General features: G+C 39.4%; 6 protein-coding genes across 6 annotated transcripts; 5 read left to right on the forward strand and 1 right to left on the reverse strand.

Annotated features, from left to right (window-relative positions):
• The first annotated feature begins 26,768 nt into the window (after positions 1-26,768).
• On the forward strand, positions 26,769-63,216 carry LOC115783640 (phospholipid-transporting ATPase ABCA1-like). The gene is given in 53 exon segments (XM_030734560.1): positions 26,769-26,949; positions 30,888-30,996; positions 32,179-32,272; positions 33,043-33,184; positions 33,289-33,407; positions 37,299-37,447; positions 39,216-39,378; positions 39,381-39,406; positions 40,913-40,973; positions 40,976-40,998; positions 46,288-46,384; positions 46,387-46,530; positions 46,696-46,835; positions 46,921-47,037; positions 48,175-48,369; positions 49,538-49,746; positions 49,835-49,896; positions 49,899-50,010; positions 50,112-50,334; positions 50,573-50,794; positions 50,989-51,193; positions 51,292-51,405; positions 51,520-51,694; positions 51,831-51,965; positions 52,055-52,194; positions 52,289-52,426; positions 52,543-52,772; positions 52,985-53,057; positions 53,216-53,418; positions 53,560-53,611; positions 53,811-53,924; positions 54,150-54,298; positions 54,478-54,602; positions 54,915-55,013; positions 55,165-55,354; positions 55,466-55,560; positions 55,663-55,695; positions 55,804-55,909; positions 56,269-56,343; positions 56,895-57,064; positions 57,162-57,339; positions 57,479-57,594; positions 57,691-57,835; positions 57,974-58,097; positions 58,206-58,335; positions 58,437-58,620; positions 58,802-58,908; positions 59,064-59,205; positions 59,379-59,513; positions 59,638-59,741; positions 59,909-60,001; positions 60,216-60,459; positions 60,543-63,216. Coding segments are annotated over 52 exon segments (6,831 nt in total). The 5' UTR covers positions 26,769-26,949; positions 30,888-30,930; the 3' UTR covers positions 60,687-63,216.
• Positions 63,217-63,404: 188 nt separating this feature from the next.
• Positions 63,405-65,224, forward strand: spink4 (serine peptidase inhibitor, Kazal type 4). The gene is made up of 4 exons (XM_030734546.1): positions 63,405-63,534; positions 64,162-64,193; positions 64,378-64,490; positions 65,065-65,224. Exons 1-4 carry the CDS (start codon positions 63,483-63,485, stop codon positions 65,108-65,110), a joined length of 243 nt encoding a protein of 80 aa, XP_030590406.1. The 5' UTR covers positions 63,405-63,482; the 3' UTR covers positions 65,111-65,224.
• A 423-nt stretch (positions 65,225-65,647) lies between these two features.
• Positions 65,648-71,445, forward strand: stra6l (STRA6-like). The gene is made up of 18 exons (XM_030739610.1): positions 65,648-65,771; positions 66,167-66,239; positions 66,424-66,524; positions 66,823-66,953; positions 67,038-67,158; positions 67,391-67,436; positions 67,605-67,730; positions 67,924-67,997; positions 68,469-68,577; positions 68,749-68,902; positions 69,164-69,239; positions 69,359-69,440; positions 69,537-69,585; positions 69,827-69,944; positions 70,043-70,162; positions 70,285-70,448; positions 70,659-70,802; positions 70,918-71,445. Exons 1-18 carry the CDS (start codon positions 65,746-65,748, stop codon positions 71,148-71,150), a joined length of 1,947 nt encoding a protein of 648 aa, XP_030595470.1. The 5' UTR covers positions 65,648-65,745; the 3' UTR covers positions 71,151-71,445.
• A 964-nt stretch (positions 71,446-72,409) lies between these two features.
• tdrd7a (tudor domain containing 7 a) lies at positions 72,410-94,593 on the forward strand. Its single transcript, XM_030734536.1, is given in 33 exon segments — positions 72,410-72,659; positions 76,182-76,409; positions 76,593-76,737; positions 77,055-77,169; positions 77,360-77,455; positions 77,864-77,901; positions 78,122-78,162; positions 78,446-78,472; positions 78,474-78,617; positions 81,235-81,444; positions 81,546-81,549; positions 81,809-81,868; positions 81,871-81,939; positions 81,942-82,027; positions 82,354-82,430; positions 82,432-82,511; positions 82,514-82,544; positions 82,690-82,847; positions 82,850-82,881; positions 85,398-85,509; positions 85,662-85,757; positions 85,760-85,872; positions 86,806-86,910; positions 86,912-86,941; positions 88,167-88,236; positions 88,239-88,249; positions 88,350-88,484; positions 88,700-88,810; positions 89,638-89,812; positions 90,041-90,192; positions 91,200-91,393; positions 93,523-93,683; positions 93,890-94,593. Coding segments are annotated over 32 exon segments (3,315 nt in total). The 5' UTR covers positions 72,410-72,659; positions 76,182-76,205; the 3' UTR covers positions 94,123-94,593.
• A 1,230-nt stretch (positions 94,594-95,823) lies between these two features.
• Positions 95,824-118,605, forward strand: tmod1 (tropomodulin 1). Its single transcript, XM_030729078.1, is given in 16 exon segments — positions 95,824-96,102; positions 99,425-99,502; positions 99,628-99,687; positions 99,895-100,031; positions 106,676-106,832; positions 109,494-109,610; positions 111,150-111,239; positions 112,576-112,655; positions 112,657-112,707; positions 112,849-112,956; positions 113,757-113,774; positions 113,776-113,901; positions 114,268-114,339; positions 114,342-114,414; positions 115,163-115,261; positions 116,519-118,605. Coding segments are annotated over 13 exon segments (1,299 nt in total). The 5' UTR covers positions 95,824-96,102; positions 99,425-99,502; positions 99,628-99,687; positions 99,895-99,908; the 3' UTR covers positions 116,704-118,605.
• A 1,356-nt stretch (positions 118,606-119,961) lies between these two features.
• On the reverse strand, positions 119,962-140,367 carry LOC115780100 (complexin-1). The gene is given in 5 exon segments (XM_075074369.1): positions 119,962-121,628; positions 122,987-123,042; positions 123,045-123,165; positions 138,825-138,908; positions 140,174-140,367. Coding segments are annotated over 3 exon segments (357 nt in total). The 5' UTR covers positions 123,154-123,165; positions 138,825-138,908; positions 140,174-140,367; the 3' UTR covers positions 119,962-121,436.
• Between the last annotated feature and the right edge of the window lie 3,812 nt (positions 140,368-144,179).

Here is a 144,179-nt window from a genome sequence, read left to right on the forward strand (position 1 = left end):
GTCAGCTGGGATAGGCTGCAGCGACCCTGAACAGGATAAGCGGAAGTGAATGGATGGATGGACAAATAAATGATTCAAAAACACTTGAAAACAACAATGTTTACACAAGGAAAGTAAAACAAATTGTGCGTTGTGGCCCTAATAAAACTAAGTCATTGCAACGCAATTGCTTTTAAAGGTTTGTGAAGATGGGGAGGATGGTTAGGTGTGTATGTCTTCTTCTTCCAGGTCCTTTAGCTCGCCATCTGATCCAACCAGAAACTCATCCTGATCCTTGGACTTCTGCCCACTAAAAAACCTGACCATTGCTCTGTATTTAAAGTGGAGCTCATTGGCACCGGAGCTCACAGCCACACACAGAATGGAAAGGAGGGAGACTGGCCAAGGTAACTTGTTTCTTGTCGACAATCCATGCGGCCCAGGACTCACAGAAAACAGGGGAGCCTCCTGATGTGGGAATTTTCCTTTGCTTTTTTCATCCTCTAATTAGTTCTGCCTTCACGCCTGTGGTCGAAGTCAAAGCCCGAGAAAAGGAATCTCACCTAGTTTTCACCTCTGAGCAGAGAGGCTGAAAGTAACATGCGTAGTCCCTGATTGGCTGTCGAGGGCTAGGCCAATCGTGTGTGTGTGTGTGTGTGTGTGTGTGTGTGTGTGTGTGTGTGTGTGAGGGGCCTGCTTTCATGTGCAATAGGACATCTCAGACTCCACTGATATGACTGATTAAATTACAACAACTCAACACCCCCTCTCTTATTACTTTACCTATTTGCCAAGTTTTACACCTGGGATAAATCTGGTTTACTCAAGCAGACCTGGGACAGAAAACCTGATGCCTGGCAAGTTTTTAAGTCCAGTCTCATTTGGTGTCTGGGGAAAGGACAAAATTTGTCATCCATTAATTATAGACGAGCAATATAAAATAGGATTTGAAATACTGGCCTGACAAGAAGAAACTGAGTGTGAGAGCTGAGAGACCAATATGCCATATAAGTGGCATATTGTGTGTTTTTAAAAAGTCTTTACTTTTCATATATTTTGTATTTTCTTGAATAAATTAACAAAAATATTTTTTTTTAAAAATCTGTCATTTGTTGTGTAGTGTTTTTTTGCAGCACTGCAGTGATATGTCATCCACAGTGCATTTTCAGTGTGTATAGGTTGCGCCATGAATTGAACAGTAACTATTACAGAAGTTATATTCTCATGTTTTCCAGATGTGATGTACTGTTCACTAGAGACATTTTATTAATGATGCAAATAAGAATTGTATAGCTAACTTCTATCTCAACAGATGTCTTCCCTGTGCTAGTATAACAGCATTTTAACCCCCCAAACTAGCAGAGTGGCTCAACATGATGTCTGTCCAAATGAACATCTAAGATGATACACAAACACTGGACATTCATTTGTAACTTCTTTAATTGTTTATGGCATAGATTCAACAAGGTACTGGAAATATTCCTCAGAGATTTTGGTCCATATTGATACGATAGCATCACACAGTTACTGGAAGCAGCCTGAACCACTGATAAAAGGCAGGGTGGATTTGTGCTTTCATGTTTATGCCAAATTCTGACTCTATAATCCCAACGTTGTTGCAGAAATCAAGACTGATCAGACCAGGCAACATTTTCCCAGTCTTCTATTATCCAATTTTGGTGAGCCAATGCAAATTGTAGCCTCAGTTTCCTGTTCTTAGCTGACAGGGATGTTCAAGGACCATCTGTTTCAAGGTTTCATGTGTTCATGTGTCCATACCTTGCTTGAAATGAGTGGTTATGTGAGTTTTGCCTTCCTATCAGCTAGAAGCAGTCTGGCCAGTCTCCTCTGACCTCTGGCATCAACAAGACATTTTCACCCAAAGAACTGCCGCTCTCGGGATAGTTTCTCTTTTTTTTGGACTGTTATCTATAAACCCTAGAGATGGCTGTTCCAGAAAATCTCAGTAGATCAGCAGTTTCTGAAATACTAGTCTGGCACCAACAGTCATGCCACATTCAAAATCACTTAAATCCCCTTTCTTTCCTTTCCTGAAGTTTGGTTTGAACTTCAGGTTGTCATGACCATGTCTGCATGCCTAAATGCACTCCATATTACCATTACACTCACTTACTTAATAACAAGTTGGCAATTCCTGCCTTAGGACAGTAAGGCACCAGTAAATTACTGGATTACTATTAAAACTGTCCACTCTAAGGAGTGTCTGAAAGGATTTTTTTAAAAAGCTAAGAAATCAGACATGGTACAAGATGGCGCCGGTGAGGTCAGCAGCCGTCGTACCTGCTCCTACGCTTTGTTTGTTTATATTAGGTTTAGCTCTAATTTTGGACTTTATAATTCCGCCTGCTCTGTGTCATATCACGTATGACAGACAGACTCTTTTTAATATCAGAATACAGCACTCTGGCTGTATTCTGACACCTTTTTCTCCCGACCCGACTTGGCCTCAGGAAATACTGCGTTTCCAGTGGGCCAGCTCAAACAAAGGACCCAGGTCACGGACAAGGCCCCGAGGGAAAAGAGCCGGCGTAAGAGAGAGGCTGAGGCGCAGAGCGCACCAAACGCCACTGCCGAGCATCCTGTTGGCTAATGTCCAGTCACTGGATAACAAGCTGGACGAACTCAGGGCCAGGATACAGTTTCAGAGGGACATAAGGGACTGCAACATCATCTGTCTCACGGAGACATGGCTGACCCCCCTCATACCGGACCATGCCGTACAGCCGTCGGAGTTCTTCAGTGTTCATCGCACGGACAGAACGAGTGAGTCTGGAAAATCAAGAGGAGGAGGTGTGTGCCTAATGATTAATAACAACTGGTGTGACAGTAGGAATGTTGTCCTTCTGAAACAATCATGTTCACCTAACCTGGAGCTCCTAACCCTGAAATGCCGTCCCCACTACCTGCCCCGCGAGTTCACTTCGGTCATCTTCAGCGCCGTCTATATTCCACCTCAGGCGGACACAAACACTGCACTATCCGAGCTACATGAGGCTATTTCCACCTATCAGGCTAACCAGCGTGATGCGGCTCTCATCGTAGCCGGGGACTTTAACAGTGCAAACTTGAAAAAGGTGATACCGGAATTGATTCAACACATCGACTGCCCCACCAGAGGAGAGAGGACCCTAGACCACTGCTATTCTGCATTCAAAGATGGCTACAAAGCAAAGCCTCTTCCGCCTTTTGGGAAGTCTGACCACACCTCTGTCCTTCTCATGCCGAAATACAAACAACGGCTCAGGCAGGAACGGGGGCAGCACGGTGGCGCAGTGGTTAGCGCTGTTGCCTCACAGATAGAATACCATCTGGAAGGCCTGGGTTCGATTCCACCTTGGCCCAGGCCTCTCCCTCTCTCTGTGTGGAGTTTGCATGTTCTCCCCGTGCTTGCGTGGGTTTCCTCCGGGTACTCCGGTTTCCTCCCACATTCCAAAGACATGCACTTACTGGGGTTAGGTTAATTGGCTATTCTAGATTGCCCATAGGTGTGAATGTGAGTGTGAAAGGTTGTTCGTCTCTCTGTGTTGGCCCTGTGACAGGCTGGCGACCTGTTCAGGGTGTACCCTGCCTCTCGCCCTATGACAGCTGAGATAGGCTCCAGCCCCCCCGCGACCCTGACCAGGATAAGCGGAAGCGAATGGATGGATGGATGGATGGCTCAGGCAGGAACCCCCTGCTGTGAGAGAAGTGACACGGTGGTCTGATCAAACAGAGGCCGCTCTGCAGGGTGCGTTGGATTCAACCGACTGGGACATGTTTCACAGCAGCGCGGGCGGAGACATCGAGGAGTTTACGGAAACTGTTGTGGGATTTATTGGGAAAGTTGTTGAAGACACTTCACTTAGGAGGACCATCAGGACTTTTCCCAACCAGAAGCCGTGGGTGGATAAATCTGTCCGCGACGCCCTGAGGTCCCGCACCGTTGCCTACAACTCCGGCCTCGCCTCTGGGAACATGGAGGACTACAAGGTTGCATCATACAACGTCCGCAGAGCGGTGAAAGAGGCTAAACATCGCCACGGCCGCAGACTGGAACAGCAACTACAACAGTCTGACTCCAGGGGACTGTGGCAGGGACTACGCACCATCACGGACTACAAAGCACCACACACACACCCGGTGAGTGCCGACGCTTCTCTGGCTGATGAACTCAACATCTTCTTTGCGCGCTTTGAGTCGGGAAGCCGACAGCCCGCTGCGCTCCCGGCCGGAGGGGCGGAGACACTCACTGTGACGGAGCGCGACGTGAGGAGGGCGTTTAGACGTGTAAACACCAGGAAAGCGGCTGGACCAGACGGTATTAGTGGACGTGTCCTTAAGACCTGCGCTGACCAGCTGGCACCTGTGTTTACAGTGATATTCAACCTCTCACTGAAACTGTGTGTGATTCCCACCTGCTTTAAAAAGTCCATCATAGTCCCTGTCCCAAAGAAACCACACCCCAGCAGCCCCAATGACTTCAGGCCCATAGCGCTCACCTCTGTGGTGATGAAGTGTTTTGAGAGACTCATCAAGACATTCATCACCTCCTCACTGCCCACCACCCTCGACCCACTACAGTTTGCATACTGGCCAGACAGATCCACAGATGACGCCATATCCTTCCTCCTCCACAAGACCCTTTCACACATAGACACTGGTAAGGGGAACTATGTGAGAGTGCTGTTTGTAGATTACCGCTCAGCATTCAACACCATAGTTCCCTCCAGGCTGGTCTCTAAGCTGCTGGACCTGGGCCTGGGCCCATCCCTGTGCAGGTGGGTTCACAGCTTCCTGACCAGCAGACCACAGGTGGTACGAGTGGGTCACCTCACCTCATCCTCCCTCACCCTCAACACTGGATCCCCCCAAGGCTGTGTGCTCAGCCCTCTGCTGTACTCACTGTACACCCATGACTGCGAGGCCACGTCAGAGTCCAACGTCATCATCAAGTTTGCTGACGACACTGCTGTTGTGGGACTAATCTCTCACAATGAGGAGACAGCCTACAGGAGAGAGGTCTCCCGCCTGGAGAACTGGTGCCAGGAGAACCACCTCCTGCTCAACGTCAGCAAAACGAAGGAACTGATCGTGGACTTCAGCAGGAAGCAGCAGAGGGACTACCATCCACTTGTCATCAGTGGTGCTGAGGTGGAAAGAGTGGACACTTTCAAATACCTGGGAGTGACCATCTCACAGGACCTGTCCTGGACTCATCACATAAACATCACTGTGAAGAAGGCCAGACAGCGTCTCTGCCTCCTCAGGCGGCTGAGAGACTTCAAGCTCCCACTCAAGGTGCTCAGGAACTTTTACACCTGCACCATTGAGAGCATCATGCGTGGGAGCATCACCACCTGGATGGGAAACTGCACCAAGCAGGACTTCATGGCCCTAAAAAGGGTGGTTCGTTCAGCTGAACGGACCATCAGAACCACCCTCCCCAACCTGCAGGACATTTACACCAAGCAGTGCAGGCTGAGGGCCATGAAGATCCTAAAACAGCCCAGCCACCCCGGACACTCTCTCTTCTCCCTGCTCCCATCAGGCCGGCGTTACCGCTGCCTGACGACTAAGACTGAAAGGTTGAAGAAGAGTTTTTACCCACAAGCCATCCGTCTGCTCAACTCTGAGCCCTAACTGGACCATTATTGCACAATGTAAATATTATAATTTATAAAAGTGTGTATAGTATATAGTATATAGAGTATAGTGTATAGTGTGAATTACTTTTTTTTATTTTTATTCTTCTTATTTATATGTGTGTGTATATATGGTTGCAGGTACAAAATACATTTCACTGTGCATTGTACTGTGTATAACTGTGCATGTGACAAATAAACACTATCTTAAATCTTAAATCTCTTGGTACCTTGTTGTTAATTTTCTCATATTGGATTCAACCTTCTGACCTTTTTATCTGTTACTTTTAAAACTCATCATCTAACTTCAGCACCTTGCCAGTTAATTATACTTATTTATGTGCAGGTACCCTTATCTATAGATATTACAAAATATATGCATGGTAGCAACAGACTTCTGCCTTCTGAAAATGAGATGTTCACTTTAATGTATCTGTGCCTCAGTTATTACAGGTTTGATTGACGGTGTGAGACTAGAAATGATAGATTAAATTCTGTGAAAATAAATGCTGACCTTATTGATATTCATTATTTTAGAGATCAGGTTTATTCGTTTTTTTCACGTTTTGTTGGAAGCTGTCAGTCCTTTAATTCTCAGGTTTATATGCAGTCATGTAACCTTACCTAAAAGCTGGCCCAAAAATTTTAGTGTAGGACTATCTCACGATATTTTCACTTTAAAATTTTGTTAGCCAATGTAAAGTACTGTGGGGTGCAGAAGACAGACTTATAAAAGATGCTTCCAAAGACTGTAAAATGATTTCATCTAAATGTAAAGTGGAGTGATAAGGATTTTTACCAATTAGCCCTAACATAGCTAATTGTAACTGCACTTTTAGCTCTATAAATATTTCATATCATTTTACACTCCACTGATTAAAATCAGCACCTTTTCTGAAACGTTTTGATGGTGTAGGTGCACAATTTTGTGCAAAATGCCTGCAAACCTGTTGATGTAATCAATGCATGGCACTGGCATTTTATATACTACTCAAAAAATTAAAGGAACATTTAGAAAACACATCAGCTCTCAATAGTGGAAAAATCATGATGGATATCTATACTGATATGGACTGCATATTGTGTTAGAAATGAAAGTAAGCCACATCGCTAGATGGAAATGAAAGTAACAACCTACAGAGGGCTGAATTCAATGGATGGATCAAAATTCTTGCTAAACATAGTAAAACATAATGTCCCAGAGGTGTTCTATAGGATTTAGATCAGGCGAGCACGGGGGCCAGTCAAAGGTTTCAATTCCTTCATCCTCCAGGACTTGCCTGTATACTCTCACCACAAGAAGCCAGGCATTGTCATGGACCAGGAGGAACCCAGGACCCACTGCAGTAGTGTAGAGTCTGACAGTGGGTCCAAGGATTTCATCCAGATGCCTAATGACAGTCAGGGTGCTGTTACCTAGCTGGTAGAGGTCTGTTTACAGAGGTCTGGGACGCACCATCACTGACCCACCACCAAATCGGTCATGCTCAGTGATGCTAGAGGCTGCATAACATTTATCCACGACTTCTCCAGACCCTTTCATGTCTGTCACATAGTCTTATATGGCACTTTTCTACTCTACTTGAGCACTCAAAGCACTACAACATATCTTCATTCACACATTCATACAAGCACTTTTTTTTTTAGATCTAACATTCAAACACATATTCACAATCCGATGACTGCATCAGAAGCAACTTAGGGACCAGTATCTTGCCCAAGGATGCTTTGGCATGCAAACTGGAGCAGCCAGAGATTGAACCACCAGCCTTCCAATTAGTAGATGATCTGCTCTACCTCCTGAGCCACTGCCACTCCCTGTGTTTAGCAAGAAAAGCAAAAAAAAGTGGTGCTCAAAAGATTTGAGCACTGCTGTCAATTTTGAGTACAAGGCCTGAAAGATGAAGTATTAAAAGTAATCCCTATATTTAAAAATATGTTAGTGTGTGTATATCATTATCACACTTACATACATGTTGCTTCTATACTTTTGTTAATCACTTGAATTAAAGCCAAAAGTCAACACTTCAATTACTTCTTGATTGTTTGATTTAAAATGCACTGTGGTGGTGTACAGAGGCAAAGTTGCAAAAATTGTCCTGTCCAAAAACGTATGGATCAAACTTTCCCGAGTTACAGCTGAAGACAAGATAACAGAATTCCTGTATGATCTTCATCCCTTTATCTATTTCATCCCAGGTGAATTTAAATCCTTCTACCGGAACAAAGTGCTCTGTTTTGGTATTGGGCACAACAACACTCTGGATCCACATAACCCACATGAAGACAGCATCTGACTTCCGTGGTCATACTTATTACTCATGCAGTAATTAAGGAACCATTGATCCTGCTTAAGGATTAAGGATGCCATCTGCTGGAAGATGTGAGTATTGCTCAGTTTCCAAAAATAAATCCTCTACATCAGATTAGTTTAGCTGAGGGAAAGGGCTGTGGATTAGAATGCCCAAAATTAATTAATGAATTAATTACTACTAATAACCTGGCCTTTTGAAAGAAAGTGGAGGTCGTCTACAAAAGCACATGGCCATGGATGTGGATTATGATCAACCAAGAGGTTTCAGAAGAGCTCTTCTCACCTAAACATCAAAAAGAAAAAAACAAAACAGTAACAGTAGTTCAGAGCTGCAAATGTACACATGCTGATTGGAACAATCCACAAGCAAGTAACAAAATACCTTTTGTAATATACATGCCTGAAAACAACAACAAGGTTGCTGTATCTTACATGTCTTTCTGCTGTGTGTTAAATTACAACATTGCACAAGAGCTTTAAAGAGTACAGATTTAATTTTCATTTAAGCCTGGAAAAAATTACACAATCAACAACGGTGATATTTTATGGATGCAGTCTTTGTCTTCAACTTATTTAAAGAAATGAAATTATAAACCAATTAAAGCTGTTTGCCTGCTGTAATTAATCGCTAAACATTTTCAGAGGAATGATTTACGTGTTTGCTAAGCAACTTACTTCAAGAAGAGGCAAGAACATATGGTGATGTACTGTACAAGAGGAAGAGGAAGGTGCACACATGTGGGCTACATCTCATGCAGAAGGTGCTATCTGGAAGAGACAGGAGACTGCAAGTTGATGTCAGGGGAGAATGAAGCTAGGCATTATTGTATGGTTGTCTGAAGGATGACTTTATAAATCAAGTAGTAGCAAATGAGGGCAGAGGCAAGGATTAAATGATGGAAGTTGAAGAGGGAAGAATGTTGCACAGAGTTTAGGGAGGTGTTAAGACGGGGTCTGGGTGGTAGGGAAGAGTTACCAGATGACTGGGAAAGTACAGCTGTAGTGCTGAGGGATCCTGCCAAGAAGGTGTTTGGAAAGAGGACAAGGAGACTTGGTGGTGGAATGTGGAAGTACAGGAAAGTATTCAAAGAAAGAGAAAGAGGGATAGTCAGGCATATGAGGAAAGAGTACTGGGAGGCTAGTGAGTTGTATGTAAATGTTCTGTGTTAAAATAAGCAGAACTGACTGTTTAAAATGTGTAAATTTATGTCTATACACAATTGATTCCACTTAGTTAATGCTTTCATTTTTGCAACTGAAAAATAAGTCACTTCAGTGACTAAAAAGAGTGAGCATACCCTCTGAGCACGAACTGCAAGATTATGTCAATTATTTGATTTAAAGTGTTAAATTAGCAATTGATCCTATTTCAAGTCTCTAATGCAACTTTATTATTCTCAAAATAACATTAAAGGCATCAAAGATAATGCATTAGATTGTGGGAACATGCAGTATAATGTATTTAATAAACTGAGGACTGCTTATTGCACCTAGCCGTGTCCTTCTCTTAAACACAACTAAGTGTAAGTTGTACCACAAAGTTTTAAAATGCAGCAGATTTGTTGACAATCTTTGGAAATGTCAGCAGTTACGTTCTGAAATAAATTTCTATGGTAAAAGTAATTATCTAAATCTGCAAATGTATCAAATCAATGGGTTTTTTTTCTTTTCTTTAAAGCCTGCCTTTTTTTTTGGCAGCTTTCAGAATATTGTTTTAGGATGACAGTATTTTTCTGTAAATCTGGCTAATTTCCCACTATTGATGTCAACTCTGTATTCTCGCTGATGCAATAGATGATCTCCAGGAATCATCTGGAGTTAAGGATAATAGTTAAAGACCAGAGAATTAAACATCCACTTTTACCAATTTGATTTTCCCATCAAACAGCTTCAGCAGGAGCTCCTCCTTCATACCTTTATATGTTTAAAAAAATAGAGATGCGGGGGGAAAGTTCAGAACAATTTGAAAGTGTAAAATACAACAACCAAGCAAGGGAACTGAAAGCAAATACAGTCGTTTTGTTTCACAGAAGTGCTTTTCCAAAAGTAGTACAGTAGATGGCGCTGGAGACCAACATTGGTGCTGCCACTGGTCCTGCTGCTGCAGCTGGTGTCCAAGGAGAATAGGATGAGTCAGTCCACAGATCCAGACCTTCATGGTCACTTTGGAATGATGTTATGTAACAAATATGGGCACTGACACGCAATGTTCATTCATATGCACATTACCTGAACACACACAAAAACAAATAGACACTGAGCTGAAAGCTTGTCCTTCGTGAGAGGAGATAATGCGCCTGAGACCAATCATACCAGACTACAGAAAGATACTGTGGCCTTCATACAAAAACAGCGCTGACGGGAAAATGCTGCCAGTGAGAAACATTGCCAGGAATAAGACACTGTTACCATAGTGTGGAAAAGAGGTGAGGTACAAGAGTGGGGGAAAGAGTTGGTTTTCTGTATGACGCAGACATTTGTGATATATGTTTGCAATGAAGTTTCACTTGTGTTAAAAACATTTTTGTCGATATTATAACAAGGACGTTCAATAAATGTCCTGAAACGTGTTGATTTACAGCAGTTTTGATCAGCAGGTATATCAGCCAATAGAGTATGCATATTAATATGACAAAAACAAATACATATTGTTTGTTCTTTGTGCTTTTTCATAAAATCCAGAATTACAAATTACAAATCATCAAAGTGCCCTAGAAACAATACAACAAAAATTTGAAATGTAAAAAACAAAACAAAGGGTTATTGGCAGTTAAATAGGCATTGTTTAATAAAAATCAAACAACAAAAAAGTTTGGAACATACTTTTTGTTGATATCAGATAGGATATCAATAAAAAAGTATGATATCAGATAGGATGACAGTTACATGACCTCGTCTGTATAAAAAATAAAGAGAACAACAGTTAATCAACCTGGAGATGATAAAACTCTCTGCACTCTTCTAAAATGAGAGACAGAAGGACTACATGAACAGATAAGACAAAAGGTTATTTGTCAGGCTGCAGAACTGATCTGTAGAGTGTGTGTGTGTGTGTGTGTGTGTGTGTGTGTGTGTGTGTGTGTGTGTGTGTGTGTGTGTGTGTGTGTGTAAGAGAGAGAGAGAGAGAGAGAGAATCTGAAGTCCATTCTTCTAGTTTCAGTTCTATTTTAGGAATATAAAAGCAAGTTATTTTGTGACCACGTAGTCCTCACATCAGTGTAATGTGTATTATCTGTTGTAAACCACAACTATCTGGTCCACTCTGTACACCTGGAGAAATTCATGGAGTTTCAATATGAGACATCAGGCATTTCCTTGAGGCAACGACCTACTCCCATAAAATAACTGCTTGCGTGACTGCTGAGGAAAGGCATCTTCAAAAGACTGCTGCTTACTGCACCGTTTTTCCAGAAAAAGAAATGTCTGAGTCACATTCCCATATGATTTATTATTTTGACATGACTTGAAATCCAATACCTATTCTATACATATTAATTTAGGCCTTCTTTTGTTAAATATGTTTCATTATATACACATCTTCATGCTTTGTTTGGTACACTGTGCATGGAGTTGACACTAGGATCAGTGATTCCTCCAGGTTTCATTGAGACTAACAGGCTGACTAAATCCTGATGGAATCCTGTAGCTGGTTTCCCTGCTCCACTGGCCAAAGCCATCACATAACAGATTTATTTATATCCCCCAAATCATTAGGTCTGCCAAAATCACCAAACCAGCTTTCAGCAAACCAGCTCTGGTTCTCAATCAAAAAAAAAAAAAAAAATTCAAACACGTGTATTTGGATGTCTTCTGGGGGGGGGGTCGTCATCTTACTTTGAAATGTACCTGTTCTAAAAATTTCTTGGCTTTCTTCCCATCCTGTTATCAGACAACTGTTCATTCACTGTTTTTTCTTATATTTGATTTTACTGATGTTAAGTATATTGGTGCTTTTTTTTTTCTTATTGTACATTTTTAATTTATTCTAAACGCTTACTTGTTAAACCGAGAAATTTTAAACCTAAATCTTCAATCAAACAAACTTGTGAAGGAGGATTTTTGGCAGATGGATGGAGCACGCTTGCCATGCAGTGGTGCTTAGCCCTTTCCTTCCTTTTCTCCCTATTTCTCTGCCTCTACCCTCCTTCCCCTTGTCTCGCTCACGTGGATGCGGCGAGAGCAGCATGAGGGGGAACATAAAAAAAAAAAAAAAAACCTCATCTCATTTTCACTGGGGCAGCTGTGCTACTTTGCTGTCCCTTATTTGTGTCCTCTCTTCTCACATTCTACACACCTCTGCTCTTTTCCTTGCTCATTTTTCATGTTTTCCTTCAGTTTTTTTTCTTGTTTGATTTATTCTTTTTCATCTCATCCAGTTTTACCTTTAAATGGCTTTCACTAACACTGTAGCAGATCTGAAGCATGCGCAGGTAGGTGCCGGCTCCAGTAAAAGTAAACTGTGTGTTTTTGAAAGTGTCTCAATAATAAAATCATTTTAAAAAATGAAAACCTACTCATGAAATGGATATCAAAGTGAATAAGAAGCATATTAAAGACATTGCCAAGGTCAGAAATAATGAGCTTTAATTTTTAAGTTTAGAAAGCTTGTTCTGGTCATCATCACCGTCAATAGGAATCACATTTTCAGTCTGTGGGTAGTTTTTTTCTTTTAAGGGAATAGTAATGTGTTTTGTATATATTTCTTTTCTGTTTGTTTGTTCTTTTTAAACATATTTTAAGATTGCAGTGCAGTAAAAATCAGATAAGGGGAGCGTGACAGGTGCTTACTTCGGTTACACAAACAATATGTAGGAGCAGGTATCTGAACGTGAATAACTTGAGCTTATTATGTAATATTATGCCACAGTATATGTCTAAGTAACTCGACAGCTCATTTGCTTTTCTTGACAATATTTTCTTTAATGATATAACACATTTTGGGGTCAACCTGAAAGAAAGGCAGTTGTGAAATATAAATGTGAGATGAGGAGTCATATGTGACATGATATTTGGATGCAACCTATAATGTGATATTTAGAATCCCATATGCCTGTATCATTTCCTAAATGTTGCCAATATGAACAGAGACAGTAAGAAACATAGTTTAAATAGCTTTATAAAGCATTATTATCACTTTGACATTCATATAATTCTATTGACCTTGAAGGAGAGGTCAGAGGTCAAAGGTGACATGATGTTTTAAATCTTTATTTGATACTTTCTCTATGTTGACAGTACAAACCACACTTGTAAGAGTCCTGATTTCTAAGGCTTCTGTCAATTTCGACTAATAAATCATGAAGTTGACCTTGAAGACCTTGGTGGATCCAAGGCAAATTTTAATGGACTGTTAACATGACCCTGCTCTGCACTCCTACAATGTTTTATCAGAATTGATTTAAAACCTTTTAATTTATCATGTTTACAGACAGAATGACACACACGCACACACACGCACACACACACACACACACACACACACACATGCAAACTCTACATAAACCTCCCACCTTACCATCACTAGAACACCCCACGCTCACATTCCCCCGTCATGTTTGAAAGATTGCATCATCGCATCAAATTGTTCTAAATCTCACAAACGCTCTTTTTTTTGAGACACCTTAAAATAATATGTCTTTTCATAATAAATAACACTTTTTTCCAATCTTCCATTCAGTATCTGTGTTTTCCTTATATTAGCCGTCTCTGGTTTTTTTTTTCCTTGCAACTTGCTTGCTCAGCTGCATGCAGGGCCTCCCACTTCTTTTCATTTCAGATTAGAGCCAGCTTGTACTGTCTTGTGAAGGGAGTAGTAAATGCCTTTGTATATATATTCTGGTGAGCTTTGGAAGAATATCCTTTTTGGCCCCGTTGATACTTTAATCAAAGACACAAAGACTGATGCTTCAGACACTCATGTAGTTATATTTCTTACTTCTTTAATCAGCAGAACAATTTTGATATCTGCTAACATATCTAGTTATTAAGTCGCCTTAGAGCCGTGTTGAACTTGATTTAGATAATAAAATCTGCCATTACAATACAGGCATAATGGTTGGTGAGATTGGGCCCCTGTACACCTACGTAGACATTCCATTAAAAATAATGAGAGGTTTATGACTTCCTTATTAATCATTCTCAGTAATACTATATCTGATCTTTTTATTACAGTTAATGATTCCAGTTAATACCAATTGTGCTTTTCTTTTGAAAACAAGATGTTTCTAACAGACCCCAAACCTTTGAGCTCTAGTGTGTGTATATGTATATAAGATGCTACATTTTCCAGCTGCTGTACATTACATACAACATATTGAATAAGTTAGTAATTAACTTCTGAAGGTGCCAGTATAGATAGATATTTTTATCATTGCCATTTACACTTAAACTGGCTGTTTGTTTTCAGGTTTCCGATGAAGTTTCTCATGAAAATGTCTCGGGGAGGAAGACAGGGGAGACTGGCATGTAGTCTGTGTATTTATAGCTCTTCCTTTAAACTTATGATTTCACATTAGTGTTAATGCAAGTGAACACGCCGGCAATAATTCTGTCTCTCCATCACTCTAGAGAGGATCACTGGGGTTATTCAATCTGTTTTCTATAAACCTCTCTCACTCAGTATTAAGTCCTCCACACTGCCAAAAATAGCCATGGGTTCTCCTTTGGGAACTACAGCAGAGCTTTGCTGTAATAATCTATTTGTGTATGCCTGTTTACATGCATGCGTGCTTGCATGTGTGCACGTTTAGTTTCAAAAGACTTTCCAGAGACATTTTCACCCACTTTTCAATTAAGCAAGAAGAGCTGTCAGTAGTGTTTTATTAACTGCAGGGAAACTTTCAGAGCTGCAATCATAACCTGTTAGGGAATAAATAAATTCCTTTAGATTTCTAAATGAGCGATCTCTGAGCATGGCGTTAAACTTGGCTGATGAGGATCTTGTATGCTGCTGGTGTGCACGTGGTTGTGTATGTGCGTGTCTGTGAGTATGAATAACTTGCACGGGACATAAAGGCTGCTTAATCAGCACATGCAGACAGAGGCCCGGACAGGAGAAAACAACCACGCCAGCAGAATGAGAGAAAGAAAAATATAGGGCAACTATTCCAAATGGCGGGGTGACAGAGGCAGAGCAGAAAGACGGGGTCAAAATGACATAGCATTACTTCTCTGCAAACAGTGAGCAGAGATTCCTAAAATGGCTGAAAGTTTGTCGGCAGATGTGAAATGCTTAAAGAGACAAGGCGCAAAATAAAGGAAATAAAGGAAGATATAAACACAGAGAACCAGGCTGTCTTTGAGGAAACAGTCTTAAATAGTGTTCCAGTGCACTTTTTTAAACTATGAGACCAGCAGCAAAGCACGCAGAAAACATAAAAATTACTTAAATGGCAACACATTTTATGCTTTATAAATAACAGTTTAAAAGGCTTTGTTAGCATAGACATAATGAAATGATGACACTATCTACAGGTTAATCCTCTGTCTTGAGTTTAAAAATGATCAGTAAGACTAGTCAACCTGCTGCTACATTATCTAAGCTAGTGTCAGGCAACAAGTCTCCTGGGTTCAGTCAAACAAATTACACCCAATGTCTTTCTGCTTCATTCCTCCAGTTACATTATGCTTTTGCAAGGAACTGTGAAATACCTTTCTTTAACATGCAAGGCTTTTATTATGACTGCTACTTAAAACTCTACCCTAGCAAAAAGGACTGAACACCCATAATTTTGGTCTTCCCCCACAGTTATATGGGTTTGTTCGATATTGTTAGGTGTGTTACATTTTCATCTTGCACCAAACAACCTTACAAGTTTGTCGCTTTCCACTCCACTGTGTTTCAAGTACAGTCTTAGTGTTTAAACAGTATGTATGTGCATGTGCATGCATACTGTAACACATCAGAAGCAAAAAAACCATCACTGAGATGTGACAAAAACACAGTAGCAGCTCTTTTTTTCATGTGCAGATTAATGACATCACTCTTCAGTGAGACAAAGTGACAAATGTGGTCTCAAGCCTTACATGTGAAAGCAAAGTAAAAAGTATTTAAACTGACTTTAAATGATGTGGACGGGATTCCACATGCAGCGCGGGGACCGAAATACTTAGACTGAGAAAAGAAAAGCTGGCAGGCAGACAGAGAATAAACAGAGGTCAGCTTGGTTGCCAGCTGTTTGAAAAGAATAGACCATTATATAGAACAGAGGGCAGCAGGTGGCTAGTCAGCACTCACACACACACACGCACACACATACACACTGACTGTCTCTGTGTGGTGTCTGACTATTCACATTAAATAATTTCCATATCATTTGAGATGTTTGAGCTCCCTTTCCTCACACATTCAGCACAACAGCAGTTAGTGTGTATTATACAAGAAAATACTTTTCCAAGATGTAAAATATATTCTGTGAACACATCTTTCAAAATGATCTTTTTTTTTCTCCCACAACACTTAACCACTACTATGTCTGTTTTGCTTCTTTACATTAAACATTTGCATTAAAATTCCAATTAACACAAAATCAACATAAATCAGACTGCAGTCATTATGTTACATCTAAGAAGAAATTTAAAAAAAAAAAGTTTCTGGCATTACAAAAAGCATGCATGAAGATTACAGTAAAAGCACAAATCTAATATATAAGTTTGTTTCCTTAAACTTCCCTCCTGTCACATAGAAAGAGACTAGTATTCTGCAGATAGGTCCAAACATGCAAGACTTATTGCATTCAAAAGGGACATCTGATCATGTGGCCATAAACTATCCACCTTTATAAGGAAAGGAATTCTTGTACACCACTGGGAATAAACTGACAAAAATCAACATCATGGCGTGGTTTACAGCCATCGGCAGCGAGTGAGAAAAGAGCTTATAACTTTTTAAAGTTGTAAAGTAGTGAAAACTAAGCCACAGTTTAGTTGACACTTTCTGATGCTTGCTGACTTTGTGAGGAGTTTTGAATAAGTGCATTTGGGGTTAAGATATCTACAAAGAAAACTGCAAGAAATTAAGATAAAATCACATCTGAAAAGTCTCACGTACAAATATGTTAATGTGAACATTCTTAAACTTAAATGCAGCTAGACTTTGCTTTATTTCTCTTGCACATACACTGTGATCAGGTCAGTGAACAGTGCACAATAGCAGCCCACTTACAGTACAGTGTTAACACATTATGCAACATACTGCATTCAAAGACAAGTCTCACCTACCGTATATTATATAGCATTTCTTTCATGAGTGCTTTAAATAAGCCTTCCTGTCAGAAGCAGAGCAGTTCCCATACCACATGGCGATGCATGTTGTTATGCTGCTCTCAACCACACACCTGTAGAAGGAGGGGAGAATTTTGGTCCCCAGGCAAGCCTTCTTCAACTTCCGCAGGAAGTAGAGTCTTTGGTGGGCTTTCTTGATAAGACAGCCAGAGTTCGAGACAAACCTTGACTGTTGCTCGTCCGATGCACAGTAGGGCGGGAACGGCAAATGATGTTCCTCCTGAAATCCACGATCATCTCCTTGGTCTTGGCCACATTGATGCAAGAGGTTGTTGTGCTTGCACCAGGTCTCCAAGTGTTCCCTGTCCAACCTGTACTCCGTCTCATTGTTATTTGAGATTAGTCCAACAACTACTGTGTCATCTGCAAACTTAATGATGTGGGTGCTCAGGAATTTAGATGAGCAGCCATAAGTAAGCAGCATGTACAGCAGAGGGCTGAGGACACATCCCTGAGGGGTAGCCAGTGTTGAGGCTGATGGGGAAAGCGGTGATGTCGTGGATTCGGACCGTCTGCTTCCTGTTTGTTAAAAAGTCCAGGACCCAGTTGCAGAGCGTGGAGCTCAGACCAAGCTTGTTCCAGCTTGTGAACAAGTGTCTGTGGGATGATTGTGTTAAAGGTGGAGCTAAATTCCAGAATAGCAGCCTGACATTGGAGTCCCTGGTCTCCAGGTGGGTGAGAGCCAGATGGACTGCCTCTGAGATAGCATCCACAGTGGACCTGTTTTTCCTATATGCATACTGGTGGGGGTCAGTGCTGGGAGAGATTACTGATTTGATCTGTTCCATGACCAGCCGCTCAAAACACTTCATGACTATGGGTGTGAGTGCTACTGGCCTATAGTCATTCATGCATGACACAGCTGAGGTCTTAGGAACAGGGATGATGGTTGCCATCTTGAAGCAGGACGGGACTATTTCCTGTGAGAGTGAGGCGTTAATGATGCCGGTCAGTACCTCAGAGAGCTGGTGTGCGCAGTCCTTCAGGATATTGTCCTCTCCTGCAGTCTTGCAGATATTGACCCTCTGGAATGACCTCCTGACCTTTTCATTCGTGAGTCTGGGATGCTGCTCATCTGATGATAAGGTGAGTCAGATGGAGGGAGATTTGTTGGATGCTTTGGCTCTCTTGATAACAGCATCTAGAGTTCTCCTTGCAGTTCTTAACAGACTGTGTCACCTGACCTGAATGCAGATATCACATGCTTTCAGAAGGCCTATAACCTCTGAGTTCATCCAGGGCTTCTGTTGTAGTAAACAGTGAATGTTCTGGTGGAGGTGACATAGTCGACACACTTGCTAATGTAGCTGGTGTAGATGATGTCGCTGGTGCGTACTCCTCCAGGTCCACCTCATTCCCTTTTGCTGCAGCCCCTTTGAAGATGGACCACTCAGTGCATGCAAAATAGTCCCTGGAGCACAGATGTAGCATCAGTGGGCCACACAGTGACTGTCCTTTGTTTTTGATTGTTCTCTCCGGAGGGGGTTGTCGGAGGGGACGAGCAGAATGGAAATATGATCTGAAAGTCCAAAGTGAGGGCAAGGGACAGCTCTGTATGCTCCACGCCGGTTTGTGTGTGAACCCGATCCAAAGAATATCTACTCTGGTCGCGATGTTTACAAGCTGGTGGAACCCTGGTATCGTGTCCGACAGCTCGACACGATTAAAGTCACCCCCAAGTACGTACAGAGCCTCAGGGTGTTTGTTATTCTGTGAAACCAAAAAATGGCAGTGGTGGTAAATTTTACCTCCGCCAAGGAGGTTATGTTTTTGGTTGTGTCTGTGTGCATGCGCATGTGTCATCATTCTGTTTGTAAACACGATAACTTTTTGAATGAATTCTGATCAAACTTATAGGAGTGTAGAGTGGGGGTCATCTTAACAATCCATTAAATTTGCTTACATCCACCAAGGTCTTCAAGGTCAACTTATTAGTTGAAAATGGACAAAAAGACTCATAACTCAGAAATTATTACAAGTGTGATGTGTACTGTCAACATATAGAAAGTGTTAAAATATTGTGTCACATTTGACTTCTGACCTCTCCTTCAGGTCAATAGATTGACCCGAATGTTAAAGTGATAATAATGCTTTACAAGAGCTATTTAAAATGATGTTTCTTTTCTGCCATTGTTTGGTATTGACAACATATAATTATACAGGGATGATAAGAGGGTTCTAAATATTATGTTGCTTAGACCTCTGACCTCTCCTTCAAGATCAAATAAGGTCAAACTTTCATTAGATCAAATGTTCTTTTCTCTTTAAAACTCTGCTTCAGATTCTGCTGCCTTTGTTTGTATTGGCAACATTAGGAAATGATGCTTGGTACATAGGGATTCTAAATATCAATTATAGTTTGCATCCCAAATATCATGCCACATTTGACATCTGATCTCACTTTTATATTTCACATCTGTTTCAAGTTGACCAAAAAATGTGTTACATCTTTAAAGAAAGTATTGTCAAGAAAGAGCGAATGAGCTGCCCAATTAGTAAGAAATATACTGTAGTATAATATTATATAATAAGCTTGTTATTCTTTTCTAGTTATTTACAAATCAGTACCTATTATCCATTACCTACTCCTACATAATGTTTGTGTAATCAATCTGATTTTTACTGCACTGCACTAACTTCTTAAAATATGTTTAAAAAGAAAAAGAAAACAAATGAATATATACAAAATATAATACTATTCCCTTAAAAGTAAATACTGCTCAGAGAGTGAGCTGCCTTGGCGGAGTTTTGCGCTTTCTGAGTGCTTCTTGTGGTCAGATGTATTGTGCAGTTGGTCACAAATGCTGAAATACATGTTTACCAAAGGACTTGCTTAGAAATGCAAAATAAAACAGGACATAGTGCAGACATAATAGCATACAAATTAGTTAGGGTCATGACTTATGAGAATAAATTCTTTCAGATGGTTCCCAGAAAAGAAAGAAAAATGAAAATCTGAAACCCAGTGGAACAAAAACAACAACAGGCTCATTCAGCAACTGTGAATATGTAGGCCATTCCTAGTTGAGTGAAAGAGCTTCACTGCAGCTTGGGAAATCATTATTCACTGTGAGTTACTGGTCATGGGTTTATGCAATAAATCAACAACTATTTAAATCTAGGACAAGCATGCAGTTTATTTTATTTTATTTTTTTTGTCCATAATTATGATTGAGATCATTAATAGCAAACACGCTTCATATTGTAAAGACCCTACAATAATTACAAGGAAAACCCAACAGTCAAAACAACTCCCTATGAGCAAGCACATGTGACAGTGGGAAGGAAAAACTCCCTTTTAACAGGAAGAAACCTCCCTCAGAACCAGGCTCAGGGAGGGGCAGTCATCTGCCGCAACCGGCTGGGATAACACACAAGCTGTGGAAGAGACCCAGAGATTAATAATAACTCATGGTTTAAATGCAGGGTGGTGTGTTTAAACACAGTGAAAAGTGCCCCCGGCAGCCTAGGCCTATTGCAGCAACTAAAGGATGGTCCCAGGGTCACCTGATCCAGCCCCTAACTATAGAGATGATCAAAGGGAAGCTTTTAAAGCCAATCACAGCATATAAGTCTAACTGATTCTTGAAGTATGAATGACCTTATATTCCATTCTGTGCATAGATCCACTCTGAGTTGAGGTCCAGTTTCTGGTGGTGATATGACCTGGTCTGATCCACAACGCCACAACTTGTTGGAAGAAAAAGAAAGAAAGAAAGAAAGAAAGAAAAAATAAGAAAGCAAGAAGAAAAGAAAGAAAGAAAGAAAGAAAAAAGAAGGAGAAAAAAAAAGAATAAAAAAAGAAAAAGAAGAAAAAAAAAAAGAAAGAAAAAGAAAAAAGAAAAAGAAAAAAAAGAGAAAGAAAGAAAGAAAGAAAGAAAGAAAAAGAAAGAAAGAAAGAAAAAAGAAAGAAAGAAGAAAGAAAGAAAGAAAGAAAAAGAAAGAAAGAAAGAAAAAAGAAAGAAACTCCAACGTTTATTGAAATTATCTACAGTTGTGGATTATATGAATATTATAAAAAAAAAAAAAAAGGTTAACTGAACTATGAAAGACTCATTTGTTGACACACAAAAGCCTCGGTGTTTACGGTTATGTAACAGGAAATTTTTAAAAACAAAACTGTCAAAAACTATCCGGTACAATTGACCCGTTGTTAGAGGAGACTGTAACTTTAAGAAATGCAAGCTAAACATTCTTCAGATATAAAACACCCTTTCAATAGTAAATCACTCAAGCTTCTTTGCTGCTGTATTTATACCCTGTAACCCTTTCCAGTAGCCCCTGAGACTTTATTGTTCTCCTTCGTCGGCAAGCAGTGACATCATTCCCCTTTCACCCAGTTCTTCGGCGGCTGCAGTGCGAGGTAACCTGCGGTCAAACCGTGATGCATTCAAAGGCCTTTATAAAGCTCCGGAAAGTGATATAACTAGGATGGACAATGTGACAAAGACAGCTTTGAAATAAAGCTGTGATAAATGTAATAGCCTAGATACTCTGTGGTTTTCTCATGAGTTTAGTTTAGTTTAGTGCAGACGAGGTAAAGATAAGTTTATTCAAAGCTTACTGTACATCTCTGTACACGGCTCTTTGTGGCGTAAACTCGAAAAAGCTAGCATGCAGAAGCTTAGGGTTACTTATAATGACTCTTTGAGAATTCTGCTCAAAAAAGCCAGGTTCAGTAGTGCAAGTGAGATGTTTTGTAATGTGCATGTCAGGACATTTCAGGCACTCATGAGAAATTTGATATATAGGTTTATGTGTCGTTTGTGCGGCTCCCAGAATAGTTTATTGTAATGTTGTCACACTCTTCTGCTAGTGCATTACACTACCAGTAGTCTTTGTGGAAACACTGGTATGCAAGTCTTTTATAAGTTGTGCTGTTATGTATGTTTGTCTTTGTTTTTTTATGTGTGGACTATGAGTCTGTTAAATAAATATCCAATCAGTTTAGTTTAGTTTAGTTTTTCTTGGCTTGGTTTTGTTTTACATAGGACAAGTATGTTAAATGAATCAGGCAACACACACAGCGTTTATAAATGTAAGCTAGTTTCAATGCCAATGCCTAGTTGGGCCTTTAAAACAAGATAAAATCGATCACATTCGCAATATATGTCTAATCTAATCTATATATAATAAATATACACATTCAAACACGAAAGTCAAACACAGCAAAATACCACAGGGCACAGACTACAGTATAATAAAATGCCATATTAAAACAGCAAATTATTAATTGCTAATCTTTAAAAAGTGTTTCAGTTCAGTTTTAAAATGATTCCAGTCAGGCTCCAGCTTAAGTGCTGAAGACAAAGAATTCCACAATAATATTTTATTACATTAATATTTTTGAGTGACTTTTTATTATTGTTATTATTCTAATTGAGCTAATTTGTCAACTAGGTAAAACAGTATGTCGGCTTCTAAATTTCACAGGTATGAGTTTAAAGACTACACTGATTATGGTATGCATGTCTCTTTAAGCGAGTCTACTTTTTTCACTTCCTGAGAAGAGACAAAGCCATGGAGTATGTCGACTTCATTTATGGAACACTTAAGAAATACTAAGGCTTTCTGTCATAATCATAAATGGCACTGACCTACATAAAGCATTGTAGTCCTAAATCAGACCTTTATAGGAGTTTAGCACGTTGGTAAAGGCACCCCCACTGTTATAAGAATGTGTGTAAATTAATATTTTCTGATTGTTAAATGTTTTCTAGTATCTATGGCTGATCACTGTCAGTATTTCCGACAGCTCCTGAAAGTCACATAAGATGTCGACGTTGCAAGCGGGAGGTGAGATAACGCAGGACTCCTGCAAACGGCAGTCATTGTATCGTGCTAGTTTAGTGGTATTCTGGAAAAACTTGTCCTGTTGGTTATTCACCCCATTTCACGTTTTCTGCCATAGTAATCAGACTACAGATAAAAAAATATATATATATATGCGATAAAAGCATACAGCCGTGCATGGTGTTTCCACCAGGCTTCGTGTAAAAGACTGTGTGACATGGTTTTAAAACCATGCAGTTTTAGGACAGTTTTTTTTTTTTTTTAAAGCATAGCAAACAGATGTGACACATTTCTGCGATGCAGAGTTAAATTTAGGTGATCTGTACACCATCCCCCTCCTACTCTGCTTTTCTCCATCATTCTCTGTGCTGAGGTTACTATCGGACAAACTTCCCCTCCTCCACTGTCGGGGTTACTATCGGACAAAATCATCCTCCTTCTCCTCCTCTTCTTCCTTTTCATCCTGACCTGCTTTATTCCTGTTTTTCTGCACCCGCATTTTATAAGCACGCGTGCTGTAGGCTATATGTCGACATGTATCATAACTGCAACACGACGCTTTATGAGCTGAATGTAAAACATGTTGAATTTAAAGTCATTCCTGCGCAGAAAAAGTCCGAGGTTACTATCGGTCAAACTGAAAAAGTGGAAGTCGAGACACTTTATTCGAAAATGAAACAAAGAAAATATTCACGAACTGAAATCAAGTCAGTGTACTCACAAAAACAGAAAATAAAGAAAAAATCAGTAGATCAGTCAATGAGCAAGGGAATCAACAACCTGTATTTTAACTGAACCCACATTCAGAAACCCAGAATAAGTTGGAGTTGGAGTTGAAGATGCCTGTATTCATTAGATTAAGGTAGGAGGACAGAGAAACTGTGCGGCTGTAAAGTTAGTTGCATGAAAACTGACCAGAATCTCTGTCATTCCTTCAAAGTGTTCAGCAGTTCATTCATTGTGATTATTCAGGGGTTGGTGTTATTATTACCACTGACTGGAGAACAATGGTTTGTTATGGCTGGTACAGCGTGAGTTAGATTACACGCTTATGGCTGATTTGATATGGCTGGCTGGTTTGGATCATTAAAAACGTGTTCTTCACTGGTGCACGCACCATCTGAATGTTAGCTACCTTTGCACTGATGACATGTACACATTATTAGATTGCCACCTATCCAACTGTAATTTCAAGACACAGTTCTCTACAAATATGTTGTATTATTAACGCTTTCTTTCTTTGATAGTGTATTTATAAAATATTTGTTGAATATTATTATTTATATAGTTTACTTTAGCCAAAGAAAGCGGTCGACTGTTTTAAATCAAAATGGTGGTTCTAAGGAAACAACAAGCTGCTGTGATCAGAATCCTTTTTTTAATACTAACACATCAGTTTTCTATTATAAAAAAACATTAAAACTTTAGTACAGTTTTGCTATAGTCTTAATATTTTTACACAGCACAACTGCAATGTGTCTTATTATAAATAAAACATAAATTAAGCTGTGTTCAATAAATAGAGCCTTAAGTTCTGAAGAAAAAAGCAACAACGAGTTGCCTAGAGGACTTAAAGTGTGCAGTGTGGTTAAAAGCTAGTCTCTAATTGAAAGACCAATTACCGTAGTGTTTGTGTACATTGCCATCAGCTCAGTATTGACTGAGTTAACAAATCTCAAACATAGACACTAATGAAACACTCTGAACTGTCCAGAGTTGTTACTATAAACTGAGAAGGAGACATGCAGCCAGAGGGCCACTTGGCTTTGTCAGACAAGCTTTCATTTTGTCTTTAAGTACTTTGAGAGCATTCAATGCAAATGAATGCCTTCACGTTTCACTCTCTGCGATGTCTAAGCCCTCTGGGTGAGTTCTGTCGCCCACGAGGAGTTTGAATTTTACCTAGTTAGCCCAAAGTCTTCAGTTAAAACAAATAAATAAATGAGTTATTGTGTCACTGATACAGGAAATTCTAGAGATTCTTTAACAGATGAATCTGACAGACTGGAGATACTATTTTAATTCAAGCCCATGCTGAGAGAATTCACTGAACCTCTTCTACAAGCAGGAGAAAATTCCTCTAAATGACCTTGTCCTACACTTCTGTCCTACACAGCTAAATAGTTTGACATGTGCAAGATCACAAAGGGCAGTGAGACTCTGGATAGATTGTCCAGTTCCTTTAGTCATAACTCAGTGCAGCATATCAAAGACATATCAGACTAGCATTACCAGATGGCTGTCATGTTCTTTGGACATAAGAGTCTGTGCTATGCATCACGCATCAATCTTGCAGCTCTTCTCAAACATCAACAAAGGCTAACCACTAAACAAATAGGATTAGTGTTGGAGGGGAACGCTGGTCTTTATCCCCGGGGATTTATCAGCAGTCGAAACTTTTATGTTGTTATTGAATATTTACAGTAGTGGGTTCCGTTTGTCCAGAGATGTGTGGACATGCAAAGCTCTTAGATTTGTTCCTGAACATGAATTTGTTGAGCAGTAGAGCTATCCAATTAAAGGAGTGTGTCACTGTTCAACCACACTTAGTAGGATGACAGAGGTTTGGAGGCAGTGAACAGGCAATTAGATAGTGGAGAACAGTGCGCATTTTAAGCTTCCTCTCATTACAACACAGGTTATAATAATTCTTCTTGATTCTTGAAAGCTTTGGTTATTGATGTTTTGCAAAAAGCCTGCCATTACAAGATTAAACCAAATCAGTGAGACTTTGTTTTTGTGTGTTTTCACATTCACATGAAGAGAAATTGAAAAAAAAAAAAAAAAGTAACCATATCATTGTTTTTTGTAAACTTGCATTACTGTAGCACTCCACGTGACCTCCTGTCCTTAGCCTGCAGTGGTCTGAGTCTAGGTTTGAAGGCTGAAAGCAGCCATTAGAAATGAAGCAATGACAAGTTAACATCTATGCACTTTCTAAGCTGCTTATTCTGTTCAGGGTCACGGAGGGCTGGAGTCTATCTGTGGAATACACACATACAGTCAGAGAGTCATATTCACACTCACCTATAGTAATGCTTTTTAGGAAGAAGAATGCAGAGCACGTTGTTTGGCAAGACACATTTAATTGCAGAGATATGCTGGAGACACAAGACTGATGGCGTGGACAGTTTGTTGGCTGAAAATCCATTATTTATTTTAGCCATAGGACCTGTTGAAATAGAAATAGAAACTATGTTCTATGGTCACATAGCCCTATACATATGGACATATTGTATTTGCATAATTTAATACATACATATATCCATACATATAATATGGTACTCTCTTGTTAATACCACTTTACAATTCAATACATTTACAGACATTTTCTGTATTTTTATGCTTTTCTTCTACATTATCATGATCGTGTTGTGTTTCTAATCCCATTTTAAACTACCTAAATACAACTCAATGTCGCGTGAATCATTTTATTTATATTACAAATGCCTAATAAACATAATATAGAGCGAGACAGACAGCTAGGAAAAAAATTTTTATATTTTAATATTTAAAAACATATTATTGCAAAAATGACAATAGTCTGTAATTTAATCAAGCCTAAAAGTAGCGTTGTTGTTGCTAATTGAATTTCTTTCGTGAGCCCTCCAGTTATTGAAACGCGGCGCAGTGCACAGAGGCGCTGGGGTGTCGCTGGCCCTTTAAGACATGTTTTGCCTCCGCACGTGCTTTCCATATATGGGAGCAGCAACAAACGGTGACCGTTAGTTACCTCTGCTGCTGCTCTGCTCTCCTCCGCATCGAGCTGAGCTATAAAACCCTGGCGGACAAGAAAAAAAAAAACATTTTGTCAGACACTGATACAGAGAGTAGCGGAGGACCGCAACTACAGTTTATTCACCCTTATAACTTGTTTTGAACGAGGGATTTCAATTTATGAGAAGTGAAGGAGTGGATAAAACACCGCGCAGGATAAAGGTCGGTGAGTTAGAAGCGCAGTTTTGAGTTTTATGGAAAATTGCACGTTTCTTTGTTGGATTAGCAAAGAACTGTGAGCATGCCTCTGCTAAAGAAAAAAAAAAAAAAATAGTGTTACTATTCATACTTATATATTGTCAGCTTAATATTCTCAGTGGGCATAGTTTTCTTCTTGGAACAAAAATGCTTCTCTTTATTGGCTAATTATTACTCGATTTTTATCCTGACGTAGCAGAGTTAAACGGTAGCGTTACCGTGCCTGACTAGGCGCTTTATGTTTAGGGTAGTACTGTTGTTGCTTTGTTGTTGTTTTTTTAATAAGTGAATATGTTTTTCTTTCTCTCTTTTGTTGTGCATGTGCACAAGGTGTTGGAAAAAAAAGTGTTGTGAAGGTAGCCATAGTCAAGTACAGGACTTCCGCTGAGGTATAGCAAAAATAAAAGGCAATTTGTTGCAACCTCCTTATTTGATAAACCTTGACGAAAAAATGACGTAAAAAAAAACAAATATTTGCATTATTCCTTAATGTACATCTACGACAGAGCAATTTGTATGGAAACAGAGGAGCTGTCTGTGTATTAGTAGCCTGTGGATGGATGGATAGATGGCTGGATGGATATGTTTGTATTTCCACGTCTCATTTGTTGCAGCTTAATGCTGAAGGCTCGTTCACCTTATTCCTGGCTTCACTTCGGCTTGCTTGATGCTGCTGTTGGTCAGCATCGCGAAGCTGATGACCGACAGTAACCTCAGTTCAGGAGCACAATGAAAGAGAAGCACAAAAGTCAGGCAGTCAGACGCTGATTTGAGATCTGTTATAGCGCTGACATTTGGCCGCAGTGCAAAAGGTAGCCTATTTAATTACGCTAATAACTATATTCTGCTTTTAATTAGTTTTTCTTTCTTCTTTTTTTTTTACTCCGGTCTTACATTATTGGCCAGATGTTTTTTTAATCTATGTATAAGTGTGCCGTGATGATCATATGCATTAGTTTGTTTGGATTTTTTCGTGGTTTGAGGAAGCTGAGTGTCTCTTTTCATGTAAAACAGCGATGTGTTTATATTTTCCATTTCTTAATAGCAAAAACCCTCTTTTTGTTTAACTCATCGTCGTTCTGAATGATCTGTCAGGTGTTTTACAAAAGCAAGACAATGAAGTCCAGGAGGGGGGAAATCGTGTGCGAGAGTGAGAGTATATAACACGTGAGCAAGGATTGATGGTAAACAAGTATTAAAAAAAAAAATAGCATTTTTTGTGTGTCTGCCACTAGAGGCGCATTGGCTCTGCACCATATGGGCTCCTCATCACTAAGCAGAACCCCTCATGTCTCCGAATGCGATGCATTACCGCCACATCGAATCCCAGAATCATACCAATAGACCAGGATGATCTGGTCATTAATGATCTATCAGGATATCACGTTGAGCTGGTTATATTATTAGAGAAAGTATCGATAGAATTAAGCTGTATGAAGATTAAGGCTTTTAATTGGCAATAAGCACGCAAAGCAGCGTGAGGCAGTTACAGACCCACAATTTCTACTAGTAAAAAGGCAAAACTGATAAAAGAAAAATCCACAAATTTAGTAGAAAAGAAGAATAACATCCATTTGACGTGTATTCTAAATGATCAAATGCATGAATTGTATGTATAGTCTACTATCAGCTACAGCACCATTGCAGTGTCTGATGTGGTAAAAAGATGGTGTTCTCATTATGGCTTGTGATAAAGCTCGTGATGAAGATGTTTTTGTCTGGGGTTTTCAGCATTCTCCTCACGTTCCTTGTTAAATCACCTCCTCTGCTTTTGAAATTATTTGCCAGCTGTGTTTAAAAAAAGAACAAAAAAAAAAACAGATTAATACAGCTGAATTTTTTTTTTCCAGTGAGGAATCTCAACAAATCTGTAGCAGGTATCTTACATTATTTGTATGTGCCACTAGTGCTGCCATTAATTGAGTGACTTATGGCGAAAACAGATGTACCGGTACAGCTGAAAAGGACAGGGGTCAGAGTGTTGTTTGTTGTTCTCAAAGTTCATGTTAGTTTTTATTGCGACATTTAATGCATTGAAGTGGATTTACTATTTGCAGCCACTTATGAGTAGCTATCAAAAATTTGTGTGATAGAACCAACTGACTGGTCTTGAAGTGATGGACGGTCATATTAACTGAATCGCTCTTTTAGCCAAGCTTTAATAACTTTGTTGCTTTTTTCTTTTCATTCTAAGATACTAAGTTTCCCTGTTTCCCCATTAACAGAGAGGAAAATGATCTAATACCACAAATCATTAATCTGGCAGCGATCTTATGAATTAGTTTCATTCAGCGAGAACCTGAGAATGTGGTTAGATGTGACTAAAATGTTATTTGTTTGAAATAAAGAAAATGTGGTGTAAAACCAAAGAGAATGGATGAATGTTTTTTCAGCAACAGGCAGATCAGTTAAGAACCTCATATTTCAACATCAGTCTGTCCTTCACACTGGTATTTTGTCATCCTGCTTTTTGTGAAATCCAGCCAGCTCTATTCTGTATAAAGGACTTCTGTGGAATAAACAGCACAGCATTGATTCTTCCACCAAAGATTATCCAACTTCATCTCCAATGCAACCATCAAATCACATTATTGGTAGTAGTTTTTGAGCTCAATGAAATGTTGGGATTTCAGGAATGAGCCCATATATGAGTTACAGTATCTTTTTATTTATACAAAAAAGTAGATAAGCAATTTAAACACACAACTTTGTCTCTTCTAACTGTAGGAAAGCCAATAATGTGAAGTGCTATGAATTTCAATTACCTTAATTAATAAGTTAATGGTCTCAGTCTTGAGTAGTGGGGACTTGTAACTTTTTTTTTAAAGAATTTTTATTTTTAGCTTTTGGTCACCAGGATAACAAATTTAGATTTGGCAACTCTGAATAGCTCCATATTTCTGACATGGATGAATTTTAGAACAGTTTAGTTCCTCTTGGTATAAACAGAAATAAAAACTCAAAAACATTTTGTGTATAGGTGGTCTTATTAGAGCTTGTTATATAAAACACATCTGAGCAAGAATCCGAGGACTTTTGAATCTGCAAATAGAATTAAAAAAAAAATGGGCAGGGAAAAGTTTCCACCCACAATCACATGACATTTGAAAGTCTCTCCATTTAATCAGTGGGTCATTTTGTTTTAAACCATGGGAATAAATAGGAACGGCATGAAAATTTTGACTTTTAAATGAGATACACTATTGTGTGCGATATTAAGGTGTAAACATGGTGAATTTTGTGATTTATAAAAAAAAAAGGGGATTGGTTGCTAACAACTCGCACCACATGACGAATTCCCCCCTACACCCACCCACCCACCACTCATTGTCCCAGATGAAGTCTTGCTGACCTTGGGACAGGACGGGGCGACATGACGCAGACCTGAGTTTGCAGGAGTTAGCGCCCTTCCTCAGTCAGTAGTTGGCATCATTTGTCGAGTGTTGCGATACTTTTGGCTTGGTTTGCATTTCAGATTGAAACAGTTTGTTCAATAGGTGAATGTTTTTGTCACGATTATTATTTTTCTGCAGTTCTGATGATTGTTTCAGTGTATTGTTTTTGTAAAAGTGCTACATTTCTGTTCATGTCCTACTGTCACATGATTTGCTGAAGTTTATAACCATATTTGGTACATGTATGGTACATGTTCTTGATCATCATGGTTTTGCTGATGTAACAACTTTCTGTTCTGTTTTTTTTTTTTTATTACCTAATTTTTGTGCATCAGTGTGGTACGTTTTTGTCAGCCATGTCTTTTCCCACATGCAATAGAGGGTTAGCTAATTAGTTAGCTGACTATGTTTATTTAGTGGATTTGTCACACAGATTATTATTAATGAGTGCTTATGCTTCTGTATAGTGGTTGTAGTGGTTGATTCTGTGTCTGTGTGGGTTCATAGTGAGGAGCAGGAGCGTGCTCAGTGAGGCTGGGAAGACGGCAACATGGCAGTCTCCACTCAACTGGGTTTACTGCTGTGGAAGAACTTCACTTACCGACGGAGACAGACTGTAAGTAGGAGTATATCTCAATTGAATGGATTAATACTGCACTTGGGTTTGTTTTTTTTATTAGTTTTTTGTCTAAAAAAAAAGTATTCCCTATTCGATATTGTTTCTTTTTTGGTTAAATTGTTTTTAGCCCAAAGGAAATCATATACCTTTTATTTGTCTTCTTTCAGTTGGCTTTCATTTTTATTACAATTTCTGAAGTCACTGAAGTTACTATTGCTTGCAGTATTCAGTTATGTATGCTGTTAAAAACAGTTTCAGTTGGCTGTGCTAATGTCGCAGGGAATGAAATCTTCCCAGCAATGCTTTGTCTCACTTTTCACTTGGTTTACTTAGAATGCGATCTTCCAGTGCCACATACCTAGTCATAAAAGCATCGCAGAAGCTTATTTATAAGTGTTGTTGCATTGCATATGTAGCCCACAACAATGGCGTCAGTGTAGTTGTCCTCTGAGCCACTTGAAAAGCAAAGTGCTACTGTTTACTGTGAATCAGTGGAAGATGGCTTGATGACACATTTACGTGTCACATCATTATCCAGTTATTCTTGTGTTAGCTGATGCCTGCACACTCAGAGTTATGTAAATGAAATTCAAACTGTAGAATAGTATTCCCTTATATGTGGAGAGGCTCGTCTGTGTACAATTAAGTCGTTTGTCAAGTAGAAAATGCTGCTCAAAGTAACAGCTTAGCTGCATGACTTTCGGTCCAATTATTTCTAACAATGGGATACAGTACATTTTCTGAGACGCTGGCTTTGTTTTTATCCCCACATTGTATGTCTAACATGCTGTTAAAGGCTGTGTCAGAAGCAGCTGAAGCACAGAGGCCATACGGAGCAGATGGACAAACCCACAGTCCTTAAATCCAGCAGATCTCAGTCTGACTGTCTCCTCTTATTAACCCATATACTTTACTTTAGAGTCATGGTGGGATTAATGTTTGAAGACCAACAGCTGACAGCCCCTTTCCTCGCACAGTTGATATTTTTCTGTTTTCTGAAGCAACAGAAATAACCTTAGATGAACTGTAAATACACAAACAGATGCACAAAACCAAAGTAGAAAGGAGATTAACCATTGTTTTGGGATGAGAATTTTTTTCATGTACTTTAAGTCATAAGATTGTAAGGCCTTCTTTCTTTTCATTGATTAAGCTTTGTCGTCATCCATTATGTCTTAGATCCAGCTTCTGATTGAGATTGTCTGGCCTCTATTCATCTTCTTCATCCTGGTCTCAGTCCGAATCCATTATCCACCCTATGAGCAACATGAATGTAAGTGTTGTTAAATGTATCATCTTAAAAATTTCTTAAAAAGTTGAAAGTTTACTGGGTATCAATGGTCAGTTAAACTATTGTTCTATTGCTTTTTTTTTTTTTTTTTTTTTTTTAGGAAAAGTTTATACCATTTGGTTTAGATCAATATTTTACTCGTCCAAAGAATTTGTGTTTTATTCATAGAAGAATCTGTTGGATTTGTCAACATTTGCTTCCACTGAGTGAACATGTGATAAGACTGTTTAGTTCCTGGAAAAGGGAATTACAGTATCAGCTGTCAACACATCTGGTTTCACAACTTTGACCTCAATAAAGTCAATAAGATTTTCACTCATTGATTGAAAGCTCAGAAAAATGCTAGTAGTATTTGTAAAGGTTTTTTTTTTTTCACTTTCAAAAAGGAAAGCTGCCAGCTGTAACAGATATTACTCAAATGTCACAATTCAGCTGCAGCCTAGTTAACCCCATAAAAATCAAACCTATATCAACTTTCATGCTTTACTTTCTATTCTAGTCTTTTTAGTATAATAGCCAGTTCTTCTCTGGAAATTGTGGTTGTACCTGTTAAGTTAACTGTTATCTGTTTGGTCAAACACTGTTAAAGATCAAATCAGCACTACTGCAAACTTTTTCTATCTGGTAGGAATCAGTACAATGTTTAAAGCGGTTTTTTGCAATTTCTGTTTTAGGACAGAGAAAATTCATTTAGCTAAAGCTGACATTTTTACATAAAATTATATCATAAATCTGTACGCATGTTTTTCTAGGTCACTTCCCAAACAAGGCCATGCCTTCAGCAGGTACCCTACCCTGGGTACAGGGCATCATCTGTAACGCCAACAACCCCTGCTTCCGTAATCCTACGCCTGGAGAGAGTCCTGGGGTGGTGGGAAATTTTAATGATTCTATGTAAGTGCCATGGCCTTCACATTTATTCGTACTTAACAATCCACTGACATATTCAAATAATTGTTTGTTTCATGCAATTCTCATCTCCCTCTAAACATCAACAGAATCTCCCGTCTGTTCACTGATGCCAAGAAGCTCCTGCTGTACACTCAGAATGATAAGAGCTATGAAGGCTACAAGGGACTGCTGAGGGCCCTCAGACAGCTACAGAAAAACACTGCTCGTAAGGACATGCCTTTGATTAGTTGCCTGTGTTTCTAATGTTTGAATGACCAACTAACCGATGACTTGATGAATTGTCATGAAGCACAGTGAGATATTCCACTCAATAAGTATACAGTTAATTGAGAATAAGTCATTCCAGATCAATACATTGACAAAAATATGCTAAACCTAGATAAAGTGACTTAACAAGATCACATTTGCAGTTTACCAGCTTATGCAACTGAGTCCTTAGAGGCTCCTTATCTCAGTCTGCCAGACGTCATAGGCCCATCTTCCTGGCAGCTAGTGGGTGTTGCACTTCTCTGCTATTATGTGCTGTTGGTGGAAGCACAAGACAGAAAAAGTTGAAACTACCCTAACAATCACAGTATAATCATAACATAGATTTTGTACTTTGTCTCGGCTTAAATGTTGTTTCTTCCTGTCTGTCATTGATAAAATAAAATCTATTTTGCATACTTAGTTTTACCAACATAAAAACTTATATTAAATATGAGTATGATTTATGCAAGGAAAGGCAATCTTTTTTAAAATAGCATGTTGTTCATGACTTTGTTGCGCTGACATGGTCAAAACAACCTGAAAGTAGGGAAGGGGGTGTGTGTGTCAAACTTTGTATTTACTTTACTTCAGTTGATTAGAGGTCACAAACACACCAGTGCAGGATTTTTTTTTTCTTTCATCACCCATTACTTATGGGATGCATGATGGGAGCACTCATTCTGCACTAACAGAGTGCACAAAAACAAAAAAAACAGGACAAAAAAGAAAGGGGAAAACATGTAATGATGTAATGAAAAATAAAACATGAATACGGGATTAAAAATGAGGTTAATAACAAAAGCTTTTCAGGACAGCGCACAACAGCATTAAACAGAGGGATGTAACTACTAACTTCCTTTAACTGCTGATGCGAAATAAGGAGGTCTAATCAGTCTGGCTGCCTTTTTGTTAGCCAAGCGGTACAGTTCACTATACAATGATTCCTACAAAGCATAGCATGGTTTGTTAACAAATGAGGTCAAATATTCTGGCAACTTTTAGTTGTAAAAAAAATTCTCAGTTTGCACAGCTCTCAGTCTACTTGTGTGGTGTGTAATATCCTCTTCTTATTTTGTGTCTTTATGATATATCTTATCTTCTGTCTATGCCTCATTACATTTTAAATCGAGTGAACAGGGGGCCGTGGGGCTTCATTTTTTTGTTATCATTTTCATTTAAAAAAAAAATCATTTTAACACAGTTTCTATGTATCTGTGCACTTCATCATAATTGCTTTGTAAAAGCATAGTGGCCTGATAGTCCTCAATCCCATATTCCACTGAGTATCTGTCTTTTAATCCACAAAAGGGAATGAACTGATGTAGTGCAGAGACAGTGCTGTGCGTTCCCAAAGAGTGCAAACAGAGCTGGTGCTGCTGCAGACTGATGCTATAAGAATAACAGCCTGGATCAAAGAGCTGAGAGTGGAGCCGCTCACATGTTGGTTAATATTTCAGCACTGAAGGGGAAGGGGGTCACTTCAGTAACACTTAAACTGATAAAGGTGGTGTGTGGTGTGAATAACAGTGATAGACAAATGGATGAAAGGAAACACTTCATCAGAAATGTAAGTTTTTAAAAACATTCTTAATAAGAATAGATGAGATAAATATGTTTTGATTTTTTTTTTTTTTTTAAATCTTATGACATCTTTACAGAAGTGAAGCTTAATTTGAATTTCATGGTAAATCTTTCACCGTCTTCCTCTCTGCCTGACTGCTTTAAAAGGCTCCGTTTGAGTGGTGCTTTTGAGTCTGACCTTTTGCAATGGAGACTTCATAACAGTTTGCAGAGACACCCAAAAACTTGTGCAGACTCAGTGATTACAGTTGTTTCTTATTACCTAACATCATCTATCACCCCAGTATGTCTACAACACTTGGAAAGCGAGTGAATGATGAATGATCTACAGCACCAACGGGCTCACATATGAACATACTCGGAGACAATCCAGCATTAATTTTGTCCTCAAAGTTTCTTCAGTGAAGTCTTTGTGCAACTTAATTTCACTTTAAGTTTGTTAGACGAGTTTGTGACAGATTCAGGGATGTGTGGTCTCACAGAGATGACGGGCTTGTTTTGGACTAGTTTGACCAGTGATGACATGGTTGCTAAGGTGTGTGAAGTCAGTACTGTTTAATTACAAGCAAGATAGGCAACACCAGGAGCATGTACAGACTTGCAAGTGTTAATATGGAGCTCGCCCTCACATCAAGCTGGCACCAACATAGGAAACATGCACACAAACAAACACTTCAAAAATCTTGCTAGTCCTGATAAGTCATGGAGAATGTACATATAAACACAAACAAGAGCCTTTGCTGACTACACATAGTACTGTTAGACTTTCCATTTCAACAAAGTTGCACCATCCATGCTGGGGTGTCCCGAAGGGCCTTTGGATGCAGTGCAGCATGGGAGCTTTGCCTTCCTACTGGGACTCTGATTAGACCTCATTAGTACTCCCTGGTTGTTACCAGCTGAGACTTGAGGTTACACACAGACAAACACAGGCAAATGCACACAATTAGTTATACGTGAACAGGTCCATATGGACAGGTAAAAAATAATAAGGAATATTAAAGATGTAGATGTAAAACTCACACTTAGAACCAGGTCACACGCTGTGGTGCATAGACATGCACGCAGTAAAAAAGAGTGACACCACACATGTGCCCTCAAACACACAGAAACACACTGTTCTCTTTCATTTCCTCTCAGGGGGATGTTCAGTTCAGTCGAGACAAGTGTTTCCCGACTGCATGAGTTTGTGTGTGTTTGCATCTGTGCTTGTTATGAAAAGCAGAGAGCAGAAAAAGATTTACTGTCGATGAGGGGGAAGGAATGGAAGATGAGAGGGGTTGAAGGGAAATGTTTTCTAAACAAGCAATCCTGATTTATAGTTCAGTAGAGCAGAGTAAGACAGAATAGGCAGGCAGTAATCAGGCAAAGTGGCAAAAGAAAACTTTTTTGTTCAGAAAAACAAATGTTAAGTTTGATGAATCAAGTCATGTTGCCACAAAAGAACACTGTTACGCCAACAGTCTGGTGTATTCTGGTGGCATGCAAGCTGCAGAAGCAGTTCCTGTTTTTTGCCGCAATTTGATTATTCTAATGTAGTTTCACTCACACCTAGTAAATGGATGGCGTCAAAATGGTCTAAAGTGTTAGCCAGGGTGCAGAACACTATGTGAAAGGAGAGAAGGAAACATTGGGAAGGAAGATCATTAGAGAGAAGGAAAAGACACAATATTTAGACCAAAGTTAAACGCCCTGTACTAACCCTGGCTGAGTACCAGCTGAGCAACAGAGTGCCTGTGTGCTGTGAGTGTGTGTGTGTGTGTGTGTGTGTGTGTGTGTGTGTGTGTGTGTGTGTGTGTGTGTGTGTGTGTGTGTGTGTGTGTGTGTGTGCATGTGCATGTGCATGTGCATGCGTGCGTGTAACCACAAAATGGTTTGACTTCTTTGGAATGTAGAAAAGTACAACAAGTTCAGAGAAGACATTGTATTTCTGGGTAAAGTCATCATTATTCATTTACATGAACATTACATTACATCATTCCAATACAATACATGGTGGTCATGTATAAATGAATCACTGAATGGGCCATTTAATTTTAATTTTTGGACATATCTGTATTATTAGTAAAATATTAAGAGAATTTTTATTGGTTTTCTGCTGTAAGTCAGAAGATTGACAATATGTAAATCGTCTCCTTGAAGTTATGTGCTCAGATATATTTTATAGCTTTCTGAAGCAGTTTGCTTAATCCAATTCTCCTGGGATATCTGCTTTTTGTCTTGGAATTAATATCAACCAATAGAAAATGTTTTTTTAGTCAAAAAGTTTAATCAAGTGGTTTCTGTTTCTAGATTTCAAAGCTGAAAGACTTTTTGCGTGATGATGAAACCCTTTCCCACTTTCTGCATCACAATGCATCACTTCCTCGTCATGCCCTGAAGCATATATTGGAGGCTGATGTTAATCTTGAGAAGGTAAATTATTACAATTTCCTAGTTTTTTTTTTCTTCTTGCTGAAATGGATTAATATATTTAAATATTTCTATCTGACTTCAGTTACATCCACCAGTGGGTTAAATTTGTTTTACAGTTGCTTTTATGACCTGAGTACTGCTACCAATACTTTTATCACTGGTTGTTTTGTTCTTTTTTTTTTCATGAGATAATCATACTCCCCTGGCCACAGTGCTTATGAATAAATCCAATGACCTTGGCTTCACATCGTCTGTTGGGCCACTGGATTCTGCTGTGGCACAGCTAAGCCCTTAATACCCGAGAGAAAAAAATCAGAGTGGGTGAGGGGTAGATGGGTGAAGAGGTGGTCCCTTTACCATTAGTCTTTTAGTCAGTTTTGTTTTCCTCTAGCTCAATATAATTGGAACAGTCTGAATGAGTTTATATGTACTTATATATTTTTCAAGTCAGTAACTTGATTGTTTTTTCCACTCAGGTCCTCCTCTTTCTGTTTTTATCTTTCTCTCTTTGAATTCTCTGCTTGTGTTTAATTTCTGTAATTCGCAGTACCCCCATATCAGGTCAACATGCACACACCCACACTTCCTCCTCTATTCAAACTCTGTTAGCGTATACATTGACGATCTGTCTACCCAGCCCCACTCCAACAACAGCTCCCACCTAAGCCATCACATCATCCTTGCTTAGCAGTTGGAGGGCTGAAGTCACATGGCCACTCCCCTTCACTCCTCCCTTCCCCACATTTCTCCTCACGTGCAGAGACTCCGAGCTCAGACCAAATCCCACTCTAGCATCGTGTTTACCATCTGCACATCTCATCCTCTCTCCTACTGATCAGAGAGGGTGATGTCCTTTTGGTTGGAATGTTATGAGGAACATTATTTAAGAGAAGTGTATGCTGCCATATGTTACTGTGTCCTTTGTTGTATAGAATGAGAATGATTCCAGTCCTCAAACTGACTGCTGTAAGCACTGGTGTTTTTCCCAGTGAAAAGATTAGAAGGTATGAGTTGGGGCGTGTGTGTCTGTCTGTGTAAAGTATGTAGTCCGATAGATATGATGGCATAGCATAATGGTCAAGGACAAGTCACGAGCTCCTCTCTGAACACGCACACACACACACACACACACCACCCCACACACACACACACACACACACACACACACCAACACACACACACACACCACATCTCAACAGTGTGAGAAAAAGGGGCCTTAAATGTGCTGCAGCTGCCTTTTCCCTATCCCTTAACCGTTTCCTTTAATCTTTGTCAATTTTTAAAATCTTATCTCTCAGAAAGCAGAGAGCATGATAATTTGTTTGACCAGTTTTATGAGAATTGAGTTTTACTTGGAGTAAGTGGCCTTCTGACAATGTTTTTTGGCTTGCCCCAGCATTGGCATTCAGAACATTTCTTACCTCTAAATGCTCAGTAATATTTTTCTGGGAGCATCATTGTTTTGCCTCAAGTCAGCTTTTAGGAATGTATCACTTTTGTATGTTTTTTTACATAACTCAGTCTCACAAGAGCCAATACCAAGCACCCAGGAAGCTTTGCTGAAACACAGTTTGACAGTTTGACCACATTTTGATGCAGTATCACTTGCAAATCCATAGTGGCTGAAGCCATTGTGTATATTGTACCTGACATTAGAACCAATCTAACAGAAAAACATCTCCTCTTACATTATCTGACCTGTGTTTTTCATTATTCTCTGTTACCTGAATCCTGTTTTGTCTTTTTTTTTGGTTCCCCCTCTATTTAGGTGCTCACAAAAGGTTTCGGCTTCCATCTCAGAGATCTCTGCAGCACCACCCACTGGAGGAGTTTGTCCACATGCAGACCGCACGTGTCCCGCATGACTCAAGAGATCATCTGTAAGAGTTTCCGTGATTGGCTGAACAAGGCCCAGAACCACTTCCTGTCCAACTGGACTTCCTAAAGCCCATTAGGTGAGTTCATCCATGACTTTACTAACTGTAGCTTTAATTTTGACATCAAATGTAATATGCTAACAACATAGCATTCTTAGCATAAAATAAAACACAAGGAAATAGATGAGAAAAAGCCAAAATTGAAACCAGTCTGTCAGAGTACAGCACTATCAAGTTACCATCCTCCTGCTTCACATTGACATATTTGACCAGGATGCGATATCTTGTGCACTGCTCCAAAACCAGGAACACAGCCTTCCTGTTTGAAATGGAACGCACATGTTATCATCACTGACCTGTGTTGCTCACTGCTATAGTAAAACTAGTTCTAAAGCTATATTTATTCAGAAATCCCTAAATCGCTTTTCAGTTTACAAAATACAATTGGCATGTGAGCTAATAACTAGTGACAGAGGAATTACAGTTATAACCTCAGTCCCCTCTCATATTTATTTAATTTATCTCATATTTCCTTGTTTTTTTTTTGTTGCTGTTTGTTTTTTTGATCATTTTTATTTTGTTTTCCTTTTGTATTCTCTGCCCTTCCTTTGCGGGTCAGCATAACCTCTCTCCTGCCTGCATGCTCCCAAAAAATCCTGCCCTTTCCCATTAAACCCATGACAGAAATGTGAGTCATGATTTTAGATGGGAAGAGGTGAGCAAACATCATGTACAGAAGGTTCAAACAAGAAAGACGGAGATAAGAATTATCATCATCACAGTCTCACTGTTAATAAAGTGATAACCATTACTGGTGTTCTTTCTTTCATGTGAGAAATGTGATTGGATCATCCAAAACCAATTGTGTGTCTTTTTATTGAGTCTATAAAACATGATGCAAGATTGGAAAATTGGTTCCAACAGGGAAAATTTGAATTGCATAATATGAAGACTTGCATAACCCAGCTTTCTCCCATTTGTAGCTTGTGTGTGGTGTTGTGTTGTGTGTGTGTGTGTGTTGTGTGTGTGTGTGTGGTGTGGTGTGTGTGTGTGGTTGTGTGTGTAACAGAGAGAGAGAAAAATTGTTAGGAAAAGAGAAAGTCAGACAGAAGAGAGTAAATTAGAGAGAAAGAACACAGAACATTACGGTGTCTTTCGCTCTTCTTAAATGGCTTCAGCAGCACCTGTGCTTTATCAAATTCAGACATTCCAGCAGCTGACAACTAAGAGTGATATATGAGAACACTCTACACACACCACACCACACACACACACAACACACACACACCACACACACACACACACACACACACACACCACAGTTCTCGGCAGACGTGGAACACAGGCCAATCTAACATTGACCTGTTTTCTTGCCTACGTACGTTTCATTCACCTTTGACCCCAATGTTATTCCTCCTCTTTTCCTCCCCTAACCCCAACTTTCTCACTTTCTCATCTTTCTCTTCCTGTGTAATAAGTTTTTTCCTGCAGTTATAAAAATATTTCTTAATAATGTAAAAGTGTTTTTTTATTTGTGCAAGCTACAAATCTACAGCACAGTAACTATCCTCTTTGTGTCTAACAGAAGGATGTGAGGTCTGATCCAGAAGTCATTCAGGAGGTCTCATCTGCAACCGACAATCTTCTGGAAGCCTGGGAGCACTGGCCGTTGAGGTAAACACACCACAGACATATACAGATACACAGCCCACACTTTTGTATTTGTTTCCAAAGTTCAGCCCCCTATAAAATCAATTTTTACCAAGAATCAAATCTCACTAAAGACATTTCATGTATTGCACATACGGGAACATCTAGTACCATTTAAGCTGGAGAAGTTAGGGTCAAGGCCCTGTTGGCAAGTAATACAGCAGCATCAAAAGTTTGGACACACTCATCCATTGATATGAAGCTTTTGACTGAGACTCTAAGTAGTGGAAAAACATTGTGATTTGGTCAGTGCAGTGTGGTTCTAATAGGTAGTTCTTACAGAGGTCTTTTAGAAAAGTCGTCAGATGGCTAACTTCATCTCCCCCACTGACACAGTGTGCTCTGATTTACTAGGGTGCCTCTTTCTTTGAAACTAGCTTCCACTACAGATTACAATTTTTTTTACAAACATAATAGCAAATTTAAATCACGAAGAGCTCTGCAATAAATGCATCTTGCTGAATCTTAAATAAAATAAGCAGGGTACATGAAATATTCCTGTTCAGTAAATGGTAACACAAAAGCCATACTCAGCAAGCAACCAGGTGCACTGTCTTCACTTTCCTACATTAACGGCACGCAGTATAGAATCACATGCACGCACACTCGCGTCCCTGTCTGAGCTAATGTAACTTAGTCTGCACGCTGGAGTGTGGTTAGAAAGAAGAGAAGCAACAACCACAACCCCCTTTTTCTCAGGCTCCTGCTCTGCTGATTGGCAAACATAAAGACCCAGCTGTGAGAGCAAGTGTGTGTATGTGTTTGTGTATCTTTACCCCCTGTGATAGTGATTCTTGCCTTAGCAGCTGTAAGAACATCACTGAACTGCTCTTTGCTCTTGTTCTCAGCCACTGATTTTGCGACCTTTGGAATGCCTTGTGATCCACTCTTTCCAAATCAGTAAATCTTTTGCTTGGCACTTTGTAAATGATTGGAACATAATCTTGTGAAAATATTACTTAAAAAAAAGAATGTCAACTGAAATCATTCTTGCTCAACTTCCTCTGAGATTTCACCATGTTTATGTTAATTTTGGTCGCGGCCTCTTTTTAAAGTTTTATAATTCTATGAAGACTTTGTTTTAATTTAGGTTGCTGAAATTAAGAATTAAATTCATAGTGACTAAAAAGATATCAACATAAATAAATTATTGTTTTCAGTGTAATATTTGTGTGAAGCAGATTATATGGGTTTGCTTAGCTGGCTGATAGATGAGGTATGCAGCTGCCAGGATGGGGAAGTACAACCCATGTACTGTTTCCTAACCAGAAATCATTCACAGCATGTGTTTCAGTCCGTCACTGTTGGAAGGCAAAAAGAGCTTAATGCATTTTCAAAATGTCTCTTCAGGAGCGTAGAGAAAGCCCATTTCCACATTCCACACTCAGTGTGACAAACCTCAGGAAAAATGAATATCTTCTGATATTAATGTTTGCCATTCATTTTTCTCAAAAAAGCCTCAGAACAGTGAAAGATTAACCAATATTTTAAAAGTGCTTCAAGGAAAAGGCAGTTGCTAAATTTGATTGAATTGCACTGAAAACATACATATTCATATATAAAAATTAGATGACTGGACGAAGGGTCAGTTTTTAGCTGCCCCATGGTTTTTCTTTAAGCATTGCATGTTGATAAGGATGATGTGTGAGCCTGGCATTGTGGAGGAATGACATGTAATCGTTTTTATCAACCAGCATCTTGTAGCTACATGGAAATTATGGATAAAGAAATGGTCCTTGCAAAACTTTCATAATCGTTGTCTGAATCAGATAATTGCTACCTTTAATTTCTCTACTAGTCCTGCAAATTTTATCTAATTACTTAAGTACTTTATTTTAAACCTTTTCTCTGTTTGTAAGTAGATTATTTTGTTTCATTCAGGAGGCAGGCAGTGCAGACATTTGAGCACTAATAATCTGGAACCCCCTCATTCTCAGGAAATTAGACTTTATTCTAAAGCCTTCGCTGTGATTGGCAGTAATTACTGTGAAAAGAGGGCTGTGAATTTTCTTCTCAGGCAAAACCTGGCAAATGCAGAATTTTTGTAAAAATGTACTTAAAAAATCTGAATCACTGTATTTCTTAAAAACATTGTGACATGGTATATCTTTGTTGCATTATTTGCTACAAGCAGCTTAAGTGTTTACAAGTTGTAAGGAGTCTTTCTTGCTGTTGTGGAGAAAATCTACAGATGGTTACGTGAAGATCATTTAGAGCAGGGATCCTCAATCCAGGCCTCGAGGTTCCGGTGTCCTGCAGGTTTTAGTTGTGTCCCATATCCAACAACCTGAGTCAAATACAGACGTCATTAGCAGGACTCTGGAGAACTGAGGCGGTAATTCAGCCATTTGAATCAGATTTGTTGGATCAGGAACAAATCTAAAACCTGCAGGACACCGGACCTCGAGACCTGGATTTGAGGATCCCTGGGTTTAGAGCCTGTTAAATCAGCTGAATCTCTTAAGATGGTCAGATTAAACAACTCCTACTCCTATTCATAGGGGTCATTATAATTTTTCACACAGAAGCCCTGTTATAGTACATCTGGTAACATTTCTAGCTATCATGCTTTACGGCACTAGAATGGTTTACATTATTAGAACAAACAACTGTTTGCTCCTCTAACTCTGTAACTCCTTTACAGGCTAATTCTGTTATATAGTCTAATAATTCAGGTCACAAAGTTGTGTAAATGTAGTTAATATGTGTGACTTATGTTAACAATTAATTAGGATACCCTCTGAGGGTCTGTTCTGTTCTAAATTGCTGTGTGCTTGAGCGGAAACTTGAACTTTAGTAACCTCATACAGAGTCTGCTTCGAGGTTACTCGAGGATGATCTTCCTCTGCTGCCTGGCTGTCTGTGTGTGTGTACATGTTCCTACATGGATGTGCATCTGTATTAGTCACCGAAGATAACATGGGCAGTATCCCACTAGAGAAATGACACATTAGTTCAGTCACACAAAAGCATTTTCAGTACATGGCAAAATACTTACTCGTGCAGACGTGCATATAAATTTTTCGCTGGGGTGACTACTAAAGTACAGTGTTCAACACACACGCACAATCTGAGACCTTTTTTAATGCACTTTGACAGCCACACAAGACATTTTATACAAAGACCATGACACCCAGTCAGCACAACATACAGACACATACACAATTATCACCACAGTTCTTTGTGTATGAAAAATCAGGAAAGCATGTGACGATCTGATGTGGCTTCAGGCCTCAGCTGCCAAAGTAACCGCATACAAAACGAGCTCAACGGGTGTGTCCGTGGGTCGCAACAGGTCTTTTAAATCAGTCTTACTTTCTCTTTGAATAATAACTGCATTGAATATTTGTTTGCCAGGCAAATAACAGTCGAATAAAAATTATATGCGTAAAGTAGGCAACAGTTGGTATTAAGTCACACAAAAAATTGTTTTTCATTTGAAGCAGAATGCATGGCATTCAGAAATGTGTGCGTTCTACTTTATCTAGCTTGAGAGGGATTGTGTTTTTGTGTGTGCATGTGTGTTCTGTGTCATTGAGCATGTACTCAGTAACAGTTGTCAGAATAATAGGGCTGCACTTGTGGAGCCTCCGGATTGTTTGCCAGTTAGAGAATGCCCGATAGTAACCTTTCTTTGTTCTGGTACCTTCCTCTGCCTTTTGCGCTCATTTCTATCTCCTGCTGCAGTCTCTCACTCAATATCTTTCTTTCTTTCTTTCTTTCTTTCTTTCTTTCTTTCTTTCTTTCTTTCTTTCTTTCTTTCTTTCTTTCTTCTTTTCTTTCTTCCCTTCTTTCTTTCTTTATTTCTTTCTTTCTTCGTTCTTTCTTTCTTCTTTCTTTCTTTCTTCTTTATTCCCTTCTTCCTTCCTTTCTTTCTTTCTTTCTTTCTTTCTTTCTTTCTTCCCCTTCTTCCTTTCTTTCTTTCTTTCTTTCTTTCTTTCTTCTTTCTTTCTTTCTTTCTTTCTATTTCATCTCATTTCATCTCATTTTGTCAGGGAAGGGTCTGAAAAGCATCTATCCTTAACACAGAAAGTGCCCTCCTCTGTTTCACACTTAGGAAACTAAAATCCACCTTATTTATGCCCTTTGTTTTTCTTGAGCAAAAAACATCCTTCCTTGTCACAAGTTGGTGACCTAATTGCGTGTGTAGGTTAAGTGACCAGGTTAGGAACTTCAACAGTGAACCAGTGTGGATTGTCTCATGACCTGTAGTAACCTCAGTGTGAACCAATGAACTCCCTGCTTCCTTCAGTCTGATGTAACAATGCAAATGTATGTTGCTATCACAATAGTTCATTTTTTTTCTGAGGCTTGAAGGACTACGCAATAAGAGGCTTAGTGTTTTTAGATTTGTTAGTTTATGCCAGCATCAAACAAATGTTTCAGTGAATGATGAATTAATGACACATGAAAATTGAAGTGAAAGGTCTTTTCCCCGTTGCCTGGGTGGACATAAAAACACACACATAAGCAGCAGAAAACTGGCAGAGATGTGTGCTTCTGAAAGTTGAGTAGTACTAGACGAGCAGTCCAAGTTCTGTGTTGTGTTGCTTAGAGGAGACAGTACGGCACCACCCCCTAACTTGTTACAAAATAGCTTCATATTGAAGATGTAAATTATAATAAATACCATCATCACAGCTGCTTTTTATGTAAGACGCCGTGCAATTGCATGCAAGTCACATGCAGAATTACGTGTTGGATGTTATCTGACCTTTCCTCGCGCACACACATACACAGGCATAATGATAGACCAGCAACACCAGTTAAATTTATCTAGTCAGGCAGACAGCTAAGTGCTAAATGTCTCCGCCCCCTCAGTGCAGCACTTGACTTCCACGTCCAGAATACCAACCATAGAACAGATGAATATATAACCTTGGATGTCTTCACACTTCCAGCGTCTCACACAGAGACACTCACATAGTTCATATTACTATTGTGACAAATGATAGCTTTTCAAATGAGGATTTAGACATATTATTTTCAGTTCGCTCATTACGTGTGAACTAAAGTCATAGATTCTTAAAGTATGCAGTTACTTTACTGTAAAAAAATAAATAAATAAATAAAAAAGCATGATGGTAAACTTGCACCCAGGCAACATCAAAGACAATATCTCTATTGTGTAGACCAACCAAAGATTACCAACTGATTTTTTTTGTGTGTGCATGCACAGGTCTGTAATTTGTCTTGCAGCCACATAGCAATCATCATTATGCTGACATTTCCATCTGCCTCTCTCTACTACAGCTTGCCAATATGAAGAGTTGGAAGGATATGCGAAAGGAGATCCTGTATCTAACTGCGAATGCCACAGGGTCTCCAAATCAGATGTACCAGGCCGTGTCAGTATCATCTGTGGGCACCCCGAGGGAGGCGGCCTTAAAATCAAATCTCTCAACTGGTATGAAGACAATAACTACAAGGCCCTTTTTGGAAACCATGGCAATGATAGTGACAGTGAACCCATCTCCACTTACGACAACTCCTCCAGTAAGTGTCCAGAGCTCAATCATTGATTTTATTTCATATTTTTCCAATTTATTAGTCTGATTTTTTTTTTTTTTTTTTTTTTGTTGTTACTACTTTTTATTACCTCAGATCCGTGCCAGGACATAGACACGGTTCAACATTCAAATGTCTCTGTTTGTTTTCTAGCTCCTTATTGTAACAATTTGATGAAGAGCTTGGAGTCCAGCCCTATTTCCAGGATGATCTGGCGAGCTCTAAAACCCCTTCTCATGGGGAAGATCCTTTATACACCAGACACTCCAGCGACACAGAGGATCATCCATGAGGTACAGTTGTCTCCTCGCATCTAAAATCCCCATCAAAGTTACATGTGAAGCATTAAATAAAAATGATCTTTGGTGGGCTTTCCAGGTTAATAAGACCTTCCAGGAGCTGGGTGTGCTGAGGGACCTTGGAGGGATGTGGGAGGAGATGAGGCCCAAGATTTGGAACTTCATGGAGAATAGTGAGGAAATGGACTTGGTCAGGGTGAGTGGGTGTGGTGGCATTTTACTTTGACACACATTCGAGCTGCCTGCTCTGTGTTCTTCCTGTTTACACGACATCTCCATTACTGAAATGTCATTATATGTAATTATATATCTGATGTGACCTGAATGTCACAAAGTGTGTTTATGAAAGTATTTCAAGCTGCAGAGAGAGAGAGAGAGAACAGGAGAGATAAAAATCTGAGATGGTTGAAAGGGAAGCCATGAATCTGACCACAGAACCAAATGAGAAGCTCTTAAGCTAGCACTATTTTCACTCAAATTAGACCAAAGCAGTATCAGTCTACTTGTTCTACTGAGATCACTGAGTATAGAACTGCAGGCATCCTATTGGAATCAGTCTTTTATATATATATATATATATATATATATATATATATATATATATATATATATATATATATATATATATATATGTGTAAATGGTAATGGACTAGCTCTTATATAGCGCTTTTCTACTCAGTCAGAGCACTCAAAGCACTTAATATATATATATATATATATTTATGTGTGTGTGTATATATATTTTTTTTTTTTTATATAGTTCATAACATGGCTGTTCCTTAAAGCGATGTTCATTTTTCTATGTAAAATATCTAGGCACCTCCTGGTGGTGAGAGGTTGTAAAATTTCTTTGACGTTATTTGCTGAGACTGTTGCATGTTTATGAAAAATATTTGTTCTTTATATCAGTGAACTGCATTTTTAATTTTTTAATTAATGCTAAGTTTCTGTCAGTGATAAGCCACCCTGTAAGGATATTAAAAGTACGTTTTGTTGTTGTTTAAATTAATAGATTCAAATTAAAGCTCCGTACAGAAGTTTTAAAATGAACAAAATAACAACAAAAGTAATAAAATTAATTTTAAATTAAATTTAACAAGCCTGAAGGCATACCGGGATTATTTTTGCTTTTTTTTTTTTTTTTTACAGTTTGATACACATTTTACAGCACAGAAAGGGAGAAGGTTAAAATGGAAAATAAAGTAAAAAAATTTTTTAAATTTCAGCTTTGACCTGTGACCTTTTTAATCTTAGGGTTTTTTGTTTTTTTTTATCAAAACCAGCAGTGATACATTGATTCTTTGTTATGAAATGTAAACTTTTCTTTTTGCAGACACTGCTCCAGAATAATGCCAGTGCTGCCTTCCTTAACACCCAGCTCAGTGAGACTGAGTGGCATGTGTCAGATGTAGCAGCCTTCCTGTCTAAGACCTCAGCAGGCAAAAGACATGCAGGATCAGTCTACACCTGGAGAGATGTCTTCAATGAAACTGACCAGGCCATACAGACCATTTCACGTTTCATGGAGGTTAGTGTTAATAAAGACTTCAAATCAATGTCAAACAAATCAATGTGGTGATGCACTGTGGCATGAAATGAAACTAAAATGTTTTGTGCCATTTTTGACAAAACCATTTCAGTCTGCATATGTAGATGTGCAGTTATATTACCGTGTGGTCATGTTTGCAGGGACTTTGCCATTAAAGCCATGGTTTAATGTTTGCAGAACAGGTCTTACTGCATGTAGAAAAATTACTGCTAATTGTACATTTGTGACATCAAATTGTAGCTTATCCATCATCTTCCACTGTAGTTCAGTGCATTTGAACTGCTTGCAGATCCTGTCACAGCTATTAAAAGCTTTAAAATCTAATATTCTTTCACCTTCCTTCCTTCATTAAATTGAGTTATTGCCGTGCAGATTTGGTCACTGCTTCTTGTCTGTTTGATCAGTATGCCAGAGCCAAAAGCCTTAGTGATAAACAGCCACCTTTAAACTCCCTGTCTAATGTCGATCACTGTTTTTGCTCTTGTGAATTGTTTTTACGTTAATATTTAGCCATATTTGAATTGAGATGCCTATAACATAAACGACATGGTTGAGATATAACTGTGATCTATTAGTGTTTTCCATTCCAAAGACTGATGATTTTATTACTACAATTGATCATTTTATTGTTTATCTCATGACCTAGTGTTCTCTACCCACCATGGATAATGTTATTAAATCCACAAACAGAACACAAATCATTTATAAATCAGGAATTTCAAAACCTCAGTTAAGGTCAATTAGATGTCCTCATCACAACAAATCATGATTAAATAACTGATTTTAAGCAGGATCACAAACAAGTCACTGACCCTACTGACTATGCTTCACCCTTTAAGACCATATGATGTGCGTAAAATGAGGCTTGCCACACTAGAGAATAAATATCATTTCGAGAACTGAGTATTTAAGCAGGAACTTTTAACATTTGTGAGTAACAGCTGAGTAGTTGTTTTGGAGCTGTTAAGGATTTGCCACTAAAATGGACGACTGCAGGCTGATGACATCTTCAAAATAAACAATTACTCCTAACTGGTCGACACCATTCAGATACAGTTACTTACCTTGTAAAAGCTATTGCAAACGGTTCTTTTTTTCTAGTAAAACTCTAATCAAACCTCCCTTTATCCAAATCCTTCTCCTTCAGTGTGTGAACCTGGACAAGCTCGAGCCAGTAGCTAATGAGGAGCGTTTGGTCAACAAGTCCATGGGTCTTCTTAATAACCAAAAGTTCTGGGCTGGAATTGTGTTTCCTGACATCACACACAACAACAGCACTGACCTGCCACCTAATGTCAATTACAAAATCCGCATGGACATTGATAATGTGGAGAGAACTAACAAAATTAAAGATGGGTAAGTGGCTGTGTTCACCAGGCAGTTTTTATTTATTGTCCAGTTCTAGTGTTTATATGATAATCTTGATTTTCATCTTGCTTTGCAGCTATTGGGATCCTGGTCCCAGGGCTGACCCCTTTGAGGACCTTCGGTATATCTGGGTGGGGTTTCTTACCTGCAGGATGTAATTGAGCAAGGAATTATCAGAGCTGTCACTGGCGCCAAGGAGAAGACAGGAATCTATATTCAGCAGATGCCCTACCCCTGTTATGTTGATGATATGTAAGTGAATGCTGTGGTGAAAATAATAATAATAATTAAAAATCTTTCTGTGTTTCAGTACTACAGAAGATGTATTTGTAATGTTCAATGCCCCTTTTCAGTTTCCTGCGTGTGATGAGTCGGTCAATGCCTCTCTTCATGACCTTGGCTTGGATGTACTCAGTAGCCATCATCATCAAGGGAGTCGTGTACGAGAAAGAGTCACGCCTCAAGGAGACCATGAGAATCATGGGACTGAACAACTGCATCCTGTGGCTCAGCTGGTTCATCAGCAGTTTAATCCCCCTGCTGATCAGCGCTGGCTTGTTGGTGATGTTATTGAAGGTTGGTGAAACCACAGACAGGGACACGTGTATGCCCTGTATGTCATCATGCAGGAATGTCAGCACATTATAGAAAACAAGTGAACATACTCACACTGATCATTGCAGATGTTTATACTCAGCATTTAATTAAGTGACTCTGTTTTTCCATGACATCTACAAATTTAATTTAAAGGTGAAAAACAAGTGATATCATTCTTTTTTCCTCTCTCTCTCTCTTTTCTCATTTTTTTTCTCAGGTCGGTAATTTGCTGCCTTACAGCGACTCCGGTGTTGTGTTCCTTTTCCTGGGATCGTTTGGTGTAGTTACCATCATGCAGTGCTTTCTCATCAGCACCCTGTTTTCCCGTGCCAACTTGGCAGCCGCCTGTGGTGGTATTATATACTTCACTCTGTACCTGCCTTACGTGCTTTGCGTTGCCTGGCAGGACTACGTGGGCTTTGGAGCAAAAATTGTTGTGGTGTGTTCCATACATTTAATTACACACTTATGAATGCACATATGATTACTTTGTATTTTGTGTTAATGGTTTCTCGTATCTATGTCTTAAAATCTTATCTATTTGTTTTCAAATAGTGATACAAACATGCTCATTCTTGCTGTATCCAGGCTTAATTTTCTATCCTAAAATTTGGATCATTGTTCTTTTCTCAGAGTCTGCTTTCTCCTGTGGCTTTTGGCTTTGGATGTGAGTACTTTGCCTTGTTTGAGGAGCAAGGAGTGGGAATCCAGTGGTCAAACCTGCTTGCCAGCCCTCTGGAAGAAGCCAGCTACAATCTGACCACGTCTATCTGCCTCATGCTGTTTGATGCTGTGTTGTATGGAATAATGACCTGGTACATTGAAGCTGTGTTCCCTGGTGAGTTGTGCAAAAAGTTTACTTATATGTGCAAAGTTTTTCACGTTAACAAATTGTGCATGAGCAATATGAGTTACAAGCCATACATTCTATTATAGGTCAGTATGGGATCCCCAGGCCCTGGTACTTTCCCTTCACTAGGACATACTGGTGTGGAGAGAAAGAGAACAAGAACATCTCCACCCCCCTCTCAAAGAAGGGCAATGCTGATGGTACATATCATAATCATTATTACCACAATTTAAAACATAAAAGATATGTCTTTGTATAGCATAGGTTATACAGTACCAGCATTAATGATGTTTTTTTGTGTGTCTTATTTGCAGCTGTCTGCATCGAGGAAGAGCCATGCCACATAGACCCAGGTGTTTACATTGAGAATCTTGTGAAGGTCTACAGCCATGGAAACAAACTGGCCGTGGACGGACTGTCCCTGAGATTCTACGAAGGACAGATCACCTCCTTCCTCGGACACAATGGAGCAGGCAAAACCACAACTATGTAAGATAGTGCACATGTTGTCTACAGTACTCCTAAGTTTAGCTGAGCTGAGAGTTTGACACATGTTGAAGGATTTTAAAATCTACCTGTTTGAAGTTGTGACTGGGTTTTTGTGTTTCCTTCGTGTTTCTGATAGGTCGATCCTGACAGGGTTGTTCCCGCCTACCTCTGGCACAGCCTACATTCTAGGCAAAGACATTCGCAGTGAACTCAGCACTATCCGGCAGAATCTGGGCGTATGCCCCCAACACAACGTACTTTTAGCATGTACGTATACAGTATCGGGATTTTTTTAAAAATTGCACACTTTTAGTCTTTTGTGTTTTGGCTATCAAGTGAATTATTGTTGCTATAATCCAGGTTGACAGTGGAGGAACACATCTGGTTCTACGCCCGACTGAAGGGACTTCCAGAGGAGAAGGTGAAGGCGGAAATGGAACAAATTGTGAATGATGTTGGACTGCCTCACAAACGAAAGTCTCGCACAAGCACCCTGTCTGGTCAGTTTAAGTTCCGCTTATTTCACTGGGCGGGTTGTGCAAAGGGATGTCTCATATGATTTTTTCTGACTTTTGTTGCTTGTTGTCTTTATAGGTGGGATGCAGAGGAAGCTGTCAGTGGCCTTGGCTTTTGTTGGTGGTTCAAAGGTTGTGATTCTGGATGAACCCACTGCTGGTGTTGATCCCTATGCACGCAGGGGCATCTGGGATCTCTTACTCAAATACAGACAAGGTAACTAAAACTGATATTATCCTCTGTTGTATTTGTGTAGTTTTACACAAAATCTGAGTGAAGAAATCTATCTTCAAGAATGAAATGGCAAATTAAGTTCAATTTTTTATTCTCAGGCCGCACCATCATCCTGTCCACTCATCACATGGATGAGGCTGACATCCTTGGTGACCGCATTGCCATAATTTCGCATGGGAAACTGTGCTGTGTAGGCTCCTCTCTTTTCCTGAAGACCCATTTGGGCACCGGCTACTACCTGACTCTGGTCAAGAGAGACTATGACTTGACGCTACAGTCTTGCAGGAATTCTGCCAGCACAGTCTCCTATAGCAAGAAAACAGAAAAGGTAAAGGAAATGTAAACAGCAGTATAAGACGTGTGTTAAAGAGAAAAACAAAATCAAGACGTTGTCTTGTTCTCTTTCTGTAATGTTAATAGCTGCAAAGACAAAAACATTTTTAACCAGCGGGAAATAGGAAAATATACAGTTAATGCTACTGAAGTATGATTATTTGAGTCTTTTTCCCTTTTAACTGTGTAATGTCTCGTCTTAAACAGGAGGACAGCATATCAGAAAGCAGTTCAGATGCTGGTCTTGGCAGTGAACCAGAAAGTGAAACCACTACTATTGGTAAGAATCAATAATAGTGTCTGTCTTTCTTATATAATTAAATCCACATTGAGCTGCAGTGGAGAAAGAATATAATTTAATCTCTGCTGAAATGTAATATTAGCTCTGTCGGGCTTGTTTACTAATCTTTCACTCTCTCTGCTCATTTTTCCCCACAGACGTCTCCCTCATCTCCAACGTGATTTTCAAGCATGTTCCAGAGGCTCGCCTGGTGGAGGATCTCGGTCACGAGCTCACCTATGTCTTGCCATATCAGTCTGCTAAAGATGGCGCCTTTGTGGAGCTCTTCCATGAGCTTGATGACCGACTGACTGACTTAGGAATATCTAGTTATGGAATATCTGATACCACCCTGGAAGAGGTAAGAAATAGCTGCCTTTTTTATATTAAACATAGTCATAAGTAGAATGATATTTATATTTTATTTGCATGTTTTTATGTCCATCCGTCATCTGTTTTCAGTTTAGCCGATGTTTTAATTTTATTTCCTCTAACTCTTCAGATTTTCTTGAAAGTGGCTGAGGACAGTGGAGTGGATTCAGTTGAGCTTTCAGGTAACATTTGGGATATTTGTTCCAACTTTTACACACCTGACATCTCCTATACATTGAACATTAGAAGAATGAATTATAAATTGAATGCTATCTAGACTAAGTCTTAAATAGGAAGCACCAGGGAACATAGAGAAGACCAAACAAGGGAAATGGAATGTAAATAGCTTAGATTAATTCACTGACTCTTATGTGGCTGCAGATGGAGTCGTACCAACCAGGACTCGCCGTCGTCATGCGTTTGGAGATCACCAGAGCTGCCTGAAGCCTTTCACTGAGGATGACTTTGACTTCAATGACTCTGAAGGTGACCCAGGTAGAAATGCATTACCCAGCATGCAGTGCAATGATAGTAAATGTCTTTTTGCTGTCATTTATAGATTCTTTCAGGCTTTGTTTAACCAGATATATCACATAGAAACAAAACTTCATTTGCACAAATCTGCAGATGTTCAGTTTTTACTATCCCCGTGTTAAGACTTATGTTTCCATGTTGTCAGGCTGCACTTTTGCTAATGTGTGCCATGTTGTCTGTGTCCAGAATCCCGTGAGACTGACTGGCTCAGTGGAACAGATGGCAAAGGTTCATACCAAGTTAAAGGCTGGAGTCTGAAGAGACAGCAGTTTGTAGCCCTGCTTTGGAAACGATTCCTCTATGCTAGGCGCTCCAGGAAAGGCTTCTTTGCTCAGGTATACTGACATTAAATTCATATGCCTGGGCACACAGTAATAGCCAATATAGCAGTGTTTATGCCTTGAATAGTTAGGATTTTCCTAACTATAGTATTCTTGCAGTAAAGTAATAGTTTTTAGCTGTGATAGGTTTTATTCATTTTTCTTTTTTAACATCATTGCTGTTATTTTTTCAGATTGTGCTGCCAGCAGTGTTTGTGTGCATTGCCTTGGTGTTCAGCCTGATTGTTCCTCCATTCGGAAAGTACCCCAGCCTGGCTCTGGATCCCGGCATGTATGGAGAACAGTTTACCTTCATCAGGTAAGATAAAATTTCTCTGTCTGCAAATAACTTTTTATCAGTTGTCATGCAAAAAAGCCCGTCTTTTTTTATCCACAAAGTCCTCAACCCATTAAACATGTAAAAGGTTACATAACTATGCTGATATTTTAATGCTTCCTAATTTAATCCTAACTATGCAGTGAACAAGGGCTCTTAACACAGCTGTAAATGCTGAGTAATATTTTGTGATACAATCTTTTTAAAGGTATTTCGCATAGAAAATAAGTTTTAGAGGCAGTTTAAAATGTCAGGTATTACTAAATGGGTTGGATTTTGTTTGTGTCTGTGTAGTAATGACATACCTGAAGACCCTCACACCAACAAACTGCTTGGAGCTCTGACAGCAGAACCAGGCTTTGGAACACGCTGCATGGAAGGAGAGCCAATACTGTGAGTTTTGAGAAGAAAAGTTAACTTACATTTAGGAAAGATACATAGATTTATAGTATAGTTTATATCAGAGTCAATATTAAGAATGCTCTATGTATATGCATAAATTGGAGATTTGAATTTTAATATGAATGCTCCCTTTATGCTCCAGGGACATTCCTTGCACTGCAGTTCAAGATGAGTGGTCGGTCCTTCAAGTCTCTCAAAGTGTGAAGAACATGTTTGACAGAGGAAACTGGACCATGGAGAATCCCTCTCCCCTGTGGGAGTGCAGCTGCCAGGGGCGTAAAAGGATGTTGCCCGAGTGTCCACCTGGAGCTGGGGGACTTCCACCACCACAGGTTAGAAATGGCAAACAAAATCTAAAAACGGTTAAAAAGAAAAGTAAAATAAATATGAGCAATTAACTAGAGGAATACTACACATTCAATAACTGATTTGTCTGTTTCCAGATGAAGATCAGTGAGACGGATACTCTGCAGAATTTGACTGGCAGAAATGTGTCAGACTATCTGGTTAAGACTTACGCTCAGATCATAGGGAAGAGGTAACACTCCTCTGATATGTTATTATTCTTTACTCTGATTTTTTTAATGTAAATTATTCTTTTTCAAGGAAGCAGTGAGTCATTGATTTTCCTCTCTTACAGCCTGAAGAACAAGATATGGGTCAATGAGTTCAGGTACATTATCAGACATGATGTATCCTTACTTCATTCTCACATCAAAAATACTGAGTGTTTCTCAGCTGTGTCCTATACAAGTATTAAAATGGCTGTAATCTATTACAGATATGGTGGATTCTCATTAGGTGCAAGGAGTTCACAGCTTCTGTCCCATGCAGATGAAATTGATCATGCAATTGCTCAGCTAAGGAGACGCTTCCATCTTGAAAGAGTAAGAGATTTTATTGCATTTTATATATATATATATATATATATATATATATATATATATATATATATATATATATATATATATATATATATATATATATATATATATATATATATATATATATATATATATATATATATAATAAACTATTATATATATTATAAACCATTCCATGATGGCTTGTTTTGAATTGGTCAGGATAAGACACATACAGGGGGTCTAAATATCTGCGCTGTTATAATTACAGCTGTGCTGATGCTAAATATGATATATTATTATCACAGGTCTGAACAGTGTCAGTTCACTCATGTGCTCTGCTTGGCTCATTTCCTCTGTTTTCTGCTTTGCCCATTCTCCAGGGAACTGCAGCAGATCGCTTTTTTCACAGTCTTTCCAGTTTTATCCAAGGATTGGACACCAAGAATAACGTCAAGGTTAGCATGCACGCACACACACACACACACACACACACACGAGACACTGGTTATACAACAGCACGTGGCTCTGTACGTTACAGTGAAGCGCCCTTGAACAGTTCCTTCAACAACGCCACTGTTAAACCTACAGCTTGCGCACAAAATACTTCAAGCACTCAGTTCATGTCAACTAATTTGAGTATGTTAATATTGATTTTTGATTTGTCATAAGTGTACCACATGCTGCATATTTCTCGTAATCTGCAAACATGCTGTGACACACGAGCCTTAATCTTTTATTTTCGCAACTTAGATGCAAATGGTGTCTGGCACTAGCTGGTTTCTACAATAACAACAACAACATTAGAACCGAAGTGCTTTTTAAATACTCCTTTGATTCTGGAAAGCTAATAAGTGCTCAAGAGGGAGTGAGAGAATAGGGGGTAAAATATATGAGTACTGTAGACTTATGAAGTATTTAAAGCTTTACTCTTCTACATCTAGCTGCTCTGTTTGCTCTCTAAAGTTACAGAAAGTGAAACTCTCACATCTGCCTCTCTTAAATGCAGATTTGGTTTAACAACAAAGGCTGGCACAGTATTGGTTCCTTCCTTAATGTGATGAACAATGCCATTCTGCGGTCAAATCTGCCAGCTGGAAAAGACCCCGCAAAGTTTGGCATTACTGCCTACAATCATCCACTCAACCTCACCAAGGAGCAACTGTCACAAGTCGCATTGTGAGTATTACAGTGACTACAGGGCTAAATTCAAAGTTTGAAATATCTCTTTTGCCCCTTCTTACTCTTGTTGTTTCCTTTGTTATCTCTTTCCCAGGATGACAACATCAGTGGATGTGCTTGTGTCCATTTGCGTGATCTTCGCCATGTCCTTTGTCCCTGCCAGTTTTGTGGTCTTTCTCATCCAAGAGAGAGTGAACAAGGCCAAACACATGCAGTTCATTAGTGGAGTACAACCCTTCCTCTACTGGCTGGCCAACTTTGTCTGGGATATGGTAAGACATTTGAGTTTTTTCTAAACTCAAGGTCCACTTGGCTCAAGTCAATGACATAAAAATTCTAGACCACAATCCTGATAGAAAATGTAGTTTATTAAAACTTAAGAGCCTTTTCTTTTCTCTCCCTCTTTTGCAGTGTAACTACATCGTTCCTGCCACACTGGTGATCATCATCTTTGTGTGTTTCCAACAAGACGCCTACGTCTCCTCCACCAATCTGCCTGTGTTGGCTCTGCTGTTGCTACTCTATGGGTAAATTAGGCAGACACACAGTTTATTTGGCTCCTTATGTTTTTTATTGATCTCTAACCTGTTTTCATATAAAATTCTGTTTCTTTCTTTTTTCAGATGGTCAATCACCCCGCTGATGTACCCAGCCTCATTTTTCTTTAAAATACCCAGCACAGCCTATGTGGTTCTTACCAGTGTCAACATACTGATAGGAATCAACGGCAGCGTCTCCACATTTGTTCTCGAGTTGTTTGGAAGCAATGTAAGCCATTATTAGTAGCAGGAGTTTGGTTAATTTATAAGGAATTATTCAAAAATATGCAGAGCGGCAAGTTTTTGAATGGTTGTCATTGAATGTTCAGCTTTTCTTGACTGAATATTGACTTTATTCCTCCTTCAGGAGATCGGTGGTGTCAACGATATCTTGAAGAATGTGTTCCTAATCTTCCCTCACTTCTGCCTGGGAAGAGGACTTATTGACATGGTGAAGAATCAAGCAATGGCTGATGCTTTGGAGAGATTCGGTAAACACCACAGACTGTTGTTATCTCCTCAAAGAAATGTGTCATTATTAATTTTTGACAAGGTAGAAAACAAAAGATATCTTTCTTAAAATGCGTGTTCTGTTGTAGGTGAAAACCGGTTCCGCTCTCCTCTGGCCTGGGACATGGTTGGAAAGAACTTGTTTGCAATGGCCATCGAGGGTGTTATCTTCTTCTGTATCACCGTCCTCATTCAGTATCATTTCTGCTTCAAGACCAGGTGGGGGGAAACTTGTTGCAATGATTCAGTTGTAATTGCATTAAACTTTGTTCTCCATATCACAGCACTCCAGACTAACTCCTTTCATCCCTAACTTCCAGGTCATCCACTAGTCACCTGAAGCCCATTGGAGAGGAAGACGAGGATGTGGCGAGAGAGCGACAGCGCATCCTCAGCGGCGGAGGACAGTCAGACATCCTGGAGCTCAGACAGCTTACCAAGATTTACAAGCGGAAACAGAAGCCAGCAGTGGACCGGCTGTGTGTTGGTATCCCTCCTGGAGAGGTATTTTGAACCTTTTACTTGATACGCAATACAGAAATAACAGATAAATAGTGGAGTATGAGCACTGTTTTGATTTCAAGATCATTTCAAGATGAGCAAGTTCTTTTTTTACCTAAAGATTGGTAGTTAGTATATTGAGTATGAAAGGTTTAGTAGAATATGTTCTTTCTCTTTCCTGCAGTGTTTTGGTTTGCTGGGGGTGAATGGAGCTGGGAAAACCAGCACATTCAAAATGCTGACAGGAGACTCTGTGGTCACCAGTGGTGAGGCCTACTTGGCCAGCAAGAGGTGAGAGATAAGCAAAGACGTCATATATCATAGTTCACTATGTAAATTGCAGCTTAAATGATAAGAAAATGTTCAATCTTAGTTATGTTTAAAAATAGCTCTTCCTCTTTATAAAACTTACAAAACTGTCTTTAATCTATTTTCTCTCATTCCAGTGTAAATACAGAGATAGATGAGGTGCATCAGAACATGGGCTACTGTCCTCAGTTTGATGCTATCAATGACCTGCTGACTGGCAGAGAGCACCTTGAGTTTTATGCTATCCTGAGAGGAGTGCCTGAAAAGGAAGTCTGTGAGGTCAGCAACAAACATACACATGAGCCGCGATACGTATTTGTCTTTTATATGTAAACCACAGTTAGAATTCTGCTTGTGCAGTATTTTTTTTTTTTAATGTTGTATTTTATTTGCCCAATAATGGTTTGCAATGGTGTGCAAGGGACACTCATAAAACTCTAACCCTCCACTAGGTGGCAGAGTGGGGCATACGGAAACTGGGTTTGATGAAGTATGTGGACAAGGCAGCTGGAAGCTACAGCGGTGGAAACATGAGGAAACTGTCTACTGCCATTGCTCTCATAGGAGGACCTCCTGTTGTGTTTCTGGTCAGTGGAAAATAAATGAATAAATAAAGCATTTGTTGAATGTTTAAGCTCCTAAAGCCAGTGGATTGTGTGTTAAATATTATTGTGTAGCAGCAGCTGAGTACCCATTCTTACATGTTGACAGGATGAACCAACAACAGGCATGGACCCCAAGGCGCGTCGTGCTCTCTGGAACGCCATCCTGAGCATCATCAAAGAGGGACGATCTGTAGTCCTGACCTCTCACAGGTTAGATAGGCCTTTCAGTCCATCTGTTTAATTACCTGGACTCTATAGTTATATATTAACATTGCTCTTTTTGCTGCGGACAGATTTGGACATCTTCATCTCCGTGTTATCATCTATATTCCCACCCATGATAAATATTCTCCTTATGTGTTTGTGTTTTCTAACAGCATGGAGGAGTGTGAAGCCCTTTGCACCAGGATGGCCATCATGGTCAACGGCAGGTTCCGCTGTCTGGGCAGTGTGCAACACCTCAAAAACAGGTGGGACCACAGAAAAGAACCTTTCATAACACAGTAGCTCACACTAAATACTTTTACACTTTTAGCAAGTTAATCAGTCGATATATTTGACAGCAATCCTGATTCTGTTTTCCTGTCAGCTGCAATAATGATTTATATAAATAAAAGAGTGGTCTTTATCACCATAGCAGGGACAAAAATTAAAAGTATATATTTTTTTAAATCTGCTTGTCAGGTTTGGTGATGGCTACACAATCATCCTGCGGGTGGCAGGGCCAGACCCAGACCTTAGGCCGGTAATGGAGTTCATAGAACGGGAACTGCCAGGAAGCACGTTGAAGGAGAAACACCGCAACATGCTGCAGTACCAGCTTCCTTCATCCCTCACCTCTCTCGCCCGAATCTTCTCCCTGCTCTCTAAGAACAAAGAGGCACTCAGCATAGAGGACTACTCTGTTTCTCAGACCACTTTAGACCAAGTAAGTGACCTTACAAACAATCATAATTAACATCCAGCTTCAATTTGAGAAAAGTCTAATTCTTCTTCGTCTCCCTCTTCCAGGTGTTTGTAAATTTTGCAAAGGACCAAAGTGACGAGGACCACTTGAAAGACGTCCATCTGAGCAAGCGGGACGCTGTTGTAGTGGACATTTCCCAGCTAAACTCCTTTCTCACAGACAACAAGACCAGGGAGAGCTGTGTCTGATTCCACAACATACCGTCTGTGGGAGTTGCAATGATTTGCCCACCCTCCCCACAACCTAGAAAAATATGGACCACTAAAATCTGGGGAGATAGACTACATTCGTTTTTGTTTTTGTTTTTTATTATTATTATTTCTACTTTTTAGTCTTTTTCAATTGTCATCATTTATCAGTGGACCTGCATTTCAATGCACAGCCTCTTGAAAAGGCAGAGACTGCAGGTATCATGACAGACACTGAAACAATGAAAGCTCAATGCAAATCAATGCAAGAAATCTATATAATTATGTTTAAGGTGACGAGACGCTTCTGTGAAGTAGGAGACTGGTGCTTCTCCTTCACTAGATGCACAGGAAGAAAGAAAAGACTCAGAACACTTGAAGTGACAGCGTGATTTTACTGCTGTTTTAGACTGGAAAGTGCATGTAGCCTAGCTACCCACCCAATGGGCAAGACACAGGGGATGACAGAAAAAATATCTCTCGATTTAATCCCCTTTCCTTAAAGTAGTTAGCTGTGGTCAGTGGGAGTGTTTATTTGCTTGTCTGCATGGAGAAATCAGGATGAAGTCAAAGAAAAACACAATTGGATCAGTCACTGCCAGCTGTTAAATCTGTCGAACCTTTTTAACCTGGGTATAAGACAGACTGACTACTTTTTTATTCAGGGTCAAACCTTTCTAGATTTCTCTTCATTACCAGGCACAGTTTTTTGTTTTGTTTTATTATTGGAAATGGTGAGAAAGCTTTTACAATCCAGTTTAGTCACAAATGTGCAATCATCAACACAGTAATTTTTACTAATTTAAATTTAGAGCTAATTAAATTCTTCTGGACAAAACATAACCTTGACAGAGTTACTTTTCTTTGTTTGAGTAATAATTAAGACTGCTAACCAAGTTGTTTTGTTTTATTTCTTGTACTTGGTGTCTTGACATTGTCCAGCATAGTGCCTATACTGGTGGAGACAGAAATTTGAGCACTCCATTAAAACAACAATGTATGTAGGCTGCCAAGGAATGTATAAGACAGATACCAACATGCATCAAAGCACAAAAAAAACCCAACTTTTTGTGTGTACAGAAAAAACTTGACTGTTTTGTTTTTAAAGTGTGTCCTTCATTGTCAAAAACAAACAAACAAAAAAATCTTGTAGTTCCTTGATATGTGCACAGGATGTACAGTCTGCTATACTGCTTGTTTTTACTCACCCTGTCCTGTTAGAACAAAGGAGGGCTAAGGAGTACTGAAGAATTTGGTCTTGAAAGTCAAATGGATATATATATAGTGCATGCTTTCCAATGGGCCACACACCTGGACTGTCAGCGCTTTTTTCTATGTACCAAAGCATGCCACCAGATCTGAGTGTGACAAGGAAATGCTTTTATAAGCGTGAGTGCGAGCGCACCACAGAAGCATTTCAGACCTGAGCCAGTACCGATGTGGATATTATGTATAGTAGCAATTTTGTGATGTGGAGTCGAAAAAAAAGATGTTACCAGTGGAGTGAACAAACAGTATCTGTGCCAAATGAAGCTGAAAATGTACGTATCCTTAATCAACCAGCATAATTTTATGGAGGCAAAGGTTTTTTAAAGTTTATGTTGTGTATTTATCTATCAGCTCAGTCTGAATCCTCCTCATTGTCAGCAGCTTGAAACAAACAAACAAACAAACAAAAAAAAACATCTGTAAAATTTGTGCTCTCATTCAGTCTTATTAAGACTCAAGTTTTTCTATCCTCTAGTCATCTTGCCAAATTCTAATCTACTCTGTCCACGTCCATAAACTGCCACAATGAAGGTATCTGTGCTGTCGGTAGCTCTAATATAGGACAAGCTAGAGGGATATTTTGTTTATAAGAACTAGTCAGTAAGCCAGGCTAAACATGAGGACCATGTCTATTAGTATTTTGCTTGTACTGCTTTATAGTCCAGAAGGTCCAATCCAGGGTTCAAAGTGATAACAGGTGCTCTGTGTCATGCAAAATCTTGGAAGGAGTTTCCAATATCTCGGGGATCTAATAACTGCCCGAGGGCTGACTCTTGTTTCCATCACTGAGGGTCTGAGCCCCGTCCCACCAAACCCCTGTTTTAAATTTGAGCACTTTATAGGTTTAGTATAGTATAGTAGAAATCATGGCAAATAAAACATGTAAAAACAAATCTCTGCACTGGAACACAGACACAGTTCAGACAAAAAAAACAAAGTTGCTCCACAGCATGAAAGAATTTGTTTGAAACTTGAAATATGTGCTCGAGAGACACGAGTGAAATAGCGAAAAGCAGAGATAACGATTTAACGAGAGAAATGCAGGACAGTACTAAGGTAGTGATTTTTCTCTTCTCATGCTCAATATTATTATTTGTTTACATTTTTAAGTATTATGGCCGTTTGTGTTTGTTACCCATTGTGTATAGTTATTCTTTACATTAATAAATTCATACGTTTTTCCAAAAAAAAATAATAAAGCCATGATGTGATTATTTTCACTTTGCTGTCACAGTAGCTGTGTGCTAGATAAAAAGAAGAAGAAAAAAAAAAAAAAGCTAATGTGGGTTTGTCACATGGAAGTTTGTAGCTACTGGATGAACAAAAGATAGGTTTATGTTTGGGTGTGTATGTGTTAATGTGTGCTGGTGACTCCGTTTCTAGAGATTTCATGCATCTGTGTGTCCATTTTCATCTGCTGTGTTCCCACACACGTACACCCACACACACACACAATTAATTTGCCAGTAAAACGAGAGGCATGCGCACAGGTTCCTGTCGCTCCCGAGTTATTCATCCACCAACATCATGACTGGGAGAGTTGTTTTTCTGGGACTTCTGCTCATCTGTATGACCGCAGGTAATAAAGAAAACCCTTTTATTCTACACAAACAATCATTCTTCTTTATTTGGGGGTATATTTAAATTGGAATTTGAAGTTTGTTTGGGGTTAAGAATAAAGTTAGTAGAGCAATTTTTATGTAGATGCAAAAGCATGAGTCACGCTGACATAACGTCATGTTTTCTTTATGTTGAGTTTTATTGCTTTACAACACTGAAATAAGGACTTTTTTCAATGCTGACCACAAAAAAGGTCAAATATCACAGTAACAATTGATCTCTACAAATTATAATGAATCTGACTTTTATACATATAAAATATAGAATGCACAAATACAGAATACACCTTTTGCAATATGTATGTACTGACACATAGGGCTCTCACATTGTGTGTCAGTTTTACTTTAGGTTAGAAGCACTCGTATACTCTGCCTAGTGAATATTTTTGTGTATTACCAATGCAACAGTAGATTAGGGATTTAAATTCATCACAGGTAGTAGGTTTCCCATTTGAATCGGTGTAGTTACTTCTGAAGGGCAAATGATAGTTTTTCTCTTTGAGCTGATTTGCTTTCTTGAATATTATAGGAAGTGATTTTTTTTTTTTAATAAATTCCTTATTTTTAAAGTTTTCTTTGTTTTAAAGATGCTGTGGAGAGGTCTGGACTCATGAGAGAGGTGATATTTATTTTCAAAGAGAAACTTCTGACTTAATTGTACTTGTAATCTATTTTAGAGTTTGATTGGATTTTTTTCATTGAAGCTAAAGCACTGTTGCTGAAATTTTACATGTGTACTACATCATAACAGAACATTATTATACCAAAACCAATATAGATTATAATGTTGACATTTCTGCCAGCCTTTCTGTCCTGACTTGGAGGAGATTGTGGCGTGCCCCCTGAATCTGTCTCCTGTATGTGGGAGCGATGGAAACACTTATGCCAACGAGTGTGCCCTGTGTGTCCAGAGACAGTGAGTACACACAGCTGCTTCACACTCCTGGCCTTCACACATCAGTTCATCACCCACGCTGGCATTAAGGAGGAGAAAGTGCTTGCACAGCCCTCTGCTGGTGAAAATATTAGACACTGGGGAAAATTAAAATTATGATGCTATCGAGTTCAGTCTTGATGCATCTTTACAGGTAATAAGTATGAGGTTGGTGATTTCTAGAAAATGATAACCTCTAACCCTAACCCTGGTGATGATAACGAACTACATGTGAGTAGGACATAAGCAAAAATACTGCCAAAACTATTATTGCATTATCTAGGCTTATAAGGGCTTGAATCTTCTTCAAATGATTTTTAGGTACAGGAATGTAATATTATTTTTAGGATGATGTCATATTTTTTTTTTAAAGAGATCTTTGTTTCTTTCTCTGTTTGTTCATGAGCCTGTAACTTCTGATCAATTTGAACTATCTCTACATATTCATAGATGAAATATGAGATGTGGTTAACATGACCTCACTTCCACTCTTTTATCACACACTGATAAAATGCTTAACTAAAACTCAGCTATCATTTTAATTTGTTCTTCTCAGGTCAACCAAGATGAACATTATGATTGCCAAAGAGGAGAGCTGCTGACCTCAACACCTGGTGATGTCACTGCCAAGGGGCCAATCAGGATCAAGTCTGTTTGCAACTATGACTGGATTCCAGCTGTTCTAAATATTTGCCACAATCAATAAATATCCTTCAGCAGTATCCGTGTAATATTTTCTTTTTTTATCCACGAAATTCACATTTCACCAAAGCAGACAATAACAAGCGGGGTAAAACAGATGCTCAATAGAACATGGGGGAGAAAAGAAAGGAGAGTTAATATTTCGGAGTAGCATTCCTTTGTAAAGTGAAGGCAGAAGGCAAATGAACACTTGGTTATCTTACTGGGTGAGGTAACTGTTTGCACTCCTTTACTGAGTAACACAGTGGTTGATATCATGTGTGTAGGCGAGTGAGAGAGAAAGGAAGGGCTGAATAGAAAAAGATTAACAGCAAATGCAAAAGAAAAAAATAACAATTAAAAAAAAAATAGCAAGACATTAAAACAACAGAGCAGAGTGTTGATTCCTGAGGTCAAAGGTCAAATGCAAGTTAGTCACATGACTAAAACCAGGAAAAGGAGAAGTGGGATCAGTCCACAGTTGTTTGCTTTATCTTTACAGCACAGCAGGAACAAAGCTTAGCTTCCTAGACTCTAATGAACCAACTTATCAAAGATGATAAGAAACGTACTGGAACATGAGTAAGTACAGACTACAAAAAATAAATGTAAAAAGTGTTACTGTACAGAACTTTACTTTGCTGCAGTCAGCTGTATGTTGTTAATATAATGCATGTCATTGCAATGTCATTTGGGCTGGCAAACCAGTTCTAGGAGGTTTAGATGGTAAACTTAAACCTGTGTTTATCACTATGCACTATGAACCCCTGTTTGTACATGTTCTAGTAAGTGTAGTTTTGGTAAGGTTTTGCTAAGCTGATTCCACTGAAGTCATTATCTTAGTTAAACTGGGCTCTGCTCTGTTCATGTCTGTTTAGTCGATCACATTAATTTGTACTTAGTTTGTTCCTCTCGGTTCTGCTGTGCATTCCTTAATTTGTTATATGTTAAATTGTGTTCGTGCTGTCACTGTCCAGGGTCTCCACAGACGTGGATTGTCAGAATAGAGTCTCTGTGGACATGTTCTTGCATCTTTCACTCATACCAGCAGTAAGCTGTTCATTCATTTAACTTGCAATTTAGACATATAAAAAGCCATTCAAACAATGATTTCCAGGAAAAATTAGTTACACTCTGCACTGCAACACCAATACAGATCAGCTATGAAACTGTCTAAATTATGACCACACTTTACATTACAAAAAGATAAAACATTTAATAACTTTTCATCCAGGCGTTGATTGCAGGGGTGCTATCGTTCCTTCAAAAAAGAGCCCAGAGGCTGGCCATTGACCACAGACTGCCATTCCTGGATCAACGTTTTGCTATAGTCGTGTAAGTCGTGTAACAGCAGCAGCAACAGTATAAGGTGGATCTCAAGTCAGCGGCCCATCTTTTGTTAATGCAATAAAGAGAGAGAGACTCAAAAATAATATCAGTCCTAATATCATGGCTATACCTATAATAATGTAAAATTAGTAGAAATTGTAATATACAACTATCCCCTTTACAGTTTCACTAACATCCTTTAAGAATCCTTTACTAGTTTCTGTAATGTGCAATATATCAAACTACAGCATTAGCACTATGGCTTTATCTGTACTTATATATATTTTTTATCATTGTGCCCCAGGCCTTTGGATACTATCGGCAGCCTCAGTAATCGCTGGTCTTATGGCTTTGCCTTTGGTGCAGTGTCGAGCAATGTCTTGCTCCTCTTCTCTGAAAGCTACCTCCCCATTACTGTTCCATCCTGGGCCAGAGGTACATTGTTATATTGCTAACATTTTTACTTTTACAGATCCAAGAATTATGTTGAAAGATATAATGTTCTCTTGTTATCTGCAGCTTTTGTGTACCTGATTGGTGCTTTAGAGGTGGGTATGGTGTATTTCCCTTTCTTTGCCTGTCTGTCCACGCCATTCAGAATGACCGGGGCACTGCTGGGAATACTCTACTCCCTGTTTTGGTAAATATTTAAACATGTTGTATGTATGTGTCTTTTACAACTTTATTTAAAGCTTCCCAAAAAAAAAGTAACATTGCATAAAATTTTTTTTTTTTTAATGTTTTTAAACTTGGCATAATGAATAGGACATGAAAAGATGGATTAACTAGTTTATGTGTGGCTTATCTCATTTTATTAACAAACATATTACTTATGTTTGTGTTTGTTTATTTGTTTGTTTGTTTGTTTGTAGGATCGGAATTACAGCCTGGGATATAGCCACTTGTCCCAGTGGTGAGGTAGGTTGGTACTAAACCCAGATATGAACCTTCCACCAGGCATCAGAATATTGCACCCACGTCAACTAAAAAAAATTAAACCATGCAAAATATTTGGCTATGAAGTTGCTTATTAGTATTTAGTTGTGATAAATAAATCAATGATTGTCTGTGTTTATGGTTTTAAAGATACTGGGCAAATACCAGAAGGTGATTTCCCAGTGGCCTCGTATGCTCTCCCTCGTCTTCCTCCTTGGACGATTCATTTACATTCTGGTGAAAGCTATTCGAATATGTCTGCACACGGAACAAGAGGTCAGAATTACTAAAGCATGGATTGTACTGATTACTACTAAAAAATTGTACAGCATACTGTTATTTGCTTTAACTGTTTTTATGATCTTTTTTTAATGCCTATACACCAAATTATGTGAGGTTAGCTGCTATCTTAACAAAGTTTTTTGATATAGTAAATGTCTGAATATGAATGTGTTGAATCTGCTGCTAGGACTCTGAAGAGCTGACTGAGCAACACCAAGTTCAGCATGTTAAGAGACTGATGAGAAAGACACCTGGACAAAGGTAAATACACCCACTCATGTACATGTACGCCAACGGCTGCTACCAAAATCAGTATTCCTTAGCTGTTGCGGTTATTGTTTGTTTAGGTGTCATTTCTTAATTTTTTTTATTACAGTGGTGTGTACTTTCCAAAAATATTATTGAACAGATTTCCTAATTTTGTATGTATTTTTACCCATCTTCAAGGTATTCTTGTTTAATTATAAGATAAAGTGTGACTTAACATTGGATATTAAATTTTAATGACTGAGTTTTGTAAAAACTGAGCTTCAGGCTGAATTAAAGTCCAGTCTGGTGTGTTCAGGCCATTCTGGCAGGTTTTAGAATCAAAGATTTCTGAGTGAACGCATTTTAAATCAGAGTTTTGTAGAGAATTTCTAATGTTGTATAGATCATGTAAAAAACCAAAATTCTACAGCTGCTATTGAACCTCAGAACAGGAAGAATTTTTGACTCATTTTTGTCTTACAGTAAGCCACTCACCTGGTTCCAGAGGCGAGTTTATGAGTGGGATCCCTATTTCAAGTTTCCCAGCAGAATAATTGGCACTGTCGTAATATCTCTTATAGGTCTATATACGGTACGGAAAGCATATTTTATGATTTGCTTAAAATGTTTAAGCCATTCTCTCTTTTTTTGTGTTATATAAACACAAGTATAAGTAAAATTGAATTGAATTGAATTGAATATAAATTATTTGTGCATCTACTGCAGGAACTCCTGTATTCACTTGTTCTTTCATTTCCTTTAGATGACAATAGCAGACTACAGTCTCAGTAATTCTGCTTTTGACAAAATTGCCACGTGGAAAAATACACTTAAAGACGTGGTTACCTCTTGTAACCAGACAGAATCCCTGGGATACATGATACCTCAGCTGGAAGAATTTATTGACGTGGCCCGGAGTAAGTTGCTCCATCAGACATTTAGACCGGGTGCATTTATGTACTCGGTGATTAATGTTACACATTATTTGTAAGATGGACATCAGACACGTTTTGGAGATGTCATTAGCACAGTTTCTCTGCGGTCTTGATTGTTAACATTGCCATAAGGAATTACCAAATAAATTTGTCTTAGGAAACTGAATAGGACATCAGCACAGTTATAAGAACAAAAAGTAAAAGTACATTTTAGTTATGTATGTATTTGTTTGTTTATTTAAGAGTGTTGGCTAACCACGACCATCTTTGCCAGTTTCAACTCTGTTGCCTACACATTCCATGTTTTGGCATGTTACAGGTAAGAAACCTAAAAAATGAATAGATTCAGTTTACAGGAAGGCTACTGGTTTTACCACAGGCGAGCACAGAAACAGATCTACATTTCCCTGCGATCTAATGAGTATTCTGTTGCCTTAGAAAACACTTAAGGAGGCTCTGGAAAGGACAGAAATTTTTTCTTCCTGAGAAGTTTCATAAACCTAAATCTGCTGTCAGTGTAGTAAGTAAAACACTTGGATACAAACACATACACTGTAGAGGTGAAGTGATCTAATATTATTGCATGGCAACACGTTTTCCCCCATTAATTTTACAGGCTTCCATTGCGAGATACTCTGGCTGGCAAATAGCTTTTACACTGTGGGGTAAGTTTTTCTAACTGTAGCCTCTCAAAACAAATACAACTATCCTGATCTTCACAGGACATTCTACATTTGGGTTTCAGGACCAAATCTAAGTATAAGCCTCTCAAAAGTAAATCTAGGTAGAGGTAATCAAGAGCAAGATGTGAAATCAATCAGAAAAATACAGAAACTCAGTCTGATGTATTATGCAGTTATGTTATGGAAATATTTTCACAGTTAAAATGGATTTCTGCATTTTCAGGCTACCTGATTGTCCATTTTGTTCACTTCCTGTTTGCTCTGCTGCTGGCCTATGTGCTGATTCTTCCTATAATGCATGGGAAAGTGCTTACTATGCTGTCCACCCTAGGAACCATACTGTAAGTACTGGCTGTTTTCTCTGTACTTGTGTTGGTATGACTGCACATAAATTAATAGACACACTGATCGACTTTTACTTTTCTCTCACGACTCTTAGTCTGACCGTCAGCATTATAATCGGCCTGGTGATTCTCCAAATAGTTTTGGTTCAGATCTTCTTCCTTCAGGACAAAATGGATCCCAAAGATAAAGAGAAACCTTTGGCTCTCAACAACAGGTAGGCTGTTACTGAAGGGGTCTGCAGCACTAAAACCCCTTAACTATTTTTCAAATGGTAATAGGAAAAATCAATATCATTCAACGCACGTTAACTTTAAATCACCATTTCTGCTTTTTTAGGAAGGCGTTTCATTGCTTCAACTACTTCTTCTTTTTCTACAATGTGGTGATGGGGATGACCACCTGCATAGTGAGGCTTCTTTTCAGCATTGTGGTGGGAACATGGCTGGTGTCTCGCATAGACCGAACTATAATGCAGAGGGGATATGAAACCATGGATGCTGGTAAAGTTAAATTCAATTAAAAAAAAAAAAAAAGATCACAGCCAAATCTAAATTTCTTTGTATTTTTAACCTACTGCAGTGACAGGAAACAGTTTAAATTTACAACTTACAAAGTGGGATTGGAAAATCACAAGAGGGGGGCTTTGTGCTTATCTATTCACTGTTTTACTGCCACACCCTGTCCCTAACAGCATTTCCTGCTTTATCCAGGCTACAGTACGTGGATTGGGATGATCTTTGCTGACCATTATCACAACAACCCAGTCCTGGTATCTTTCTGTCAGGTGCTGATCTCCAACACACTGGAGAGACACAATGCATCTACCTACTCCACATTCAACAATACTCCATCAGGTCAGTAGTGTGTGTTTGTGCCTCTGCCATTAACACATACCTCTATACTGCTTTGAGCTTTTTGCTGCCTAATCTTTCTCAAACTTTTGTTTCCTCGTCACTTCTGTTTGTCCAGCATCCCCTGCGAACAGTCAGGCCAGGAGACGCTGGGCTTTGCTTTATACCTTACTGAGGAACCCTCCCCTGATCCTGCTAAGAAAGCACCACCTCTCCTCATCTTCTTCATCATCATCTCCCCCATTAGACACAGTGCTACAGGCTTTTATTATGGCATCTCAAACTCAGAGGCAGCAGACATTGTCAGAGCCACTACCAGAGATTCAATTATCACCAGGAGAAGACTGTTAATAACTGACTTCATTTGAAAATCAAAGTCAAAGTCTCTTAATTATTATAAATATAGTGGTTCATAAAAAAAAATATATATATAAAATGTAATCCAAAAGGAATGTAGAGGCCTTCAATGGAGATGTTGTATGTATAACTATGCTGTTTTCAGTTTGTTTTCTCTGCACTTACATCTGACTGAAAAGATATCATCTAGATCAGTGATCCTCAAATCCAGGCCTCGAGAGCCCCTGTCCTGCAGATTTTAGATGTGCCCCTGATCCAACACACCTGAATCAAATGGCTGAATTACCTCCTCAGTATGCAGTCAAGTTATCCAGAGTCCTGCTAATGACTTCTATATTTGATTCAGGTGTGTTGGATCAGGGGCACATCTAAAACCTGCAGGACACCGGACCATGAGGCCTGGATTTGAGAATCACTGATCTAGATGATCTTACTGCTTGTTATGTCACCAGCATCTCATAAATAAGAAAAAAAAAAAAAAAACGTCACTAATTTTATAATTAGTGAATTTACTCATTTTAATGGAGTTGTGAGGCGTAGTGTGGGCCTACTTTGGTTTTATGTGTGTATATACATAGCTTTTACTCTAGCTTTAACTCAGACTTGGCACTAGAATTCAAACATCAGTTCATGCCATGTCTGTCACTGACTCAGAACGACAGCACCTGGGGTAAAAGCAAAATTTTTATTTTTTTAAATGTTAACTTTTTTGTGTATAAACAAACCTTTGTACATAATTTCCTCCATAACATCTAGAGCTGCAGGTAGTCATACAGTCGCGTTAGCCACACTACACGTCCATTGTGCTTGTTATTTGTGTTGGTGGCATATAATCGAACTAGTAATAAACAGTTTTTCAGTAAATATCTGGCTGTACTTGATGGTAACTGGTTATACGATTTCTAAAGCACTGCATACATGGAAAGGCCAGCTCAAGCAACTGAATATTTTGAATAATTAATTCAGGAGATTGTATATCAAATACAAAATTTACAGTATATTACAAGTATTATGCAAAACAGTTTAAGATAAGGTGGTGGGTTGGAGTGGTAATGTACTAAATTTACAAGATACATTCACACATTTATTTTGATAATGTTACATTTGCAAGAAAAAAAACGCACAAATTCTCTGAAATAAAAGATACAAAATTAGTAGTAGAGTAGTTAGTTAACTTTAATTTACACCTTTTTTTTTGTGACGAGATAAGCTTTTAAAGTTAAAATTTCCCACAGCACATAAAAGCAGCATATTTTTGAGGTCTAATTTAACATTTGTTGGCTGTCAGTCACATAAGAACAGATATGTTAGCTAGTTAAATGTTTATGGGATAAATAAAAGAAGAGACCGGTTTAAAGTTTAAACATATACGATCTATGGCTGGTTTCAAACAATACAAATATGCTTAATTGAGGTTAATTAACTACCGGGCACTGTGGGCGTGGACAAGACAGTTGGTGTGAGAGAAGACCCTACAGAGGTTTCGTCCAAAAAATTACACAGGTAATATTAACATTTGATTGTGTCACTGTCATTAAATTTGAGTTGATGTGAATAATAATTGTTGGTTTATGAGATGTCAACTGTGGGCCGAACTAACAAACTAATTCCTACCTCAAACCGTAAGTGAACTGCGTTAAGCTATCAGTTAGCCGATAGCCAATAACCACATTGTTGATTAGAGCATTCTGCGGTAAGATTAGCGGTAGACCGGTGACCAGTTTTCTCCGTGAATGTTAAAAAGGAATTCAGTAATGATACGCTGATGTTTTGCACTTTGAATCAATGATACAAACCTGGTATTATACAGAAAACGACCGCACCAAGCTTCTTGAAGTTTTCGATCTCCTGCAACCGCTAATCTTTGGTCTCTGCTATCATGCCTGTACAGGCTAAATTCATGACCTTGTTCTTTAAAAGTCTGAGAGTTGGAGAATGTTCAAATCATGATTTGACCTCCTTTTTTCAACTCCCTCATATTTCAGCTACAGACACCATTTAAACTTTTAACCGATACCAATACAATGAACTATTCAGCTTGTATTTGCAGTGGCGGTTTCTGATATGGGCGACATGGGAAGCCGCACAGGGCGGCTTTTCATCTAGGACGGCATGACCGCCCCCTCCCCCCAACGCATTGCGATCGCCGCAGCAGCGCCTACCGCACTACTCCACTTGTGGGGTAATGGGCGCCCTCTGCCTGCTGTGTGGTGCATGTAGCTTTCTGCCATGGTCTGACAGACAGGTTGTAACAGAAGGAAAGGGGCAGGCGGGGGATTCTCTCGTCTCGGTTGCTGAGCCTAGAATTACGGAACCCGGCAAGGGACAGGGACGGGGGGGGACGAGAGAGAGAGCGAAAGAAAGGAAGGAAACAAGAGATCTCGCAAAACTTTTCAATAATAGTACATACGCTTTCGCGTTAATCTTGATACAGCAGTGTCCGTGAGGATGAAAGGTTTGGGGAGAGATTGCCAGCAAAAGTCGCCTTTATTTATAATTCAGTTTTGTTACTGTTGTCCGTAACCACGCCAAAACTGTACAGGCTTGAACAGAGGTGGGCTGGGGCTGAAATTCAGCCCGGGAGCTTGGTTTGGAGAGGCCTTTTATCTGATTGTACAACGGACAAAAAAACAAACAAACTCTGACCTTTTCGGGAAACCTCCCGAAGGCCACCGCGCCAAAACTGTACAGACATGAATGAATGAACCCGGCTGACTGTCTCGCTGTCACTGCTTCACTCAATCGCCCCCTTCTCCTCTCAACCGGGGCCGGGTCGAGTGAAGCAGTGATGGCGTGAGAGCGAGGCAGTCAGCCGGGTTCATTCATTCATGTCTGTACAGTTTTGGTATGGTTAAGACCAACAGTAACAAAACTGAATTATAAATAAAGGCGACTTTTGCTGGCAATCTCTCGCCAAACCTTTCATCCTCACTGATACTGCCATATCAAAATTAACGCGGAAGCGTATGTCCTAATATTGAAAAGTTTTGCGAGATCTCTTGTTTCCTTCCTTTCTTTCGCTCTCTCTCTCGTCTCCCCCCCTGTCCCTATATATATATATATATATATATATATATATATATATATATATATATATATATATATATATATATATATATATATATTTTATAATAAAAACCTACCAAATCTGGTGAAAAGCAGCCAAAATTTTAACAACTCATCCAAAGCTGTGTATATTTAAATATATATCACACCTTGTTGCTATTGACACGAGTTTCAATGGAGGGTTTGTTGTGTTGGGCTGGCAACTGTCAGTCAGATCTGACAACCCTGGGGATGGGCGGTGGTGATAACCTATTCCGCTTCGATGCGAATTACGGAAGATGGTCAAATTACGAATTACGGAAAAGGTCAAAGCCATCAGGTGCGCAGTTTAGGAAAAAGAGAAAAGAAAAGGAGGTGAAACAAGCAAAAGATAAAGGTAAGCAGAAGCTGTGTAATATTTCAGTTTCTTCCATGTTTTTTCAAATAAAAATTTTAAAGAAATTCTGAGTGTGCCTGTGATGGTGGGGGGACCTTCTGTTTAAAAACTGTCTGTCAGACCAAGGCAGAAAGCTACATGTACCACACACCAGTCGCTCATTCCCCCCCAAGTGGAGTAGTGCGGTAGGTGCTGCTGCGGCGATCATTATGGGGGGGGGCGTGCCGGCGGGGATGCTCGCCCAGGGCGCCAAACAGGCTAGGACTGCCACTGTGTATTTGTCTTTTCAATATCTTTTATGGTTTTTCTTATGCTCCAGTTTAAATTTCATACTTTTTTTCCCGAGATTCATAGTTTATAATGGCTGTGTAATGGAACGTGGATGCACCAGCTGACAGTAGGAGAATTCAAATAATTCATCTGAAACATTTCTCTTTCAACTGCAGCTGTGTCCACAGTGTTCATTCTACAGCCATCATTTTACCCTCAAAACTTAGAGCCGTTCCTCTTCTTTCAAAGATGTGTATTTCAACCCTGTCAGATGTAAACTTTTTGATCTCTGTGGATCCAAGTTGAGGGAGTACCTTCCAATTGATGTATACATATTGTATTTTTAGGGAAGAGATTTTCTCAACACCAGGACTGGGGCCCTTTTAATAATCACATCCATGACCACATTTTTGACATCAGAAAGAGTTAAAAAAAAAACTAAAAAAAAAACACTGTTGCGTAGAACAAGTCCTCACGATCCTCACTGTTTAAAAAGTATTTTGATAGACGCTACGGTCTTGGATTTAGAAGCAGTTTTTCGGCAGGTGCACAGAGGCAAATTTAACAGGGATGTCAGTGGACAGTTTGAGCTATTGTTGGCAGAGTTGGGACCACATGTGAGGAGGCAGAGAATAATTTCAGAGAGCCAACAGACCTGGAGCAGCGTGTAGCTGTGTATTCAGTACACCGGTGCGCATTTTGACCTGTGAGCTCACGTGTTGCTAAATGCAGCGCTCTGATTAGTCAGATGTGTTTATTCCCTTGTGAAAGTCAGAAAAATTGAACTTGATCTGAAAAAAATAAATGCCCCCAAATTCGTCCTGTGAAATGACGCGGTTGGTGTGAACGGCTGCATTACGAACAGGAGAGTATGAAAAATATTTTTAATGCACAAAATATTTTCACGGAATTTACGCATCAGGTGTTTAAAGGCCTTTAGTCAACTTATTTATAATGTACATTTTAGAGACATTCAACTAGATTCCAACTCTCTGCACAGTTTTTCTCCTTCATTTTTAGGGGAATGATTCAGTGTATTTCAGCAGTTTCAACAGGTTTCCCAAAAATTTCAGCAGTTACAACAATTCAGCTCAAATCATTCAGCATTCACACTGCATGCATTCTCTGGTTATAATCTCAAATTGTGTGATTTCTGTATATTTTTTCCACAGCATTTATGGCTCACTTGTATTCACCTCAAACTGTAAAATATCAGAGCTCTATAACAATAAAATATGTGCTTTGAAAATGCTCTTTTATGGGTTAGACGTCTGTTTTTCTAAAGAACATGCTTTGGGTTTTGGTTTTCTTAGTACTGTGCCAGTCTGTTTACCAAGATGGCAGATGCCGAGTCAGTCAAAAAGATGCTGCGATCTGTCCTTCAGTCCAGAAAAGGTGGCGTGTCTATTAACAACCTTCAGTCAGAGTACTGGTCTCTGTGTGGAGAGTTCATCCCACTGAAAAAGCGGGGCTTCTCAAAGCTGGAGGACTACCTCAGAAGTATTCCTTCTGTTGTGAATCTAGAATATCACATGGGTCAGGTGAGTATAGTGTGTGTGTGTGTGTGTTTGTTTTCCTCCTACCCTACTGCTTTAGTTTGGTAAGAATTATAGAACTGAGCGGCTCTGAACTCTTGAGAAAATTCACTTAAATCCTAAGCATTCGTCTAATGTTTGCATGGCAGTTTACATGTCTAAAAGTGTACTAATGGATCTTTTCCATAGTTGCAATGCGTAGCTGCAGTGTGTGAGGAGACGATTCACATTGCCAAACTGGTTGCCAAGCAAAAGAACTTGAAGAAATGTGGTCGCTCCCAGGTTGTCAACTCCAAGATGAGATTCAAGCTTTCCAGCCCATACATGCTCAATGGTAGGAGGTGTTTTATAGTTAGAACAACTGTCTCTGAAATCATCCCTATTATTCAAAGGCCTTTAAATCACAGGACAAGAGACTATATATCTGAATGACACAGGACTGCCACGAAAACTACCTGGTTAGCAGTGACTGAACATTCAAAATAAGAGCAAGTGGAGCCATCTGTACATGAAATGCATTCTCATCTCAGAGGAAAAAATAAGACAATCACATAATAATTGGGCAGATTTCCATATACCTAACTGAAGTCTGTGTGTGGGAATCACTGGTCATTATTTATCTAGCTTGTTTTTCTTTCATTGCTTTTATAGCGAAGCCAAGGACCTCTCTCCGCCAACCCTCAGCTCGTAGTGCATCTAATTCACTGGAAAACCGTTCTTGGCCCCGTGGTGGCCATAGTGGTTTCAGTGCCTCTGGGGACTACAGGTAAACAATATCCACTTCATTTATTTGTCAATAAATGATGAGCAATAGTTGCACTAACAACATGGTTGCTCTGTATTTAAAAATTCTCAGGCAGTCATGATGGCATTTTGTAACTGTAATTTAGGCTTTGCAGAATTTCTTTGTCACATTTAAATTCTCAAATAACTTTTCTGTTCTTCCCAAATGCTAGAATGTTGGACCAAAATTTAAGCTCTATCACACCAGTTGAACACAGACAACCAGCTCCTCAATCGGCTCTAAAACCAGTGAATGGTAGACCAAACAGGTGAATATACACTTGTGGGCAAATGAAGATTAGATTTGTCTTAAAACCCTTGTTTTTCTGCAGTTTAACTGCAGTTTCCTGCAGTTTTATATTTTAAGACTCTTACATGAATTAAAGCTTTGCATGATTGCAAGAACTGGAGTAATCTAAAACATGGCTTAAGTTATTTTAGCATATTAGAAGTTATCTTTTTAATTTCAGACTCCTGCCCACTGTTGTTGAAGCATTTCACATTTGAGTCGTGTTTTTCCTCTGTTAAAGCCAGAGGGGGGAAAAAGGACTCAAATGTGAAATGCACTAAAATAAAAGACAAAAATGGATCTGAAAAATTGAATGGGCCACTAGACCAACTGTTTAAGTTATTATTGAATGATACGTTGAACTTTAATATCTCCGTGTTGCTAACAGGAGGGAGATGAACCTGGCAAACTGCGAGAACTCCAGAGGTATTTAGGTTTTTTTGTTTTGTTTTTATTCTCTGATTAATTTCAACTTTCTGAGTTGACTCCAAGTTTAATCAAGGTTAAACAAATGAATTAAAAAAAAAATCCATCTATGCATATGAAGACTAACTTGCCAACCAGCAAGAGTGCTCTACATTTGAGGTTGACTTGTATCAAAACTTATTTACTTATTTTTCTACTTTTTCAAACATATTTTCTTTAGAGGTGATGCTAGAACAAGTATCCATGCCCAGCCAATCCCAGGTACGCTCTATGGCTTACTATGAATTTTGTCAATATTACATTATAAAGTGATCTTCAGATGGTCAGGGCAATCTGAACACATCTGGGTAAATAAATGCATTCAGAATCTGCATTTATACTACTTCATTTACACTGCTCAGTCACTGAAGTCACATCAAGTGCTTTTGTTAAAGAAATAACTTATTTGAAAACTGATGCATGGTAATGAGTTAGAGCATACTAGAAAGTTTTAACCCATAGGTAGCAATGCAGCACAAGTGATCAGTCAAATCTCTTCATGCAGGTTAGCGTGTATGACGTGGAGCTAGTGCCAGAGCCGAATAACTCAGCTCCTGCAGAAGTATTGCAGTGGACTGTGGATATCAAAGCTACCAGAAGTCTACTGTTCTATGTTCGGTCAGAACCTCCATCCTCAGGTGCTCAGAGACATGGAAAAGTGGCCACAAGTGTGTATGGTGAGTTGGTAAATTTTAATGGATTGTTTTATGTGAGTTTGTAACTAAACTCAGAACCCAGTGAGACAGGAGGACACTCAGATTAAGGGACTCTATACTGGGATTATATAGATTTAATAGTTCAGAAAGAGAGTTCTGCATCTCTAACCCATTATTTGTTACTAGGAAAAACTTATCGTTTAAAATGGCAAAAAAACAGAGGTTAGTAAGGAGAAAATACGGGCAGTTATGAGGAGTGGAAAGGTAGTTGGTCAAGTTACAAATTGGACTTTCTAACTAGTGTTCAGCACAATCTGGAGAGTGATAAGATAAGAGATCCCTTTTATTAGTCCCATGGTGGGGAAATTCAGTGCAGCACCAGCAAAGCTATTGTACAGACCACAAACGACAACTAAAATACAATAAAATAAAATAGAAATTAGAAGTAGAAAGTGATGATTAAAAATATGTATAAACAATATGTATCAGAATAAATAGTATATGCATAATGGAGGACAGAATATATTTAGATTATGTTACAAAATGGATTATTATACCTGCTTATTGCACTAAATAAATACCTAACCTATTTAAAATGTATATTGCTAGTAACAGTAGTGGTGAACATAGTGAAAGACTTCTGTTTTCTGGGAGCGGTGCTGGTTAAAAGTCTGACTGCTGCAGGGTGAGAGTCATTTGACAATATGGAGTACAGCCTTGCTATCATCCTCCTCCGTTACCACCTCCACAGTGTCCAGGGAGCAGCCCATGCCATCATCCCTGCCTTCTTGATGAGCCTGTTGACTCTCTTCCGTCAGCAGCTGTTGTACTGCTCTCCCAACAGACTACCATGTATAAAAGTGACAGAGGAAGTTTCAAAAGCAGATCAGTACCAACCACTGATTTTCAGACCTGTAGCAAAGAATAAAGTTGAGCCATACTCTGAAGCTATTGGAAGAGTTGTCGAAGCTAGATAGGAGAAGTGACAATCAGGAAGCAGCAGTATGGCTTCATGCCAAGAAAGACCGCTACGGATGCAATGTTTGCTTTGAGAGTGGTCATGGGTGAAGTATAGAGAAGGTCAGAGTTGCACTGTTTGTGGATCTAGGGAAAGCAATATGATAGGTTGTCAAGAGAGGAAACTGGTGGTACTGCATGAGGAAGTCAGGAGTGGCAGAGAAGTATGTGAAGGTAGTGCAGCGCATGCGTGATTACAGAGAGAGAGTGGTGAAGTGTGCAGTAGGAGTGACAGATTGGTTCAAGGTTGGGGGTGGGATTACATCAGCTCGAAGCCCCTTCTTGTTTGCAATGATGATGGGCAAGCTAAACGGATAAGGTCCAGGCAGGAGTCTTTATGGATTATGATGGTTGCAGACTATATTGTGATCTGTAGTGAGTAGGGAATAGGTGGAGAGAGTCTGGAGGTATGCACTGAGAAGAAGAACAATGAAAGTCAGTAGAAGCAAGACAGAATATGTGTGTGTGTGTGTGTGTGTGTGTGTGTGTGTGAGAGGGAGACAGGTGGAATAGCAAAGATGCAAGTAACAGTCGGTGAAGGTAGATAATTTACATTTCTGGGGGCAGTCATCCAAAGCAACAAACAGTGCACAAGAGAGGTGAAGAAGAGAGTGCAGGCAGGGTGGAGTGGGCGAAGATGAGTGTCAGGGATGATTTGTGACAGAAGGATGGCAGCGAGAGTGAAAGGGAAGATGTACAAGATGGTAGTGAGACCTGCTCTGATGTATGGTTTGGAGATGGTGGCTGTAACAAAAAGGCAGGAGGTGGCAGAGCTGAAGATGCTAAGATTTTCATTGTGAGTGATCATAATGGACAAGATTTAAAAAGGAATACATCAGAGGGACAGCTCAGGTTGAGCAGTTTGGAGACAGAGAGGCAAGGGTGAAATGGCTTAGACATGTGCAAAGGAGGGATAGTGGGTATATTGGACAGAGGATGTTAGATATGGAGCTGTGAGAGGGGAGGAAAAAAGGAAGACCACAGAAAAGATTTATGGATGTAGTGAAGGATATGTGCTCGCGTCTTGTGCTCATTGCCCGGCACCGTGCAGCCCAGTTGGCATTTGCCATAGAATACCAGAATTGGCACCCTGTGCTTTTCACAGGTGAGAGCAGGTTCGCCCTGATCACATGTGACAGACATGAAAGGGTCTGGAAAAGCCATGGAGAACATTATGCTGCCTGTAACATCATTCAACATGACCAGTTTGCTGGCAGGTCAGTGATGGTCTGGGGAGGCAAATCCATGGAGGGAAGCACAGACCTCAACAGGCTAGGCAACAGCTGCCTGACGGCCATTAGGTACCGGAATGAAATCATTGGCCCCGTCAGACCCTACGCTGGTGCAGTGGATCCTGGGTTCCTCCTGGTGCACAACAATGCCCGGCCTCATGTGGCGAGAGTATGCAAGCATTTCCTGAAGGATGAAGGAATTGATACCATTGATTGCCCCCTTTAAGTCCAACAGGACACCTCTGGGATGTTATGTTTCGGTCCATCCATGTGTTTTCAAAGTGTTACTTTAATTTTTTTTTTGAGCAGTGTGTGACTGTGTTTAATTGTATGCAATACAGCTTTATTTCAATGTTCTGTTTTTTTGTCTCTCTCATCTTCCTCCAAAGGTGGAGCAACCTTCTACCAATCAAGCTGAACAGCTGGTCTACCCTCCCCTGCCTCTCAAAACATCTCCTGTCCTTGTAAAGAGCACCACCAGCAGTCCACGACCATCACCCAACAATTCAAACACTATCAGAACACCCTTTTCTTCATGTTGGTCAACATCTGAAAACCCTTCTACACCTCCCCTCCCTTCTCCAATTCCTGAGCCTACAGTTTCACCCAGAAGCTTTTTGGCTAAGCCCACATTCATTTTTCCTCCAGAAGCTTCTGCTGCCACTTCAGGCATTGGGTTTCCCTTGGTCCCATTACGAAGCCCTGCCCACAACCCAGTTCTCGCACCTCGATTTCAGCCACATGGAAATGGAGCTGCTGGTCATGGAAATTTTGCAGTTGTTGCCAACGATGGATGTAAGAGTAGTCACAGCTTGCCCACAGTTAATCTTTTCAGCAACCAAAACACTCGGCCTTTAGCTTCTGTCAAGACTCGCGTTGCATTAACTGACACATCTGCAGTAGTTTCATCCGGTCATGACATTTTACCTCTTTTGAAAGCCCACCTCTTCATTTATATTCCAGGTCCTCCCTCAAAATTGTGCACTGTCGTCTCAGCTGAGGTGCGTCAGAGAATAAAGGAGCTTCTTCCAAGTACAGTCAGGGGTCTGTGGGCCATGCTTTGCCCAGACTTTTTATGGACACATACAAGGTGCCATTCCTGAGCATGTTCTGGACAACCTGTCTCTTTTGCTGGACATATGCAATGTGGAGTACCCTTTGCCCCATGACAAAGAAAGAGAGGTAAGAGACTGTATATGGTGCAGTTTGTAATGGAGTCAACATAATGTAAAAGCTGAGTAAACAGCAGTAGGTGTCTATTTGGAGGATTGTATTTTTTTCTTTCCTTACCTTTCCTAACGGGGGTAACACAAACTGTAAGCTTCCTGTCTGACAGTTAAGTTTGAATCATTATTGGTGCGGGGAGGGGGAAATGGGGAATTGTTTGCAGCTAAAATTATAACAATGATTGCCTAGTGTTAGCTTCAATTTTTAGGTAGTACAGAGACACATGATTCATAGATGTGCACTTATGTCCTTGTTTTTGATCTTTTTTTTCCTGTGGTCAGGCCATCCTCTATAAGTCGAGCAGAGCAGACATGAAACCCACAGACAGCCAAGAAAACCAGCAGTGCATAAGCCATCCTTCCTTCGTGTGAAGGTCTGAGTTCTGTGGTTCCTCCCTCTTTGGTTCTTCCTTTAGAGCAATATCCATCAGTGCTGGTTACTAAGTCAAGACCACTAATGCTGTTACTATAAGGTGAGACAGACTTTTTTGTACTTTTTAAGCCATCACTAAATCTAAAAACTATTAAAAATAATTAAAATTCTGCATAACAGAAGTGGTTCACTTTCCAATGTGAAAACTTTTAAAGATAATTTTGTGCAAATCTCTCACTGTTTAGGTATGTAGGTGAGAATTACTCGAACGCCCAGGAAGCCATGGAGGATGCCATGCATTCCTTCTACATCCAAAGCTCCACGCAGCACCCTGTGTCTAATCCTGTAGTTGGCCAGCTTGTAGCAGTCAGAGGGGAGGATGGAGATGAGCTGGCTAGAGGACAGTATTAGAGGTTATAGGCCCCAACAAGGTGAAGGTAAATTGCATGATGATGATTATTAAATTAATTTTTTAAAGCATAGGTCTGTAGCAGGGTTTTAATGAGTCCTTAAAGGCTTAAACTTTTTATCATGAAAAAGATGAATTATGCACCCACTCCATTTTTACTTACATCATCCTGAGAATTTTTTTCTTTTAGATTGACTATATTGATAAGCCCAAGGTTTTTAATTTGGCTAACCCATCGGGCTTTTCTGTGTGTGCGAGTATTGAATTGTAATAGTAGGATGATGTGACTAATTTACAGTTGTAAGGGTATAGTCCAAAAATCTTGAGCCACCCTTTATTTCTTTATATTTGCTGAAAAAGTGGGAAATGGGTGCAGCGATGTATTGAGACATACATGGAAATGCAATATAAACTTGGCACAAATAAGGAAGTTTGGGTGTGATTACGTCTCTGTAATAACGCTCCTTGTGAACAAATCTTGTACTATTGGGAAAACCTGTTTACTTCCCCTTAAATGGTGCCACATTTATAAGGAAAGTGCATTTGTGGGTTGAACACCAGAGTCAAGGATGTGGGTTGTGCCCATGAAACATTTGCCAAATTTTCTCTGCCAATTCCAAACAGTGTATTCTGCTGTTGACTCTTGTTTTAAGCTTCTAGTACTCCAGGTGCTGACAGTTAGGCTTGCCTTCATCATCCAGCTCACCCATTACCCTAAGCATTCATGGATCAATGCATTCTTCCATTATGTACCTAAACTAAACCAACTTTCATTTACTGTTGCTTTTGAACTAATCTCATTACACTTACTCAAAGAATATATTTTCACTTTAGAAAATGTATACTTTTTATGTGGTTTGATTGCAAGTTTGGTCTTGTCTTCTAAATAAATTTGTACACTGCTCAAAAAAATAAAGGGAACACTTAAATAACACAATATAACTCCAAGTAAATCAAATTTCTGTGATATCAAACTGTCCACTTAGGAAGCAACACTGATTGACAATCAATTTTACATGCTGTTTTGCAAATGGAATAAACAGGTGGAAATTATTGGCAATTAGCAAGACACACTCAGTAAAGGAGTGGTTCTGCAGGTGGGAACCACAGACCACTTCTCAGTACCTATGCTTTCTGGCTGATGTTTTGGTCACTTTTGAATGTTGGTGGTGCTTTCACACTCGTGGTAGCATGAGACGGACTCTACAACCCACACAAGTGGCTCAGGTAGTGCAGCTCATTCAGGATGGCACATCAATGTGAGCTGTGGAAAGACGGTTTGCTGTGTCTGTCAGCATAGTGTCCAGAGGCTGGAGGCGCTACCGGGAGACAGGCCAGTACACCAGGAGACGTGGAGGAGGCCGTAGGAGGGCAACAACCCAGCAGCAGGACCGCTACCTCTGCCTTTGTGCAAGGAGGAACTGGAGGAGCACTGCCAGAGCCCTGCAAAAAGACCTCCAGCAGGCCACAAATGTGCATGTGTCTGCACAACCGGTTAGAAACCGACTCCATGAGGATGGTATGAGGGCCCGACGTCCACAGGTGGGGGTTGTGCTCACAGCCTAACACCGTGCGGGATTCTTGGCATTTGCCAGAGAACACCAGGATTGGCAGATTCACCACTGGCGCCCTGTGCTCTTCACAGATGAAAGCAGGTTCACACTGAGCACATGTGACAGACGTGACAGAGTCTGGAGACGCCGTGGAGAGCGATCTGCTGCCTGCAACATCCTTCAGCATGACCAGTTTGGGTGGCATTTCTTTAGGGGGCCACATGGCCCTCCATGTGCTCGCCAGAGGTAGCATGACTGCCATTAGGTACTGAGATGAGATCCTCAGACCCCTTGTGAGACTATATGCTGGTGCGGATGGCCCTGGGTTCCTCCTAATGCAGGACAGTGGTAGACCTCATGTGGTTGGAGTGTGTCAGCAGTTCCTGCAAGATGAAGGCATTGAAGCTATGGACTGGCCCGCCCGTTTCCCAGACCTGAATCCAATTGAGCACATCTGGGACATCATGTCTCGCTCCATCCACCAACGTCACGTTGCACCACAGACTGTCCAGGAGTTGGCAGATGCTTTAGTCCAGGTCTGTGAGAAGATCCCTCAGGAGACCATCCGTCACCTCATCAGGAGCATGCCCAGGCGTTGTAGGGAGGTCATACACAATACTGAGCCTCATTTTGACTTGTTTTAAGGACATTACATCAAAGTTGGGTCAGCCTGTAGTGTGTTTTTCCACTTTAAATTTGTGTGTGACTCCAAATCCAGGCCTCCATTGGTTAATAAATTTGATTTCCATTGATGATTTTTGTGTGATTTTGTTGTCAGCACATTCAACTTTGTACAGAACAAAGTATTCAATGAGAATATTTCATTCATTCAGATCTAGGATGTGTTATTTGAGTGTTCCCTTTATTTTTTTGAGCAGTGTATTAAAAGGTCCCCAAATCTTTGTACACAGGTATATGCACAAAGATGCATATACCTGTGTACTCCCTGCTATAATTTTACAACCAAAGATGTTCTGTGTGTGTTTGTCAGGTTTACTACATGGACTATGGCTTCTCTGTAGAGACTAACATGACTAATCTGCTGGAGCTGGACAAGAACTTTCTTTCTCTGCCCTTTCAAGCCACCAATGTTCGGCTTGCAGGTATGTAGAATGTTGGGAAATTATGTTTTTAATGGTTGTACTTCAGCAAAAACAGTACAAACTCAATCTGTAGATAAAGGAGAAAATGTTTATGTGCCAGGAGTCACTGTTACCTCCAAGTCCTGTCCTTATCTCCTTTTTTTGTCTGTCAGGCCTAGAGGGATTCAGCTCCCATCCATTGATGCTGTCGCTTATGGATAATCTGGCAGTTGGAAAGATCCTGCTAATGGAAACATTAGAACCATGTCAAAGAATGAAGTGCCTACAGCAGTACTTTATGATACTTCACTGGATGATGATGTCAACATCAACTCCACCTGCCTGAAAGCTCTACAGGACAAGACCATGAACAACCCTCTGACTGTATGTTTACATGGGATTGAGTAGAGACTTTTTTAGCAAGAATTTTTTTTTTTTGGGTGGTCAGTTGGTAATAGTTTGAAAGAGTTAGATTTTGAATTATTTTGCCTTCCATTTTGAGAGGGACCTGGCTGCAGGCAAGTGGGTACCACCATACCTCAACTCTATTCCAGAACTCCACAGGAAGTTGGTCTGCTTCATGTGTTTATCACTGGGAATTTCCGGTGTCACTGGGGGATGCTCAAGATGGTAACCGGACCAGATGTTCATTACTGAGAACGAACAAAGGAGGTTAAAAGACCTGAAAATGTAAATTAATGAATCGTAAAAATAAAATAAAACCGGTGGATTTAGTTGTTCATGTGACAAAAGGTCACGTGACTTCCGGTATAGTACAACTTCCTGTGGCGTTCCAGAATAGAGTTGAGGTATGGTGGCACTCTCTTGCCTGCAGCCAGGTACTCTTGTCCATTTTCAGACTTTTATTATGTCAAAATTCAACACAACCATAAGTGGTGCTGTTGTACACTTATTTTATTCTGTCTTGTGCTACAGGAGTTGTGTGTGCAGTTTTTATTCAGCTGGGAGCAAAGTGGTTTACCAGCCCTCAGCTGGGCTTGCTGCTTGCTTTTTTTTTTTTTTTCCCCCCTAAGGAGCATGTGTGCTCCTCAAGTTGAAAAATACAGGAGTACACAAATAACTTTGGGAGTGCAGTAAAACTTGAACATGGTAGTGGTACTGTAATAGTTTTTTTTTGTTTTTTTTTTTCTTTGAGAATTGTTAGTTTGGGATTTATTGAAGCATAGTAAACATTTTTAGCTCATCAGATGGCCAGGATTTATTTATAGGAAATGCTAGTTAAAAGTATAACTGTCACACAGGTGTTTTGTCAATTTTCCCGGCTTTATCTAACATGAATCACTCTGTTGCCTGTAGGTAAATGCTACCTATCAGGATGTATCTGTCACAAGTGTGTGTCCAGATGGCATCTTGTACTGCCAGCTGCCTTCTCGTGGAACTACAAGACTGAGCACGTTATTGAAAGGAAACAGAGGCCCACTTCATTTCCCAGGTATGGCTTTGTAGTATATGAATTCATAGAAGAGTGGAAGAAGACAATTATTTCAAATATACTTGGTTGATGTTTTTAATCTTCCTTTTTTTTGAAGGATTTGTGTGTGCAAGATTGCATTTTTAGGTGTTTAATGGGAGGATATAGGGGGCTGAGAGCATATCAACTAAGATGAGCAGGAAAAAAAAAACATACATAAACACACATTGTCTTCAGGGACAATGAGGTAACAAGCATGATATATGTGTGTAGCTTTTGTACACTTGTTTTACCCCACAGTGGCTGTTTTAAATTACTTTTCACATGTATGCATGTTTTAAATACATCAATCCATCCATTCTCTTCCGCTTAGCCGGGGCTGGGTTGCGGGGGCAGCAGCCTAAGCACAGAAGCCCAGACCTCCCTCTCCCCAGCCACCTCGTCCTGGGGGGGGGCCTCACAGCGTTCCCAGGCCGGCCGAGAGATATCTCTCCAGCACGTCCTGGGCCTGCTCCAGGGCTTCCTCCCAGGAGGACATCCCAGGAACACCTCATCCAAGAGGCGCTCAGGAGGCATCCTAGTCAGATGCCCAAACCACCTCAACTGGCTCCTTTCAATGTGGACAAGTAGCGACTCTACTTTGAGCTTCCTCCAAAGAATGGCTGTGCTCCTCACACTATCTCTAAGGGAGAGGCCAGCCACCCTTTGGAGGAAGCTCATTTCTGCCACTTGTATTCGCAATCTCATTTTTTTTGCTCACTACCCAAAGCTCATGACCATAGGCGAGGGTAGGGACATAGATTAACCAGTAAATCTGCAGCTTTGCGTTCATGCTCAGCAGCATTTGCATCACCTTCAGATGCAGCCCCAATCCGTTTGTTAATCTACCACTCATGGAAAAAGACCCTGAGATACTTAAACTCCTCCACCTGGGGCAGCAACTCATCCTTGAGCTGAGGTGGGCACTCCACCCTTTACTGGCTGAGGACCATGGACAAGCCCCTGAACAACATAGCTCCTGAGATCACTGTGTACACACTAACCCCTCCACCGCAATAAGGTGGCAATGTAAATACAATGAACAATTAATGCAAAAAAATGTTCTCCCTATGGAGCTTTTATTCTAGGATGGCCATTAAGTGTGAATAGCCATTTTTAATTGTTCTAATTGTCAATGTGATTCCCCCCCCCCCCCCCCCCCCCCCCCCCCCCCCCCCCCCCCCCCCCCCCCCCCCCCCCCCACCAGATGACGTCTGATTTCTTGGTTTCCAGACCCTTCAGTGGCAAGTTCTGCCTAGCTCGCCACAAGGAAAATTGGCCAGAGTGGAGGTAGGAAAAGAATACTAGCAATGTATTTGCTTGAAGGCTTAAAAATATTTTTTAATATTTTGAGAATGTACAGTAGCACTCAATTACATTTTGTTGCTAGATCACCAACATGTACGGTAGCAGAGTGATGGAAGTTCTCTTCATTGACATTGGTGTCTCAGCAACACTAGAACTCACTGATCTTCGAGAGATCCCCCCTCTTCTTTTGAAAGAGTTCGCCATCATCCCACCACAGGTCAGTTGTTTGTGTAAGGGGCAAGGTGGTCAAGAAATCAGTGATCAGACAGGCTTCAGGAGAGTCATGTGAAAAAATAAATGAGGAATTGTGGACGCACTGCATTTTGGGTCTATAATTAGCATGCATTGATTTGGGAACTTGTCTAAAGTTGGTGGACTAAAACAGTGGTTATTTGTAATGCAGGTAAAGGTGTGTAATTGTGTCTTTCCCAGGCTATTAAGTGTCGCCTAGCTGACCTTCCTGTTCCAGAGGGAGACTGGAGCCCAGAGGCCATTCTGTGGGTGAAGGAGGCTGTTATGGGCTCTGAAGCCTGTAAAATGAAGGTAATGTATCAAAAGTTAGACCTGTTAAATGCTGCTGATTATAAAAGCTTCACTCTGAAGCACGGTATAGTGTAACTTTGATAGTATATAGCACGTCAATATCTGGGGTAAGCCCATAGGAGAACAGTTAATAGCCTTGTTGCATGCAGGAATAGCAGCCAGTTAGAAAGACCTGAGTGATTTTGACAAATCCATATTCCCAGGTGACTGGAATGAAGGCTCTCTAGGCTTATGTTTGTTGAGGTATACCATGAGCAGCAAGGCTGGTGGAAGAGCTATGGGGAGTACTGCTGGCATAAGGAGGCACAAACTGCTGCTGCCGATAGGAATGTGCTGGACCAAATGTATGTGGCAGCTCTTTCAGAGGTCTTGTAGGGTTTAACAGTGTGTTAGGCTTGTGGCCATAATATTTTGGTTCATTAATATACATGTTGCACAGTGGTGCCCTGGTTGACAGTGTTACCTCAGCAAGAAGGGCCTGGGTTTGAACCACCATCTGGCTAGGGCCTTTCTGTGTGAAGCTTGCATGCTCTCCTCATGTCTGCGTGGGTTCTCTCCAGGTACTCTGGCTTCCTCCCATAGTCCACAGACATGTAGTTAGTGGGGTTGGGTTAATTGGTGATTCTAAATTGCCCATAGGTGTGAATGTGAATGTGAGTGTGACTGGTCTCTCTGTTAGCCCTGTGACAGACTGGAGACCTGTCCAGGGTGTAACCCACTTCTCGCCCTATGGCAGGTGGAATAAGCTCCAGCTCTGGCTGTTTTGTTTTCTTAAACCATTCTTTCTTCTTCCCTTTTCTTTTTTTTTTTTTTTTTTTATATAAAAGATCTTGAAATTAGACCAGGAGAAAGGGGGCAAGCTGGTCCATATGTATCTTTTCATTGGCACTGACAGCGAGGAGTTGGACGAGAGCATCAACCATCAGTTGGCCCAGTCAGAGTTGTGGAAGAAAGTCACAATGCAGAACAACAATATAATCACCAGTTGCAGTGTGAACACAGGTAATGGTGCACATCAGAATAATTCTGGGTCTGAAACGGTTCCTTCCAACAGAGTCAGCTTTTGTGTTTGTTCTTTAGAGTTTTAGGTCAGTGCGGTATTTTATTATTTAAGCGCGTCATCTTTCATTTTTAATTTAACAGTGATGCCATTTAATTGTTAAAAGATCAACTTTTAGACTGTTTTGCACATAGATGTATTGTCCAAATTTCTTGGTCTCACTGTTGTAGTGGAGAGGTGGTCTCTCAAAAGCCCGATCAGAAACCCCACAGAACCCACTATGATGGATTTGTCGCAGTCATGCCTCAGAGCACAAGGAGATGCCACCACCAAAACTCAGATGAGGCTACTTCAGCTGCCACCTCCACTGAATCTCCCTCAGGTGCGTGAAGATGGGCTAACTTTCTCTGGGGGGGGGGTTACTACGAATGTGAGAAAAGTAGATGTACAGGTATGAAATCTTAATGGTCTGCTGTTGTTTTTTTTTGTTGTTTTTCATCTTTTAGTTGAATTGACTAGAAAATTCAGAAAACTATGGGTGTTGTTTTCCCTGGCAATTAGACTATCAGGTGTTGAAATGGACCCATTATGCTTTTCTTTGTTTTTTCTGTAGTACATATACTCTGATACAGTGGTGGATACTCACACTGAACATAGCCAAAATTTCAAACAGTGAGGTCAGCATTTGCAATGAGCTCAGGCTTTAGACTGCTCTGAATACTCACTTTTTTTTTTTTTCTCTTTTTTTTTTTTGGCTCTGTTCGATGTTGGTGTGAGTGGCCATCTGACACACAGCTCAGCCAGGGTTCTAGCCAGCCGTTGATCGCTATGTTGAGGTCATCTCACGCAGGGCTGAGAATTTCATCGATTTGCTGTTCTATCATTACATTTAGCAAGCGGGTGCACACTCCATGCGCGCCACCACATCTGATACCAGACTGATATTTTTATTTTTTTTTTTCCTCTGGCCAGATCACTGCACTATAGTATTATTTCACCGCAATTTGCAATCTACCACTGGGCACACGCAATCTTGTTACGATCCTGTTCGCGCTTGATTTGCAGGGCAAAATAGTGACCAGCATGAAAGCACGGGGGAAGTCGAGGCTTGTTTCAGAGGATACACTGAGGGTTACCAAGGCCTAGTTTAAGATAAATGAGGATTATTTTGAATGATGAAACATGCAGACATACTCTACTACAGTTCAAGAATAAAAATGAGCATAATAGGTCCTCTTTAAAGCAGTATGTGGTGTATGTATCTCACATTGGTTTACAGATTATGCTGAAATTAATTTTTAAATCAATTTTGAAAGGGGGGGGGGGGGTGTATTCCTGACCAAAAAACTGGAGTAGCACCAAGTCATTGTCATCCTTCTTTTCTTTCAGCCTGGTCAGAACATGGATGTGTTTGTACCAGTGGCGTGCAACCCTGGTTACTTTGTCCTGCAGCCTTGGCATGACCTGCATAAGCTGGTGGTGTTGATGGGGGAGATGATGCTTTATTACAACCAGGCAGGGAAGACGAGCCCAACCACTGACATCCAGAAAGGACAGGTCTATGCTGCCAAAATAGACAAAAAGTGGGTTTCATTGTGATGCATTTTGCTGTCTTTGAAGTGATATGGATATTGGGGGAAACATCATATGCATGTCTATACAAGTGCACAAATAAAGGGGGAGGGCTCATGATGTATCAGAATACCAGCTGACGTATGTCTCAACCTGTAGCTAGTAGTACATGCACTATACTGCCAAGAGTATTCACTCACTCAGTTCAATTCAATTTTATTTATATGGCGCCAAATCACAACAGTCACCTCAAGGTGCTTTGTATTGTGGGTAAAGACCCTACAGTCAAAGCGACCCCCTATGAGCAGGCATTTGGCAACAGTGGGAAGGAAAAGCTCCCTTTTAACAGGAAGAAACCTCCAGCAGAACCAGGCTCAGGGAGGGGCAGCCATCTGGCGTGACCAGTTGGGGCTGAGGGGGGAGAGACAGGACAAAAGACATGATGTGGAGGAGAGCCAGAGATTAATAACTGATTAAATGCAGAGTGAAGTATAAACAGAGTAAAAAGAGGTGAATGAAAAGCAACGGTGCATCATGGCAATCCCCCCCAGCAGCTTAGGCCTATAGCAGCATAACTAAGGGGTGGTTCAGGGTCACCTGATCCAGCCCTAACTATAAGCCTAACTAATAAGGTAAGTTTTAAGCCTAATCTTAAAAATAGAGAGGGTTTTTGTCTCCTGAATCCAAGCTGGGAGCTGGTTCACAGAAGAACGGCCTGAAAGTTGAAGGCCATACCTCCCATTCTACTTTGAAATACCCTAGGAACTGCAAGTAAGCCAGCAGTCTGAGTGAAGTGCTCTATTGGGGTGATATGGTACTATAAGGTCTTTGAGATAAGATGGGGCCTGATTATTCAAGACCTTGTGTGTGAGGAGAAGGATATTAAATTCTATTCTAGATTTAACAGGGAGCCAACGAGGAGAAGCTCATCCAGATCATTGAATTCTCAGGAGTTCCATGGCCAGAGGTGTGTAAAACCAAGCACACAGCATGCAGACTGAATTCCAGCGTGGTACTGTGATAGGATGCCACCTGTGCAACAAGTCCAGTCCAGTTGGGGATTATGGTGTGGGGTTGTATTTTGGGAATTGGACTCAGACTCTTAGTTCCAGTGAAAGGAACTCTTAATGCGTTATTGTAACAAGACATTTGGGAACAGTTTGGCCACTTCCTGTTCCAACGTGACTTCATGCCAGTGCACAAAGCAGGTCCATAAAGACAGGAATGGGCAAGTTTGGTGTGGAAGAACTTGACTGGCCTGCATAGAGACCTGACCTTCACCCGACAGAACATGAATTAGAGCAGAGACTGAGCCAGGCGTTCTCGTCCAGCATTAGTGTCTGACCTCACAAATGCACTTCTGGAAGTATGATTAAAAATTCCCATAAACACACTCCTAAACCTTGTGGAAAGCCTTCCCAGAAGAGCTGAACCTGTTACAGCTGCAGTGGGTGTACTGACATCATATTAAACACTATGGATTAAGAATGGGATGCCAAGTTGGTGTTGGTGTGTGTGTGTGTGTGTGTGTGTGTGTGTGTGTGTGTGTGTGTGTGTGTGTGACAGCAGAAGAGGGAATACTTTTGACTTCATAATATATGACTTCTTGGCTTGCTACCTGTTTCATCTACAGGAGCAGGACACCTGTCAATTGTGATTACCCCCCCCAAAAAAGGACAAAATCTTGGCACAAAAAGTTGACACAAAGCTACTAAAGGAGGTGTGCCAGACCCTCCGGACTTTACTTATTCTCTCCTTCCAGATTACGTTGTCTTGGTAACATGTTTTTAGACTCATTATGGGACCAGAATATGTCATAAATACAATATAAAAACTTCATGGCTGAATCAAAAGATCTTGCCAACAATGTATAATCTGCTCTTAAAAAAATTTTGCTTTATAAATTTACATTAGAAGGAAAATAACTGTTTTATTTTGTGATGCCGGGTTCCTGTTAATTATACAGCTGTTGTACCTTTATGAAATAAATGCATTATCTTGATTACAGGTTCAAAACCACAGTAAGGTTGTGTTCACCGTGGAGGGTCAGCTGTCAGTTTTGTGATGTTGGGCACAGTTTAAAATCAAGAAATTACTATTGTCATGTTGAATGGCTTAACTAATGCCTACTTCTGCCTAGTTGGCACCGTGTGAAGGTGAAGGGGATTCTGGCCAACAGCTTGGTTTCTGTCTACGAGTTGGACTACGGTAAACATGAGCTGGTCCACGGTGCACTCATCAGGCCCTTAATAGAGGAATTCAGACAGCTGCCCTTCCAAGCTGTCACTGCACAACTGGCAGGTGAGTTATTCTCTTTAAATACTCTTTGCCTGATGCAAATAGGTGTTCAACAAGCTAATCTCTTTAAATGCGACATAAAAATACAGAGTCCAAAAACCAATGGGTGACTGATGTAGTCGCCACATCCAAGTTTTATATAAAAACAAGTCTTATATAAAGTCAGTGTGTGCGGATACTAGTTGTTTCCTTTCCTGATCATCCTACAGGTGTCAAACAGCACCAATGGTCTGGGGATGCCTCCGTGTTGTTCAGAAACCACGTGGAGAATCGAGCACTGGTCGCAGTGGTGGACAACGTGCAGGATGTGTGCGTGGTCAAAGGTGAGCCGTGGGAGTGCAGGTTGACAGTTTACCTGGTGGACACCGCAGTGGACGACAAGGACCTTTGGATTCACACCATTATGACTGTGATTGATACTGAGCGGTCTTCAGCTGCCTAGAATGTGATCACACTATAAATAATCATTTTAATGTTTGGTGGGGTCACAGTACTGAAGATGTTCTTTTGTTACTTAATAGAATTTGAGGCCAATAATAAGCAGTTGAAACAAAACTTTTTGGAGGCCAGAAATTTAAAACCGTAACCTCTATAAGTGATTACTTTTTTTTTTTTTTTTAATGAAACAAACCTATTTGACTTTTGACTATTTCTTCTTTCTAGTTATAAGCCACATCTGTGTTCATTGTGTGTTTTTGTGTTTGAATATTTTATAACTTCCTCCATTGTTTACTGTTTGCTGTACTTAATGCATGTAGTAGAGTCAGTCTCTACACTTGGTGTACACATTCAACAACTTTGCTGTGTTAGGAACATCTTGTATATTATTTCTCGGGTTGTTTTGCTTTGCTAAAAGCTTCTTGTATACTTGTCCAGTGTTGTTGCAGCATTAAAAAAGGTGTTCTATTAAAACATGTAGCTTAACAGGGGTGTACTTTGACTTGATTACTGTCAAGCATAATTCTGCACACAGTAAAATAGCTTTTTAAACCAGTGGTTCTCAATATTCTCATCAGTTCTGAAATACATGGCAGAACAAATTGCTGGACCTGACAGTGTGTATTTTAAGCATAGTCATTCAAATTTGAGAGACATTTCCAATTTTTTTAGGGGAGATTTCACTGATAACTCACCCTGATGCAGCGGTTTAAACTGCCTGAAGGGGAGGGGCCGTGTGCAGCAGGGCAACCTTATTATTTATATCTTCTGACATCCCATTGTTCTTCCACAAACTAACAAGCTGAGTTTCACAGTTTCAGTCCAAATATTGTGGTTTATTAAACAGCTTTAAGAGTTTTGCTGCTTAATATTGAACATTACTGCAGTCATGACCTTATTTAACCACAAAGGCTTAAAAAAAAATTAAAACTTGATTATACTGATCCTGTGTGTTGCTCTGTAGTGAAAATAATCTGAAACTGCAACACATTTAGATAGACAGTACCACTCAAAAGTTTGGACACTGTAGTTCTTTGCAATTGGGTTGGTTATTGTCTTTAAGGATTTTAAAGAGGTAAACTTGTTTTCTTCAAATTATTTTTGAAATATAGTTTAATCCAAATTAAAATTACATTAAAAAAAATTACATTTGTAGATAGTGAGCAGTGGCTTAGACATGTCACCATTATAATGGATTTGAGTGAACTTTAGTTTTTCAAGTTAAGAAAATTCAACTGTAACATCTCTGCAGAAACATCTACTGTAGACTGAATGTCTACAGTGTTAATGTAACTATTTTATAGAGATCCTGTGTCGTCTGCCTGCGGTGTAGACACCCTAAATTTAAATTAGTAGTGGGCCAGTGCTTGCTTCAGAGCCAATACGAACTGACTTGCTCAGTGTATTTTGCACACTATACTTGTAAGAATGCAATCATTTTTACCAGTAAATAGTAACTGCATAGTAAATAAGGCGCCAAAGTGCTGCACTTAACCCTTTAACAGTCACCAAACTAACCTCTATCACAAGCAAACTTCAGCAGATCAAATGTAGCGCACAATCGTTATCGTATATTACATTAAACAGGGAGCCACTGTCCGATAATGGAGGCAGCGCATCTTCGTGACATCACTGGAGTGACACAGCAGCCGTGAGCGAGGAGGAGGAGGAGGCTCTCTCCCCATAAGTTTAGTTTGCCCTTTGCTGGAGATGAGAGTCAGTCCCACAACCTCCACAGAGAACCGACCAGGGACGGGGGAGGAAACTTTGTGAGCGCTGAAATCTGCTGGATTCAAGATTAACTGCCGGTCATGAGCGATTTTTTCTAGGGGAAATTTGGCGGATTCTCGGAGTTGCGCGCTTGCAGCGGACCGTACTTCGCACTGCTGCGACTCCAGGCGGCTGTGAAGGAAACCATATCTGGTCAAAGTATTCGTTGCTGTCACCCAGCGGGACCAGCCGGCTATAAATAGCGCTGGAGGAGGTAGGGAAATTAATGCATATGTTATACTGCGTGCATTAAAGCAGTCAAATGCGTTAAGTTCACTTATCTAAGTTAAAACCGTGAACCGCATTACAGTTTAAAATGTACTTAAAATTTCATCAACCCATAAAAAGAAGCGCTTCTCTGGGAAAACTTACATAAAAAAACGTTTCTGTTTTTCATAATTTGTGTTGGTTGTTGCAGATTTAATATAAAATCCAACACTTAACTCCTCACACCAAAGTCCTGCAGAGATGAAGGTAATAGCGCTTCGTGAAAGTTTCTGTTGTGACTAAATTTGTACCAGTCATAATTGAATTGTTCAATTTCAGTCTAAACAATCTTGCAAAAACAAGATCTCGGCTGTTAGAGGGAGACAGATGTTGCCGGTTTTCTTACATACAGTTACATACAGTACGTCAGTCTAGAAATAACTGAGCTTTGGAACTTGTATTCACTTTTATTTACTATTTTATTTGATTAGCGCAGCTCTTACTGATGCTTCATCATTAAAACAAAACATGTAGAAGCGTTAAAAGTCTGCTGTTCACCTCTTGGTTTAGCCATGTATCATATTATCAGCTGGCTTATAGCAACACTCATTAGTGAAATTATACTTGACAAAAAAATTGTGACATTTTGACCTCTGCAGAATGAACAAATGGCCTGACCTCAGGTCCAAGGCAGCAAGTGAGCTGCTTGGTCTCATATACAGATCATGATATATGACTCTGTGCTGGCCCCCAAAGTAACAGAGTAACCAGAGATGGGTGCAATGTCCTCAGCAAAATGAAGGATTGTTTAATGTGTGGTGTTTAATGGCTTACCATTTCAATGTGAAACCTAAATCTACCAACTAAATGGACATTTTCTTTGGAGTCACCACATTAAACACGCAATCCTTACCCCAGAGCTCATTTTCTGACACATGCATTTTGACATGTGGCTGAGAAAAGCAGAACAGTTGTCTCTCAGCTGTTCTCTGCTGGGACATTTCAGAGACCTGTGCAATTCTGACAACTGCTTTCTTTCATTTGCATTGTGTTGCACAAAACAAGCCTTTAATTCTTCAACTGCCACAAAAATTAACAGAATTAAGTGTGATTATAATGGTGATATATATATATATATATATATATATATATATATATATATATATATATATATATATATATATATATATATATATATATATTTAATTGGCCTATTATTTCAATGTCAAAATCATAGTTTCCATCAGTTAAGAATTCTCAGGGGTACTGCAACAGGACATCTCAGATATTTTAGAGGTAAATCTGTCAATTAAAATCACATTCATTTTTAACCTGGAGATATCTAGAGGTATGTTTTTATTTGAATCTGAATCTATGAAGTAGTTTTGCGCAAAGATGGTGTGGAGGTCATCTCAGCAGCTTGTAGCTTTAAATTTCAAGAAGCTACCAACAGAAACATTAATATTGCTGCATTGTATTATTTTTGTGGTGATTTATTAGGTTCTGTTTGCTCTGAGAGCATGTGTGAATATAACAGAAAGAAATTTACAAAAGATACTTCTGTTAAAATGGCGTATGAAGTATTTGAAGCATTGAAGTGAAGTATTTTAGTTCTGAAACCTTTTTTTTTTTTTTTTTTTTTAACTTTTATTCCTAATATGTGAAAGGCTGTGCTGATGCAAGTCCAGTTGCCCTACCAAGGTTTTACACATATCTCACTTGATTAATTAGCCTGCATCAGTGTTGCTATTCTTAGAGGCTTAAGGATTGGGCAGGCCTGCTTTCAAGGGCAAGGGGATAGTTAGATGTTTATAACTTTACAGAGTACATTCTGGTTCAGGTCATTTCTAGTTGTTTTGCTCTTTCTGCCCAGTGAATGTCCTCTATTGAAGCAGAGGCTTATAGAAATGTTATAAATACAGTCAAGAGTCTGTTTGACATCATCAGAACAGGTTGCAGTCTTCCAGTAGACCTGCAGTGTTATTTGGAGAGCAGCCCAGTTCTTCATGTCTGGTTTTGGAAACTTGTCTTGTCATGGAGCGAAAAGAGAAAGCAGAACAAAAGAACAGCACGCTTGACCCCACTTTTTAGGATTATAGCCAAAACACACTTGGTGACATCCTTAAGATCAAAAAGAAAAGTTTTCACTCACATTTGTGCCCCTTGAATGCATAATTTTCTGCACTTTGAGCTTGAGCTCAGCATTTTCTGCCTAATTTAGATCATTCCCATCCGCTGATGCAAGCTCAGTCAAGTTATAGTTAATGTTATCATGTGGACATCCATCAGCAGCAGCTCAACACTTCTCAGAGCTTTAAGGAACCGGGGCTTAGAGACCATGCGCATGCTAAGTGTTTGGTGTTGTGGTCCACAAATGTTCCACTGCAGCTCATACATCATCAGTCATCTGGTCCCACAGCCAAGACAGAGCTTGAGAGAAGTTGAAAATAGACTTTCAGTTAGTCTTCATAGCCATCTGAGAAAGAAACAAGAGAAGAACACATTTACAGACAGCATATTTGACTTATTTAGGATTCGCAAACTTTTCAGCAGAACATTTGGAGAAGACAAGCGAGGATGCTTTTTTAAGCTACTTTATAACAGAAAGTCAGAAACAAGTTACGAAGGAAGTAAAGCACTGACAAATGTCAAGCAAATAGGTAAGAACTTGTAAGCAAATCCCATTCACTCAGGGAACTGTCCATTGTCTAATTCAATTTAAATACCGACATGGATACAGTTCTTGCAGATGCTGATCATGTCAGATGTTTGCATAAATGAAACCACGTAGGCACACCTCAAACTGTTATATCGTCAGAAGAATTAAAGGTGCAGTTTGTAATTTTGAGAGTTTTGCTCATTTACTTGATTGACAGGACTTAAAGAAAGATAATAATAAACATGTCCCCCTGTCTGCACTTGTAAACTGATTCATATTTTGTTCTATAAAGTCATTCAAAATCCTTTATAAAAACATAAAAACACAGTTATATACTGGACTTGCCTTGGCTGGGAGCACCAGCTCCAAAAGATTTCAAAAACTATGTGATTATATAGAGCAATTAATCAAACATTCTTGCACATTTCATGTCAGCGAGGAGCTTTCTTAAAGCTGCAAAAGCCTTTTCATATAAGACTTTAAATTCTATCGTGTTTCCCAGCCTTCTGTATTTCCAGTCAGTTGCTTTCCAAAGATTTGTAGTTGTAGAGAAGGGAACACAAGCAGAGAAATATGATGTTTCACTTCTTTCCCCATATGTGACATAGTATTGTTTTCTAATTCTGGGAGCTATTAATCTCTCTCCAAACTGTGCTTTTGCCTCTTTCAGGTGTAATCGTTTCCCCAAGAGGTCTACGGCCACTTGGCTGCCTTTGCTGTTATTTTACCCGAGGTGGGGGTCATTGAGGTCCGTCTGTTTATTTTTTTCAATCCCACTGTTAAAGCGTTGCTTTGATTTTCTCTGATCCTTCAAACCCATGTTATTTCAACATTCATTTTAATTACTACTTTCTTGGTTGTTTCCATCCATAGATATAATCTAGGCTCCTGATCTCCTGCAGTTTGTCTTTCTCATTTGGAGGAGCTGCTGAGGTGAGAGAACGGTTTGAATATCTCTCCGAGTCTCACATCTTGAACACATCTAAATAACTGCAAAGAGAATACAAGATAACAATAAATAATGTTTTGCTTAATTGTTAAGTATATGACCTCAGGAAATGTAACTGTAAAATCAATTGTGGTTGTTGTCTATAATTGATCTATTATAATATGTTTTAATATTTTTTTATTTTATCCCAGGTGTGCTGTCCACAATGTCACTTTTAAGGAAGGAGATGGAGAAGTACAGGGACATAGACGAGGACGAGCTGCTGAAGAAACTCTCAGAAGAAGAGTTGCAGCGGTTAGAGGATGAATTAGAGGAGCTGGATCCTGATGTAAGTTTATAATATTTAAGTCCATATGGAGATGCTGTTGTCAGTATGTTGGTTTCTCTGGGGATTTATGGGGGCATGCACACTTAACAGACCTGCTGACATAATGTATCACATTGTAAATCACTGCAGCTACAGTGTGCTTTTGTTTGAGTTGCTGTTAGCTGGTAATGTCTGTTTTTAGACGGTAAACTGTGCTTAGTGTAAAATATTTTAATGCTACTGAATGTTTTCACGACTAAATGGATATATAATAACTGGTGGGTTTCTAGTGTTAGTACAGTAGCAGTTTTTATACTGTGCTTTAAATATGTTTGTGTGAAAGCAGCCAAAACCAAGCCATAACGTTTGTGCTCAGAAGTTTACATCATCATGGGCATGAATGTCATGGTAATTTGGGGCTTTTGATGATAAAATAACAGTAGTGATTGTACAGCATACATCTTTAATGACTTTAAAAAACAAGAATTGTGTGCACAGATTTTCTCTAATCCACACGGGGTCCACCATAAAAATGATTTGCTTGACAGCACTCAGACTGACCAATACTGAGAGCAATGGGAAAGTCCAAGGGACTCAGTGAAGCTCTAAGAGGGGCAAATTGCAGATTTACAGAAGTTGGGAAGGTCTCTTGGAGCTATTTCTAAACAACTGAAGATTTCAAGATCATCAGTTCAAACAATTGCACGTAAGTACAAGTTATTCAGATATAGCATCACTTTGCCAAGGTCTGAAAGAAGACCCAAACTGTCATCGTCAGATGAGAGGAAATTGATTAGGACGTTCAGGAACAACCCAGGAATCACCAAGGCTCAAGCTTACCATGAACTAGAAACTGCTGGAACACCACAGTGTTCACTGTCCACAGTGAAGTGAGTTTTACAACACCATGGACTGAGAGGGTGCCGACCAAGAAAGAAGCCCCTGATCCAAAATTGACACCTTCAAGCTCAACTGAATTTTGCAGCTGCCCACATGAACAAGCGAAATGCTTTCTGGAGAAAAGTTTTATGGTCAGATGAAATAAAAATTGAGCTATTGAGCCACAATAACAGGCATTTGGAGGAGTAAAAGTGAGGCTTTCAAACCTAAGAACACCGTACCAGCTGTCAGCTTTGCTGCCAGTCATACTGGTATGTCATAAAGTGGATGAAATAATGAAGAAGGACCAACTCCAGATTCTTCAACTTCACCTCAAATCAACAGCTAGATGGATGAAACTTGGACAAACTTAGTTTTCTAATAAACTACTTTTGGAATGGATAAAGCAGGCTAACATTAAGCTTCTGGAATGGCCTTCCCAAACCCCGATCTCAACGCTACTGGAAATTTGTGGACTACGCTTAAATGTTGGGTCTGTGCTCGGAATCCAACCAATTTATATGAACTCTACAAAGAAGAGTGCTCAAATTTGGTTAACACCTGGGCGAGGTTCAACTTGCTAGGGGACATTTAACCAAATATTAGTGAGGGTGTATGTATACAATTGAGCCTGTATGTATACTTTTGGCCAAATAAAAGCCCAAAAATTAGCATGACATTAATGCCCATGGTGAGTGTATGTAAACCTCTGACCACAGCTGTGTTAGAGGTTGTTGGGTAGAGATTAGATTCTCTGTGTGTGAGTATTACAACTGAACATGAAGGTCTTTTGTGTCTATGGCAGTGTTTGATTTAGACTGTATGTGTTATATTTAAATAATACATTTAAAAATGGTGAAATAATAGGAAAATGTAGAAGAGTGAAAGTGCAAAAAGGTAAAATACTCTTCTAACCTTTAATCCTTTGCTACTGTTTAATCTTCCCCGTTTTTCACAGTATTCCTTTTTTTGTGTTGAGTACAGCCACAGCACTTATAATAATGCATCAGTACTTGTGTTTATTCTCTGCTGCTTTTTTATGATATGTTTATTTTTGCATTTGATTCTCATCCACTGACAGAGCACTCAGTAATAAATCAGGGGTCAAGGTGTTGACAACTGCAGCAATAGCTTCCAGATGAATGTCTAACTCCTCATAAAGAGACTGGAGTCCCCCTCAGTGCCAAGGGGATGACTCGAAGGGTTTAATGTGGTGTGTGTGTGTGTGTGTGTGTGTGTGTGTGTGTGTGTGTGTGTGTGTGTGTGTGTGTGTGTGTGTGTGTGTGTGTGTGTGTTAGCAAGGCTCATGCCAGCAGTGAGTGACTGCAGGGACTTGCTGACGTAAACAAAAGAAACAGTGAGAGGCAGTGCGTGCGTCCTTACCTTGTTTGTGCCCATTTATGAGGGTCACTTATTGCACAACAGTAAAGTGCCCATTTGCTCTGAACCTGACTGTTCATTCCCAGCAAGGCTTCCCACATCAGTTCCAGTAAACAGACTGAAACTTCTCACCATGTGTGACAAAGAAAGAAAGAAAACATGTCTGCCATTATTGATTTAGCAACAATAATCACAAGAACATTTTGTCCTTTAGGACGTACAGTGCTGCCACACAATTATACAGAGCTTATCTTGCCTCATATGGTTTACTTCATCTGAAACACTGTGGGTTCAATTTTTTGGATTAAGGACCAAAAATCTACAATTGTTTGATTCTGTAGGTTAACACAAGTACAGAAAGATACCATTAAAGTGAAAAATATATCATATATCAAACCATTGAAATGCCTGTCAGACTGTAACATCTCAATTACAAAAAAAGTTGTACAAATCTGATAAACCCACACAACACTACTTACCCAGCATCATGGCTTGGTCAGCAAAGCAAGAATATATCTACAGAGGAGACCAGTAGTTTCAGGAGCAGGTGGTGGAGACCAAAAACCAAAGCTAAAAGGAAAAGGCAGGTATTACTGGATATAGAGTGCGAGAAAGTTCAAATTTGTGCTGATGTTTCCTTGTGGGTACTTCTTTTTATTTGCCTTATAAATATTCTGGTAGCTGAAATAAATATGTTGTTTTGTCATATATCTTGAAAATGAGATCCTCTCAGCCTCGCACTCATAGAGAGAGGTTAATGTACTGAGAGAAATAGAAGCAGACTCTCATGCTGTTAAAAATAAAATACTGGGGCTGAGCCCTGTAATCTACAGCTGATATACAGCTGCTGGTGTGATCCACCACTGGCCATGGTTTTATGTTAGAGTGCACTAACTGTGCAAAGTATCGGGCATGTTTTTTTGAAAAAAAATAATTTGCTGCACTGCCAAATTATTCTTTGGAAGCTCCTAATTTAAGGAGAGAGATTGAAGGAAGATGAAGAGCAGTGAGAGGCTAAAAGAGAAACAGATTTATTAAGAAAGGGGGCCTCTGAGTGCTGAGAAGCAGATAAGATATGAAGCTATAAGTAGCACTTCTAAGAGCACGGTTTTGAATGTTGCTTTAGGTTGAAAATAACTCGGTGTGCAGTAATGATCTGGGAAATTTCTTGGTCCTGTGTTGAGCTAGAGAAGAGAGAGGGACTAATGTGGGAATTACATTAAGCAGAGCAAAGATAACCCTAACCCTCCATCTTCATAGATACCTCACTGTTCTTTAATACAGTGCTAATAACGTTATTGCATTTCTACAAAAATGTACAATTGCTGGGCATATTCCAGTTTAACTTTGGATGACATTTGTAAGAGGAGAAATCTAAGCTCTAATCTGTCATGCTGAGTATCATAGTCCAGGCCTGACATCATACTCTTCACTCTGCAGCTCATAAAGCTTGTTACAGAAGAGTAATTTGTTCTTAAGTTTGTTTTTTTGCTGCAAAATATTACAAGAATTGACTAAAAGAGAAATTGGAACAAGACAAAGAATGTATAGCCATGCAAGCACCTCTCCAAAGCCTCTTTAGCCTGAGATATAAATGCTAACATGCAGACTCATAGACAGAGACACAGGGTGACATAAACAAAGTGATCCAGTTCCAGTGATCTTGCTAACTTTAATTCTTTGTCTATTTCAATAAAATTACACTTGTCTTTTATTTATTTTTAATTAATTTCACTTTATTTAAGACCTCACAAAACATTTTCCTAAAGATTTTATGGTTTCATTCTAGTTTGAAGTCTTACTTAATGCACCTTGATGTTTATTTAGAAAATTATGGTGCTATATAGAGTAAATCAAATGATACAGTAGATATGCTTTAGAGCAGGAGTGGGCAAACTTTTTGGATCTGGGGCAACATTGACTTTTTGAAACTGGACAGATGGGCCGTGCCAGCACCAGATGCAAACATATCAAACATAAACATAAAAAAGGCATTAAAGTGTTAATACTTACATTTACTTTTAGTGGGAATAGTGTTGTTTTTGCCAGTGCATCTGGTCAAGCCTGGTGTTAGTTTTGTTGTAGCAATTCTCAGAATCCTTTACATCAGTCATAATTATGATATGATTTGATTTGGACAATTCTGTACCAATCTTCAGCGGGCCGGATTAAAAAGACCAATGGACCGGGTGTGGCCCACGGGCCGTAGTTTGCCCACCTTCCTTAGAGTGTGACTGCTTTGTGAAAAGGCTGCTTTTTGAAAAGTGTGAGTAGTGTAATTTTATCAGAGACTTTGCACTGACCCGTTTTTGCAGCCAGAGAAGCTGCCCTCTGTTGGCCATTAAAAAAAAATGCAGATGTAAGGCACTTCCACAGTGGCTTCAGTTTTTAGAAGCTACATACATCTTATATGCACTCACCAGACACTTTACTAGGTGCGCCTTGCTGGTACTGGGTTGGATTCCTTTTTGCCTGCAGATCTGCCTTAATTCCTTGTGGCATAGAGTCAAGAAGGTGGTGGAAACATACCTTTCATGCATATTAACATGATAGCATCACGCAGTTACTGTAGATTTGTTGGCTGCAAATCCATGATGTAACTCTCTCATTTCACCACATCCCAAAGATGCTCTATTGAGATTTTGTAACTTTGGATGCCATCTGGATACAGTGAACTCACTGCCATACTCAAGAAACCAGTTTGAGATGATTTGAGCTTTGTGACATGGTGCTTTATCCTGCTGAAAGCAGCCATCAGAAGTGCAGTAAATATCTATGGATGGATTCAGGCTTTCATGTGGTTTACACTAAATTCTGCCATCTAAATGTCTTCTTTTGTCCAATTTTGCTGAGCCTGTGTGCCTTGTAGCCTCAGTATGTTGTTCTTAGCTGACAGGAGTGACACCAGTTAGGGCTGCACGATTATGGAAAAAAAATCATAATCACGATTATTTTTGATCAGTATTGAAATCACGATTATTTGACACAATTACTCATTAACCTTGTAAACACTCCATTTATTGTACTTAAAGAACAGTGAAAACTTTGAAATTTTGTGCATTTCTACAATCTCTTGAAAATGAATAATAAAATTAAAATAAAATACAGAATATATAAATAAAATATAAAAATAAATACATTATAAATAAAGCAAATAATAAATAAATAGAAAGGTAGTGCCAGTTATTGACTAATAATACTATAAAGAAATTGGACCAAGTTATTTGGACCCAATAATTTCCACAACATACGGACAGGTCCTGTACATGTATTCAAAAGTTTTGGTATTAATTACACCCGCCGAGCGAATATTGGCAGGGACAGCTCCCTGCCATCCCTTGCTAATCATACCCCGTGATTGGTAGAGACATAATGGACGTTATTCTCTGGAGGTGCAAGTCACGTTATGGCTTAGATTTCCCGCTCGATAATTAACAATTATTAACACATAAAGCACCTGCACAAGCCTAAATACCGGCAACGTCGCTGGCCACTCACGTAGGTTATGCTGTAGGGCCCGCAATGACTCAAGGCTGCAGCATAAATCAGGGTTAAAAGTATATAGAGCATAATGTGACAAAATCATTTTAATAATCGGTTTTTGTCAATTACACTTTTTTTGTGATCGTTTGGAGCCAAAATTGAAATTGAAATCAAATTTCGATTAATTGCACAGCCTGCTGCTGTTGCTCATCCGCTTCAAGGTTAGATGTGTTGTTAGTTCAGAGAGAGATGCTCTTCTGGATTCCTTGTAACAAGTGTCTATTTTAGTTATTGTTGCTTTCCTGTTGGCTAGAAGCAATCTGGCTATTCTCCTCTGACCTCTGGCATCAACAAACCATTTTTGCCCAGAGAACTGTCCCTCATTGGATATTTTCTCTTTTTTTTCAGACCAAGCTCTGTAAACCATTGAGATGGTTGTGTTGGAAAATCACAGTAGATCAGCACTTTCAGAAATGTGGCATTTAAAGTTACCTTTCTTCCCAATTCTGCTGCTCAGTTTGGACTTTAGCACATCTTAGTGACCATGCATAAGTTCCTGGATGTATTGAATTTCTACCATGTGATTGGTTTATTAGATATTTACATTAATGAGCAGTTGAATGGGTCTATGGCAGGTGAGCACATCTGGCAACTAGTATCTGGCAGCAAAACAACTTAAGTCATAGGGTCACTACAGAGGCACTTGGGGAACTCAAAGATTCTCTGGGGAATAAATGTTGAGTTATATCAGCTTGGATCAAAATGGTCAAGCAGGGAGCAAGGCTGGCTAAAAAATTTCTTGACACAGTTCCTATGACAACATTGTACAGCATGGACTGGCCAAAGTTGCAAGACTATGGGTTATTTTTCCAACATGCAATGCCAATTTTTTTTAACACATGTAAATGAACATCCTTGTCTAGAATGCATTGTTGCCTGCTGGGATGCGGCAGAAGGACCAGACAAAGAAAGCACCAACAGGAACGTTTCAGAGAGACAACCTTCTGGCCCATCTGGAGAAACAGGCCAAAGAGCATCCTGACAAGGAAGATCTCGTTCCCTACACTGGGGAGAAGAGAGGTAGAAACTTGTGTTTTATTATGATGGTTTTTTAAATCAAGTTAATTGTGCATAGATTATTTTATTATTATTACTGAGATTAATAATAAAATAATATTGTTATAATTATATTGTTATAATACTGTTGACATTATTAATAAACTAGAGCTACTCAGCTAGTTGTTCATATGCAAAAACAAGTGTTTAAAGCTACCGCAGATATGACAGATTGATTAATGGCATTTCTGTCAAACATGACAATTAAACAAATATCTTTGGATCAGTGCTTAGACAAAACAACAGATTTATAAATGGCAGATTGGTCTGAAAAATTCTAACACTCATTAATAAGTTGTTTTACTACATTAAAAACATAAGATTGGGTGAAATTAAATTAAAATGTTAGTAGATGGATAAAACAAAGTTTTCTTTCTCAGGTTGTGGGCACCAGTTTCTAGCACTAGATTTGTGCACTGTTCTGTCTCTTTAAATGTTACAAATGCCACAGTTATCCAGGTACTTACACTGAAAATTAAAAAGAATATCCAATTTTGGAGCTGTATTGGGACAAAGTCTGTAAAAGGTGAAACAGTCAGCCTATAGCTCAGGTGTTAACCCTAAAACTCGGTTTATGGGGAATCTATAGAAATGTGTCTCCCTGAGTCAGCGACTCTCCAAGTCCACAGAAACCTGTCAGCTAGTCAGCACTCATCTAGTGTGGACACAGAGGTAAATGATTGATGGAGAAAGACATCAGACATTGCTACGTATGTGAAACTCTTCAAGTTTCCTCCTGCCTTTCTGAAGTGCTGGTGTTGTTACTTTGGCACTCACTCCACTTGTCACAGCTTTTGCTTTGCCCTCAGCAGCATTCAACCAAGAGAAGCCACGCATGACTTCCCAAAAGCTGCTTTCAAACTCCTCTCCAAGAGCCATGTGTTCATATGAGCGTCAGAATATGTCTGGCTGAAACTTGAGGAGCAGACCACACAATTACAGACATAGCAAACCTGTTGGTAAAGACATAGATCTCTGGACTTTTACAGTCAGTGACAGCCGGTGGTCAGGTGGGACATGAAAGGATACTCTCTTCAGACAGCTTATGTAACAGAACTGATTTGGGCAACTGGACTGACCTTGTCTCACGTGTCCTCACCTTAGACTGACATTTACATTTGAATTTCATACTACTAATACTATGTAGTGTATGCAGTGGGAGTTATAGTTTTTTTTAACAAGTTATTCGTCTTCATTTCACTCTTGGTTAACTTTTGTTCTGTCTATATTGTGCACACTGGCTCATATGGCATGACTTTCTAGGGCAAAAGAGGGAGGCCTTGTTAATATTAGTAGCAATGAAAATGCCTGCTGTGAAAAAAATCAGCTTGGAAGATGTGCTGTCTTCCATCCATCCACCCATTCATCCATCCATCAGTGTGATTGAGGGAGAACACAGGGGAAAAACAACCGTTCACGCTCACATGCACACCTACAGGCAATTTAGAATTACTAATTAATGTAATATGAGAGGAACGTGGGAGGAAGCCGGAGCATCCAAAGAGACCCCAGACAGGCACACGGGAGAACAAGTAAACTCCACACAGAAAGGCCCCAGCTGGCTGGTGGATTTGAACCCAGGGCCTTCTTTCTGTGAGTGGACATTGACCGTGGTGTCGTTGTAACATAAAAAATATTGTAACATAAAAACATTTGCAGAAGAATGTACTCAAATTATCAAATAATCATAATCTATCACACCCTAAATATCTCACAAACTTCAGAATAAAATTGTTTTTATGCAATTATTTTAATAAATAAAAATAATACACACCATCCAAACAACTGTCTAATTAAAAATCCTCCAAACTGGAAAGGCTGATTAACATTTTCCACACCTCTTGGATCAGAGTAGTTAACAGTGGTTCAACAAGTTCAACCCAAAGTTCAGTATGTATAGTATAAAGCTGCATTTCCACAGTGGGATCTTTTCCCTACAGGCAACTTTTGGAGTTAGCAATTTATTTTCCAGTGCAGGATTTAAATTTTAATCTCAAGATTTATTATACTCCCAAAAAGTTCCTGCTCACAGGCCACACTTTTTAAAAGCATGAGATCTTTGATTATGGAACTTGAAGTGCTTCGCTTTCTGATTTGCTGACTAGTTGCATGCATTGCCCCACCTAATTAGCCAAAGCCAAGCAGCTTGTTGTGCATAAAAAGTGATGTGTTAAAGCAGCTTATATATATATATATATATATATATATATATATATATATATATATATATATATATATATATATATATATATATATATATAAAATCAGCAGGCCAATTTGCCTAATCTTTGTGGGTTTTTCAACTGAGGTGGAAATGCAGACAACCAAACAACTTAAAGAACCTTTTAGCTCCTTGAAAAAAATCCATCCCATTTCTTAACTGCTTATCCAGTTCAGGATTGTGGATGGGCTGCAGCCTAATCGTTGCTCTGGTACAAAATATGCTACTTAAGAAACAAAAAAATTGTAGCCATAGAGACAACCCTATATTGACAAAAATACAGGGGAAAAACTGCAGTCTGACAAATGTAACTTTCAAAAAATTAAAGCTAAATTAAGTTACTGACCATTATAATAGTGGTGCTTGCAGTTACTTTGTATAAAATCTATCCCCTCTTATTACAGGGAAAGCCTGGGTCCCTAAAAAGAGGGTGGACCCAATCATAGAGAGTGTGACTCTTGAGCCGGAGTTAGAAGAAGCCCTGGCCAGCGCTACAGATGCTGAACTCTGTGATATTGCAGGTAATACACACTATCATCCCAACAGGCGCATTTTAATAAAAAAATAAAATAAAATGAGTCCTCATGTTTAAATTGATTTTATGTCTGCACACTTAGCTGAACTGTTACTTTTCTCCAGACTATTTCAGTGTTGTTGATTTTTTTATTTTTATTTTTTTAATATTAGAAACTAAACGATGCTCATTATAACATCCATAAATGCTCAAGTAGATCCATAAGCCACAGTGTGATATTCATTGTCCTGATTTGTAGTGTTAAATATTTTAGACATGCTTTCACTAAAGAGCGTAAATACACCATCATGGCTGAACTAGTCCTTGTTAATCTACTTTTCTTCTATCTAACTCTCATCCGTTTCCTCTAGCACGCCTTCCATCTTCATTCCACTTTTATCCTTCAGCTTTTCATCATCACTGCCTTCATTTTTTTCCCCCAATCCCTGCTGGATCTGTCTCTCCATTAGTTCATCACCATCCAGGGTATCTGTAGACTGCACACTATACTGCATGGAACAGCTCTGCTCCTCTGTCATGTTCATGTTTTCATTTTGTTTTTAAGCAGACATTCAAGTCAACTCCGTTTTACCATTCATGCATCATGCAGTTTGGCATTCTGCATAGTAAAAGCATCTACTGTTGCCGGTTTATTGTTGCATGTACAAACTGTGCATTTGTTTAACAAAAAGATTTTCTTCATGGAGGATGATTGGACCTTATCCTACCTTTTGGCAAACTGCTGTTCCCATTTTTTTTTTTTATTTGCATTGCTGTGGTATAAGGAGTGCTGAAGATGGATCATTCCATGCTTTGTGCTAGGTGATGGTGATATAGCCTGAAAAATGTGTCATGGTTGTTGTTTTATTTTTTTCTGCCTGTTTTGTTTGTTTTTAGCCTACCTAAGTTATTGTAGTTAATGTGCTGAGGTTATTATATTAAATAGATATACTTTGTGGAAAGTATACTTAGTTACACCATGCAAACACATTTAGCTTTAACCACTGTCAGAGTAATTACATACATACTTTGTTTTCATGGCAAAAATATTATCTAACCCTGCTGCTATCTAGAGGACAGAAATTTAGAATGAGAAATGTTCATGGTGAACAAGCCCCTTGACTTGTTGTGCAATACACCCACTTCACTGTATTCAGTAACCAAACCGTCTGATACTCTCAATCTCTCTGACAAATAAACAAGGCAATGATTCTCTCTAATTCTCTCTAAATGTGTGCTTGGAGTAATTGCTTGGTTGAAAACATATTTCAGATTTTCTGCTGCCAGAGCTGGCTTATATTTCATTATCTTTTATAGTAAATAAACTATATTGTGGGACAATACTTTGATTTGTATTGAGCCTGCTTTTTTTTTTTTTGGTCCAGCTTGACTTGATTGTGATGCTGAAAATGATTGCTGCATGGTGGTCTGGTGTATGGCTGCAAGGCGATCAATAAGTCCACTCACTGTCGGCACTGCTCTCGCTCTTTCTCTTTCCCTTTTTCTCAAGAGATGTTCATTCTTCAGTCTCCTTCTTATCTTCCAGCCATCCTGGGCATGCACACTCTGATGAGTAACCAGCAGTACTATGAAGCCCTGGCCAGCAGCACTATAGTCAACAAGCAAGGCCTCAACAGTATGTGAAACACATACACGCTTGCACTTGTGAACTAAAATGTATATACAGATAAATTCCTTTACTGGGACCAATAAAAGTGCTCTAAAGTAAGCAGCTCACTTGACTCATTTAAGAAAAATGCTGAAGTGAGTAGGGTTGGAATAAAATGTGATCTCATGTGGGCAGAATGTTTATTTTACCAAAAACGGTGTCCTCAATTTTTATTTATTTTTTTGTACTTGATACATGCACAAATAAAGTTAAACAGGTTAAAGCAAAGTAGATAGATAGCTAAAAGCATATAGGCACACATACATTTTGCTCTAGCCCTGCCAGGAATACACCATCGCTGATTCATCTGTTTACACTTGGTGTTACGCTACACTGTGTAAACTATTGAATTCTGCAATTCCTTTTAGCTCTCCATAACACATTAATGAGCCATTGTTTATATTGTGTGGTGGCTCATCCTATAGGTACCACTCCAGCTCTAGACAGAGACTGAGCATCTCACTTCCAAATATGACTACCTTATAAAGAGACTCAAGGTCTCCTGCTGAAGTTGTCACTGTGTTTTGAGCAGTTATACAGAGAAGGGTACAAAGAGCTTTTGAAATCTAACAGTGATAACCCTTTTGCAAAAGCATTGATTCATTTTGACCTTAATTGAATCCCAGAGATTTTACAATCTGGTACTAAATTAAGCACATTTCCATTGCAACAGTGAGCCAAAAGGATTCTGTTTTTGCATATTTAGATCTTCCACTGCAGAGGGATTTTAAAAAGCACCCTGTTCCACTTTAGATTTTTCAAAATCTCAGTCTGTACTGTGTTCTGCAAAAAATCCTATAATTGGAAACTATACTTACTCACTTTCTTGAGATGGATACCATTCCCCTGTCAGTAAGATAAATCTGAAGCTACACAGATGTTTAGCCTGGATTACCATAAAAAAGGGGCAAGCATAGAGAAACAGCATTTCTGAAGATGCAGAGTACCCCACGGCCAAAAGCAACATTTAACATGCCCTCTAACTGTGGGAAAAATATACTTTCATGAACAAAACAGAATACTGTGCTTTATTTTGCAAGAAACTTACACAAAGGGAGATGTGTTAACAGACTCACAAGCAATCACATCCAGATAATACTGTTTACAGTGTTCAGTGAAGTAGATTTAGAAATCGGTGCTCTCAAATTCTTTATCAGGCCATGTGTGAAGTAGTGAAAAAAACAGGTTTATTTTAATGCTTTGTTCCTGAAGTGAGATTTAGTCAGCTCAAACCCTAAGCAGAGCAGATTTATCCCCCAGCAGTCTTATTTTGTACACATATTATACTTGTGTTGCATCCCAGGTGTGATCCAGTGTACCCAGTACAAGCCAGTCCCTGATGAGGAGCCAAACTCCACTGATGTAGAGGAAACTCTGCTGCGAAATAAAGAGGAATGATCCCGACCTGGTAGAAGTCAACCTCAATAACATCAAGGTAAGAAAGCTGGCTTGTGCTGAGTATAAAAAAGAGACAGTATAAGTTTAATACTCTATATTTGACATAAAAAATTTATTTAAATTTGGAATAATTTTCGATGCATTTTTGATTTGTTTTCCACATTTTTTCTTTACCCAGAATATCCCTATCCCAACTCTGAAGGCATATGCTGAGGCTCTGATGAAGAACACAGTGGTGGAGAGGTTCAGTATTGTGGGAACAAGGAGCAACGACCCTGTAGCTTTTGTAAGTCTAATACTTTTTCAAGATTTAACCTAGGTAGTTTTTTTTTTCTTTCAGCTCTCTGCTTTTGTTTCAGTTTTGCTTTTTTAATCATCATATCTTGCTGCACATCTGCCTCTTCCCCCTTTTCACTTTTTATGGGGATGAGTCCTATTTTGACAGCCAGTAGGAAGAGTAGAGCAAATATGCTGTGGTTTGACAAAGTTCCTGAACAGATCTGAATGCAGGACACCAAGAGGATGGAAAAGCAGGGAGTAAACAAAAAGAACAAAGGCTCTGCAGAACAATAGTGAGATATCCAAACTGAAGGCAACAAGGAAAATTTCTCCAAAAGTACAGAAAAGAAATGTGAGGTGAATAGAACAGGAACACATGATCAGAAAAGGGAAAAAGACAAGACTATATATACACGGTGGTCTAATTTTAGTAGGAGGCACAAGTGGAAATAACTAAGGTGGGGTTGGGGTAGACAACACAGTGGAGGGAACTTGGACAGGTGACGACATGACACAGGTGGAAACAGTCAGGTAATCAGAGGAAAGACAAAGACAGGAAGTCAGGGCACAGATGACACACAAGAGTGATTACCAAAATAAAACAGGAGATGGAAACAAGGAATACAAGTGAACTAATACAGACAAAACAGAGAAAGACAAGGAAACACTGGGGACACTAGTACAACATGAACACAAGAAAAACCACATCAAAACAGGGACCAGAACATGACAAATGCAATAGAAGAACAGAGTGGCTCCAAAGCAGTGACTGAGTTAATGTACAGTGTGTGCTGTGTGTTTTCTAAGGCCCTGGCAGAGATGTTGAAGATCAAACACAACGCTTAAGTGTCTGAACGTTGAATCCAACTTCATAACAGGGACTGGAATCCTGGCCCTCGTAGAGTCGCTGCAGAATAACACCACACTACTGGAGCTCAAGATAGACAATCAGGTACCAGCGCACACACACGCAACCCACTCCATCAAGTATATGCAGATTTAAACACATTTGGAAGGTGTGTGTGTCATGTAGTATACACAGGCCATCATTGCCACTTTGGTCTAATGCTGGCTGATTGCATTGCAATGTGTTATACGCCATAGTTGGACATCTGTGGCTCATTACTCACTAATTCCCATTTTTATTTCTCTCCTTGTTCTTGGACCTTTTTTTCTCTTGGCTTTTAAGTCCATTTATTGATTTAAATCTATTTATTTAACCTCCAATCCCACCACAAATACCCTTGTTTTTTTTCCTTTAATCATCTCTTTTTCTCTCTCTTCCACCATCCATTTCTGTACTCTCTCTGAACTCCAGAGCCAGCCCCTAGGCAACAAAGTTGAGATGGACATAGCCAGCATGCTGGAGAAAAAACACAACATTGCTGAAGTTTTGGGTATCATTTCACCCAGCAGGGTCCGCGCCTCCGAGGCTCTAATGCCATGATGAACAACAATGACCTGGGTGGGTTCACTCACCTGCATGATGTAGTATGGATGCAGCATTACGTCTCAAACTGTTAAAATGTCAAGAAATATTGTATTTAATGACAAATTCTCATTATTCTTGAATTAGTCATGCAAGTCATTAGTAGTGTTTCATTTGGCAGTGTTAGATGTTAGTGTGGGCATCAGTCCACTTTATCATCACTATATCTCAGGAGTTCTACTTCAATCAGAGGCTAATAGAAGAATGAGAGTGATATCATCAGTTGGTTACTCAGTAGTGCTGCCAGAAAGCCTCAGCCAATCATAATAGTACCTTCCTGAGTTATGACCTCAGCACTAAGAAAAGCCTGTGAGCGTGAGAGAGAACATAATGAAGTGAGCGAGGGAAATATTTCCTGTTATGCACATGCACAAATTATTTTGGTAATTGTGTGTAATTACTTCATTTTCAACTTTTTTCCCTCCCAAAATGTTGATATTTTTCACTTTGTACAACAATCTGAGGCAGAATCAACTCCTCTCTGACTCTCTAACATTTAAACACTCGACTGCTAGATCTTGTTAAAGTTGAGAATAGTTTGAATCATTAGCATTTGCAAGGTTTGTACAGAATGTGGCTTCAAACGTAATTATACGTGGATATGATTTAGCTTATTTCTTTAAAAAAATGGTCTGATTATCTTGTTATATTGTGTCAGTATGTGCTGTTCAAAACCACTTCACATAATTTGTAATGCCTTCTCTTCCCTACCGTCATCTTTAAGCCCGGGTCATCAGGTCGAGTCAGACGGCTCTTTCACCCTCACTCTATCTGTCCCTGAGCTGGAGAGGGCCTTCGGCAAAAAGTTCAAGTCTAAGACTAAGTAAAAAACAAAAAAAGATGCAGCTGAAAAACACACACACCATACGACTGCTCAGCCTTGCCTTTCTGCTGCCAGCATCTCCTGCTTCTTTTTTGGACCACCAGAAGCAATGCCACCACCTGTCATACTCTCCTGAGAGTTTCTGTTGCTTCTCCACAGCACTTACTATCACTTGTCTTCCTCTAATCTACTTGCCATCTCTAGCTTTCAGAGACTGCTCTTCAGTCCCACAGCATTCCCAAAATAGTGCAAAAACTATTAAACTCTGGAAATGGGTAATATCCACTTCTATGGAAAAAAAAAAAAATCTCAGGGCACCCTACTAGAAACTTGACTTTGAAATATCACTGCAAGGACAAAAACATATGTGCTTATTAAATGTAAGCTTAAATAGGACTCTGCTTCTGTTATTTTCTTCCATCAGAAGCAGCTCTAAAAACTGATACTGAACAAGGTTACAGTGTCAGGTCTGACCTCAGCATCCATTGTGCTTCGTTTATCTGAAAATATGATTGTACAGGAAAAAAAAAAATTCAGTTCTAGTTGGTCCACCTTTGTTTGGTTTAAAGCTGCAGAATCCTGATGTGTTCTGCATCAGTTTGCCATATGCAGCTGTGTTGTATTTTTCTATATTTTGGCTTTTGTATTTGACAGTTTGCTCCTTGGTCTTTCTGCTCTCTTCAACTGGTGGTTTTACCATCCAAGCATTTTCTGGAGGAATTTGGTTCCTCCTTCTAAACACTGCTCTTCAATTCCCCAAGCATGGATCATTTTCTGTCTGGGCACAGCAGGTCTCAGACCCAGAGGACCTTCAGTGAGTCTGTGATCACTTTTTAGCAAGTCAGTTTGTGGTTGTTGATCACGGATTATTACGTGAGCTTGAGACAGAATTAGTTCAGAGCTGAACATATATTCTGAACATGTTTTGTTGTGTATAATAAATTTCCACAAACTAATCACTGATAATTTCCTGTGGCCACTTTTGAGCGGATGCTGTCTTCAGTTTCTTACATCTGTTCTTTGTATTTGTCCACAACGAACTCTTCTTATACGTTGCAGCCACCCACTTTTCGTAATGCCGTGTTCTTCTTGCCTTGCTTTTTGAAAGCTAGCATTTTCTTTCAGTAATCTTGCTTCCTATCAATGAAAAAAAGATCAGACTAGCTTTGCTGTGCTGCAGCCTAAGATGATGATCTTGATGTAGTTTCCTTCATCTTCCTTTCTCTTGTAACCTTCCATTTTCCCCTCTGTTTACAGTAAGAAAGAGAAGGCTTGAAGGAGGACCCATTTTCCCAAAGTGTCGGACAATGTGTAGAAACCAGGGCTACCTTCAACTCCTGCCATCTGTCACCCCCTTCCTCCATGTCAGGTTCAATTGTTTTGGTGTCAGAGACAACGTCTCGAACTTTTTAACTTACAGACTTTTACATAGTAAATGTTAAATGATTGGATTAATTAACAGATCCTTCTGAGTTTCCAGTGCATGCAAAACAAAGTGAAATTAGTATTATTATTTGTGCTCTGAAGTTTGCATTTTGACATCTTTTCTAGGCTTGGACAGCTATAACTGCAGCTTTTTGTACAAACCAACCTCTACTCTGTAATTTTGAATCCTTTAATGTCTCATCAAGTACCTAGACCTCAACGAGGGAGCCCAAGGTCTGGTTTTGAATGTGGGCCTGTCTGAAAAGTGATGGGTAAATTTTATCAATCCGCTGAGTTGAATTTTAATAGTTATTATTATTATTACTACTGTGCTGTAAATGAGTTGTGTTGTCACTACTGTTGTTGCCAGCTGTTCTGTTGCTGTTCCCAGGTCATCCTCCAAGATTATGAATTTCTGCCACATCAACATGTAATCTTAACTGAATTGAATTGAACTCATTTAGATACTAAGCTAAATGATTCTTGATTAAATTACACTTGGATGTATAAACCTGGCAACTGTGAGATTTGTCACAATATACATATTTATTTGAGACAGACCTGGGAAAGAGTCAGAAACCATTCATATGACTTGGTTTGATTGTGCTGGATGATCAAATAACCAGTGATTAAAAAAATGTTGCTGTAAAAGAAAATGTACTGTCAAATCACACTGTGACATTATTCAGCATTTATATTAGCCGTCCCTGTCTGTTAACTTGGAATGTTAAAATGTAATGTGTTTTTTTTTTTCTTTAATATCACGACAAATATGGCACTGTTGTATAGAATTGTTTACAGCAGAGACATTTTAAGAGAGAGAGGCGAGAAACTCAATTAAAATCTATGAGAGAAATTCACAACAGCAAAGACGGCGGTAGAAGGAAAAACTTTCAGGGGATTAAAAGCTTTAGGAAAACTGTTTCGGGACAAACTGCAAAAAATTTGAACAGATAATTTTATGAGATTTGACTAGCGATTCTTTCCATGCAGTTTTTGAAATAAATGTTACTTTAGGTCTTGTTTACAATAAATTTTCAAAATAAATGGCCGGCGGTGTTACCACGATGGCGGCAAGACTCGCTTCTAGAAGGATTTGGCTTACTGTCAACTGTGCAAGGCAGACTATATTAACCCATACAACTTGTGATTATTTGAATGGATTTGTGTTACACTTTCAACCAGGTCTGGTTTGTTGATTGTTTGTGTTTATTTGTATTTACTGGAGCTAAAATGTGTGTTTTAGTATTAAATTGCTTACTTTTTATTACAGGTTTCACATTAATGCCTTCAGGTTTGTTGTATTTTTGTATACAGGAAACCTTTCGTGTCTTTGCAGATGTCAGACTTAATCCACCTTATTCATACAAAGAAACATCACCAGACTCTTTATAGACATGTTTAACTGTGACAGGTCTTAACCACTGAACATCTGAAATATGGTATTACACTTTGATCCTAGATTAATCCTTTGCAGCACATAATGGGATTTCTTGTAACTTTAAAAATCAACAGTGCAATGAGGAAAAAGTAGAGTTAGCTGTTATATAAACAGGAACTGGAAGCAATAAAGTTCCAGTAAAAAACACAGGACAGTTTGTTAGCTTTTATTAGCTCAAGATGAAATGGATCCGGATTGCCTGCTTTAGGAAACCTAATGTGAACTACTGCACCTGATATGCAAAATTCTGACAGCATGTTAATAACACATTCAGTGTTATTATATATCACCACTTTGTTACTGCCAGTGTCAAGGGCAGTGTTCAGTAAATGGTCATTATGAATATAAAGATTAAGAATTGAGAGCTGAAGGTGGAAGCGGACTCCTGCCTCTCACAGTCTGTGTGTGTCCTGTTCTTCCTTTCTCCTGTCTAGTGCGTTTTCATATTGTACTGCTTAACTCTGTTTTTTCCTAGATAGCTCACCTTTTTTGGTCTGTTTTATGGATTAAATAAAGCTTGAAAATGATCTTTGTTCATACACTTTTAAGTACATTTGATACAAAGGCCACAGTGCCGTTCTGTGGCAAAATCAAAGAATTACATCAAGCTGGTGTAGTTGGGCTTTCGAGCCCTCTTGGCTCTCTATAGCCAATACAGTCCTCAGTGTTGGCACTTGGTAACATTTGACTTTATACAACAAGGAAAGAATTCATACCACAGGTTCTTGTCATTCCAGGGAGTTTCTAATCAGTGACTTGTAATCTGGAACCACTGAGTTTAATTTCATGGGGCAGGGGAATGACAATTTTATGCGTCATTTGTTTCAGTACAAGCTTATTACTGTTAACTGGACTAAATTAAAATTAGGTGTGACATTTTAGTCAATTGTAACTTTTGATTAAACTAATGTAAATGAAATTTTGTCCTTATAACCCTAAAATTAGATAAAATTCAAGAAATGTCTTTAGCTTTTGTTAATTTGATCAAATTTGTCAACACAACAAGCAGAAACACTGAGAATGGAATGTCAAATGTGTGTGTGTGTGTATGTATATATAATAGAGTTCTGAACTTAATATTTCTTGCAATCAAACAAATGCCACACATCATGATAAACTAAAGATGAACAATACCAACTTTGTAAATAGCCACGGTTTCAGATAGCCTCTAATGTTGACTTATTCAAGTATTTTCTTCATGAAGTGAGCTGTTATTGTTATTTGTTTAATCAGTATCAGGATGTGAGTGAAATATTCTTAATACCAGTTATAAGTCAAAAAGGGACTGAAATAAAATGTGTGGGAGAGGTGGATTGTAGATGTTTATGTGATAAATAGATAATAAAAAAAAACAAGTGTACTAAGAGACTCATCAGCTGTCCATGAAAAACTGGTATGCAAGATTTTGTTCAATCCAATATATATATGCCCATGAAATAAAAGGATTTCATAAGTTAGCTGCCATTATCTGGGTGTCACAGTATATCGATATTGCCAATAATTATAATAAAATATTAAGTACTGACACGTTAATGATATACATCATGTTTTTTTTGTATACTTCTACTCGGTTATGTTACAAGCTTTCCCCACCTCTCTACATTCAGTTTGTGATTGTAATTCATTCTGCTAAATGACAAAACTCAACATAACTTAGCGACAATAACTTAAAAATGCCATAGCATTGTTTTAAAATTTTCTAAAGATACCACAATAATGCTGTTCTCTTCTTTGGGTGAAAATCTGGCTTTGTGACAGCCCGACTTACCACCGTGATTTAAATGTGGAACATCTCAAATAAAAGACAGTGACCCATTTTTTTTTTTTATGTCTGTCAACAAGGTTTTAAGTTTTTATTGAATCTCAGGCAGAAACATACATGATAAACCTTTATTGCTCATGGCTTCCTGCATTTCCCTCAGTGGACCATTATCGCACCTAATCCAACAATAAGCAACTGAATCAAGCGTCACTTCAAATCTGTGAAAACACACCTGTTTTTTCTATGTAGCTAAATTAGAAGGCAAACTGCAGTATTCACTGTGTGTCTGTGCGTATTGAGGGAAGTCGGTCTTTTTCTCACAAATCTTCCCATGATGAAAACCTCATCTTGTAGTTCACTCTTGAATCAGTACTGCTAATTCAAAAAACACATTTTTTTTTTTTAATTCACACTGTCTTATTTTTCTTTCCCTTTCAGTAGATCCTGATAGTAATAGTATATATACTGTAAATTCTGGATTTATGGCTAAAAGCTTAAGGTTTTGGCTATTGTATGAACAGCCAAGCAGTCATTCTTCACCAAAACAATAAAACAACAAAAAAACATGTAAATTAAACTTCCTGAACACATACATATATATTTTTTAATTACTGATAATATTAACGGTTATATAGTCATGAAAACACAGTCAAACGTAGGAGTTATTGCCTTTTTTTTTTTTGCAAGATAACAAAGAGGATAGAAGGAGATTTAGACGGTGGGAGCACATATTCACACAGCTAACTCTTACAGACAAATGGCATGCAGGACATAAAGAGACGCACAGAGTATGGGAATAGAAACATTTTTAAACGCTATGCTACATGAAGGGCCTTGTGGGAGTGTGTAAGGAAGGTAGACAACAGGTTTGACAGAGAATTTAACATTGTGTGCAAAAGGTTTGACATTAATTTTAGACTAGGCTGAACGTAAAACAGAAGCTTTTGGAGCACACAAGAGTAGTCTTTAAAGTTCCTTTTTAAAATATGGCTTATCAAGTTATTACTTTTTTCTTTTAAAGATAGACATACAGAATAATATTTTTGTATATTATTTTGATTGTTTTTCTTTTTTTGCCCACACTGAGGGTCATTATGTATTGATTTATGTACAAACTGAATGAATATGGTGTACAAGGATATTATTTTCCAGTGCTGCAAGAAAGCTTCCGCAGCCATTGCAGAGGACAGAAAAGGAGTTTAAAACTTCTCAGACTAGAAGGATAAACCATCTAACATTAGTCTTTGCCCTCTGCTTGCTGTTGGCTTTATAACATAGCTAACAGTAGCATCAGTCAAGCTAACATTCGCATGACGCTGAGTCAGCCTAGCTTAGTCTAATGGCTGCAGTTCACACTGTTGGTGCATTTCCTCATCACAAAACTTAGACTTGTCAAACACCAAAACACAATGCCAGAATTTTACTTTATGTTATTTGCTTAGATGTGGATAAACAAACAAACAAAAACAAAAAAAAAACCTGATTGAAGCCAACCAGGTAACTGTAGCCTGTGAACTAAGCTAGATAATGTTAGCTAACTAACTAACCTACTTCTTGAGCATGTCTTGCAGTGGGCCTGGCAGGTATTTCATCACTGTGTCCATGATGCTTTCCTCCTCCTCCTCATCACCACAGCCAGCTGGCACAGCCTTCTTAGGTCGAGTCAAGCTGCCTGCTGCGGGCTCCTCTTGAGCGGCTGCTGCCTCAGCTTCGGCCTCTTCGCGCTTTTTCAAGCCATACTGGAGTTGAAAAACAAATGCAAATTGAAAGCAGTTTTTTGTCTTTTCTGTTAAACCTGAAAAAAATGACACTCCTTATTTTAAGAGGTTGACAATGTGAAACGTTACTAAAAACAGAGTAGATGGGTTGGGTGCTACTTTTCTTTGTTTACACACTATACCAGTTCATACAAAAAACACACAAATTTGCATTTGACAAAAGCACACAAAGAAAAAAAAGCAACGCTGTCAGTCAGCATTTTTAAGAGTGAGTGCTTCTTCTGAATAATATTTCATAAATGTCTACACACCACATTTGTAAGATGCCATTTCTGGTCGGCAAATGTCAGTCAAGTAATTTGGCACCATCAGAATAAAGCAGCTGTGCACATGACACAGTTTTCTCTGTTATCCTTGTTGGAACATGGCATGCGTAGTTACAGACTTCACCTGTAACGTGGACATTTTTCACAGTATCTGGCACAGAGGGATGAAGCTGTGGAGGAAACCTGCAGTAGCCTTTTGCTGGCTATCACTTTGGGAGTTGTTCCTGACTCTTTGCTTTCCTCTGGGACAACTTAAGAAGTATAGAGGAGGTGGAGAGCCAGGGGGGGAGTGCTGCTTTTCATCCCGCTGATTCACAGTGGGCTATACCCTTCAGACCTGTCCCACCCACAGACTGCCTGTCTTTCACACTGTCTCTGCAGTGAAGTAGTTACACTGCAGGCACTGCAGTCACAGCGTCTCTACAGCCTGACTACTGTTTGTAATAGAAACACAGTGTGCAAATATGGAAAAAGACAAACATCTAATCAATGGCTTAATAATATATACGTATCTTCAATTTGATCCTGGTTAGCATTTTTTTTCAAAATCAACCCATCTACTGTCACACCTATTTCTTTTGTTTACTAATTCTGTCTCGTCTAATTATAATTTTTTTTTTTTTTTAACTTTTGTACAGCTCCTTCTGATCATCTATTTCATGCAGTACAAGCAGTTTTAAAAATAACACAAAAGCAGACACAATAATGTCACAGTAATCTATTTTAAACAGCATTTTTTTTTATATAAATCCAGAGTTCTGCTGTCAGGGGACTAAGATAACAAGCCTTTAGAAGGTACGTGAACAACAAAAGAGCGAATGGCATCTAAACTCATCAAAACTTCTCACATATGAAATTTTGCTCATATGCATCAATAGCACAGTAAAGCATGTTCATTGTATGAAATCCTTTAATTCTGCATTCATTGTTTCCCTTATTGTCTTTGTTTTGGTGGCTGTTTTCCTTGCAGGACTGTGTGTTGAATTAATAACTATATATTTCACTTTGTCACTAGGTTAGTTAGACACAGTGTACAATTCATCATTGTCATACCTTATCTCTGATACCTTGCCTCATCATTTCCCTCTCAGCCTCCATCTTGGCATATTGGCCTTCCTCTCCTCCTCTTGCTGCCTCAGCGCCTCCTGTCGTTCCTCCTCTTTCTTCGCTGCATCGGGGTCCTCTTCCTTCTCCTCCCCACCAAGCATTTTTGCCCACATCAGGAGGGCCTCCTGAGAAAGTCAATGAGAGAGAAACAAAAAAGAAACGCATTAGACACAATGACAGCTCCAGCGGGCTTCTAAGATTGAACTGTCAAATTAGTCTGTGAGACACATCAAGAGAAACAATATGACAAGCAGGCAAATTGACTTCAGGACTGAAATAGAGACAGATGTTTTTTTACAAAACTCAGATGAAACCTTCAGAGTTTCATGAGAGCTACTATTGTGTGCCAGTATCCAATATTGTTTGATGTCAAGTGCAATAACATTTCCATTTTTGGTGCTTTGCTGGCCTCTTTCACTCACTATTTATTTTGTTAAATACCTGAGCAGTTATTAATGGTGCCTCCAATGCATTTACAAACTGATTTCAGAGACTCTGTTGGCACGTGTCTCCTCTGCTACCTGTACGTCAGCCAGCATGGTTTGAAAATGTGGTGCTTTCAGCAATGCCACAAAAGCATGGGTTCACCTCTAAAACGGTACCTGTCAAAAGTTCAGACATACCTGCTCCTTAAAGGGTTTACTTATGTTTTTACTATTTTCTACAGTGTAGAGCAACCCGGAAGACATCAAAGCTATAAATAATAAACTGAATTAATGGGACAAAAGTGTAAATAAATCAGTGACCACTAGTTTGAAGACAGCTTCACACACTTTTCACAGTCTCTTAGGCCAAAATTATGCTCACTCTGGGACCCATACACGATTAGCAATGGACACCACAGTTCTTATTAATCTAACATGGCATCCACTTTGTTGTATCCATGCAAACACTACACAATGAGGGCACCCAGTAAAAACAAGTACTCAAGTACTTTGCTGAGCTCACTGTTGAAAAATTGTTTGCAGGTAACAGCCTCTTGAAGATGAATGAAAGATCGTTAAAGATCATTTTTGTTTGATTTTTTTAAAGCAAATATTGGCTACTAGTGGCTATTAAAACATATTTGATTTCACTTTTTGTGCAAAATTTTGATCTGTGACTTGACAGTTTTGTTGTATTCAGTCTCATTCTATGGCGTAGAAAATAGTAATAGTAGTGAAAAAGCCAAACCCAAATCAGTAAGGATGTCCAAACTTTTCATTGGCTTGTGTGTGAGGACTCTTCGTCACACACAAAAATTAGTCATGGAGTTCCACAGGGCTCTGTGCTGGGAGCAACATCTTTTACATTATACATGCTTCTCCTAAGTAATATCATTATAAAACACTGCATAAATTTTAATTGCTATGCAGATGATACCCAGTTATACTTATATAAAAAGGCAGACAAATGAATTATTTAAATTACAGGGATGTCTTAAAGACATAAAGGCCTGTAATTATCTACTTCTAAATTTGGACAAAACTGAGGTTATTGTATTTGGATCTAAAAATCTCAGAAACATGATGTCTTACCCTGAATGGCATTGCCTTTGCTTCCAGTAGCACTGTAAGGAATACTGAAGTCATTTATGACCAGGATACGTTCTTCTACACGCAAATTAAACAAATATGTAGAGCGACTTTCTTTCATCTGCACAATATTGCTAAAATTAGAGTGATGCTGAAAAACTATTTCATGCATTTGTTACTTTAAGGTCAGACTACTGTAATTCCTTATTATCAGGCTGTTATAAAAGCTCCCTGAAAAGCTTTCAGTTGATCCAAATGCCGCAGTGTGAGTACGAACAGGGACTATAATCAGACATCATATCTCATACATATTAGCTTTGCGTCGTTTGCTCCCTGTTAAATCCAGAATTTAATTTAAAAATCTTCTCCTCACATACAAAGTTTTGAAAAATCAGGCTCCAGCATATCTTAAAGACTCATAGTATTGCATGATTCCAACAGAGCGCTTCACTCTCAGACTGCAGGCTTACTTGTGGCTCCTGTGTTTCTAAAAGTAGAACTGGAGGCAGAGCGTTCATGTATACAGCCCCTCTCCTGTGGAACCATTCCCCAGTTTGTATTTAGAAGACAGACAACCTCTCTGCTTTTAAGAGAAGGCTTACATTTTTTTCTGTTTGAAGAAGCTTATAGTTAGGGGGTTGGGGATGTCCCATGATGCACTGAGAATTTATTCCTCCAGCTATTGTACTGCATGCCATTAAAATTTGAAAGGGAGTTCTTCCATCCCACTGTCACCAAGTACTGCTGCTCCTAGGTAGCTGTCTGATTGTTAGGGTTTTCTCGCTAATATGTAGTCCTTACCTTGTCATATAAAACACATTGGCATGACTGTTGTTGTGAGCCGGTGCTATGTAAAAAATATTGTGGCACAAATCCCCTGGAAACACAGGTTCTAGAACACATAATTAAGAGGTCTTGGTAGATCTTAATGGATTGCAAAAGCCTTAGTGACTTGTAAATGTGACTTGTAAATGACTAAGCAATAACCAGGAATAGAAATGCTAAAATTATAATAAATATAAATCATTGAGAATATGGTCCCTGGCATTTGGCATTATTACGGTAAGAATTAACTCATCCGAGCTTTGTAATAAATGCATCTATGGCATCAATTTGAAAAGCCTAGTTATTCACAAGATGTTCAGAAAACTTAGGTCAAGGTCACTGAGATTTGAGCTAGTCAGAGATTTTTAGTAGATGCATCTATGGTATCAATTTTAACATCCTAGGTCACATCGTTCTCGAGTTATTGAGTTCATGTTGTGAAAGTTGGCCACCTGCCTACCTGGCGATACCCGAGTACAGTATTTCAGAGTACACAGTTCTGTATATTAAACCACAAGGTATGAGCCTTGGAATATGTTTTGCACAAACCTGCTTCCTGTGCCTGTCAGAGTTACACATCTAATAAAATAATACCTCACGATTCCAATACAGAAAAATGCTAACTACTGCAAACATTAATAAAATAAAACAGTAAGCCTGTCAGCAAAAAAGATTTGGCAAAAAGCCAGTGGTCTGAAGCATCTTGGCAAAGATGTGAACAGCTAAGTAGCACGGAGGCGGAACAAGAGAAGGAAATACGGAATCTGGGATTTTGAGTCAGTGTGCTTCTGAACATTTTGACAAAACAGAAGGGAACAAGAAGACTGTCATGAAAAAGGAGAGAATCTGTCAAAAATTATCAAGTCCAATTAGCTGAAACAAATGTTCCAGCTAGTAGGATAGCCAGCAGTTGTAGAAGTTAGTGAGGGGAAGATGATAGCAGTTGACAGGAGAGGAGAGAGAGGGAAGAGAAGAGAGAGGAGAGAGGAAGAGGGGGGAAGAGGAGAGAGGAGTGGAAGGAAGGGAAGAAAATCAAACGAGGGGAAAGTGCTGTAGAAGTAGGAATAAGGTTCATGGGCAGAGTGAAATTAAAGAGAGTGAAGACAGAAAAAGGAGTAGGATGGAAAAGATAAGAGGCAAGCTAGAACATCTGAGGAGAGAGAGAGAAAAAAAAAAAAAAAGCAAACATGAGACTAACTACTCCTGACCCTGATGCTGTTAGTTTTTCTGATTCATCAGCATAATAAATACAAACTGTAGCAAAATGCAGAGTGAGAGATAAAAGACATTCAAGGCAGAGGACAGGAAAAGATGAGTTGGGAATGGGTGAGAGAAGGGGCACGAAGGATAGAAGTAGATGCCGAAACAAATCATGTTTTCATTTCTACCAGTAATTAACAAAACATTCACCTCTTTTTCTGTTCATATCTCAAACTAATCTCAAATATTCAAACAAAATGTAATATAAAACAAGGCAACCTGAGTAGATACAAAATACAAGTTTTAAATGACGATTGGATGTACATAAGCAAAAGATTATCAAGGCCTGAAGTAGGGTTATTTACCCTTTTAGTTAACCCCAAAATTATAGCTGCACCGGTATACCACTACATGCATGAAAAAGATAGAGCTATTGCTAAGTGCATAAAATTTGCATGCTTTCTAATGGCCAGTGGGGGGCACCATTAAAGCTTCAAAACCAGACGTCATGCAATGACATATGTCATGGTGGCTACATCCATCTTTTATATACTGTCTAATTGAACCTGGACTAGACTCACCCAGGCATGACTACTAGCAGCCAAGTTCAATCAAATCAACACTTGAATCGACCATTTTCAGGGGCATGTGAAGTATGCTGAAAGTATGCTCATAGTAAAAACACAATAGTAAAAATCTAAATAATTTCCAGAAGCGATGAGGAAGAGGGTGACTGAAATACAGTCTTAGAAATGTTATTTCTAAGGTCCTGGGGCTCCACAGATTCACCTTATTACAAATGAAGTAGATTTAAAACAGTAGTAAACCTGCACAGAATGAACCCTGACAGGTTACACACACACACACACACACACACACAACACACACACACACCACACACACACACACACACACACACACACGCTTATAAAAATACTATATACTATGTTATGCTTGTAAAAAATAATGGATTGGCAACTTGGGAAGGAGTAGAAGTTGTAGACCAGGGGCAGGGGAAAGAAGAACAGTAATCTGCAGATTGTTTGAACAGGTGTTCTGTGGGAACTGAAGTAACAAAGTTAGAATTATTAAAAAGCTCAGTGGTTCTCAAACTTTTTCTGTTTTTTTTTCTTCTGCTCAAATGCAGAAGCTGAAAAAATGTTCACACTCCACATCTCTTAACTGTTTAATCACTCAATGAGAATAAAACAATCCAAACCGAATTTCAATGAAGTTTACTTTACCAATGAGTTTCCTGCACCAGCAAACTCATTTTTGTCTTTTTCCACCTACAAAAATGATGTTCATTCAAGTTTTTTTTGCCCTGCATTGAACTGAATTGAATTCAATTATCCACATCCAACCTGCAGTGGTTCGATTCCCCACCAACAGTTTAGGGAGAACTGCAATAGCATTACTTAAAGCAAAGAAAAGCAATCAAGCAATCGCATTAAATGAGCCACTTCCACTCAGGACAGAGATGGCTTAGAATAGAGCTGGAGGGAAGGAAAGAAATCCAAGGTAAACTGAGGTACTGCTGTATCAGCACTGGAGGAGTAGCACATATACTGTAATATCTGCCAAAACAAGTTATACTATACTTGCATCTTTCAAGTGTGCATATGTGTTAGACAGAGGAAAAAAGAGGGGATACAGCTATACTTAAGTGCCCATATAAATGGTCATGTGCACTGAATACTTGCTAAGTTCCACTTTCCTGGCAAACATGAGGTTTTGGATGGTTGGATGAAGAACCAGGTTGCATCCAAATTTATTTTGATTTCTATGCACAGAAATCAAAATCTGACAAGTTAAGAAGTTTTAAACGTTACCAGCTGAGACAATGAATACTATTAACTGATACACCATTATTCTTTGACCTGTGGTCGAGTCAGGAAAAAGGCTCTGCACAAACTATGGAAATTGAAATTAATGTTTAAATGTATCAATACTCTCAGTGTTAGAATGTTCCAAATACACGTAGACATCAGGATCAGCTTATGGGCCCAGATCTTAAATATTTCCAACAAAAGCTGCGTCAACAATGTTGCTAAATCCTGTCAGTGATGCAATGACTCACAAGTAGCTGAGCCTCACGGTCAAATAATTCCCTCAGAAAACGCAGAGAAAAAGGCCTTCAGTTCTTATTTTAACAACACTAAATCATACCAAAACAAACTTGGTCTGGTTTCACTAAATCATATTAGTGCATTCAGACCATCTTTGCTCGAACAAAAAGGATCCTTGCTGACAAAGAAAACTGAGCTACGATCACAGCTATTGTTTTGTAAGCCGTTTGCCACAGATAATGTCCTTTTAAACCAAAGTAACTCTATTTAGCTTGTAGTCACGAAAGCTGTGTCGAGCTATGTTTTTCATTCAGGATCAGTTAAAAATAATCCACTTTAAACATGCACAGGCACTGCTGTTAAGGTGCTAAGATCCATAAGACAATATGACTTAACAGTCGCATTCTAATTTAGATTGTGACCACATCCAAACTAAAAGCCCATGATCATCCAAATTCAACATTTTAAATCATTTTCCTGCAGCAGCTCTTTTTAATTAATACTCTATGATTCTTTTCCTCCATGCTTGGACATTTCCTACTTAATAAGAAGTGTCATTTCTTTAATCCCCTTCCTTCTGAAAGTCCTTCACTAAAGCTTTGTTAAATCCAAAGTCTTGAGGGAAAGTGGCAAAGAAGACTAACCTTAGCTAACTCTCACAGAGTTTGAACTTCTGACAGAATCAGATAAACAGCACTTATCTCTCTTTTCCCACTCAAAGTTCTCAGACAAATCCTCTCTAAGTCCAATATGTGGTAAGAAAGCTCATAAGTGTACTGTAAATATCTGGAGTAAGTTTGGCCTTTGGGATATAAATCATTGTTTCAACAGCGGCTTGGTGAGACGGTGGAGTGGGAAGTATGTTAACTGTTATTTTGATTTTTTTTTTAACCTACTAATTGGTGGCAGTTATGCTTTAAGTCAGCTTGAATTTCTCTCGGGTGAATTGGCTTTGCACAGTTTCTCAAGCAGGACTTAAAGTAAGAAAGCCTCACTAAGCACAGGAGCCTCAGAAAGGTGAATTTAAAATGTATAGGCTGTTTACATACCAGTATGCGCTCAGCAGCCACTTTCTTAGGTACACCTGGCTAGTACTGGGTTGGACCTGGGTGCTGGAAACATTCCTCAGAGATTCTGATCCATATTGGCATGATAGCATCAAACAGTTGCTGCAGATTTGTTGGCTGCACATCCATGATGCAGTTCTCCTGTTCCAACACATCCCAAAGATGCTCTATTGGATTGAGATCCTGTGATTGTGGAGGCTGTTTGAGTACAGTGAACTCTTTATCATGTTCAAGAAACTAGTTTGAGATGATTTGAGCTTTGTGACATGGTGTGCTATCCTGCTGGAAGCAAGTTTATAAAGTGATGGACAACAATACTCAATACAGTTAAGCTGTGGTGTTTAAACACTGCTCAATTAATACTAATATCCACCACACTATTACACCATCACCACTCTGACCACTGATAAAAAGGAGAGATGGATACATGCTTTCATGATGTTTATTCGAAATTCTGATCGTACCATCCAGATGTTGCAGCAAAAATCAAGACTTGGTGGATATTTGAGTTACTGTTGCCTTCCTATCAGTTCAAAGAAGTCTATCTCCTCTGATATCCAGAAGCCCCCCCCCCAGAGAACTGCTGCTCACTGGGTGTTTCCTTCTGTTTCAGCCCATTCTCTATAAACCCTAGAGATGGAAAATCCCAGCAGATCAACAGCTTCTGAAATACTAGGACCCCATTCTGGTGCTCGATTTCAAGGTTGTCTTGAGCATATCTATATGCCTAATTGCATTGAGTTGCTGCCATGTGATTGGCTGATTAGATATTTGTGTTAACAGGCAGTTGAACAGGTGTAACTAAAAAATAGTCACTGTATTTTAAAGGTTTATGCTAAAATTCTGATTCAGTCTGAAGGTGACAGTAATTTCAGCGCAACAACACAGTACCAGTCACTGAAATCCTGCAGCAGTGTGTGACAATGCACTCCTCGGGATATGTAATAGAAAGCTGATGCTTTTTCTGAATTTGCCTCTCTGTCACTCTCTCTCTCTTTTTCACTGATGGTTGAATGATTTAGTTGCTGAATGTGGATGCAGCAAGCACGCATGTGGTCACACACACTTTGCACTCTAGCAGAAGCTCAAGGTCACTTTTGAGAACAGAATTTGATTTGTTGGCATTAATACAAGAGGAAAATAGGAAATTAAGCGTGGGTGTCAGCTGTAGACCTCCACACCAATCAAGTAATGAAGACTTGACTCCCCTTTGCCAATCATATTAGAAGGCTGCTAAATGCAATTATCTTTAAGATGGGGGAGATAGGGGAGATGAGGATATGGGTTGAGCAAGGAAAATCTCAAGGTGTCTCTTCTATTCATTTCACCTCAAATAACACACCGTTGCCACACTTAACTAATGAAAATGTCTTCCATTACTGGGAGCTGATGTACCTGCTGATACTTTCTTAAACCAACTTGTTGGCATATGATCACATTTACAGATGTGGGCAAAATTGTTGGTACCCTTCCGTTAAACAAAAAACCCCACAATGCTCACTGAAATAACTTGAAACTGACAAAAGTAAGAATAAATTAAAAAATTACTGAAAATTAACTAAAGAAAATTAAACATTGCTTTTGAATTGTGGTTCAACCAATCTCTGTTTAAAAAAATAAACTAATGAAACTGGCCTGGACAAAAATGATGGTACCCTTAACTTAATGTTTTGTTGCACAACCTTTGGTTTTTAGCTGTGTTTTGGGTCATTATCCCATTGGAGGACCCATGACCTGTGACTGAGACAAAACTTTCTGACACTGGGCAGCACAATTCACTCCAGGATGGCTTGATAGTCATGAGATTTCATTGTACCCTGCACATATTATAGAGTATTATTGAGTATTCATGGGTCAAAAGTTGGTCTCTGCTTTTAATAGTTTCTGGACAATGGCAGCAATTGGTGATTCAGTTATGACAAAATAACTTTGTGCATTTAAGTGTAAGACATTGTTAAAAAAGAATACTCAATATGAATCATGTGCTATATTTAACGTTTCTTTTCCGCTTTTTATTATTTGGTTGTGATATTGATAACTTATACTGTGCTGATAAATGACTGTGTAGGCCCCCAAAAGGGGTTTACATTGACAGTAGGCGCAGGTTTTTTTTTTTAAATGGAATATGTTTTGTTTTCCCTATAGATGGGACTAGGACACTCTCTGAACCTGTACTGAAAGCTAGAAAATCTCTTGTCAACTGAGAACATACAGCTTTACAGAAAAGATGAAAATAATCCTGTTCATACTCATATCTTTATTTAGCTGTGTGAAATCTTCAAATGTGACCTTCATTTTAATCTTAAATACACACACACACACAGCAAAGCTTCATGACTGTATTTTTCACATTTGGTGCCCATGACAGAAAGACAGACACCTGCCACCACTATATTAACACCTGCCAGTGCACCTAAATTGGAAAAATCCTGTGTGAATTTTCTTGGCAAATCAACCTTCCTGTAGCTGAACATCCGTGTAAACCACACGTTTTTCTATATGAAAAAAAAAAAAAAAAAAAAAGTTAAATGTGCATTAAATCAGTAATTAAATGTGACTATTGACTTGTCCCTGTACTGCTGACTTTTCTGCTGATGCAGCAGGTGTCACTGCTGCTGCCTGAGGTCTTCAGAGTTTGATTGAGCGCCAGACCTTGGGACTAAATGATCAGCTCACTTAACAGCTTCCAATTCTGTCAAACTGACTTCAACTTTTAGTTAGGAGTTGGGAGACGCCAAGTCAGCATCGAAGCACTGAGGGGTAGAAGCAATCATTTAACAAGGAGACAAAAGTGGATCTGGAATTTTAAGGTTTAAGGTAGATTAGAGATTTTTTTAGGATCCCATTGACTCTTAAACTACAGGCCAAGAACCCCAAAGTTACTGTATTCTCTGTAAGGTTTCAATATTTGTGTCATGTAACGGTTGTGTGGCAGGCAGGAAGTGGACCCCAATGCAGAATACGGAAGACGAGGTAAGATGATATTTACCCTTTATTTGGCGAGTGCAGAACAGAAACAGCGGCAAATGCAGCAAACAGGAAGATAACCAAAACTGAATTCCAAGAACTACCGAGAAACACAGAAGGGACACAGCGGGGGCACAAATGACAACAACAGGCACCGAAAACACGGGACTTAAATACACAGGATAACGAGGTGAGTGGGAACAGCTGGGAAACACAGGAAATACCAATCACAATGACAAGACCAAGGGAAGCAAAACTGAACATGACAGACGGAGACCAAATGACTATAAAAATAAAACAGGAAGTCGAACAGGGGAACAAGGATGCAGACCTGACACATGGAAACACAAGGAATTAGAAATAACAAACTGACCAATACAAAAGATAAAAAACACTGGGCCACCGGCCCAGGACCATAACAATTTGTTTATAATTTCATTTCAGTTGAATCAACAGAAAGCATTCTAGACCTCTCTCTTTATGTGGGATCGGATTTATAAGGACTTATTAAAGACAATATATGTGTTGATTACTGTTCATCCTAAAAGATGAATTGTTAATGAAGTCTGGCGCACCAATCCCTTTTTTATCAATATGGTGATGTGGTTTTCAGTTGCTTTTTTGCAGTTGCCGCGTGAGGAAAAATATCTGTCTGGGCATCACGTGACCTGCACTGTCGATTGTGGCATTTGCAGCAAACTAGCACACATCCCAGCACTCTTCAAGCTTTGAATCTTAGTCCTGCTGAGTCACAGTTACACATCGCTCTGTTTTCTTCCAAGTATCTGTAACCAAAGAAACCTTGGCGGATTACTTAATGCACTGGCAGCATCCTCTCTGTCGCACAGACTCTCATCCACGCATCGCTTAACATACTCAGCAAAACACTCAGTGACAGGAAAGCAAATCCACAAACAGGTGAAAAATAATCACTGGATAAAAAAATAAAATGCTGCAGAAACAAGCTGCAAGATGTAATCTCAAAAAGCAAGGATGAAGAAATGCAGCCTGATTCATTCTGTTTTCTATTTCTCAACAGTCCACCTTTCTACAGATTATTTAAACTGTTTCACTGAGGTCATCTGAGTATTGACTTTATGAGCAAAGCTAGTCAGAGGAATAAATGCAGTTTAGATAACTGTCTTTCTATTAGGTGTTTTCTGTGTAGGCAAACATGCTTGTGTGGATAGTAGGGGTCAACACCAGCACAAACATGGTAATTTTGTGTTCCAGATAATCAATGAGAGATAATCAATGTTAAGGCTTAAGCTGTGCTTTTGGCTCACTGCTATTTTTACTTTATAAACACCTCTATGTACACTGCTTAAAAAAAATTAAAGGAACACTTTTTTAATCAGAGTACAGCATCGAATCAATTAAGCTTCTGGGATATTGATCTGATTGGTTAAGTAGCAGAAGGGGTTGTTAATCAGTTTCAGCTGCTCTGGTGTTAATTACATTAACAATTGGTGCACTAGAGTAGCAACAATGAGACAACCCCCAAAACAGGAATGGTTTTACAGGCGGAGCCCACTGACAGTTTTTCCTTCCTCATCCTTTCTGTTTTTTTTCATTAGTTTTGCATTTGGCTAGGGCAGGGGTTGGCAACCCGCGGCTCCAGAGCCACATGCGGCTCATCCAGGCTTAATCTGCGGCTCGCGGAAGTAAATTATAAGTATCCAATTGAAGTGCATTTTATTTTTATCAGTTAGGTTTTTGTTGTAGTTTTAAATTGGAACAGTCTTGTGATCTTGAAATATTAAAATTAAATATTTTTATTTATCTATTTATTTATTTTCGTTTCTCAATATATGGGTCACTCGCAGTAGCCGCTACTGGCTTCTGCTAGTATTTGCGGCTCTCACTATTTTGTTTTCCGTGGAAACCGGGTTCAAATGGCTCTTTCCGGATTACAGGTTGCCGACCCCTGGTCTAGGGTCAGTCTCACTACTGGTAGAACGAGGTGATACTTGGACCCTACAGAGGTTCCACTGGTAGTCCAACGCTTTCAGAATGGCACATCAATACACACCAATGCCAGGTTTGATGTGTTACCCAGCACAGTCCCAAGAGCATGAAGGAGATTCCAGGAGACAGACATTTATGCCGCGTTTCCATTAGTACCTACTCAGCAATGGTTTGTAGGCATTTCCATTAGTACATGGTACCAGGTACCAGGTACTTTTTTAGTATCCACTCAGCCGGGGTTCCGAGCGATCCGAAAATGTGACGCGGAAGAACAGCATGCCACTGATTGGCCAGAAAGTGTTGTCACTATTTGAGTCATGAGAGTGACTCCTTCACCAGAATCAACCGTGCCATTTTTAAACCTGACAGAAAGAAACCGGTGGCACACAAAGCACCAGTTAAATGCCCAGACCAACAATTTGCAGCAGTAGTTTTGCAACAAGAGACCCATCTGAAACGCACAAACAGCATACATATTTTAACCCTATATTGCCAGCGATTGCCGCTGAAGCACCTGTTACCTGCCCCTACTAGCTGTGAATAGCTGATTAACACCGAGCGCTGAGGTGGCAGATCAAAGGAACTTTGAATTACCGTAATTACGCGACCATTTGTCCTATCAGAAAAAGTTTAACAGTTTCTGAAAGCTGAGAAACATTTTTTTGGTCTGCGTATATAAATGAATGATGAAAATCTTTCATGCACATGCAACAAATGACCCAGTAACTTTTGTGAGTCTGGAATGTTGTGCAATTAACATCAGGCACACATGTTTTTTTGACCACTTGTGGATGCTCATTTTTGTTTTTTACCATTGTGCAGAAGAGCACCATGTTGAAGTCTGCAAGAATTTCCATCAACAGGCCAAGGATTAACCCCTCATGTTGTGGATCCATCAGGTGATTATATGGTTTTGACCCAGAGCCCAAAAAATAGACTTCACGGTGGAAGTATCCTTGACTTGAACAAGGATCCTCATGGCAGAAGTGAGACCCTTGAGATTTTGTTCTAAATTCACAGCATTTGGTCCTATTGAGCTGTCCGCCAGTTTCAGACTGTCAGTTCAGAAATCCACAGTAACATCCTGAGCATGTGAGAGAATATTCAATGCAAATGGACATGTGGATCACTGGAAATTGTGGAAGCAGTAGCCCACAGCACTTAACAAAAGTCTATGTTTTTTGCCACCTGCTCCCTGGAATATTGTCATATCTGCCAAAAATCATTATTCGAGTACAAGGGTTGTCATATTGACACAGCGTAGACGATCCATCTGTGTCACAGATGACTGGGCAAATGTGCCTGTTTTGCTGCTTGGCCAAGTCTATGATTAGTTGTTTGGGGCCAATTTTTGCATGATTTCTGTTTTATCCATCCATCCATCTTCTACTAGTCGCAGGGGCTAAGCAGAGGTGCTCAGAACCTTCTCTCCCCAGCTACCTCCTCCAGCTCTTCTGGGGGGACATCAAAGAATTCCCAAGCCAACCAAGAGATGTCATTTCTCCAGCATGTCTTGGGTCTTCTCCCAGTTGGACATGACTGAAACACCTCACCCAGGTGGCACTGTGAAGGAATTCTAATCAGATGCCTAAACCACTTCAGCTGGTCCCTTTAATTTTTGGGAGCAGAGGCTCCACTCTACGCCCCTTCCAAATGGCCCTATGTCACCCTATTTCTAACAGTGAGCCTAGACAGCTCTCAGAGAATTTGTCTTTTTTATTTTCCTAATTTAGTTGTTTTCCTGCTTCACTTTCTAACATGGTGAATTTACTTGTAAGAGTAATTGCTCAATTGCCCTCCTTCTTTTTTCTCATTTTGAGCTAAAGTGGAGAGTTTTGTTGCTCACAAGGTCTGGTGTTGTGAAGACCAGGCCTTTGTGAATGTCTCCATTCCCATGTCCAACAAATTTCTGGCATAACAAGATACTCCATTACCCAAGCTAGGTAAGCTAGCCTAGACCTATGTTTTTCACTGACACCATTGCACATTCAGCTTGACCATTTAATAGCATATATAGCATATGTTTAACCAACGTGTTTGCTCATTTAGAGGCTGTAAGTCTTTTTTTGTTTCATCTTGATCCCCTTAATTCAATCAATTTAATTCAATTCAATTTTATGTATATAGTTTGTTTCTGTTGTACGGAACAGGGCTCCAGTAACAGTTTCACACATAGCAGAAGTGCAGGAAGTAGTGCATTGCTGCACAAGGTGACAATTTTGAAGGGGACGGCAAAGTTCAAATTTGGTATAGTGATGTTTATGGCATAGTCAGTATTTTTGACTGATATTTTGCCAAATATCATTAAGCGCAGTGCTGGATAGATTAAATTTAGAACTGTTGTTGGTGCTTGATGAAACATCGGTGAAACATCAATTTTACTCAAAACCAAGAAAGTTAACCTCTTTTTTGGGGGGGTTGTTTTTTATTTCATAGTTGTCAGTGAAGCCTCAGGGAAATGTGAGGAGGGAGACAGGAGTTTGACATATAACAAAGGTCCCTGGTTGGAATCGAACCACAAACACTGAATAGCTCAGACCACTAAAGCACAGGGAGACCCAATGATCCAGCTTAATTAGTCAAAGAATATTTCACAAATATTGATTTACTGATTTTCAGGCTATGAGCATCTGATTGATAGCTGAGATGATTGATTAACTGGCTAATTGGCTCACTTCATTCATTAACCCCTCCCCTCCCCTTAGGGAGTTTTAAAGATGTTTTGCACTGTCAGTGCTTTGCAGACATTTCTGTGGAAAGAGGTCACTGTGTCCATGGCAGTAAACCTGGACGAGGACCTTAGAATTTGTATAACAAAAAAACAGAGGCATTAACAGCAATGCATCCCAGAAGGAATTAGTATTAAATATTTCAAGCTTCCTGTTAATTATCAAACTTTGTTTTTCCTGCATCCTTGCTTTCTCATCTTTTTCTCATATATACAGTAAGTATCTGTACACACAGGCCTTTGCATTCTCCATAATTTAGGTCCTTTTGGTGCATACACTGTCTTTTACAGGATCTAGATAACATCCCCCCTGCATAGGCAGAGTACACACAGACAAACACCCACACTGTCAAATCTATTCCCAAAGTCTGCAGGGGGAGTGCAGCCCAACCTATGCAGAGCAAAACTACATCCAGTGCAATGCAGTTGATTTAAGAATTCATAGCACAGCCACACGTCACAGGAGCTATGCAGAACAAGGCAGCGCTTGCATCCTTTGCATCCCAATGAGTCGGGGCGATGCTTCTGCTCCAGCTGTGACTGCCTAACATCTCCGTAACCTGGACAACAGCTCAGCATCATGCACAACTGCTGGTATGAGTGTAACTGATGCATTGTAACTACTGGTACTACTTTCCTGCCCTTCACCTTGAAGCTACAGCTGACAAGAAGGATGAATTACAGAGCTATAATGAGGATTAATTAGGGGGCAAATAATAGCTAAGATAATATTCTAAGGGATAATACCTGAAGGCTTTAAAGGACAAAAGTCAGTCCTAATTCTTGGCAAAACAGCCCTTCTCTATCTCTCTCGCCTCAAAAGGCGCCACTGGTTGGACCTGAAAAGCTGAGTCTGCTTGGGTATTAAAGTCATATGAAAGCCTCATGCATTAAAATCAAGCTACAGCAGGGCTGCTTCTGTCCTGAGAAGGTGATATTTTGGAGATACAAGGGTTTCACTTGACAGGTGTATTATTAGTATATGACTAGATCTACCTCTGCTGCTGCTACTCTCCTATTTTATCTGCAGCAGTCCTTATCCCAGTTACAGACTGAGACACAGATCACAAACACACTACTTCAAGAGAAGCAAAAATATAAAACAAAGAAGTATCAACAGCTTTCTGTCATTCTGATCATGTCAGGTTAAATCAGTCAGCAGTTCTTGACAATAACAGAGCACTGGCCAACAGGATGTAGTTATTGAAACAAGTTATGTTGTGGCCTTAGAGGTCTGTTTTAAAGAAAAACATACTGGCTTAAAAAACAAAGAAGAAATGTGATGCTAGAGGCAGTAGTTCGGTGTGGGATAGATTATCGTAGCCCACTGTCAACGCAACTATGAGGCCAGTACTAGTATACTGCAGCTACCGCTGCTGAGCATCCCGTTAAATCCTTTACGCTGCAGTGCTGTTAAATCAACCTCACGCTAGGCAGTCTACTCACCTCCCAGCGCAGCTTTCATTACAAAATTCATGATGAAGCAGTTCTGTGTTCTTCTCCTTCAGTGGTCACGTTACAGAGACAGACCTGCAGCCAGAGGGACAGAATACACAAGCTGTGACTGTATGAAGATCACTGTTTCACTCCAATGTTTCTTACACAAGTTTGATGGGATGGGGCGGAGAGTAGAAATGATGAGCTACAATGCGGACACAATGTCCCTACAGAGATCTTTGTTTGGCAAAGGAGCACCTAACACCACCAAAATGAGCCGTTCTAATTTTATAGTAAAGCAAGGAATGCAAGAAATGTGGCCAAAACAAGGAGCAGAAAGGACCGCTAAACTATGAGCATCTTTAACCTCCAGGACAACACGGTGTCCTGAGTTTTGTTGAGGCACCTGTGTCCTCAATTTGCAACTGCCCTCCATCTTGTGTATATTTATGCTGACAGTGCCAGACTGCCTGCGATCTGTCCTCATGGAAATAACTCCCAGAATCAGAAACAAGGGCAAACAGAGACAGGGTCAAAGATGAGCAAATCTAGGCATGCTTGGGTCAGTGCATGGGTCTTAGAAAGCATGACCACTCTACTTGTAGTATACGTTCCCCTAATTTCTAATAGTACATCTGATTCTTATTTGGAAGTAATTATAATTATTGGTAATTAGGGCATTTTACTTCCTGTTTTATCCCTCTAATAATCCTGTAAATGGGATCTGCAGTTATTCTGGACCAATCAAACGTACATTTTTAACTTTATACAGACAGGGCTATGGTTCACTATGCTGCTGCTGAGGGGCTTACAGACCTCAAGACAATTTATAGTCATTTGAAAAGATTATAATCCATTGATTTCTATAGAATTCACAGCCTGTGTTTAAACCTACCTAACTATACTTTATGTTTTTTCACATTCCTTTAGGACATAACCACATGGAGTTCTGCAGCATTTACACCATCTCACTGACATTGCGAACAGGCTAGCAGGGGGGGAATCCACTTGAAAACTTGCTGCACGGTTGCGGCATCGCGGGTTCGTCGGCGATTTTATTTTCAGAGGCTCAAAACATTTCCTGAATTCCTTCCTCCTCCTTAGCAGCACCTTCTGTTTCCCCTTATATGAACCCTTACAGTTAATACAGTATTATTGACTAGTGCGGTGCAGCATTTCGCCACAGTTCATGTACAGAATGTACTTCCTACTCTACAAGCTTAGAGCAATACATCTACTATTTTCAGGTGGAATAACTTACACACATGCCTTTGTTTTTAAGTGGATGGATCCTTTACCAAGTGCCCGGACCTATCATGCACCCTGTCCCGTACACGGTTGTTCGGGACATCCTTTACCTTGTTTTTGATCCTCCTCCAAGTCCCTTCTGAAAGCTTCGTCTTCTCTCCTTCAAAGGGAAGGCACAAAGCACAAGTCGTGCGTCTTAAAGGACGGATTGTGTCTTTCTCCGTGTCTCACTGCGCGGCTCTCAATTTGCGGACATTCCGGGATGCAGCGGTGGAGGAAGAGAGAGACTATTCCTGCAGGACGAGGGAAGAACGTGCAGAAGCAGAGGGGGGAGGGGGCGAGGGAGGGACGCTCATGCATGTAATACCGGCTAACCTAAGGTTATATTTAGTTTCCAGACTTCATCATTCATTCATCCATTTGCAACATTAAAAACAAAAAAAAAACGTAACAGTAAATAAATTAAATTACCCCATACAACATGTAAGGAGTATAATATCCCCTAATATCCCCCACCTCCTAATTGATTGGCTCTTAATTCATTATTATTCACCTTTTTTAGAATTCGAAGTTGCTTTTATTGTCTCCTCAAAGAGAAATAATCACAGTAGAGAATACTGCACAGAATATAATAAACAAAAAGAATTCATACATAAATACAAACGTTCAAACCTGCTCTAAATTGAAATGACCAGTGTTCACAAAAACATGCAAGTCAAATAAGATGCTCTCAAAAACCAGGCTCCTGATTTGTTTGTTATCAATATTTGTTAATTCAATTCATACAAAGTGCAGACAACAGAAATAAAAAATAATTAATTGATTGATTGAATTCACAGTGTCTACATTTATATAGCACTTCTGACCATTCAAAGCGCTTTAGACTGCAAGTCACATTTCACATTCTTTAGTCTGTGTCTTTATCTGCTTCTCATCCACGGCCAATTTACTGTTATCAGTTAACCTAACATGCACGGACAGTAGGAGGAAGCTGGAGCTCCTGGAGGAAACAGCAGCCGACGGTGCTAACCACTGCACCACCATGTCCACAGGGGATTACGTAGTACTGTAGAAAGAATATTTTATCCACTTACTGTAGTAGAACAAGTTCTTAACACAATACTGAAATGACAACCTTCAGGGATTCAAAAATAAATAAATAGATTAAAAAATTAAAAATGCAGAAATGCCAAAAATTCCAATTCCTATAACAGCCATTTGAGGCCCCAAAAGCTTCCAAATTAGACTACCAAGTTAACCAACAAAAGCATAAAAGGACAAATACAAATACGAGCAGTTGGTCCACATATTTTTTGACACTGCCTCCTGGTCATACTCCGTTAACTGCAACATGCAGACAATGTTCTGCATAGAAACTGTTAGGACCAACTCACAGCTGTGCAGGGTCCTTAAGAAATCTATACTTCTGTTTTGGTGAGATAAGTTCTAGTATCTGTTTATTTACAATGTACTCCAAAAAACAAGATGTCAAGGGCCATAAAGCTAAAGTCATCAATAAAACAGTTGTGATATTTGTGTTAGAAAGCGAGCAACATCAACCCTTTGGAGCTGTGTCATTGGCCAGCTGGCAGGTGTAATTCCAGCGTTCAGTCTAGTTAGCTCTGTTAACTCCATCTGTTGTCTTGCTTCTTCTGAGGTAAATGTCTAGCTGCTGAGCTCCTAACATGTTCCACCACGTTCACAGCAAGTGTTTGCATGTGTCTGTGGTTTGGTGGGGTTATTAGAACTTATTTGCTAGAAACAGCTTCCTGCAGCTGGCCACCAGGTTGATGACAGCGGTGAGGCTGAACCAAAACAGCTAAAACAGGTTCAAATGCTCCATAGAGTCTAAGCCCCGAGGCGGATGGCTCCTCTCACATGACATCTCATTCACTTTATCTTGAATCCACTTATCAAAATCATAAGTGAAAATGAAGGTTCTTAAAAGTTATTAGAATAAAGATTTTGAGAAGCAGCCGTTTAGTTTTTTGGCAGGTAAAACTAAGCTCTTAAGATATTTTGAAATATTTTTATTTAATCTTCAGCTGTCAGACCTGGGAGATACTGTTGTGTAATGTCAGCTGTCTCAACATCCCCTTATTTTCTTGGGGGAAGAAAAGAGATGCAGCAGCAGCACATAATGTTATGTTACAGCTCTCAACTGAAGTCACAACTAGATTTTTCTCTTTCTTTGCCATAAATCACATTGTTGAATTTACATTGTTTTATTGAGCCTATCAGTCACAGGAACGTATTGAATTGCTGGGGTCTTTATAGAAAGTTGTGGCAATGCTAGAAACTGAATAGGGAGGGGCTATGACTTTTGTTCACAGTCTAAACTTGTATATTCTAGGTTTATTGACCATTCATAAGTCACATTTACACATGCTTATGCAGTGCTTTATTATATACAGGATGCACAGTGCTTTTATCACGCACACCTACGCACTGATGGATGCTTCATGATTCAGCTGAGGATTCAGTATCTTCCCCTCTTTAACCTATGGACTGGATGAGCTTGAGATCAATCCTGCTCTATATCCTGAGCCACAGCAACTACAGTCTGTGTGAACAATACTTCTGAAGCCAAAAAATATCCATGTTTTCATCCAGCAAGCTGATCGAGGTACCACAGCAGCTGAATCAGGACAGTTCTCAAATTTCTTAGGCTCTGGGCTTGGTTTGCCACTCTCCACCCCCATAGTTGCCCTCAGGTTTACCACCAGTCCAAATCCACATACTCACCTGTTCCCCAGTTGCCTATCACCGCACCACTGCTTTTGCTCTTTCTCCTTGTCAGCTTGTTTGTATTGCTCTGTGCCACAGTTTTACAGGCTCCTGAATCCACTTGTCTGTCTGTGCCTTGGTGTCAAGCTGTATTACTATTTGGATTTCTGTGTCTGTAAGCCTTTGTATATTTTCACAGTTATTAACTCTTAATTGTTCTGGCCTATCTGCATTCAGGTCCTTGTCTTGTACACACCCTAGGAGATGAGCCACATAAAGGGAAAAGAATGTATTTATCGCCTGAAATTAATCTTGTTTCCGATGCTATAGGCCTCCTAAACCTCCAGTTCTTAAATAAGATTTTTTTTTTCTGCCCTTGTAAGTCCTTAAAATGTCCCTGCTTTTTTTTTCTCCCATTGTAACATTGACACATTTTGCACACATGGTGAGACAGACTGGCAGAGAGAACAATATGCACCAAAGGGAGCTTGTACTGTTGGATCTCCCATCAATTAATCAAGACATGGGAAGCTGTGTCCAGTCAGCACACTGTGGCACACGCATCCATCACGCAGTTTATAACCTAAAAACATTTACTAACAACAGCAGCACGCATGCTCACACAGCTCGTCCTGTGATTGTCCTCCATCACTAGTGTGTTTCTTTTTACTTGGAGGAGGGCTTATACTCTATGCAATCCTGTGAAAAACTAAGTACACCTCATGATTCAATAGCTTGTAGAGCTAGCTTTAGCAGCAATAATGTGAATTAATCCTTGACTGTATCAGTCTCTCATGTCATTGTGAAGGAATTTTGGCCCACTTTCTTTACAATGTTGATTCTGTTAATTGAGGTTTGCGGGCATTCGTTTATGAACCGCCCACCACAACATTTCAAATCAGGCTGAGGTTTTTGACTAGGCCACTGCAACCCTATTATGTTGTAGATTTGCTGGTGTGCTTGGGATCATTGTCCTGTTACTTGACCCAGTTTTGGCCATGCTTTAGCTGTTGGAAAGATGGCCTCAGATTGGACTCTAGAATACAGAGGAGCTCATGGTCAGTTCAATGACTGCAAAGTGCCCAGGTACTGTGGCTGTAAAACAAGCTTAAATCATCACCCCTCCAACACCAGTTGGTATGAGGTGTTTGTGCCTGGCAACCTTTCCAACTAAACCATACTGTTCAGTCGTTTTCTAATTGTACTGTCAATTTTAACATTTAATATACTAACCGAGGCCTGTAGCATCTGAGATGTAACTCTAGGGCTTTTTGCAATTTCTCTGAACATTGCATGGTTTTACCTTAAGGTGAATGTGCTCGGATGTCCACTCCTGGGAAGATTGTCAACTGTCTTGAATGTTTTCCACTTGTGAATAATCTACTGTAG

The sequence above is a fragment of the Archocentrus centrarchus genome, chromosome 1 (assembly GCF_007364275.1).
Source record: "Archocentrus centrarchus isolate MPI-CPG fArcCen1 chromosome 1, fArcCen1, whole genome shotgun sequence".
In the NCBI taxonomy this organism is placed as follows: domain Eukaryota; kingdom Metazoa; phylum Chordata; class Actinopteri; order Cichliformes; family Cichlidae; genus Archocentrus; species Archocentrus centrarchus.

Bases quoted from the DNA above. Each gene is read 5' to 3' on its own strand.
- stra6l (XM_030739610.1), top strand. From the start codon at position 65,746: ATGATAAGAAACGTACTGGAACATGA. The intron at 66,954-67,037 runs GTACATTGTTAT...TGTTATCTGCAG, and splicing joins TGTTCCATCCTGGGCCAGAG to CTTTTGTGTACCTGATTGGT. The intron at 67,998-68,468 runs GTAAATACACCC...TTTGTCTTACAG, and splicing joins AGAAAGACACCTGGACAAAG to TAAGCCACTCACCTGGTTCC.
- spink4 (XM_030734546.1), top strand. From the start codon at position 63,483: ATGACTGGGAGAGTTGTTTTTCTGGGACTTCTGCTCATCTGTATGACC. The intron at 64,194-64,377 runs GTGATATTTATT...CATTTCTGCCAG, and splicing joins GGTCTGGACTCATGAGAGAG to CCTTTCTGTCCTGACTTGGA. The intron at 64,491-65,064 runs GTGAGTACACAC...TGTTCTTCTCAG, and splicing joins GCCCTGTGTGTCCAGAGACA to GTCAACCAAGATGAACATTA.